Genomic DNA, 127,976 nt, shown 5'->3' on the forward strand with positions numbered 1-127,976 from the left:
CTCTGAGCCCCACCTGGCAGGCACAGGGGGCTCTGGTGACACTTGAGTAGGCGTGGCCTGGAGGCAGAGGGCTGGACTCAAAGACCTCTGGATGTGCTCCTACCCCCACTGGGGCCTGAGCAGGGCCTGGTGCTGACAGAGTCAGACAGCTGCCGATGGCCCCGTGTGTAAAAATATATCTGCACATACACAGGGTGGTGTGCATGTGCACAGAAACACACACACCAAGCCAGGGCCAGGGCTGCCTCTGGGCACAGCGTGGGCAGCACGGATGGGACCTCTGCTTCCCGCTGCTTCTGTCCTGTGAGTGACTTCCCCACAAAGGTGAATTACTGCTATTATTACTTAAGTCACAACCTTAAAAAAAATAATAATAATTTGTGCTCTGAAGGGCCCCCTCCCCCTGCGTCCAAAACACTGGTTTATGAACTGGATGCTCAGCTGGGGGGCAGGGAACCCAGCCCCACAAGTGTACCCCACCCTTCACCTGGACCAGAGCTCACAGCAGTTAGGGGTGGCCTGAGCAAGGTGGGAGGGGGCCAGGAGTGAATGTGGGGGGCCCTCTGGCCACAGAGCACAGGCCCAGGGCCCCAACTCTGTCTACCACGACAATACTCGGGAACCAATCCCACCCACCAAGCTCACCAGCTGCCCCGGGCCTCTGGGATGGGTGGCCAGCACCTCCAGAAGCCACCCAGCTCAGGAACAAGTCTCAGGGCCCAAGAGGGCTATAGTCCTTTGTGGGAGGGCCTGGGCACCCAGCCACCACGGACAACTTTTTGTCTATGGGAAAATGAGGTCCCTTCCAAGGGCCCACCCACAAACTTCAACGAGGGCCGGGGCGACCCTTTTCCTCGGCCCCCTGAGCACCTACTGTACGCCGGGGCCCCCCTGGCCGGGCGCCCGGGCAGCCCCCGGCCGCAACGGTGCCCCGGCCCCCCGCGCGCGGCCGCACCCCTCCGCTCCGGCCCGGGCCTCGCCCGGCGGAGCCGCTTCCCCAAGGTCATGCGGGAGGCCGGGGCCAGAGGCACGCACCCCCAGCGCCGGCGCGGCCCGCGCCCTCCCCGCCCAGGCCGCGCTCGGCCACTTCCTGCTCCCGCTCCTCCATTCCAGCCGCGCGCGGCCCTGGCCCCGGCCCCGGCCCCGGCGGCCGCGAACAAAGCGGCCGGGCCGCAGGGAGGAAATCCGGGCCCCGGCGGCGGGCGGCGGCGGGCGGCGGGCGGCGGGCGGGCGGGGACTCACCGGGCGCCGCGTCCGGCGCGAGCGCGGGCCTAGCCGGGCCGCGGCCTCCGGCGCCCGCCGCTCCGCATCCCCGCGGGCCGGCCGGCCGGGGCCGGGCTGGAGGCCGCGGCGGGCGCTGCTCGGGCGGGCCTCGCGCGCCGCCGGACCCGGAGCTCGTGCGCGGCCGCCGGCTGGCTCCTCCGGGCTGCGCTGGCTGCGCTGCTGCGCTGGGCCGGCCGCCCGCCCGCCGCGCTCGGTCCCGCCGGCCCGCCCTCTCTCCGCCCCGCGCCCGCCCCGCCCGGCCGCCCGCCCACATCCGCCTCCGCCGCTCGGGGCGCCCCCACCGCGGGCCGAGCGAGGGCGCGGCGCCGGGAGCGGGAGCGCGCAGCGGGCGGCCCTCGGGGCCGGGGACCGCTGCGCTCCGCCGCGGGGCCTGTCCCCAGGCCACGTCCTCTCTGGCCTCGGTTTCCCAGTTTGTCCGGTGAGCCCGCACTTCTCGGCCCAGTTCTGCCCCGACCCTGTTAAAGGGGCCGGTCTGGGACGAATCCTGGGCTTCTGCCTCCATCGGGTGGGGGTGCGGTTGGGGTGTAGGTTAGTGTGACTTTTAGAATGGGCCCCAAGTGGGTAGTTCAAGCTCGGGAGCTGGGGGCTCCAGGGGCCGGGATGGTCCTAAAGACCCAATCCAAGGACCCTGCCTAGTGCAGGTCCCCTGGGGGTCGTGCAGGAGGCTGGCTGGAAGGTGGGCGATCCGTCATCTGTCTGTGTGCTGAAGGCCTACTGTGGGTCTGGCCCTGGAGTGACCGGCAGTGCGAGCCCTGCTCCCTGGTTGGGGTCTTCCGGGCGCTCCCCTTCCCCAGAAGGATAATACTGACACCTGGCAGCTACAAAAGTGGACGGGGACTTCATGTGGTGACAGAGGGAGCAGAGGGCCACAGGGGCCAGTGGAGGGGCCTCCAACTGGCACCGCTTCGTCCAGCACACCTGGCCTGGAGTGACCGCCCCGAGTCGGGCACAGACACCCGAGGGGGTGCTGGAGGGGGCAGACTCCAGAGAAGAGCTGTCACCGCTGAGGCAGCCCAGGATCCTCCCTAATGTCTGACTGGGCCCCAGGCGATCACAGCCCACTGGGGGACAGCTAAGGGGCCAGCAGGACACTGCAGACAACTCCCCACCCTGACCCCTCCCTGGGCCCTGTTGATCGCAGGTTTCTCCAACAGCTGCCCCTCCCCCCAACCCCGAGGCCTCCAAGTTGATGGTAAGCCTTCTGTAAAAGGAAGACTTGTGGGCTACCGTTCTGGGGTTGGTATGTATTTGGGGGGAGGAGGACATTTTTGTTCCTCGTCCAGGGTCAGAGTTCAGCCTGGGGGGTATAGACACTTCATCTGGGTCAGAGGTAGAAGCAGCTGAGCACCCAGGACAGCGTCTGCAGCTGACACTGGGGCTCCGTCCCTTCCCCTGGGGCTCTGTCCCTTCCCCTGGGGCTGACCGAGAGAAGGACGCTCCTGAGGGAAGGCCTGCCTCCCCTGCTCAGGGGGACACTCCCTCCTCCGGGAGAGGACACCCAGTTCTGGGCCTCTCCCCTTGGCACCCCGCCCTCCCACCCCAGCCAGCTGTGTGGGCTCTGAATGTGCACCCCCAGGCCCCGCCTCCAGGGGCCAGGGGAGAGGCCCGACTGGCCCCCGCCGCTGGGGCACCTGGCCATCGCTCACCCCCTTCTGGGACCATCCCACCCACCCACCATTCTCCCAGGAGGGGTTTCCGCACCCACCCCCCATCCTGCGCTGGCAATGCTGAGGAGAAGGCAGAGGAGGCCCGGTGGCCTCGAGGGCCACTGGGGGCCCGGGAGGGCGCCCTCTCGTGGATAGTGTGGCGACTCCCCAGGCTGTCCTCGGGCCTGCTGGCCATTTGAAGACAGCATCTTGGCCAGAGGTGTCATCACGGTGGTCCAAAAGACGGCCAGGCTTTCCTCACCGGCCAAGCTCCAGGCTTCCTCACCGCTGGCCCATCTCCAGGAGGCCTCCCTGCCTGGTGCGCCCACCAAGGGCCCGTGACCTGCGGTGAGCCCCACACCCCATTCCGTGCAGCGCCTACGTGAGCCTGCCCTATGGCTGGGGCATCTCTTCGGGCAGGGCCAGCGCCCTCCTCTGGCCTCCGGAGGGAAAGCAGAGTCCCTCTCTAGAACACCTCCTGCCTGCCCCCCCAGACAGAATGTCAAGGAGAGGACCCAGACCCACCGGCCACCCTGGCTGAGGCTCAGGCCGCGGAGGAGTCCCTTAGACAGATGTTTGCAACAAAAACTGCTGCACCGGCCCCTGGGGAGGAAGGCCACCTGCCCCCTCCTAAAGCACAGGGTCCTCCGGCCCTGTCACCTTCCGCAGCTGCCGGCCATCGGGCAGGACTCAGGGGCCGGAGCCCCGGGCTGCCTAGTCTCGGCGGCAGCTGCAGGGCGGGGCCTCCAGGCAGCTCCCGGGCCAGATGGCCGCCTGGCTGGCTGCGTTCAGGGAAGCTCTGCCCCCACCACTGCAACAGCCTCCTGTCATCCTTGTACCTGAGACCGTACCAGGCCAAACAGGGGATCTGGGGGCCGAGGGGCTGCTAGCTGCCGAGTGCCATCTCGGGGCTGCCTGGGACGGCCCCTCCTGGGCCTTAAGGAAGACTTAACTCCAGGAAGACTTAAGACCTTCCGACCAGAAAAATGCAGGGTCGTCTCTCCCCCATCCCCTCCTCCCAGTGAGGTTTCTCCTCCTTTAGCCATCCCTACCCAGCACAACCCCAGCCTCTTGCTGGCAGCGTCCCCTGCCGCTGCTTCGATCCCTCTCCATGCCCCACAACCTCTGTCAGGGCCCCAAGGAGCCCTCTGTCCCACCAGCCAGGCAGGGCAGGCCAGGACACTCTGCCTGCCCCAGGGCCTCACTCCTAGCCTGCCTGGGGAGCTGTGCGCCAGGGCTGGGCAGGTGGGCACCACGGAGCAGTCGGGATTAGGTTGGTGGCACCCGTGGACATCCCGCACAGATGCCTCTGCCCTGCTTTCACTCAAGAGACACAACTGTACCCGCACTTTGTGCCACGCCAACTTCTTAGCAGCAAGGATACAGCGGGGAGTGGGGGGGTGGCAAGGTCACATGACATGGGGAGCACTCTGGAGAAGGCTAAGGCCACAGAGGAGATTGTGGGTTTGGGGGCACCTGAGCGGGGGTGATCAGGAAGGACCACTCCCAGGGGGTGCTGCTGGTGCAGAGACAGGACTGGGGAGGAGCCAGGAAGGGCTCTCTGGGGAGAAACGTGTGGAACCTGAGGACTGGCCATGAAAGGGCCTGGGGTCTTGCTGTGTGCCAGGCCCTGCAGTTAATCTACCCATTCTGCAGATGAGAATATTAAGGTTTGAAGAGGTTAAGGGTCATGCCCGAGGTTGGGAGGGGGCAGGGCTCTGATGCAGGCAAGACCCCAGGAGGCAGTCCCCCCCCCCCCGGGTTCACTCTGAGCTGACTTGAAACCAGCTCCCCCCGCTGGGGCGGGGGGGCGTGGGTGTGGAGCAGGAGGTTGGCCCTCCTCAGGAAGGGACCCCCAGCGCGCCTGGGCCATGGGAGCCAGGGCAGTCTCTGTGGCTCTGAGCGCAGCGTGAGTCCAGGGTTCCAAGCTGAGACTGCCGAATATAGGAAATAAAAATGCAAGCTGTCCGGCCAAATTTGAATTTCAGATAGATAAAGAATAGTATTTTAGTATAAGAATGTGGCTTTCTTTCCCTCAGACTTTAGGTCCTAACTGCGGTGGACCCTGGGGCCTCTGGCCACTCCTCAGGCCCCCAACCCACCAGGGTTTGAATAGGATCCCTGGGGGCTCCCACCCCATCTCATAGCCAGGAACCCCCTCCTCCCAGGGGTCCCAGCCTTCCAGGAGCATGGCTGGAGGGCTCCCAACACCTCTTGCTGCTTCCTCTGCCCTGGTGTACCTGGCAAGTGGGGTCCCGGCCTTTGTAATCCAGCCCCTGCCCCAACACCACCCCCACTTCTGGTCAAGGCCTCCTTTCTACTCCTCCCCGGCTGCTGGGCTATGCAGGTGAGAATTGAGGACACTGCCAGATCTGAATCCTGGTTCAACAACTTACTGCCTGCTGTGCGGCCCTGGTCACCTTAGTGAATGAACCTCCACCTAAACAGGTGTCATAATCAAAGCACCTGACTAACAGGACTGTTGTGAACGCTGAGCAATGGTCCACAGGGCCCGCATCCTGCTCTGCCCCGGGCGGCGGGGCAAGGGCTCCCACCAGCAGCACACCCCAACCCAGGGGCCCCAACATCTCCAAAGTCATTTCCGTTTTTCTCGGGCTCTTTCCTTCACGCAGCAGACCTGGGTGTCCCCTCGCACCTGAATCACCAAGCCCGGGGGACGCCAACCCAGCCCCTCCAAGGTGTCTCCTCTCCCTGACCGCTTTCCCGCTGGCTCTGGGCTCTGGGTGCACTTCCCTCTCTCTCCATCACCGCGATGGTTCCCTCACCCCCATCGCTTCTTCTGGGACGTGCCCAGTCCCCAGTGCTTTCCCAATACACCACTCGGCACCTGGCTCCCAGCAGAGGCTTTGCTGGGTGGGCTGACAAGATGAGAGTTCTCTGTTCAAGACTCCAAGGTCGAGAACCCGGCTGAGTGTTTGGAAGAGGGTCCCAGCTAAATTAACTTGAATTCAAAACGAGGCTTTCAATGAAAAGGGGGTGTCATCTTTTCCATATTTACGACCCCCCACTCCCCCTCCTCCATCCCAGGGCAGGCGCCCCGCGAGGTGGCAGGAGGCCGTGTCCCGTCTGTGCCTTCGGGTGACTTGCTCCAGCGCTGGCCGGGAGAGGAGTTGGTCCTCGGAAGGGGTCCCTTAACAGACGGGCGCAGTTGGGACCCCATGGGGGGGGGGGGTACCCGGAGGACGAGACGGCAAGTATCGCGAGAGACCCCCTCCCCCCACCCCCCGCGCCGCGCCCCGCGTCCCCTCCCACCCCAGCGCCCCAGATGGCGGCGCGCGGGGCCCGGCCGGGCGGGGCGGACAGGGAAGGGGCGGCGTGGGTGACCTCAGCGGTTCCGCCGCTCCGGGAAGTCGCCTCGGCCCGCCCCCTCCAGCCCCCGCCCCGAGTTTCGCTCTCTCCGGGGCGGGGCGAGCGGCGGGTGCTGCCCGGCCAGCCAAGTTGGAGCGCGCCCCGCCCGGCGCCCTCCCCGTCCCCGCGCCCTCCCCGCCGGGGCGCGCTGCCCGCAGCTCCGCGCGCGCCGGGGCGGCACCGGGGAGGGCGTGCGGCGCGGGCAGCGGCCGGAGAGGAGCTCGGGGCGGCGGAGGTGAGCGCGGGGGGCGGGCGCCCGGCTCTGCCCGCCCCGCCCGCCGGCCCGCTCCCCGCGGCCGCGCTGCCATAAATGGGGCCCGCGGCGGCGGCGGCTGCATCTGGCGGGCCGGGCAGCAGCCGGAGGCGGCGCGGGGGCGCGGGCCGGGGGTGGCGGCGCCGCGGCGACTCGGGCGTCGGGGGACGCGGCAGGCGGCCGCCCCGGAGTGAAGTTCAGAGGCGCCCTAGCGGGGAGGGGCACTCCAGGCGGGGACGCGCGCAGGTTCGCGCGACTCCGGCCCCCTCCGCCCGCGTCCCGGGACCCGCCCCCGCGGCGGAGCGGCTCCTGTTTACTTTCGATCGAGTTTTTCCTGCTCCGGGCAGGTGCCCAGGGCGGCTCCAGGCGGGCAGTTGCGCGCGGAGCCCCGCGCCCCTCTCCCCGTGCTGCCCGCACCCGGGAAGGGCTGAGGGCTGGTCGGGCGACTGGGGGCGAGCGGCGGCCGCGGCGTCTCCAGGCGCGCTCACGGGAGTCCCGTTTGTGCCCAGGTGATGACCGCGGCGGCATGGAGTTCCCGGAGCACGGCGGGCGGCTGCTGGGCCGCCTGAGGCAGCAGCGTGAGCTGGGCTTCCTGTGCGACTGCACCGTGCTGGTGGGCGACGCGCGCTTCCCGGCCCACCGCGCCGTGCTGGCCGCGTGCAGCGTCTACTTCCATCTCTTCTACAGGGACCGGCCCGCGGGCAGCCGCGACACGGTGCGGCTCAACGGCGACATCGTCACGGCGCCCGCCTTCGGCCGTCTGCTGGACTTCATGTACGAGGGCCGCCTGGACCTGCGCAGCCTGCCCGTCGAGGACGTCCTGGCCGCGGCCAGCTACCTGCACATGTACGACATCGTCAAGGTCTGCAAGAACAGGCTCCGGGAGAAGGAGCGCGCGCTGCCCCTGGAGACGCCTGCCCCTGGGGCAGAGCTGCCTGGCCAGCCCCCAGGCCCCTTGTCTGACTGGTCCCCTGTACTCTGTCCAGCCGCCCAGAAGACCAGGCTCCCTCCCGCTGGGGTCAAGGCCACCCGCCCTCCACCGGCACTGGGGCCTCCCCCCTGGCAGGCTCCTGGCGAGTCAGACCGGGCCCTGGACCTGTCGCTGAAGCCTGGCCCGAGGCGGGAGCCAATCCGCCCACCCTGCGTCCTCCAGACACCCCCTTGCAGCCGGATGCAGCCAGGGGCGCAGCCGATCGTGAAGGACGAGCCAGACACACTGTCCGAGCAAGAGGACAGCAGAAGCCCTCGGTGCCCCCACAGCCCCCTGCAGCCGCCCTGTGTTCCTGCAGCCCAGCGCCTGGCCGGGGGCTTGGAGCCGCTGCGGGTCAGCGAAGTGGGCAGTGGGGAACTGGAGCTGGAGGCAGAGCGGGGGGCGATCGAGGATGTGCTGCGGCCGGGCGGGCGCCTCTGCCTTTGCCCGCTGTGCGGCAAGCTGTTCCCCAGCGCCCACGTGCTGCAGCTGCACCTCAGCGCCCACTTCCGCGAGCGGGACGGCGGCCGCGCCCGGCTCTCGCCCGACGGCGCAGCGCCCACCTGCCCGCTCTGCAGGAAGACCTTCTCCTGCACTTACACGCTGAAGAGGCACGAGCGCACGCACTCGGGCGAAAAGCCCTACACGTGTGTGCAGTGCGGCAAGAGCTTCCAGTACTCGCATAACCTGAGCCGCCACGCCGTGGTGCACACGCGCGAGAAACCCCACGCCTGCCGCTGGTGCGAGCGCCGCTTCACGCAGTCGGGGGACCTCTACCGCCACGTCCGCAAGTTCCACTGTGGCCTGGTCAAGTCCCTGCTGGTGTGACCTTCGCTGCAGGGGTGAGGGTGGAAGGAGGGGCGGATGGAGTGTGAGGGGCCGGAGCTCAGCAGGTGAAGCCCCTGAGTCTGGGCCCGCCGGGGGAAAGAACCCTGCTGCCCTGGGAACGCGGCCTCAGACTTGGGCCGACTGGGAGCCCCACGGACAGCCCTTCTCCAGCCTTGTGCCTCCGCCAACTCACTCCTGCTCCTGGACGTGCCCTGACCAGACACCGCCCTCCTCTCCATCCCCTCAGCCAGTCCCAAGGAGTGTCCGCAGCTCGAGGAGGCCCGTTGACCCTCCACTCGGGGCTTTGCTGACCAGCTTACCAGCAGGCTCAGGGGTACCCTGTGAGCCTGGCACGGCGCTCGGTGACGGATGCCCGCTCACAGATGCTGCCAGTGTGAGCCTCCGCCAGGGAGCTCTGATGGGACAGGCTACTCCTGGCGGGTGGCAGTGGAAGCCCCTGCAGGGGAGGCCCCGGGCACAGTGAGAGCCAGCAGGGCACAGCTGGTGTGACGGGGGTGCAGGCCCCAGCAGGGACCCCAGGGCGGCAGGAGCAGAACCAGCCAGAAGCTGCGAGGCTCCAGAGTTACAGGCGCTGGGGTGGGAGGTAGGCCCTCCAGAGCTTTCGACCCTGACCGCAGCGTATCAGAGGGCAGAGAAAGTGGGGACTTGGAAACGATTCTCTTTAGATACAGAAGGAGCCTCCGGAGGTTGCCAGATGTCTGCCCGTGGGTGATGGGCCGTGCCGCTCCCCTGCCTGAGCACAGGATCCAGTGCGCCTCTGAGCCTCCCCAGGGTGGGACTGAGGGGGCTGGGAACGCAGCTGCCCGCCTTGAGTATCGCAGGTCAACGGTAGGCCTGACCTTGAAGGTCACTTCTCCGCCTGCTCAGGGTCTCCCTGGAGCTGCTGGTCATTTCCAGAGCACTGAGCAGGGGGGCTGAGGGCTGCTCTCTTTACCAGGAGCCGTGTTTGCAGCGTTTCCCTTCCCTACAGTGGGGCCTGGGTGAAAGCAGCCATCTCGCGAGGAGGGGCGGCGGGGGGCCTCTGGGCTGATGCCCCTGAGATGCAAAAGGCAGCCACATTCGTGCTTGGTGGGGGGCGCCCCGCCTCGCCTGCCGGCTCACCCAGCAGGGCTCGCTGCTGGAACCCAAGGGGGGGGCAGGGGTGGGGCTGCCCCAGCTTCTGGGAGTCCCGCAGGTGGCAGAGCCACCTGGGTTCCTGGTTTCCCCAGACTGCATGGGCTCTTTCTGCTGTGACTGGAAGTGGTGCTGAGGTCAGAGTTCAAGTTTAAATGATGTTCTCGGCCCCTGACAACACTTGATGTCGTATTTATTCGTTTGCCTGGTCTGGAGTGAGAAGACCATTGGCCTTTGCAGCAGGTGGACAGGCGGGGACCATCTCCCTGCAAGCCCTCGGCTCTCCCGGTGTGTGGGCAACTGGCCTGCGGACCAGAGAGAGAGCTGGGGGAAGGGGCCCTCCGCTTCTGATTGTCCTGGCGCCCCTCCACCTCTGGAAGGGCTGGTGGGACCTCACGCTTGGCATGATGTGCTTCATGATCGAATTTCCGTGTGTGTGTGTGTGTGTGTGTGTGTGTGAGTGTGTGTGAGTGTGAGTCTGCCTGTGTGGGCACCTGTGTCCAGCAAAGGCGGGGCCTGAGCCGGACCAGCAGCCGCGCGCCCACCCCAGCAGGCAGCGGGGAGATGAGCATCAGGCCTGGTTTTCCCCAAGGAGTTTCCACCGGGGAAGAAATTTATTTTCCTGGGGCAGGAAGCCTGCCCTGAGTTATCAACACTGGATTCATTGTCTTTTGCAAACAGTTACTGTGAAGTTAATGTACAGAGAGGAGGTCAGTTTTACATTTAATAGCTGACGCGGTTCAGATAAAATAGATATACATACACACACAAGTATATTTAAGACGCTAATCGTGTGCCATCGTGTAGCAGAGGTGCGTGTAAATGCATTTCGGGTGGAGCCTGCTGTGTGGGTCCTCCCGGGCGGCTCAGCCTCCTGCCCCTCGGTCACTGCTGTCCTGCCCCTGGGGGGCGGCTCTGGGTGCCCAGAGGACAGTTGTTGATGCTTAGCGTTCCGCGGGAGGTTTTGTGTGCACGTGCCCGCCTGCTGTGAAGGTCTGGAAATCAGTGCTGTCTTCCCATGTTTTCATCATCGTCTCAATGACAGTGGTAATAAAGCCCACCCCAGGTGGAGACGGCCGTGATTATTCCTGGGGACAGGAGTGCGTGTGGGAATTGGGGGCGCCGCTGGTCTTGGGGGGGACCCAGGTGGGTGGTGGGCACTCTGGGAGCCCTGTCCCAGATGCCACCTGCTGTGCCTCGTGGGTGGAGGGGACTGGGGCAGGGCCGTGGACAGGTGACAGACACTCTTTCCCCAGATTTGTACCCCCTTAACCCTGAATTGGGGGAGGGGAGTCCCAGGGAGCAGGATGCAGGTTGGGACCTGGTGAGAGACCTCGTGGCTTCTCGCTTGGGGTGCCTTCTGAGCACCCGCAGGCCCTGGGACTCAGATCTGAGGCTCCCAATCCTGTGGTTCCGGGTCTTCCTGTGCCCCTGCATCCAGGGGCAACCCCAGCTCCCCTGCCCTCTCCCACCCCGCTCCCCTCCCCAAGCCCACCCTGTGCCCTCTCCCCTCCCTCCACACCTCATTTGTACCCCTACCTCCCTCTGGGCGGGATGGGCCCTCACAGAGGTGGGCAGGACTGGGAGGGGGCTGTGCGCCTGCTGCCCGCATCCCCACCCCGTGGAGCCCAGCTTGATGTCTAGAGGGCCGGGGGGGTCAGGCTGGCTGGGCGGCTGGGTGGGCCTGGCCCCTTGGTGGTTCCAGGATCCCTGAGCCAGCCCAGCTGGTGCCCGGGCTGATGGGCGGGTGCGTATGGGTGTTCCAGGGCCCCCCCCACCCCGCTGCTTCACGGAGGGGCGTGAAGCTGGTGCTGCCCTGAGCCTCCTGGGAGCTGTGCCTTCCTCACCAGGCCCAGGACAGATGAGCAGATGGCCTTATGTGTGTCCCAAGCCTAGTCCTGGCCAAACACCCTCCAGGAAGAGCTGAGACAGACCCCATGGGCAGGGCGGGGGGACCTTGCTTGCCTAGAGGTCCCCCAAAGTTGCCCCGAGCTGAACTGGTGCCAGAAGGGCTGCTGGTTCTTGGGCCAAGCTTCGAGGCCTCCCCAGTCCTGACCCCAAGCGCAAGGCCTTGCTTCTGGGAGGCTGTGCCTGGCACCTTCCCTCCCTTGCCCAGCCTGGCTCCCACGGAGCCTTCCTCCTGGACCTAAGCCACTGTCCTGCAGGGCGGCCCTGTCATGTTCCCAGCTGGGCCCATGACTCAGCCCGGGCCTTCTCAGAGCCCCGGAGAAGGCTGTTGCCGGGCCAGCCGGGCAGGGGAAGAGGGCAGTCAAAAGGTGCCTGGGGGCAGAGCTGACTAGGGAGGGGCTTCCGGGACCCCTCCCGCCGGCGGCTCTGCCCAGCCGCGTTCGCACTCTGCGCACTGACATGCCCACCCCCGAAGCTGTCGCCCCCGCTCCTGGGGTGCGGGGAGGGCATCCAGCCTGGCCCCTGGGCAGATCGTGGAGGGGCCCGGCTGGCACGCAGTCCCAAAGCCAGGCCCTCTTTGCACAACCTTCAGGAACGCCGGCGGTGCTGGACGCAGCCCCCTGGCAGCTGGCGCTCGGGGCAGTACGGAGGAGCCCACGGAGAGTGCAGAGGGTCGGACTCCGGGGCAAGAGGGCTCCCCAGGGCCCCCTGGCAGGGTGAGCGCTCAGGACCCTCCAGGTGGACGCGGAGATGGGTGCGCCAGGCCGAGGGCCGCTGCTGCAGGGGCGTCAGAGCGAGGGGTCGTGTGCCAGCGGGCGCAGGGCTGTGACGGCCGGGGCGCTCCAGGGAAGCCACCGGCTTTGAGGCAGGGAGAGGCCAGGGCAGCTCCGGCCAGCCTCAGGCCTCCCTCCCCAGCTTCCGGGGGCTCAGCCAGCTGCCCACTCCCCCCACACCGGGTCTCGCCCCTCCCTGGGTTCATGCCCGCTGCTGAGGGAGGTTCATCCTCAGACACCCGAGGACAGGCGCGCAGGCTTCGGACACGGCTCCAGCCCTGCTTGCCAGCTTCTGCTGGTCCCCGGCACTGCTCTTCCCACCTCAGCCGCATGGTTCCTCTCTCACGGCCATTGGCATTGTCATGGTCACTATACCTCCCCTCCCCCTCCTCCCCCACGTCCACGGTCACGTCCACCACTGCCTTTGTGGCGGGTCCCTGCAGAAACTGACCCCTCATCTAGGCCAGTTTCCAAGCTGAGGGCCCGGTGCTCGGTATCTACAAGCCGAGAAGTGGCGGAGACGGTGAGGTCCTCCCAGAGGTGCTGCAGCATCTGCGCCCCGCTTCCTGTGCCCTCAAGTTCCAGGACCTTCTCAGTCCCCTCCCCCTCCCCCTCCCCTCCCCACCCCACCACCGGCTCAGAAAGGAAGATATCTGTGCCTTCCCCACCCGACGCAGGCCACCTGGCCTCCCAACACCAGCACGGAGAGAAGCCCTCCTCGGTCCCTGTCCCCGGGTCCCTTCCTCTCCCCCGCCTCCGTGTCCTCACTTGTAGAACAGGCACCGTGGCATGGCAGACAGCTGCTGAGGGGAGCCTGGAACACCGTCCAGCGGGCACACGGGCAGCGCTGCTGCTGACGATGTCCACCCAGGGCAGAGGGCGGAGGGCTTGGCCACAGTGCCCCGCGGAGCAGGCAAGCCAGTCCCCGGAGTGCCGGCCGTGCTGGGTCGGGTGTGATGGGAGGGCAGTTGGAGGAGCGACACCGTTGGGCCCCAGGCCTCCTGGGCCACCCCGCATGCTCCCCCTGCAGCTGTCCCTGCCCGGCCCCCCGAGGGCTCCGGAGGGGGGGGGGCCGTGGTCCGAGGAGTCCAGGACAGCTGGCAGGAGGGCGGGGGCCGGGCGGGGGCCGTTCAGAGAGGAAACCGGCTGGGCTGACAGTGTCCAGGCCCCCTGACCCCAGCTCCGGCCAGGCTAGCCGGTAGCCCCTCAGAGAAGTCAGTGACCTGAGGGATCCCGCGAAATCCAGGGGCAGGGCCTCGCCTCCCTGGGTTGGACCCAGATGGGTTTGTTTTCTCCAATTTGAACAGAAATCTGTGTAAAGAGAAACCTGTTCCCTTGCCTCCTTCAGCAGACAGCTGAGGCCTTGAAAGTTAGGCTCTGGACCCAATTCCATTCTGTGTGCCTACGTGTGTGTGTGTGTGTGTGTGTGTGTGTGTGTGTGTGTGTGTTGCGGGGGGCGTTCCCACCCCTCCAGCAAGCAATTCTCTAACACCAGCTGGGTGTCCTACAATTCAACTCCATTCCGACACTATCTATCCAGGTAAAGCTCGGATCCCACAGTTAAGGGTTCAGTCCTACAAGACCGCCCACCCAGTTGAGACGCCAGGTTGTCACCTGTGCTTCTAACCCTTGGGCTATAGATCAGAGGTTCCCACGACCTCTCGTTGGGGTTGATTAATTTGCTAGGGCGGCTCCAGAACTCAGGAAAACGGTTTACTTACTAGATCACCGGTTTATTATAAAAGGATATAGCTCAGGAAGAGCCAGATGGAAGAGACGCCGGGGTGAGGTGTGGGGACAGGCGTGAGCTTCCAGGCTCCCTCTGAATGAGCCCCTCTCCCCGATTCTCCACGGGCTCACCAGCCAGGAAGCCCTCCGAACCTCGTCCTTTTGGGGTATCATGGAGGCTTCATGCATGGGCATGATTGATTAAAACATTGGCCATTGATTTTTTTTTATATTTATTTATTTGGTTGCACCGGGTCTTAGTTGCGGCTCGCAGGCTCCTTAGTTGTGGCATGCATTTGTGATCTAGTTCCCTGACCGGGGATCTAATCCGAGACCCTGCATTGGGAGCGTGGAGTCTTACCCACTGCGCCACCAGGGAAGTCCCTGGCCATTGATCGTTGGTTCCACCTCCAGCCCCTCTCCCCTCCCCAGAGGTCAGGTATGGGGGGTGGGGTGGGTGGGGACTGAGAGTTCCAGCCCTGTCATCACGTGATTGGTTCTCCTGGCAACCAGTCTGCACCCTCAGGTGTTTCCAAGGTCACCTCATTCACACAACAGAAGACACCTTGACCACTCTCTTCACTTAGGAAATGCCGAGGGTTTTAGGAGCTCTGTGCCAGAAACAGGGACTAAGACCAAATATGTATTTCTTTTTTTTTTTTTTTTCTGGCTGTGCTCGCTGCGTGGCTTGGGGGATCTTAGTTCCCCAACCAGGGATTGAACCCGGGCCTTCGGCAGTGAAAGTGCAGAGTCCCAACCACTGGAGAGCCAGGGAATTCCCTGTATTTCTTATTATAAATCATAATATCACAGCTTGTCATTGGTTTCTTCACTGGTGGTACTAGTTTGCTAGGGCTGCCATCACACAGCACCACAGGCAGGGGCTTAGACAACAGACATCACTGTCTGACACCCTGGAGGCTGGAATCCCAGAGCCAGGAGGTGCAGGGCTGGCTTCTCCCGAGGCCTGTCACTGCGGCGTGTAGACGCTGTCTTCTCCCGTGTCCTCACGTCGTCCCTCCGTGCGTGTCTCTGACCTTATCTCCTCCTCTTATAAGGTCGTCAGTCAGACTGGATTGGGGCCCACCCTAGTGACCCCCGTTTAACTTGATTACCTTTGTAAAGACCCCATCTCCAAATGTAGTTACGTTCTGAGGTCCTGGGGGTCAGGGCTTCAACATGTGAATTTGAGGGACAGAGTCCAACCCGCACCTTTGGTGTTTCAGAAGGGCATGGAGGCCGGAGGACCCTGGCCCGGGAGCCGGGAGGCCCAGATCCCAGCCTGGCTCTGCCCACATCCAGAGAAGCCACTGCAGTGTTTTTGTCAGTGACGTTTGTTGATATTTCCGTTTTTGCCCTCCGACCCATGGGCTGTGTGCCGCCTGGCACTCAGAGCCGCAGCTGTGGGGACATCGCCCTCCTCAGGAGCCCACACCCCCTACAGGGGCCACTGTCACCCTCGTTCCATCGCAGGGCAGATGCCTCCTCCCCAGGGTGGCCCCGCGTCTGGTCCCACCTGACCGTCCCGCACAGACTCTGCTTTCCTTCAGGGGGCACGGACGAGCCTTTGCTCCCATCAGCCCCCACCAGCCGGGCCAGGAAGGGAAGCACATGTGTCCCCATTGCCCTTCACAAGACCCCAGCCCTCTGGAGGCTCCTGCCGTCCAGGTAAAGCCCCTCCCTTCCTCACCCCTGTGGGCTCTCCGCCTGTCTCCCCTCCGCCATCTCCCCCTCCAGTTGCCAAGGCCTCCAAGATTCAACCCTGTGCAGGAAACGCAGTGCCCGCCCTGCCCTGGGCTCCCAGGCCTGTTCCATCCCCCCTCAGTCCCGCTCCTGGCTCCGTCACCACCAGCAACGGCATCTGCTCTGGGATCTGAAGTTCAGACTCCCTCGCTCCCCGCTGACCTGATCAAGCTTCTCAGTAATAATTCTTCGGCCTCGTGGTTGTGAACCCACTGACCTTGCCATCTTCTCACCACGTCTCCTGCCCTGCCCCCCTCTTTACTCACTCCACCTGCCCAGATCTTGAGTCACTGGCCCTCTTTTTCTGTCAAACTCCTGGGCAAAACCAGAACCTGGACGGCTGTAAACATTCCCCTTGCTGTGGAGTCCACGGAAAAGGCAGGCCCGACGGATCTGCCTGACCTCCTTCATAACGGTATCATAACAGAGAGACATGCAAATGAATCTCACGGAGTCTGCGATGCCCGCGGAGCATGGCTGGACTGCCGCCCACCCCCACAGACGACAGTGAGAAATGCTGGACAAAAATATATGTTTTAAATAACACTTTGAAGGCACTGGAGAGCGAGGGAAGCAGGCAGAAGCTGGACAGGAGCCCATCCTTGAAAAACAGAAGCTGCAACCAGCCAGACGTGTGCATTTGTGGCCGCAGGGTCTAGAGACACGTCCCAAGGGAAGTTACACACATATATGGCTGAGAGGCACGTGGAGGAGTGTGAAATAAAACCACAGCAAGCCGTCACCACACGCCCATCCTGAAACTCAACGACCGACACCACCAAGCATGCGTGGGGACTTGGAGCCACCGGAACGCTCCCACACTGCGTGCAAAAGGGATCGCGTTTCCCACCAGGGTCAACATACACCTATGTCTGGACGCAGCAGCTCCGCTCCAGGGCACAGCCCAGGAGAACTGGCACCCGTGAGCACAAAGGCACCCGACTGCAATGTTCACAGCGGCTTTTCCCTATTTACCTGGCAACTAGCAACAGCCCAAACGTCCGTGAATGCGATGGCAGCACACTCACACCACGTCGTAGAACGGACCCGAAGGGGACCAGCGAGTAAGGCACAATGTGGGCGAACGTCACCGTTCAGAGGGGAGAAGGCGGCTGGCCACGCACACTGACAGCAGGAAGCTTGAGGGCAGGAACGGCTGTCCAAGGGGGTCTGGGCAGACGGGGAGGAATGACTGGGCAGGATGTAAGCGACCTTCTGGGGTGACGGACACTTCTAGAGCTTATTGGGGGTGTGCTGTGCAGGGGTAGCGTTTGTCAAGAGTTACAGTTAAGCTTTGTGCATTTCAACACACGTACTGTCAAGACTAAAATAGTTGCAGGAGGACAAGAGCAGGTGAAGGTCTAGACACAACTAGAATGGCGGAAAGAGGGTGGTCGCTGAAACTGGTGACGGGTACAGGGAGCTTATTGTACTTAAAAGACATTTGTGTATTTGAAACTTTCCGTAATACGTTTATTTTTTTTAAATTTTATTTATTTTTGGCTGCATTGGGTCTTCGTTGTTGCACGCGGGCTTTCTTTAGTTGCAGCGAGCGGGGGCTACTCTTCGTTGCAGTGCGCGGGCTTCTCATTGCGGTGGCTTCTCTTGTTGCAGAGCACGGGCCCTAAGTGTGCAGGCTTCAGTAGTTGTGGCATGTGGGCTCAGTAGTTGTGGCTCGCGGGCTCTAGAGCGCGGGCTCAGTAGTTGTGGCGCACGGGCTTAGTCGCTCCGCGGCATGTAGGATCTTCCTAGACCAGGGATCCAGCCTGTGTCCCCTGCATTGGCAGGCGGACTCTTAACCACTGCGCCACCAGGGAAGTCCCCTGTAATACATGTTCAGAGTAAAAAAAATACACAGATACATTTTGCATTGGCCTGCCGAAGATAACAGCCTGGTACCGCCCTTCCTTGGGGAGGCTGTGGGCATGACGGGCAGGGTGCAGGCTGGCACGTGTCCGATGTGGAGGGCGACTTGACAACTGCTGTCCACGTCACAATGGCAATGAATGCTTGGACCCAGAAGTTCTAGGAAGCTATCGTACAGATAAGCTCACATATGTGCCCAACGACTTATGTATAAGAGTATTTATCAGAGCGTTGTTCAATGTAGCAGAACACTGGAAAAGGCTTAAATGTCCAGGGGCAGGGGACCAGCTAAGTGACACCACAGTCCACACATTGAACGGAATACTCTACAGCCGTGGAAGTGGAGGTGCCCTGTGTGGGGCAGGGTGATCTTCACGCTGTGAAGTGAAGCTAGGAAGTGCAGGGCGTGGTGGTGTGCCAGCCTCCCCCTGTAAAAACAGGGCACATTCTATGCACATGAACGTAATTCACATAGGTATAAAATCTCTCTGGAAAAACACTAAAGAAATAGCTAAGTTGGATATTTTGGTCGCTTATGGGGAGGGAAATTGGAGGCTGGTGTGGGAAGTGGGGGACCTTTTTAAATTTTGAATCATGTTACCAATCATTAGTTCCCAGATCGAATGTTAATTAAAATGTAAACGTCTTCCTTTATCCCCCATCTCCTTCCACTTTTCTGCTGTTCCCAGCGAGATTTTTCACATGACTGGTTAGTTCTGTGTACCTTCTATTTCTGCTTTTCCCTAAGTATTATGCTTTAATCTTTATTCTTTGTCATTAAAAGACACACACTGAATGCCCCCTCTGATTTATATGTTCCCTGCCCGCTCTGTACACCCTCATCTTCGTGTTACCACCATTATTCACTTCTTGCGTATTCTCCATTGTTCCTTTTTGTAAATACAGGCAAATACTCTTTCCCTCCATTATCACCCCCCAAAAGTGGCATACTATGTATGCTGTTCTGCACGTTGCTTTTTTTTTTTTCTTTTCTCACTTAAAAAAAGACCATAGAGACCTTCCCACATCAACACATAAAAATTTCCTTGACCCTTTTATTTGTCAATGGCTGCACGGTGTTCCCTGGTGCGGTTGTACTATTGTATTATTTGGTCTCCTAGAGATGGACACCTGGGTGGTTTCCAAGCTTTTGCTGTTACAAGCAGTGCTTCGGCTAATAACCTTTATCGTGCATCCTTCCTCACAGGGGGTATTCGGTGTACATTCCCAGTGGGTAAAAGCACCTATGATCCCATCAGGGGCCAAACTGCCTCCGTGAAGGTCGCACCTACCTTCACCCCCTGCATCTGCTTCCCTACCACCGTGACAGCCCAGTGTGGTATCAAACTTTGGGATTTAAAAATATCTGACAGGTGAAAAACAGCCTCTCGGACTCATTTTATTCGCATTTCTCTTGTTACATGTGAGGTTCCCTGCTTTCCTGTGCTCACACCCTCTGCCCACTTTCCCACAGGCATTTCTACTCCGAGGCTAAGGAATTCACCCAGTTCTTTCTGGCATTTTTACGGTTTCACTTCTTTTACATTTATATCTTTGATCAATATTTTCGTTTCAACTGGTCCATGCTCAAGCGGAGGATCTAACTTTCTCAATCTTCACATGAGCGACACTTTACTACAGTGTCCACCTTCCCCTTCGCTGACTGGAGAGCGGCCCCTCCACAAATCCCCACGTGCGTCCAGGTCTGCCCCCTCCCGCTGCTCTCCCACAGTCCCCGCAGCCGAGCTCCAGGGCTGGACTGAATGGGCCTCGTCACGTGTTCTGATATCTGGCGGGGAGAGCGGCTCCAATTTCTCTTTTTTTCTGTTTTTTGGGGGGAGGGGGCTATTTTGGCCTGTTCATTTCCCACTGAACTCTCCAGTCAGCTCATCTAGTTCAAGGGGAAGAGCTGCTATTTATTCTGTAATCCTCTCCAAACAGCTTCTCTCCCAACACGCCACCGAAACTCCAGGTCACCAAGTCAGAGGCCCTGCTGTCGCTGTGCTCTGCACCAAGTTCTCAGCAGCATGTGCCTCAGCTGACCATCCCCCTCAAACCCTCCTCCCGGCACCTCCCAGTTTTCTTTCTACCTCCCTGGCTGCTCTCCACCCCGATCCCCTCTCTGCACGTGCTGGCTCTCCTCAGCAGCCCTCCCAGGCAACACCCCGGCCCCGCCACCGTTAGTGCCCCCTTCCTAGGGAATCTCATCCTTTCCCATCCTGCGGGATGCCATGTCTTGCTGGGGCCTCCTAAACTGACGCTGCCTGTCACGAGCTCCCCTGTGAGCCCAGTCACATATGCAACACCCACACAACTCCTGTGTGCCTTCCGGGAACACAAAGTGAAACCTGGACTTCCCCCCACAAACCCACTCTTCACCCGGCTGCCCCCACTCGGTAAATGAGGGCATCAGCGAGCCTGCTGTTCAAGCTGAGAGCCTGGATGTCACCCCCGGGTCCCTCCTCTGCCTCACTCCCCCCGGCCCACAGCGAGTTCTGAAGCCTGTCTGCAGAACAGAGGTCCAGTCTCTCTCCTCCACGGCCAGCACCCTTCTCCAAGCGCTAACATCCTCCACACAATCCCCCCCGTGGCTTAGAATCCCCCGCTGGTTCCTCATCGCACTGGCAAAGACATTCTATCTCCTTCCTCCCCGAGTGACCCAGCCCCTGCCCTCCCTCTGACCTCATTTCCCAGCATCGTCCGGAGCCCTTCCTCTCTGAGGCCTGGCGTCACAGCCCAGGCCCAGGTCCCAACCGTGCTGGGTGCTTTCCTGCCGGGCTGGGGTTTTCTCTGGCGGGGATGGCTGTCCTAGCAGCAGCTCACGGGGTGGCCGGGGAGGGGGCTGGGGTCCGCGGTCTGGGATCCAGGGTCCGAGGACTGGGATTCGGGACCCGGGGTCTGGGGTCCAGGGACTGGGATCCGGGGTCCGGGGGCTGGGGCCTGGGGTTCGAGGGCCCGCGGGCCCCGCTCCTTCTCGCCCCCCAGGTCCCACGTTACCCGCCGCCTCCTCACTATTACGAACGACCTGCCTGTCCTCTGATGCCACCTGCGGAGGTTCGAGAGGGGACAACTCGCCACGCCCCCCTCCCCGAGTTGACCCTGCAGCCAGACGGGTGGCGACGAAAGGCGGGCGTCTGGAGAAGCCGCCCTGACACGTCCAAATGAAAACAGCAGGGCGCAGCTGGGGCGGACGGGGCGGGCAGGGGGCCTGGCGGGCCCCGGGAGGCAGCGACCCGGCGCCCCCGCCCGCAGCCCGCCCGGAAGTGACCGGCGCAGGCCGCGCATGCTCGCTCCCTCCCACTGCGCGCTCGCGCGTCACGTGGGACGGCGCGCGGGTCGCACCGGGAAGTTCCCCCGGAAACGCGAGCCCCTGGGCGGCGGGTTCCGGCCGGCGGCGGTGGGCGGTGGGTCACGTGTTGTTCATGGCCCATCCACGGTGCAGTGTGCCGCGGTGTGTGGTCTGAGCGCCACCGTCCGCCGGGGTCCCGCCGTGCCCGACACGTCCTGCAAGCTAAGTGTGGGCGACTGCAGGAGTGAAGGCTCAGTCGTTCGCTGACTGACTGACCGGGCGGTGGCCGGCCTTGTCCGGCCTGTCCATCCGTGTACGGCACGGTCGCTTCATGTTGGAGGCGTGAATAAGGGGGCATGGTAGATGGGTCATCCCTACGCACGCTGCGGCCACCCCGTGGGACAGCAGGACAGAAAGGGACAGGCCAATGCCTGTCCTGGGTGACTGGAGGAGAGACCGAAAGCCTACCCACGGATGGGGTCTGCTGAGTCTAGGGCTTTGTTCAGGCCTCGCACCCCCTGTTGAGCCGTCCTGCTTCCCGTGTGCAGCTCCAACCCTACAGATGAGTAGCGACCCTATGGTCCTGCTGGTCCTTGCTCAACCCTGGGGCACAGGGACAGGGCAGCTCTGTCCTGACCCTCAGCAAGGCCGTCTGCATTTCTTACTTCCAAGTCCAAGTCTGTAAATGGGAACCCTTCCACGGCCTGACTGGGCCCGGCTTTGGGGAGACATCTTGGTTTTGTCCCCAGCTGGGCTCACCGAGAGCTCACCAGGGGGGATGGGTGATGGAACCAGCTTGCAGGAAGCTGCGGTGGAGCGTGGATTTCTCTCCAAGGGGCAGAAGAATGTTAGAGGCCTCAATGGGATGGAGGGGAATTCTGACCCATCTCCAAAGCCTGAGATAAGTGAGCTCTAGGAGAAAAACCTCCACTACTTTAGAGGGCTATAGTGCAAGTGGTATCCCCATTGGAAAGCTTGGTTTTGTACAAATCTAGGAATTCTTCAAAACTTTCCATCTCCCTAATCTTACTTCTAACAGTAAACAACTTGCTACAGAGGCCTTCCCTGGCATGAACTCCTACTCCATGCCCACTTCTAACTTCTGGTTGGTTTCTATGCCTCCTGTCTCCTCCAAGTCTCTCAAGTAAATTTAAGCAGATGTCCCTTATTCCTTAAAACCACTGTTAACTCTAGGTGGATGGATGGATGGTTGGCTATGTTAATCAAAACCAATAAAGTAGCCAGTTATCTTTACCAGCAAAACAAGTTTATTGTGGAGCAGTAAAGAATTGAAATTCAGGACTTGCAACTATGGCAAACCACACGAAAGTCTGGCAAGGCAAAGGAGAGGACACTCTTTTCTAGAGAAGGGGACGTTGGGAAGGGCTATTAGGAAAAAAAAGTCTGTTGGAGGAAATTGGGAGATCAGAGTATAGTGGGTTTTCATTGGCCAAATTGTGACTGTCTCTCATTGGCTGAGCTGTTGCCAGGCAAGTAGAAAATCTTCCTTCCTCTGCTGGTGGTAAAGCAGTGTCACTTCCTGCTGAGGATGAAGGTACCGCTCTTCCTGTCCCAATCTGTGTTGATGTGGTACATGTATTGAGTGGTACATGTGTGTGAGCTCCTCTTTCTGGCCTCCTGATTCCATTTGAGTGAGGCTTCCCATTATTAATTTTCACAGATACATAGATGGATTGTGGGATGAATGGATGGCTAGTATATCAGTTAGAAGCACCTTTAGCTTCAAGTAACAGAGATTATGACAAGTGCAGTGGTTTGAACCAATAGGGATTTATTTTTCTCCCATAACAAGAATCCTGGAGACAGGCAAGTCTGCGTTAGTTCAGCAGCCTGGTCATGTCAGACCAGCATCTCTGCAATCATACCAGGCTTCCCTTGTGCTCACAGAGGGTTGCCACAGCTCCAGACACCGCATCCATGTCCCAGGCTGGACAAAGAGGGGAAAGGATAGTGAAAGGGATGTCTATCTCTTTTATCATGGAAACAAAATTCCGCTTCCGGCGGTGACATCTCACTGGCCAGAACTGTGTCACATGACCAGTGCTACTGCAGCACAGCTTGGGGAGTGGGCACTAAGCTTTTCCGGGGTCTACAGTGGAAGAGAGAAGGGGAGAAGAGCGTGGAGTTATGACTGTGGCGAATGTCTGGCATTGCGACCGCCCAGCATCTTTTGAATATCCTCTCTGAAATTTGGTAGTTCCCACATCGTGAATTCTTGCTCTCCCACTTAGAATCCAGAAGGATTATGTTGGTCAGCCTCCCCTCACCACTAGGGGCAGATGTCTGACTTGACCTGGGAGAGGGCGGCTGCACCAGGACCCCAGTGGGCTGCTGGGGCGACCGTTTTGCTGGACTGGTCCCAGCAAAGGCAGCTTATTTCTGGGGCCGGGGGTGGTGTCAGCTTCTTGCTGCTGCCGACACAGCAGCTCTGGGTGTGGTGGGGGCAGCAGAGCCTGAACCCGGACCAGTCCTGGCAGGGGTTTTGGGTACTGTTCCTGGAAGCTTAGCTAGATCCTCGAGCCCTCTCACAGCCCCTTATAAATCCATATCTGCTTAAACAAGCTAGAGTGGATTCCTTTATACACAACTGTTAGGGGTTGGATTGTGTCTCCCCAAACGCTATGCTGAAGTCCTAATCCCCGGTACCTGCGAATGGGACCTTATTTGGAAATAGGGTCTTTACAGATGTAGTCAAGTTACAAAGACGTTATTAGGGTGGACCTCAATCCGATATGCTGGTGTCCTTACAAGAAGAGGGAAATTTGGACACAGACCCCCAGGGGAGAAGGCCGTGTGACGGCAGAGGCAGACATGGAGGGGCTGCGGCTTCGAGCCCTGGAAGGCCAGCCTGACAGCTGCCCCAGAAGCTGGAGGAGGCGGGGAGGACCCTCCCCTAGAGCCTTCAGAGGGAGCACGGCGCTGCCCACACCTTGATGTTGGACTTCTGGCCTCCAGAGTGTGAGAGAATAAACTTCTGTTAAGCCCCCCGATTTGTGGTGCTTTGTTACTGCAGCCCCAGGACACGCATACAGCAGGTAAGGACCCCAGCCCATCGTCCGAGCAGCAGTGACCGGGTGAGTGGAGCGGGGCCAGCGGATGGACGTGTAACCAGGTATGAGTGGTGGGCTCTGCTGTGCGTGGGGAGGCCCCCGCACCCTGAGGACAGCTGGAGCAGCTGGCCCAGACTCCCCTCCCTGCGCTTTCAAAGCAAGTTCTGTTGAGAGCTGCCAGCCAGGGCAGCCGGCCTCCTGCCACGCCCCCACCCCTGACCTGTCCTGCCCGAGCCCGGAGGGGACTTGGGGGAGCCGCGCAGCGTTCAGGCAGAGGCAGTGCCCCTGCGTCCCATCACCCCTGGAGCAAGGCGAGGGCTCCACAGTCCAAAATGCCTGCACGACAGAGACGGGCATCTCGCTCCAGCGGCAAGAGTCCACCGGCACCCACCCCGTCGGAGCAGAGCCAGCCGCAGGGGCTGGGTTTACCCTCCCTGAAGGCGGGCCGCACTCCGGGACACGGTGCCCACTCCCCGGGGTATTTATGAGAGCGAGAGGCCCCTTAGAGCAGCGGGCACCCAACGGGTGGGAGGTGGGCCTGGCCATGGGGCGCCCCGGGGGCCGCAGAAAACAGCCCACTCTGCAGGTTCAGACGCAGAGGCGGCCGTCGGGGTGCTGTTCATAGAGGTGCAGGGCAGGGTTGGGGGCGCCTCTGTGGAGGGGCCGGAGGAGCTGGGCTGCTGTGCTCTGAGGGCAGTGGGCTTCCAGCCTCAGGGGCCTCACCCCCACCAGCCCTTCCACGGCTTTGGGAGGGACCCCAGAAATGCATTCTCATAGTCACATGTATTTGAAAATTTGTAAAAGCTGTATAAAAAATGAATATAAGTATATATGAAAGATATATATGTGTGTGTATATATACATATAGATATATACATTATATATTATGTATATATATGTGCGCTTGGGCTGCTAAAACAAAGTGCCACAGACTAGGTGGTTTAAACAACGGAAATCCATTGTCTCCCTGTTCCAGAGGCTGGAAGTCTGAGCTCAAGGTGTCAGCAGGCATGGCGTCTCCTGAGGCCTCTCTCCATGGCATGTAGACGGCCGTCTCCTCCCCGTGTCCTCACGTGGTCGTCCCTCTGCGTGTGTCTGTGTCCTCATCTCCTCCTCCTATAAGGACACCAGTCTTGGCCGTCCAGTGGTTAGGACTCCGCGTTTTCACTGCTGAGGGCCCGGGTTCCATCCCTGGTTGGGAAACTAAGACCCCACAAGGCACGTGGTGTGGCCAAAAAAAAAAAATAAAGGACACCAGTCAGACTGGAGTAGGGCCCACCTTAGTGACCCCATTTTAACTTGATTACCTGTGTAAAGACCCTATTTCCAAATGCAGTCACATTCAGAGGTGCTCAGAGTTAGGGCTCCAACAATGAATTTTTAAATTTGGGGGACACACAATTCAGCCCATAGCTATAACTGTATCTTTATATATTCTTTATATATATATTAAAAAGATTTTTTTTCTTAAAGCAGAGCTCAGAAACGTGTGCCCGTCAGGCCCACTGGCCACACCCGCAGGAATCCAGCGGCCAGGGAGCCGGGCGGGCAGCAGGCAGCACGCGGCGCTCGGGGGCGGGAGGGAGGGACAGAGCCCCAGCAAGGCCCAGCCCTGTGTGGCCACTCCCGCCCCTTGCCGGGCTGAAGTCCCCCCACCGAACAGGAGGAAGCGAAGTCACCAGGCGAGGCCAGCGAGGCCACACGCGCAACTGAGTCCTCAGCTGAGTGCTGGCCTCCACTGCCTGCTCCTTGGGAAGTGGGGGGAAAGAGGGCATCAAAAGAAACAGCAGATTAACCTTAAAGCCTGCGTCCCGCCAGGCTCAGCCCTAAGGTTTGCTGAGTTCAGGACCAGGCACAGATGGGAGGTCCCACTGCGTGTACCCTCGCCTTGTCCCAACCTGCACCCTGAGGTCCCCCAAGAAGAGTGTCAGCACCCCAGCCTGTCACCGCCTGCACACACCAGAGCACCCCCCGCCCTGGGCCAGACCCCAAGAAGGGCCTGGCAACCGGGGGAGCAGCTCGGGCCGTCTGGGCCGGAGTTCTGGGGCCCAGGTACCAGCGCCTGGTCGGGCAGCAAGGGGGATGGGCTGTGAGGGACACATCCCCCGGCTGCAGGCAACTCTGGTGAGCGGCCCCGGACGGGCCGCAGCTTCTGGGCCCAAGGGCTGCACTGTCCACTGCTGTCCACACGTCAGAAGCTGGTCGTGAGGCCACGGTTGGCCACAGGCTCTGTGTTGGGTCGCTAGGCCTGTCGTAACAAAGTGCCATAAACTGGGTGGCTTACAGCTACGGTTTTTTCTCTCGTGGTCCCGGAGGCCAGAAGTTTGAGGTCAGGCTGTCGGCAGGGCTGGTTCCTTCTGAGGCTGCGTGGGAGACTCTGTCCCGTGCGTCCCTCTGACCTTCTGGTGGTTGTGGCATCTTTGGTTTTCCTTCGCTTGTAGAAGCACCACCCTGGTCTCTGCCTCAGTCTTCACGTGGCTTCTCCCTGTGCGTGTCTTTGTCTGATGTCCCCTTTTGTAAGGACACAGTCATGTGGGATGAGGGCCACCCGCTCCATTAGGACCTTGTCTTAACCGGTCTCATCTGCAGGGACCCTATTCCAAGCAAGGCAACATGCTGAGGTGCCGGGGTCAGCACTGCAGCCTATGAATTGGGGGCACAATTCACCCCATCACAGCCTCTTTCCTCTCCCCCAGGTGCCACACGCTTCTCTCTCTCTGCCAGCACTTAGCCGGCTGGGGTTTTTACCAGATGGTGGGACCCGAACCCTCATTCGTGAAGCTCCGAGTCCTCAGTGGTTCTCTCTGCGTCCCACAGTTTTCTACGGCCCTTTACCACCATCCGGGAGGCTGTCATGTGGCCCCCGAGTCCCTGGGTCCCTGACGTGGGGCTCTCTCCCACCCCACATCCCCCTAGCGATGAGGACTGACCCCCTGGCTGGCACACTAGCCCCCTTCTCCAGCCGTTGGTCCAGCAGCAGGAGGAGCCCAGCGGCCAAGGGCAGTCTCTGCTTCACGTGCAGGAACAGTCCACGTTCCCTGGACGACTGGGGACCGGGACCTCCCGTCCTGTGGATCCCGCGTGGCCAGGATGGAAGGAAGGGATCCTCTGCTAGATTATGAGACGTCACAGTAAGTGGTCGTGCTGCCTCTACCCCGTGGTTCCCAGACACGTCGTGCATTGGTCCCGGGTGTGAGACTGTACCCCGTCCTGCTGGACGCACCTCAGCGTCACTGGGCCCCCAGGAGGCCAGGCCACCGGCGTCTGGGTGAGGGGCGTGGGACGAGCCCAGAGAAGCTCGTGGACACGAGGCCACTGCCACACGTCCTTCCTCTGAAATGAATCCCTTGATTAGAGGTGCCGTTTGTAGAATGCAAGTGTCTTAGTCCATTTGGGCTGCTGTAACAAAATGCCATAGACTGCGTGGCTTACGGAGAACAGGAATTGATGTCTCGCCGTTCAAGGCTGGAAGTCCCACATCAAGGCGCTGGCAGGGGAGAACCTGCCTCCTGGTTCACGACTTCTTGTTATGTCTTCTTGCTGTGCCCTCGAGTGGTGGGGGGAGCCAGGGAGCCCTGCGGGGGCTCTTTTATGAGGGCACTAATCCCACTCCTGGGGGCTCCACCCCCCAGACCTAATCACCTCTCTAATGCATCACCTTGGGGGGTGAGGTTTCAACATCTGGGTGTGGGGGACACAGATGTTCAGTCCTCCTCACCAGGAGAGCGAATGAGGCACCCTGCACATCCGCGATGGCAGCGCTGGCGGGAGCCGTCCAGGTAGGAAACACACAATCCTGGGGCACAACCAGCCCTGACCCCTCCCCGACGGGAGGGCCCGCGGCACTCTCCCTGCTTCCAGGAAGCTAGGCGGTCCCTGGGGATGGAGCCACATCAGTGGCTGAGACCCTGTCTCTGCTGGTGAGACGGGCACCTGGCAGTGAGGGCCGCTGCAGGGGTATGGCGCGGGCCGGCCGGGTGCCTGCTGTGTGTACCGGGCTGCTGCCCTGAGCCCGCTGTGCGAGGGTGAGGAGGTGACCGACACCGCGGAAGGGGCCATTCTGTTGACCTGATCTTCGAGCGTCTCCTGGGCAGGGGATGCTTCTGGGGGCATTTCCACAGAACACAGGTGTCGCCAGGCTCTGCCCACTTCAAGTGGCTTCTTAGAACAGCCCTCGCCGACCCTCCGCGCCGCCTGCCACCCCACCTGTGAGCCACGCCTCGTGAAGCAGGGCAGTCGTGCCCCAGGCTGTCCTTGTGACCTGTCTGGTAATGGCTTCACCGCTGTCCTCCGGGGCCTCCCTGGGGGCTGTGGCGCTGTGGGGACAGCTGCCCGCTCAGACCCCACGTCAGCTCGTTCCCTTCTTCTCTCTTCTGTTAACCCATCAACTGGGCGCTGCGTGAGGCCACAGACACACTCGGAGGGAGGAGTCTGAGCAGCGGCCTCAGTGTCTCAGGAGGTGCAGCCGTCTCAGGCAAACCCTCGCCTTCTGGATCGGGCGGCCTGGGCTCACGTCCACGGTCTTCAGTTAGGGACGGGCGTGCTGCGAGGCGCGTTCAGTTTTACGTCTGTGTGGCTGGACGGTCAGCGCGGGTGCGAGGGCAGCGCGGGCAGTCACCCCAGGGCCCACCGTCGCGTCTCCCGGGCCCAGCAGCCCAGCCGGGAGCTGCCTCTCGCACGGAGAGCTGTGAGCTGAAGGGAGCAGGACCTCTCTCCAGACATCTCGGGGTCTTGCCTGTGATTCTCCTGTTAGAGCCGCCAGAGGCTCCCCACAGAACTCCACCTTCTGCGGGCCCCTCAGCAGCGCTAACCCCAAGGAGTCATAAGCCCCAGATGGCAGGACAGCCTGGACCATGCCTGGCCCCAGGCAAGAGCTCTCTCTCCCGCTCTGAGCCCCACCCAAACCTGGAAGCCCACGTGTCACTCAGTAAATACGTTGGGGAAACATATCCAAACAGGGTACATGCTGCCTCCAAAATCCAAAATGACTTGCCACGGGGCTTCCCTGGCGGTCCAGTGGTTAGGACTCCACGCTTCCACTGCAGGGGGCACGGGTTCCATCCCTGGTCGGGGAACTAAGATCCTGCAAGCCGCCAGGCGCGGCTGGCCAAGCACGGCGCCCCATTTTTCGAGGTGAGCGGCACAAATTACAGCGACTCATCTTTCACTTTGCAGGGAGGGCTGACCACCACGCTCCAGATCACCAGAGGAAATATCACAACCTGAACTTCCATGAGGCTCACCTCCCACCTTCTGACACACGTCTTACCAAGGTACCTGGTGTCCTTACCACTTCCTAATAACTGGATCCAGTTAGCATTATACAGTCAATGCAGGGGCACAGGGCAATGTATCAATTGTGGGATGTCAATGTGACCAAGTTCCCCGGGAGCCACGCTGTGACAGATGCAGGGGGGACGTTGCCATGAGGAGACCAGCAGGGCTTACTGGTACCCCTGCCAAGTGAAAGCAGACGGCTTCTGATTTTCTAGACTAGTCGGGATTGAGGGGAAAGCAAAACAAAACACCAGACAGGTCACTAGCCGCGCGCTGGGTGCAAAGGGTGCAGTGGTTTGCGCCATGAACACACAACATCTGGAAAAGCTGCAGATGTCGCCACCTGATTAAAATTATCACAATATCCCGTGGTTCTTCACACCCAACCTGCAAATGCAGAGGGGAAATAAACACACGGAATGGGATGTGTGTTAGTTTCCTGTCACTGCTGTAGCAAATCACCACAAACTCAGGGGCTTCAAATAACCCACGTTTATTCTCTCACGGTTCTGGTGGGCAGAAGTCTAACATCAAGGCGTCGGCAGGACTGTATTCCTTCCGCAGCCTCTGAGGGGAAGATCCATCCCCTTCTCTTTTCCAGCTTCTCGAGGCACCTGCATCCTCTGGCTCAAGGCCCTTTTTCCATCCTCAAGGCACCGCCTAACCTCTGGTCCCTTTCACTCTGACCCCCCCCCGCCCCACTTTTGTAAGGACCCTTGTGATTACTATGGATCACCTGGATAACCCAGAAGCATCTCCCCATTTTAAGATCCTTGCGTTAATCACCGCTGCAAAGTCCCTTTTACCATGTGAGGTCCCATATCCTCAGGTTCCAGGGTTTCAGAGATTAGGACATGGACGTCTTTGGGGGGACCATTATTCAAAGAATCACCACCCCTGTGTTTTTCAAGACTTTCATGGTGACATTAATTTCATTTCCCTCAGGGATATGCTGTGGGTTTGCATTACAGTTTTGGCGAGGCTGGAGTGCCGCCTCGGATGTTCTGCTCGGCCCTTTCTACCCGTGGTATAATAAAAAATGTATTTGGTCTTTGTCCCCGTTCCCGGCCCAGAGCTCCTAAAACCCTTGGAATTTTCTGAGTGATAAGAGTGTCTTTTATTCTTCATAAGGAGCCCTTTTTGATAACCTGGATTTATGCTAATGAGGTGGTTTGGGTTGAGGCCCCTAGATGGCTTCAGGATGGAGCCGGTCACCAGAAAGGCCCAGTGGTAGAGGGTTGGAACGCTCAGCCCCACCCACTGACCTCCTGGGAAGGGGGAGGGGTGCTTCAGATTAAGCTGTATGAAAACTCTCCAACAACAAGATGCGATGGACTTCTGGGTTGGGAACACATCCAGGTGCCAGGAGGGTGGCGCACCCCAGTTCCATGAGGATGGAAGCTCCTGTGCCCAAGACACTTCTGGACCTCACCCTATGGACCTCTTCATCTGGTTTTTCTCCTGTATCCTTTACAATAAACTGGTAAATGTAAGTAAGCGTTTCCCTGAGCTTTGTGAGCCATTCTACAAATTATTGAACCTGAGGAGGGCATCATGGGACCCCCGACTTACAGCCTTTGAGTCAGAAGCACAGGTGACAACGTGGACTTGTGACTGGTACGGTAAGGGGCAGCCTTGTGGGACTGAGTCCTTAACCTGTGGGATCTGTGCTATTTCCAGGCAGATAGTTTCAGAATTGAGTTGAACTGTAGGACACCCAGTGGGTGTCCGCTGAGAACTGGAAGGGTGCTTGGTGTGGGAAAACCCCACACCTGGGGTCCAGAGTGTTGTGAGAAGAAATGAGTTTCCCTTAAACTAGTTTCTTAGCTCTTATTCCATAGGTCAGGGAGCCAATATGGAAATCACTTCCGTGCCACGTCTGTCTAAGTTCAATACATCCAGGAGCGGGGAAATGACCGGGACCGTCCACGGCCCACTGGCCTCACTATGAGATGGACTTGGGTCAAACTTTTTCTATCACTTGACCTCCCTCAGCCTCCCCTCTGACATGGTCGCACTTGGAGGCCCAAGGGGCTAGTTCGGAGCCAGTATGTGGCCACTCCCAGAGGGTGTGGCTGTCCTCCCTCCCCAGCTCACGTGGTTGGTGGCCACGGTCCTCTGGGACAGGCCTGGAGAAGGGTTTGAGGCAGACACACGTGACCTCACAGCAGCACCCTTCCTCAGGGCGACCCGGCCTCCCTTCCATCACGGAGCTTGGGGTCTATGGCCCGACGCAGGTTGGGGAGCTGGGCGAGGGTCTTGGATCCCCAGCCTGTTCTGCTTCAACCAGCAACGAAGCGAACCCTTAGTGCTTCTCCCAGCAACTCAGCCGCAACGGCAAATCCCAGTTCTGCCTGCGTGCACCCACATGAGCACCCACGGGGCCCCACCCAGTCTCGCATGCCACCCTCCCTGGCCTCACCCCTTTGGTCTCATCCTTCCATGGACAGAATGATTCCGGAGTTCCTGCCGATGTGAGTTAGGGAGCTCTGGTAACTCACTTGGTGTCCCATTAGCTCCTCCTGGACCACATCTGCAGTGGTCCCCTGGGCCGTGCTGGGACGGCAGTGACAGTGGTGGGGCAGGGAAGTAGGTGACTGTCCACCCCAGGGACGTTACTGAAGGATGGTCAGGAGGCCAGGCCCGTTTCTCCAGAAAGGCAGCTGCATCTTACCCACCTCTGGCGATGACCTGCGTAACTGAGGTCACTGCAGGCATGCAGTCTCGGCGCCCCACGGCCCCTTCGTGGGAGCCTGGGCTTTCACCAGTCCCGAGATCCATTTGGAAGGTCTCTTTCCTGGGGACACTCCTGTAACCAGCAGCGGTTACAGGATCAGTCAGGAAGCCGTCTTCATCCCAGACAGTTTGAATGCAGAAACGTTACAAAAGGTGCTACTTATGGAGGTGTGGGCGTGCCTTGGGAAGCAAAGGCGAGGTGGAGGCACTGGAGCCTCTCAAAGTCAGGAAACCATCACCATCTTTCGAGCTGAATGGATAAGGGTAGCAGCTAATGTTTCCAGAGCCCACGAGGAGCTGGGCCCATGGAGGAGGGCTGCCCAGGGGCTGTTGTCATGGAGGGACGTGGCTGCTGCCGGAGACCTGGCACTGACGCTGGGCAGAAGCTCAGAGAGATTACCTAAACTACCAAAGAATTCCCTCCCTGGTCACTTGCTCGCGTCCCCCTCGGGCTGAACCAGCCAGAAGCCGGCTGGCGTGGGAGCCCGTATTGATGCAGTCCACAGGGGCCAGCCTCCCAGGGCACAGAGCAGGGTAGAGGCTCCAGTGAGGGGTTAAAGGGAGGCCAGGAAATGAGACACCAGGCGGTCGGCTGGCTGGGGGCTGCCACCTTGGAGAAGGGCCTGGAGCCAGGGACTGCTGCTGGGGCCCATGGGACACGCAGCTGCCCTCTGGGGGCTCAGCCACGGAGGGGCCCGGCTGAAGCTGACTACTGCCCCAGGACGACCACAAATGACCCCCACTACTGCGGAGACATCACATTGTAGGGATAATAAGACCGGGCTAGAGCAAGAGCAGGGACGTGTCCCCACTGCGATGGCCCTTGCCTCCCCACCACACCTCCTTGCCCCGAAACAAGAAGGCCCAAAACCCAGGAGAGGGAGGTAAAGGCCTGTCCCAGGGGCAGATCCATTGCACTCCTCCTCAGTCCCAAGGTTCTAGAGCAAGTGAGCTGACCCCGCCCCACCCTAATTCAGAGCCAGTGAGTCACAGGTGTGGCCAGCAGTGAGGGATTAGGGAGGGAAGCGGGGCTGAAATTGGGTATGAGATGGGTATTTTAAACTAACTGGGCTGTTTTGATGCCTGAATGTTGTGGCCCCTGCCTGAGCCTGAGATGTAATTATGGGAGGGAAAGGGGGGATTGGCAGAGACAGCTCATTACGCCCTAATGAGCTGAGATGCCTCGAAAGAACTGGTCCAGGTGGATGACTGGACGGATGGATGTTTGGGATGGACGGAGGATCAGCAGGGGTGCTGCCTGCGAGCTCCGGGAGGTTCGGAAACCTGGATCACGGCCTCCAGTGGGTTACTTTGCTACCCTGTCTGCTCCCCCCTACCCTCTGCTCATGCCTGACTCAGGGACCTGTTGATGGGCTGAGAAGGCAGGAGGGGGGCAGCTTTCTCCTGGGCCAGGTTGGGGGCAGAGGTGAGGCACAGATAAGAAAGAGGTGCAGGTATACTCTGGGGCATGGTCTGGGCTCACCTGGGGACTCCAGGTGATTCTAGAATGCCCCCAGGGCCCTTCTGTGTGGGAGTCATGAAGGCAGGTGGCAGAATCCCGTGGCCCAATAAGCAGATAGAAAAGTAAATATTTGGGATGCCAGATTGGCATATTGGTGGGAGGTGCAGGGCTGGCTGGCTGACCGCGGACGTTTGAGCAGAGGCGGGAAGATACAGGCAGAGACTGTTGGTGTGTTGTGGGCGCAGCAAGGAGGCCAGCGTGTCTGGAGCTGAGGCGGGGAGAGGAGGGGGGACCGGGAAGGGCACAGAGGCCTCGCGGCCATCGTAGGGATTTCGATTTTACTTTGAGTGGGAGCCTCTGGAGAGTTCAATCCGCTGAGTGACAAGATCGGACTTGGATTCTGACTGCATCAGCTGCTGTGTGGACAGCACACAGGGCAAAGACGGAAGGAGCAGGGGACAGCGAGGGGGCCGCTGCGATAGAGCAGGACAGCAGTACAGGGGCGACGCCGGAGGGAGGGCTGGGCGCGGGGGTCGGCGAGGCTGGAGGATCTCGGTTCTTACGCTCCGGCCAAGGCGGGCACCGCCCCGACCAAGGCGGGCACCGCCCCGAGGGCTCACTCAGCCAAGCCCTGCAGGGTAAACTGAGGGCTTTAAAGTTTCCAAATGAGGGCTCCTGAGCGAAAGATTTGGTCTATTTGGGAAGCTGTGAGGACTGAGAAAGTTGGGCGGTGCGTCCCAAGTCATCCTCGGGCCACAGAGTGGCCAGCCCTGCGCTTTTGCTCTGCGCAGAGGAGCGCCAGCCTGGAACCAGGTGTCTGCATGGAGAGGCCCCTTTCCGGCGGCGCGCAGGCGCCCTCAGCATCCCGGAGGGAGGGCTCCCAGCATCGGGGGGCGCTGTCAGCATCCCGCGGCGCTTCGCGAAGCAGCCCCGCCTGGTTCCCGCAACCAGCGCGCCACCTGGCGGCGTCGCTCCGCCATAGCGCCCCGCGCGGGCCTCCCCTCTTTCCCTGCCGCTAACGCGCTTCTCCGCGGAAACCCCTAACCCGCGGCCCCCGGAGCGCAGAACTGTGAGCAAACGCAGCTCTTTGAACACAGCTGACGCCGGTGGCATCTGGGTTCCCGCCCCCCGGGGGGGGGAGGTCCGCAGGATCCGGGGGTGGAGACCCGGAGCGCCCGGGGTCCACCCGCGCTGGGCCAGAGGGGTGGAGAGGGCAGCGAGGGTCCGCGGGGGGGGGGCGCTCACGGGGGGAGCTGGAAGGCTGCGCCCAGTTCTCCGGGAAGGGGCGGGGCGTCGCGGGGGCGGTGCCGGGGGCCGCATCTTCCGAGACACCGGCAGCCCCGACGCTCGGTCCCGCCTGACCCGGGCGCAGCAGCTGTCCTGGGGCTGCAGGTGACCAGAGAGGAGCGGGGTAAACGGGGGCTAAACTGTGGGGGGGGGGTTAGGAGAAATGGAGGAGCACGGGGGATTTAAGCAGGCGCGACCCGGTCGGGTTTGCGCGCGGGAGGGCTGCCCTGTGCACTCAGCGGAGAATGGTTGGGAGAGTTGAGGCGGGGGCTGTCCTGGACGCCCCCACGAGTGCTGAAGGCCTTGGCGGTCGGTGGACGGAGGGAGGGAAGGAGGGTGCCCGGGGCTGGGTAGCAGCTGGACGGAGAAGGATAGAGGGCACCCGGGGGCACCTCAGCTCTGGCACTTCGATGGAACCCGAGGGGCAGAGAGAGGCCTGGGTGGTGACCAGGGTTTGGGAGCGGCCAGCACGGGCCTGTTGGGGGCGGCCGCCCACCCCAGCCCGCCGGTGGGTGGAGGCAGGGCTGGAGGAGCGCCAGGGGGCACCCGGAGGGCTAGCCCCCGGCCAGGTGCGGGTGGGGATCCGGCAACGGTCTCGTGTGCCGGGGGAGGGGGCGGGGTGGTGTCCTCAAGGCAGCTCCGGTGCCCACACCCAGCCTGCCCTCTGCCCCTTCCTTCTCTTCTGCCCGCCGGGAGCCCGGGCAGCCCGGGGCTGAGGCCTGGTGGTGTGGGGACACACCAGCGCCCCGGGATCCCCCATCTGCTCGATTCTCTCCGAAGCCATCACCAAAGCCGCTCCCTCTGGGGTCTCTGGACCCGCCTGCGCCTCCGCGTGCCCCAGGCCCTGTCTCGGGTGGCCCCAGGTGCGGTGGGAATCCCTCGTGGGGGGGAAACTGCCCGCAGCTTCTCGCGGTGTCCGGTCCTCCGAGAGGGGACGGGGGGCGGGGGGTGTGGCGCGGTGGCCTGGACGTCGGGGCGGGGACCGCGCGGATCACTGCCCCCTACCTGCGCAGGAGCGAGCGGGCTGGGGACCCAGGGAGGCCGGAGGAGAGTTCAGGGACCCAGGGCCCCGGTGAGTTTGGAGAGAAAGAGGGATGGCCGGGTAGGTTAGCGGGGCCAGGTCAGGGGTGGCAGAGGCGGTGACCCGGCGTCAGTGGCCGCAGGGCTAGGGCAGCGCCCCCGGGTGCCCAACGCCGCCACCTCCTCCATTGTTTTCCTCGGCCCCTCCCGGAGTCCCTCCCGGCCTCGGCCGCTCCCAGGATAAAGTGTCCATGTTGGTTTAAAAAAGTGTTTAATTTTGTTTCCTGTGTGATTTTCAAACTTACAAGAGTAGCAACGTGCTAAAAAGCATGCTGTTTCTTTCTTCATGTAACGCATTTTTTATTGCGGTATCCTGTACACGCAGTACCCGCCCAAATCTTAAGTGGACAGTTAGATAATTTTTACTTGTGTAGACATCCGTGTAAACATCCGCGCTCTCCGTGCCCCCACTGGACACCCCTGTGTCCACTCAGCGTGGTCCCAAGGGGACCACTTCTCTGGCCTTCACACCACACCAGCTTTGCCTGTTTTTGAACTTCCTCTAAGTGGACTCAGGGTACATTCTCTTCTGCATCCTACTTTTTTTTTTTCACCAATAACATGTCCATGAGATTCATCCACGACGTACGAGGAACAGTAGTTGGTTTTTCATGGTTCAGCAGCTGATGGCCCATCTACTGACATTTGGATTTTTCCAGTTTGGGGTTCTTAGGAATAAAGCCACTCTGATGGTTCTTGTACATTCTTTTGGTGGATACAAACATGTGCTTATTGTACTTTTTTTTTTTTAACTTAACTCACTCATTTTTACTGCAAATCTCTCCATTTTTTTTCATTCATTCATGAAAATTTTATTGAGAAAGTTTACAATGCACCATGGAAAGAGGAGGGCATAGCACAAAATCCTGGGCCTCCAGAAGCTCACAGCCTAATAGGCAAAACAGACTGGAGAGAAACAAGTGTCCTGACCTCCCAGGGACTGGAAATGCAAACAGTGTTCCACTTAAAGATGCAGTCTGGTTTTCATAAGGTTTGGGAAATAGACTTTCAAACAGCAGACCCTCCAATATTCTAGGTACGCAATGCGAGGCTCATACAGCTTGAGACAGTGTATTCCGGATCATCTGAGTCATTTCGATGAGCTTCTCCTATTTGAAACCAAATTATATCTATTGACCTTAAACTCCATAATTTCCTTATCAAGCTTCCTCACATGTTTTGGAAAAAACTTGCAGGACTTTCGCTTGCTTAAAACTGATTTGTCAGTTAGATGGAGACTTTCCTGTGCTTTGATCACAGTTCAATGTAGGATTTTATGTTTGCATTGGAAGACCATTTACAGTGGATGTTTCCTTAACATTTCTTCTTAACGACAGCCATTTTGTCACTTATTCTTTCGTGATCTTGCGATTCTCACACCTGGAGTCCCTTATGCTTCTACCTTACCTGCCACGTTGGTATATTTCTCTAGCCCCCAATTTTAAGAGCTCCCCATAAATGGAGTAATCTTTCCTCAAATGTCGACTCTCACTTTTCTGCTTAGTCTTCATCTGTTTTCCCTTTGAGACTTGATCTTTATCTGGATACAGGTTCCAATAAGGTGCTAAAGTAATTTCCAAGCTTTCTGTGTTTCAAAAGGTAACTCTACCCTAACTCTTTTTCTTGCCACATCTTTATTTTGTTGTATGGGTTGGCCAAAACGTTCGTTCGGGTTTTTCCATTACATGTTATGGAAAAAACCAAATGAACGTTTTGGCCAACCCAATAGTTCTAATTTCCTGTTGATTGATCATAGGTTCGATTTTAAAATTTTCCCTTTCATAGGTTACTATTTGTTTTTAATATTTATTTATTTATTTATTTATTTATTTGGCCGCACCAGGTCTTAGTTTCGGCACGCGGGATCTTCCTTGCAGCATGTGGGATCTTTAGTTGCGGCATGTGGGATCTAGTTCCCTGACCAGGGATCGAACCCGGGTCCCCTGCATTGGGAGCGTCCTTTTGCTGTTATTATGTTTTATTCCTTTATTTTTTGTTGACATATAATTCAGTATAATTTACAATGACAGGCGCAGATCTCTGTTGAAAAATGCCTGTAGAATATTGGCTATAACACAACATCTCTGATGCCTCTTTTCAGTCTCTTTCTTTTTAAGAACTTTGAACTGAGATATAATTCACAGACCGCAAAATTCACCCATTTAAAGTGTATAATTCAGTGGTTTTCAGTATATTCAGAGTTGTGCAAGCATCACCCATCACCAAGACCTAATTCCAGAACATTTCCCCTCTGCACCTATGAAGCATTGCTCATTGGCCATTTGTGTGTCTTCACTGGAGAATGTCTATTCAAATCCTTCACTCATGTTTTAATTAGGTTTCTTGTCATTTTTTTATTGCCGAGTTGTAAGAGTTCTTTATATATTCTGGTTATTAGACTTATCAGATATAAGATTTGCAGATATTTTCTCTCATTTTTGGGGTTGTCTTTTAACTTTCTTGATAGCGTCCTTTGAAGCATAGAAGTTTTTAATTTTTTGAAAAGTTAAATTTATCTATTTTTTCTTTTGTGGCTTGTGCTTTTGGTGTCCTATTTAAGAAAACTCTGGCTAATCTAAGGTCATGGATATTTACCTCTATGTTTTCTTCTTAGAGATTTATAGCTCTAGCTCTTACATTTAGGTCTTTGATGCATTCTGAGTTAATTTTTGTATACAGTGTACGGTAAGGGTCCAACCTCATTCATTTGCATGTAGATATCCAAACTTCCCAGCACCATTTGTTGAAAAGACCGTCCTTTCCCCTAGTTAAAGGGTCTGGACACCTTTGCGAAAAATCACTTGACCATATATGTGAGGGTTTGTTTCTCGGCTCTCTGTGCTCTTCCATTGGTGTATATATCTGTCCTATGCCAGTACCATACTGTTTTAATTACTGTAACTTTGTGGTAAGTTTTGAAATCAGGAAGTGTGGGTCCTCCAACTTTATTCTTTTTCAAGACTGTTTTGGCTATTTGGGGCCCCTTGCAATTCCATATGAATTTGAGAATTGGCTTTTCTACTTCTGTGGGAAAAGGCTGTTGGACTTTTCACAGAGATTGTGCTGAATCTGTAGATCCCTTTGGTCAGTGTTGACATCTTAACAATGTTGAGTCTTCCTGTCCATGAACACGGGATGTCTTCCCATTTATTTCGTTTTTCTTTAATTTCTTTCAGCAGTGTTTTGTAGTTTTCAGCATACAAGGCTTTCACCAAGCAGGTTAGATTTATTCCTAAGTATTTAATTCTTTTAGATGCTATTTTAGATGGAATTGCTTTCTTAATTTCCTTTTATCTCCTGAATTATTTGTGGTCTTAGGTACTTTCCACTACCTAACATTTTAAGTATATATATTTGGGGCTTCCCTGGTGGCGCAGTGGTTGAGAATCTGCCTGCCAATGCAGGGGACACGGGTTTGAGTCCTGGTCTGAGAAGATCCCACATGCCGCGGAGCAACTAGGCCCGTGAGTCACAACTACTGAGCCTGCGCATCTGGAGTCTGTGCTCCACAACAAGAGAGGCCGTGATAGTGAGAGGCCCGCGCACCGCGATGAAGAGTGGCCCCCGCTTGCCACAACTAGAGAAAGCCCTAGCACAGAAACGAAGACCCAACACAGCCAAAAATAAAAAATAAATAAATAAATAAAAATAAGTATATATATTTGCTTATCTTCTGTCTCCTTTACATGAATAAACTTCCATAAGGGCTGAAGTTTGGATTTGTTTATTGCCATGGTATCTTAACAGTGTCAGGCACATAGTTCAGTACGTAACTGTTGAGAGCATTAATAATGACAGAACCATTTACCTATATCGGCATTCACTTCATTTACCGTAGCTTTTATCTTGTGCCACGACAAAGAATGCTGCACTCTATAGCTGTGAACATATATTTCCTGCAACGGAGGTTTTTTATTTTTATGGCAGAAATTCTCCATCAGGGGATTGATGTCCATCTGTTTTTTTAATCGTATCTGCAGTTTTCAGACTGCTTTCCAAGGTGTGGTAATGATTCTCATTTCTGCCATCAGCATACAAGGGTCCCTGATCCCTTATACTCCCAGGACCACTAGGCCCGTTTTCAGTGTCTGGCAGCCTGAGGGTGGAGCCCTGTATCAGTGGTGCTTTAATTGGCATTTCCCTGATGGCTCGTGACTTTGAACGTCTTCTCCTGTTTCCCAACAGATTGTCAATGAATTGCTGTTCTGTGAATTGCTTATTTATATCCTTTGTCCATCTTTCTACTGGTTCCTAAAAATCTTTTTCTTGTCAATTTCCAACAGCCTTCGGTCTATTATAGGTATTCATCATTTGTCTATCGTCTGCTTTACAAATATGTATTTTTCCAAATTTATCATTTTTATATTGTTTGTTTATGGTTTCTTTTTCCACACAAAATTTAATATTCCTACAAAGTCAAATATATCTACCTTTCTCGTATAGCTTTAGGGTACCTGGATTGAGGTAGGATGTTCTTCTTGACCCTAGATTACATGTGTGCTGATTACGTATGTGTTTTTTCCAGTTCTTTTGGTTTCTGCATTTATTACTTAATCAATCTGGCTCTAAAGTTGACACACTATGTAAATTTTTCTTACAGATGGTTATCTATTGTGCCAGCATATGGTTAGTAGATAACCCATCCTTTCCCACTGAATTTACCTTCCTCTTCTGTCATGAATGAAATTCTGCTGGAAAATGGTGACTATTTCTAGCATTTCTATTCTGGTGCATGGGTCTATTTATTTATTCCTAGATCAATACCGTATTTATCGGATTAGTAGCTTTAGAGACTGGCCTCATATTTGGGACAGCAGATCCTCCCTTGCTCTTTTTCAGTCTTTTCTTGCCTGTTATTGGGCATTTATTCTTACATATAAATTTTAAGATTATTTTAGCCATTGAAAAGACCTTCTTGGGCTCTGCATGGTACTCCTTTCTTTTGTTCAGATCTTGCTTTATATAGCTCTATAACATTTTATAGCTTTCTTCATATAGATACTGTGCCCTCCTTAGTGGACTTCTTAAGGTTGTTTGTTTGTTTGTTTTGTCACTGTAGGGAATGGAATAGATTCATTTCTAAAGGCTCATTATCGGAATAGAAAAAATGATGGATTATTCTATATTCTTCTCTTCCTGACTATTCACCAAATTATTTTATTCACGCCAGTAGTTTTTACTAGAGCCTCTTAGATTGTCCAGTGTTCAAGCATATCATCCTCAACAAGAGGTGGCTTTTCACTCTTCTTTTTCATTGCTTACGCTAATTCTCCCACCTCCATCTGTATTCATAAGTGGGATGGCTATCGTTTTGCACCATCTGTCCTCAGCTGCGGGGGAGGGGTCCCGCCTTTCCCTGTGGAATGGAATAGAGTCAGCGCTCAGACTGTCTGTTCTCTGAAGGCGACCAGAGGCCTGCAAGTCCTGCAGCTCCGCTCAGCCCCCAGCCGTCACCGCCCAACCTGGGCTCCTGCAGGGCAAACCAGCTGCCCCCACCAGCTCCCGGGTGGCCCGCCTCGCTCACCACGGAAGGCCTTGGTGACCGGTTCCTGCCCACCTGGAGCCAGGGGTCCTTTAGCTGATGGCTCCTCTCAGCCTGGGGTGTAACTGTGAGCCCCCAACCTGTAGGTCTGGGGGCTGAGGAGGAGGATCCCAGAGTCTGCCCCCCACCCCAGGGCGGGGCATGGAGGAGACAGGCCAGCCCCGCTGCTGAGCGTGTCACCCATGCTGTCACCCATCAGGGTCACAGAGACTTCCTGGCTGGCCCACCTGTAAGTGGAGGTGGTGTGTGAGGCCCTCAGGGATGAGGCCAGGCCAGGCCTCCAGGGACCCCGCATACGGCATAGGCATACGGCAGTGCTCAGTCCTGGGGGTGCCCCTCCCTCCCGCCTGGGGCCGGTGCTGACTTTCTCCACCCCAGGCCCCAGGGCCCCTCCTACCGAGTCTGGGCTCCCTCTCCCAACACCTGCACTCTCTGCACGGAAGCCCTTCACCGCCCTTCCCGTCCCCGAAAAGGAAATGGGGCTGAGCGCATCCCTGCCGGCAACCCAAGCCTCCTCATCTCAGCGGCCTCCATCCTCTCCTCCCCCGCTCCCTGTGGATCAACAGCTTCCCGCTTCCTCTGGCCCGTGCTCTTCCCCAGGTGGGGTGGGGGGCAGGTAGGGGATTGGGGGGGGTCTCACGTACTTGACACCCTGGCAGGCGGAGCTGAGCTTGGACCGGTTTCGGGGTCCTGGGCTCAGGTCCTCCAGCCCGGAGGAGTTCTGCGGGAACACAGTGGCCACCAGCTTAGCAGAGAGCTTCCCGGCCGCCTCGTGACTCCCCTGTCCTCTCCTCCCCGCAGTGACCCCAGGGCCTCTCGGGGTGGCAGGACACTAGCTGTCCATGCCCCAGCCCCCTGCCCCCTCCCCCCTCCCCGCAGGCTAGTCCAGGGCCTGCCCCTGAAAAGCAGAGCCACGTTGTGGCTCAGATTTCAGAAACCCCTTCTCCATGAGCACCTGCTGCTGAAAAGGAGAAGTGGGTTGGCTTTGAGACTAGGGTCTTGGCTGGGGATCTGGCCACTCGGAAAGAACAGAGGGACCATCTCCCCAGGTCCCTCCACTGCGTGCGGAGGTGTCTCAAAGTCCAGTTCTGCCACCTTCTCCCAGATTGGAAAAGAGCACACGTTTAAAACCTTCTCGGGCTTCCCTGGTGGCACAGTGGTTAAGAATCTGCCTGCCAATTCAGGGGACATGGGTTCAAGCCCTGGTCCGGGAAGGTCCCACATGCCGCAGAGCAACGAAGCCCGTGCACCACAACTACTGAGCCTGCGCTCTAGAGCCTGCGAGCCACAACTACTGAGCCCACATGCTGCAAATACTGAAGACCGTGTGCCTAGAGCCTGTGCTCCACAATAAGAGAAGACACGACAATGAGGAGCCCGTGCACCGCAACGAAGAGTAGCCCCCGCTCGCCACAACTAGAGAAAGCCCGCGCGCAGCAACGAAGACCCAACGCAGCGAAAAATAAATAAATAAAATAAATTTAAATAAATAAATAAGTAAAACCTTCTCATCTGTCTCCACTTCCTGGCCAGGCTTCCACACCTTGCCCCTGGAACGGGGTCTCCCAGCTCCCCTCGATGCTCAGTGGCTCCTGGCCCTGCAGCCCCGGGCCGCCCCTCCTCTGCCGGGCCAGCGCCTGGCCCAGTGGTTCCAAGCCCGTTCCCCGGGCCGTGGCTGTGCTGCCACATTCCCCTTGGCCTCCAGGCTCAGCAGCATCCACGAATCAGCAAGCTCCCCCAAGGAGGAGAGTGGCCGCGAATGACAGCTCACCTCAAGGTGATTCCCTCTGGTCAGGGTCTCAGCCCCTCAAGTCCTGGCTGCCTCGGCTGCTCGCCGATGCCTTCAAACAGCTGTTTGTTTGTTTGTTTTTTAATGTTTATTTATTTATTTATTTTGGCTGCGCCAGGTCTTAGTTGCAGCATATGGGATCTTCGTTGCGGCACACGGGATCTAGTTCCCTGACCAGGGTCGAACCCGGTCCCCCTGCATTGGGAGCACGGAGTTAACCACCAGACCACCAGACCACCAGGGAAGTCCCCAGCTGTGTATTTTTTATTTATTTATTTATTTATTTATTTATTTATTTATTTATTTATTTATTTATTTATTTATTTATTTTTGGCTGCGTTGGGTCTTCTCTGCTGCGCGCAGGCTTTCTCTAGTTGCGGCGAGCGGGGGCTGCTCTTCATTGCGATGTGCGGGCTTCTCACTGCAGTGGCTTCTCTTTGTTGTGGAGCACGGGCTCTAGGCGCATGGGCTCAGTAGTTGTGGCTCACGGGCTTAGATGCTCCGCAGCATGTGGGATCTTCCCAGACCAGGGCTCGAACCTGTGTTCCCTGAATTGGCAGGCAGATTCTTAACCACTGCATCACCAGGGAAGTACCCCCAGCTATGTATTTTTAAATATGGCTTTTAGAGTTGCCTTTGGTACAAGGTTTTGTCTGATATTTGCTATCCGTCATATCTGGAAGCACGATTAAACACTACGTGGTCTTATAAACTATAATGAGTGCCATGGACTTGCTTGGTACATGGTAAAATAATCTACTTGATTTACTTGACGTAAGAAATTATCAAAATTGTGTGTGTGTGTGTGTGTGTGTGGCCGCACCATGTGGCATGCAGGATCTTAGTTCCCCGACCAGGATCGAACCATGCTCCGCCCCCCAAATTGGGAGCACAGAGTCTTAACCACTGGACCGCCAGGGAAGTCCCTGTGTGTTTTAAATTTTATAACAGTAATAAGAGAAATCAAGTTGCATTTATTTTAGTAAGAACCATATTAAGAAAGGAAACATATCAAGATAGAGTATTTATTTTTCTTTTCTTTTCCTGCTCATGAAACTTCACCTGAGAGAGCACAAGAATCTTAAGCCTGTGTGACTCCCTGGGCCAGTGGTTTCTGTGTGGGAATCTTACACCTAACTCAGCCCTAGTCCCATTCCAGAATAGTCTGAAAGCCGTTTATGGACCACAAAGGGAAGCAGCAATGCTAGCCACATGCAATGTCTTGTTCTGATACCTGGGAGTTCGTTCATCAGGCCTTTCCTGCCTCAGGGAGGCTGCAACCACTTATCTTTACTTGGAAGAATTCTGGTTTCTGCTTATTTGATTTGGGTCCAGTTTGAGACCATAAGATCTTGCTGCGTTTTAATACTTTCCTGTTTGAGCCATGGAAGCAGGAGAAATGAGACTGCACAATGTTTTGTGTTTGGGGTGCAACAAACATTGACGGGCATCATGATATGGGCTGAAATTGTAAAGCAAGGTACCTGGCTTGCAGCAACAAGCAGACAGGGCCATGGGCGCTGCCAGGGGACAGAGCAGACGCCGGGCGCCGGCCAGTGTGCACATGGGACTCCAAGGTAGGTTGTGCGTAACAACATCTATAAATGCTGATGTAATGCCGTTAAAAAAATACGTTGATTTTTATTAAAATTTTACAACTGTACAAAGAGTACATGTGCGTGACTTAAAATACACAAAGGGAGTAAATGTCGAGTTAAAAAAATAATATAAATCCGAGACATAAAGCAAAAAATTCCATTCTGTGCATCAAAATAAAAAGGCATTTTGCTTAATAAAAAGGGGCATTTCAATATATTAAGAAGTCGTTGGTTAGGGCTATTGCAGAAGATTTTTTGTGCCACGACTCATTAAAGACCAGGTTCAGTCTCACTGACTGCAGAGGGACCGTGGCGTTACCTCGGCAGCCCCGCAGGCTGCCACACGCATGTGCACGTGGCACCACGTTGGAGGGTTGTACACTGAATCCATTCTTATTAGCTGTTCAACAAATCACCCGTGGATGTCACCATTCACCTTCCAACGGGGAGACCTTACCTCCAGCCACTGTCTTCCTCCAGTGACCCTCAGTGCCTGGAGTTCTAGGGGCAGTTTTTCACTGTCCCACCTCAGATGCAGGAGGAGAATCCAAGTGGCCACGAGGAAGGCCACCAGGCTGTCCAAGTGCCACTCTCTCAAGCGTCCTGACCTGTCGGGAGTCTGATTTCTTCTGCTGCTTCCTGAGGTAACTCTCGGAGATCCACAGGCAGGTCTCAGCCCGGGGAAGGATGGCTGATAAGATGGCAGCACCTGGCCAACCACCACCCCGCTGGGAGAAGAGCTTCGAGAGGGTCACCTCTGCTACTACAATGGCAGTGGTCACCATTGTCACCAGCGGTGGGTGGCACAGGGCATTTGCAAGAATTAGCATCTGACAGAAAACTGCCAAACGAGTCTATCGCAACAGGAAGGGAGGGGAAGGGATGCCGCCCACCTTTCCTCCGCAATGTTCACGATGCCTCCACTCACGTCTAACTCACGTCTAACTCACGTCTAACGTCCAACAGCGACGCTGCAAATTCGAGGTCAAAGGCTCTGGAGGAGCAGCACGTCTTGCAGATGTCGACGTGTTCTTCGCCTTCCGTCCTAGCATGTGCTCCTGCCCTGAGGTGTGTGGGCTGATGGAACGGACGACACCCAGATTCTCAAAAGCTCGGCCCAGCGGGGTTCTCCAGGTCTTCTGGCACATGCTTCATCCTGGAGGAGGGCTAACGGAGCCTATCTCCAATGTCACCATCCCTAGAGAGAAGGGACCTCATCAGTGGTTTCCAGGTGGTCATGCTTGAGGGCGGGGACGGGTAACACATTTTTATTTTAAAAAATAAGTATCACCAAAATGGACTTTTCTTTCATAGATATAGTGATTACTAACATTCCAAGGAACAGTTTGGAGAAAGCCAATCTGAACATATTATGCTACATAGATGGCTGGGCTGCAATTAACACAACATTCAACCCAAAGTAGCTTAAAAGACAATGAGGGCGGGCTTCCCCGGTGGCGCAGTGGTTGAGAATCCGCCTGCCGATGCAGGGGACACGGGTTCGAGCCCTGGTCCGGGAAGATCCCACATGCCGCGGAGCAACTAGGCCCGTGAGCCACAGCTACTGAGCCTGCGCGTCTGGAGCCTGTGCTCCGCAACAAGAGAGCCCGCGACAGTGAGAGGCCCGCGCACCGCGATGAAGAGTGGCCCCCACCTGCCGCAACTGGAGAAAGCCCTCGCACAGAAACGAAGACCCAACACAGACAAAAATAAATAAATAAATAAATAAAAATTAAAAAAAAAAAGACAATGAGGGCTTTTTTGTCTGTTTGACTTAATAAGAATAAGGTGTTTATTCTGGGTCCAGTTCAGCAGCAAAGGCAGGGATCTGGACTGGTTTTGCTGCTCAGCTCCTGGTCTTCTCCTCTTGGTCATATTATGGCTGCTGGAGCTCCAAGCATCACAACCTCAGCCAGCAAAGGCAGTGAGCAGACGGCAGTGTCTTACCTCACCTCATCTCTTAAATGGGAGGAACAGCATTCCCAGAAGCACCCTTCTCCACTCCCTGGCCGACAGCAGAAGTCACCTCACTTGGGCAAAAACTGGGCCTGTGCCCACACCCAGCTTTGGGTCTGGCGCATCCTCCCTGAGATCAAGAGCTCTGCACTGATGGCTGAAAGCACCTGGTTCTGTTGGAAGGAACAGGGCGGGAGGCTTTGGAGTGGGTCCCCTCAGGATTGCCGTGGTGGAAGGAGGGCTGAGGCGGTGCTACAGATGTGAGCAAAGACATTCCTAGTTCCCTGGGGGATCCCTGAGAAAGGGTCACCCCGAGTGGGGAGGAGGTGACTCCTGCTGCCCTTCCTCACCCTCCTTGTCCGTCCCGGGAGCTGCAGGGTTATGGGGGTGTGTGTGTGCGGGGGGAGTATGAGAGCCTAGACCCCGAGCAGAGATGGACTCTGCCCTCCAGCCTGAGGGCGCGCGAGCGAGAGGACACCCACAGCACAGGAGCACAATGCTCACAGCCCGTGGCCAGGATGTGAATGGGGGAGGGGGCAAGGGCGGCGTGAATGGGGGGAGGGGGGAAGAATGGGGGAGGGGGAAAGAATGGGGGCATGAAGCCGGCGGGGCGTGGTCACTGCCCTGCCCACCCTTGGGTCCCCTTTGAGGGGTGACTTCTGCGTGGGGTGCAGGCCGACACTGTGCCCTTCAGGAGGGAGGCTCAGGGGTTATGGGGACACAGCCCGGCAGCCCCTCCCACCTGCCCTCAGGTTTAGGGGTGCAGGGGCCAATGACTGTCCTGCCACAGCCCAGCACCCGCTGCTCCCATGCTAGGCCCTGGCAGGACTGGTGCCCCCCACCCCCCGGCACGGAGCCTGACCCTTCAGCTGCGGGGCTCAGCTGGGCCGAATAATGAAACATGGACATAGTGAGGCCCAGGTTTTAGGACTGGCCCTCCTGCCGTCTGTGGATAATTAGGATAATTACCTCAGCCCTGAGGCTGAGCCAGGAGGACAGGGACAGTGGCCAGGGGCCCTCCCGCCTCCACCGGGCCACCTGCCTCCCTGCCCCAGCTGCCTGGCCCAGACCAGCCCCGCAGGACTCTCCTAGGTGCGGGCCGGCGGGGCCCAAGCCTGCAGGCGATCCCTGTCGTGTCCTGGGCCGGGCAGCTCCAACAGGCCTGGGCAGCTAAGCAGCAGACACACGAGTGGGAAGCCGGCCCCTCACGAAGGCCCAGCTCCTGGCTGCAGCTGACCTTGGTGTCTGGTCAGCAAGGCCGGACAGACAATCGGGATGGAAAGAACGGGCCCTGGGCCTGACTCTGGGAAGGTGCAGGGGCTGGGCCCGTCACCTCTGTGTCAGCACTGAGGTTTCTTTCTCCCACTAGCAGCAAATGCACGTGAAACTAGGGACTAAATGCAAAAATCCAAAGGCAAAGGGACAGCCAGGGTTCCATGGTTCTCGACCACAGAGGACAGGGCCGCTAGGCTGGCAGATGCTCAGGTTATATGAGTTCAACCAGAGAACCCCGGTGAAATCCTGGAGAGCGGGGTATGGGGTTGAGGAGGAGGCCAAAGGAACGTGGGCTGGCCTGACGCCGCTGAGTCCAGTGGCTTCAAAGGGCAGCAAGGCCCTAGGGCTGGGGATCGGCTGGGAGGGGGATGGGAGGCCTGCTTTTATCTTTTCTCTGCATCCCCTGGCTCCACTCCCACCCCCAAGGGGGTCTGCAGCTCTACGTCAAGCCCCAGGCACCACCTCAGAGCCCTGCCCAGCCCTGGAGCCACGTGTCCACAGGATGTGCTGGCCGCTCCCTTGCCTCTTTCTGCACGGGGACCGTGCCCCCTCCTGACTATCCCCTAAAGAAAACAGCAGATCTCGTCATTGTTAACACAGCTTCCTGGTTTAAAAAATTCAGGCAGAGCCAAGGGCCAAGGGTGGAAACGAGGTCTCCCCATCCCCAGTTCCCGCGTGCAGGGGCCACCCCGTGACCAGACCGTGCAGAGGAGGGAGAGGGGCTGTGGGTTCTCTGAGACCACTGAGGAGATGGTTCTGTGCTCCCCAGGGAGCCACCGAGTGGTGCCCACAGCTGCACGGCATCTGGCGGCCCTCAGCGGTGCCCTTGGGTGGACCAAGGCCGAGCCGTTTCTAGCTCTGCTTTAGGGGCAAAGCAGCGATGAAAATCTCGACTAGGCCTGGTGCACACGCGCGAGTATTCCTGCAGGACAGATCCCGGGAAGCAGACAGGCGGGCTGCACAAGGGCTTTTGTAAGGTGATGGGCACTGTCACCCCACCTTCAACCTCAGACTCACACCCTAGCTGGGGGCCCGTCTCCCCACCGCTCCCGTCCCTCCCTCTTCAAAACCTCCAAAGTTTGAAGGTCACGTGCATTTGCATTTCTCTGATCATGGGTGAAGTTAAGCATCTTTCAGCTAACAGCCATGCGGGTTTCCTTCTGCATGCGTCTGGGCTGCTTGCCCAACTTCCAGTGAGACGCTCGGCCCCCATCCTTACTAATTCATAGGCCCACTCTGCTGGGGAGTTGGCCCTTCCGTTGAGATATGAGTTGGCAACAAGCTTTTCCCAGTTTGTGGCACATCCTAGGACTTAAAAGGTTAGACCTATGCAAAATGTTGCAATTTGTAATTTACTTAAATTTATCAAAAAAATTTTTTGACTTCTGCTTTTGTCACGCTGGGAAAAGCCTTCCTCATGGTGAGATCATTAAACTGTCTCCAGCCTCCTGTGTTTTCCTCAAATGCTTTTGTGGGTTTGTTGTTGGCATGTGTATTTCTGGTCCATGTGGAATTTATTTTGGAGTGAGATAGGAGTCCCATGTCATGTTTCCTTCCGATGGCTGCTCAGTTGTCCCAACACCCTTTATTAAAGAACGCCCTTTTCCTCCCAGATTTTAAATGCCAAATAATCGTATGCTAAATGATCACACGGACCTCTGATCTGTGTGTCCAGTCAACCACCTATAACAGAATGTTCTAGTCGGTTCTGTGACAGATTCTACCCTCTGGCAAGACTGGCGCCTTCTTTTTTAGAATTATACAGGCTGTTTTTGTTTTTGTTTTTTTTCTTTACTTTTTAAAATTGTGGGAACTTCCCTGGTGGCGCAGTGGTTAAGAATCCGCCTGCCAATGCAGGGAACACGGGTTCGATCCCTGGTCCGGGAAGATCCCACATGCCGCAGAGCAACTAAGCCCACGAGCCGCAACTACTGAAGCCCACACGCCTAAATCCTATGCTCCACAACAAGAGAAGCCACCCCAATGAGAAGCCCGCGTGCAGCAACGAAAGCCCAATGCAGCCAAAAATAAATAAATAAAAATAATCTATAAAATTGTGGTAAAACATAAAAAACATAAAATTTACCTTTTTTCAAGAAATGTGAGCTTTCTTTTTTTTATGTTTATTTATTTATTTTTGGCTGCGTTGGGTCTGTTGCTGCACGCAGGCTTTCTCTAGTTGCGGTGAGTGGGGGCTACTCTTTGTTGTGCTGCGCGGGCTTCTCTCATTGTGGTGGCTTCTCTTGTTGTGGAGCACGGGCTCTAGGCGCGTGGGCTTCAGTAGTTGTGGCGCACGGTCTCAGTAGTTGTGGCTCGCGGGCTTAGTTGCTCCGCACATGTGGGATCTTCCCGGACCAGGGCTTGAACCCGTGTCCCCTGAATCGGCGGGAGGATTCTCAACCACTGCGCCACCAGGGAAGCCCTAAAATTTACCATTACAACCATTTTTAAAGGTGCAGTTCAGTGGCACTAAGTACATTCATGTCATCATACAACCATCATCACCATCCACTTCCTGAACTTTTTTTTTTATAAATTTATTTATTTTTTATTGATTTATTTATTTTTTGGCTGCGTTGGGTCTTCGTCGCTGCTCGCGGGCTTTCTCTAGTTGCGGTGAGCAGGGGCTATTCTTTGTTGTCGTGCACGGGCTTCCTATTGCAGAGGCTTCTCTTGTTGCGGAGCATGGGCTCTAGGCGCACGGGCTTCAGTAGTTGTGGCACGCAGGCTCAGTGGTTGTGGCTCGCGGGCTCTAGAGCGCAGGCTCAGTAGTTGTGGCGCACAGGCTTAGTTGCTCCGTGGCATGTGGGATCTTCCCGGACCAGGGCTCGAACCCATGTCCCCTGCATTGGCAGGCGGATTCTTAACCACTGCGCCACCAGGGAAGTCCCCTGAACTTTTTTTCATCTTCCTAAATCTGAAACTATGTCTCCATTAAACACTCACTCCCCATCCCCATCCCCCAGCCCCTGGCAACCAACATCCTTTCTGTCTCTAAGAATTTCATTACTCTAGGGACCTCGTAGAAGTGGAATCATAAAGAATTTGCTTTTTTGCGACTGGCTTAATTCACTTGGCACAATGTCCTAAAGGCTCATCCATGTTCTTTCCTTTTTAAGGCTGAATAATATTCCATTGTAAGGATGGACCACATTTCTCTTATCCATTTATCCACTGAAGGACATTTGGGGTGCAGCCGCCTTTTGGCTACTGTAAAAAACGTTGCTATGAACACAGGTGTACAAATATCTATTCGAGTCCCTGCTTTCAATTCTTTTGGGCATATATTCAGAAGTGGAATAGCTGGATTGTATGGTAGTTCTATTTTTAATTTTTTGAGGAACTGCCATGTTGTTTGCCATAGAGGCTGCACCATTGTACGTTCCCACCAACAATGCATAGGGTTCAATTCTCTACAGACATTCTCACGAACACTGATTATTATTATTATTATTTTTCGATAGTAGTCATGCTAACAGGTGTGAAGTGGTATCTCACTGTGGTTTGGATTTGCATCTCTTTAATGACTAATGATGTTGAGCATCTTTCCATGTTCTTGTTGACCATCTGGTTATCTTCTTTGGAGACATGTCTGTTCAAGTACTTGCAGGCTAATTATTCTTGCACCTTTATTTTCCTCATGGATTTCAGGATAGGTTCACATAGTTATAAAAAAAAAAAAATCCTGTAGCTACTCTTACAAGTTACATTGAATGCAACTTGCATTCAATGCAACCTTGGGGAGACTGTGGCCTCACCCCTCCTTGGGTTTCCTTTCCAGTCCTCACTGTGGATTCCTGGCTAGTCTACTTTGTTCTTTCTACCCCCTCCCTCTGGCTCCAAGTATCACCCACACATGATGAGGCCTCCAGCTGCCCCTAGCTCTGTCCCGAACAGCTCACCTGAGTGTCCCCAGGTCTCTCCATCCTTCTGCATCAAACTCTCAACAGCTGACCCCTGCACACCTGCTCTCCCGGCCTGTTCACCTGTTTCCCAGTGACAGTAGGGAGGCCAGGTGACCACTGGGCTCCGTCTTTGCCTTCTCTCTTCCTCACCTTGGAGGAAGTCAGGGTCCTGGCAGGAGAAAGATGCAAAGAGAGAAAAGGACTTTTACAAAGGTTCATTTACCAAGGTGCAGGCAAGGGGTAGGCGAAACCAACAGGGTGGTGAAGACCTGGGTGGGGGCTGGTCTCAAAGCCCTAAGAGGGTAGAAAGGGCCTCAGGGCAGGGACTGGGGCCTCAGAGAGAGGACCTCAGGGAGAACAGACATCTGTGCCCAGCCGGGAGGGAGCTGGGGAAATTCCCCAACCTTTGGGCTGGCTTCCAAACTCACCCGGAAGCCAGGGGAGAGTGGGGGATGGGGCCACCGATGCGGCCCAGAGGGCAGGCCATGGGGAGGGAGGAAGGTGGGTCTGGGGGCAAACCGGGAACACCCAGGCCACTTCTCTGCCCCCACCTCTTCCATTCCAGGACTAGGATTGGACACCTGACCATTCCCCACCCCCCAGTCCTGTTCTTCTTCCTTCCATGCCCTTTGGCACCCGGAGCTCTCTGAAAGCCTCATCTGAGCAGGTCTCATCCAGCAGCAAACGCTCCTTGGGCGCCACGTTGTCCTTGGGACGAAGTCCAAGCTCCTTGATCACCTGGCTACAGGTCCCTCCCCTGGCCTGCCCCTCCCCCCACCACCCCAACCCGTAGCAGTCCGCGCTCCCAACTCAGGTTCTTCCGGTGAGTCCCGCACAGGTGGCACCGCCCACCGTCCGGCACACTCCCTGCACCCTCCTAGCTCTTCCCTCTGCAGGTGGGTTTCCACCTGCGTAGTGGGTATGGGGCTCCCCTCTGTACTCGAGGGTGTGGGACCCCCTCCGCACTCCAACCCCCAGGCCTGGCTCTGTCGGGGGCTGGTGACCATGGGGCGGTGCTCCCGGTGCAGGGCAGGGAGCCCGTGAACGCTCAGAGGCGCCAGCCGCCCAGGCCACGAAGCCCAGACTCGCCGGCACACGCCTCCTCAACCCCAGCTCCCAGGACTTCCCCTGGCTTCGCTGCGCACCTCCTCCCTCGGTCAAGGTCAGTCCCCACCAGTAAAGCAGGAATGCCTGCAGGGCAAACCCCCACCAAGGCGTCTCCCACAGCGCCCCCGTCCGCAGCGTTAATCCCTTTCCCCCTCTCGCTCTCGGGACACCGGACACCTCTATTGTAGCGCCCACCGCGGAGCGAGCGGCGCGTGAGAACTCACCCCGGGATCCACGCCCCGCCCCTGGGCGGGGCCCGGCCCGCAGTCAGCAGCGGGTAGGACTGCGTCGACGCCCGCGACCCACCTCACCCAGCCCGGCCGAAATCCCGGGTTGGGGCGCGTGGAGCACGAGAGGGCGGGGCGGGCCTCTGGGGCTCACCACACCTCCTTCGCCCTCCACCCCTCATTTGGGCGGGCGGGGCCAAAGGTTAGGGCTCAGGGGTGCGGTTCGAGTTTCGGGCTCCCGGAGCTTGGTTAAGCGTTAACCGCGGGCTCAGAGCCAAGACGCGGGGCTGCTGCGGGCACCGGGTTGCGCCCGGCACGCAGGGGCGGGTCCCCAAGCCGAGGCGGTACGCAGACCGTGAGGGGAGGGGTCTGGGGACCGACCGGTGGGGGCGAGTGGGGGAGGGGGCTGGGCCCGGGCGGCGGGGGTTGGGGGGGGGGGGTGGGCGCGGGGGCGGGGCCCGCTGAGCCGCCGGGGGCGGGAGCCACGCTCACCTGGCGCTCCGGGCCCGCCCCAACCTGGATTTCCGGGGGGCGGGGCGGGGGCGGGGCTTGGCCGGGCGGGGCGGGGCGCCCGCAGACGTCAGGGACCCGCCGCGCGAGGCCGGGCCGCCGCTCTGCCCGTGGGCTCGCCGGGCTGCCGCGAGCGTGCGGGCCGCGCCGGGCATGTCCTAGGCGGCGGCCCCGCCCAGCGCTCGGCCGGCCGGGCGGGAGGGCCGGGGCCGAGCCGGGGCCGAGTCGGGACCGAGCCGCAGGTAAGACGCGCCGCTCTGCGCCCGCGGCGGCCGGGCCTCCCTGGTCCCGCACCTGCGCGCCGACGGGGCCGCGCGGGCAGCGGGCAGGGGGCGGGGGAGCGGAGCCCGGTGGGCCGGACAAAGGCGCGAGGGTGGGGGCTGCCGGCGCACCTGGCCAGGTCGGTCCCCGCCGCCGCGGAGGCGGCCCAGGTCTGCGTCAGGCCGGGAGGGACCGCCGGGCGCGCGTCTACGCGGCCTGGAGAGGGGGGCGCTGGCCCGGGCGCCGGGGTCCCCGCCCAGGCACCGGCTGGGCCCTGGCCGCCCCCGGCGAGCGCTGATTCAGGAGAAGGCGTCGCTCCCTCCTCCTCCGGGCCCGGCGCTCCCGCCCGGCCTCCTCCGGGCCTGGTCTCCCCTCCCGCGGTCCCTCCCTCCGTCTTCCTCCACCTCCCTCTCTCCTCATTTCCCTTCGCCGCCGCCGCCTCTCCGCTGTCCCGGCCTCCGTTCAGTCTGCGCTTTCCAGCCGCCCGCCGCCGCCCCTGCCCCTGGGCGACTCCACCTCCTCCCCTCCCCTCCCGGCGGGTGGCCCTTCTGGGGGGACAAGTTTGGGGTGTTTAGTATTCTCCCTCCTAGCAACGATGGCCAGCCTAGCCCTGGACCGGCCGCAGACTGTTTGGGAGCGTCCTCGACTCCAGGCCTGGGCCTTTTCGAGATGGGCTGGCAGCGGCAGGGGCGGCCTGCCCGCCACAGCCGCATAACCCGGCTCTGGGGGGGTTGGCCTCCCTTTGCCATAAGCAGAGGCTGTGGCCTCCTCTGGGCGGGGTCCCCTTCCCAACTGCCCATCACGACCTGGTGGCAGGTGATGGCAGAATGTGGGAGCTGGGCTGGGCTGGGGGCTGGGTGGGGACTCGCCTAGAGAGAGCACTGTCATCTCCGGCTGTGCTGATGAGGCCTCCGGAGGCTGCAGGGGCTTGGAAGTCCCCGCCCCTTCGGCTTCCAGAGCTTGCCCCGCTGGCTGGACCCTGAGGAAGGGCAGGGGTCCCAGGATGAGGGGCTCTAGCCGGCTGGGGCTGTCTTTTGGGTGGATTTTTCGACATCTTCCCACCTGCTTGCCCGAGGTGACCTGAGGGTTTGCCCTGGGTTACGTGGTCACTTGGGCCTTCACCGATGGGTGGGGCCTGGTGTTGAGACCTGACTCTTAGGAGCCTCAGGCTGAGGCTCTGGGTGTGGGCTTTGCAGGGACAGGGCCTGGGGATACTCCCTACGTCCTGTGCTCCCGCCAGGTGCCAGCACCATCTTCTCTCTCCCTGGTTATTGTCTCACGTCTTAACTAGTCTCTTGCTTGACCTGCCATCTGTTCTGCACACTGTGAGTCAGATCCTGGACCCAGGACCTCCAGGGCTGGTCTCACGGGTGTGTGACACACGCTCTCGCATGGGCCCCGCACTCAGACCCTGCGCTGGGTTTAGCACTCTGCTCTCGCTGTTTTGAAATCCTTCATAATTTTGGAACAGGCCTACTGCATTTGCAGTCTGCACTTAGGGATGCAGCGTGTCCTGGGCCCTCCAGGGCCTCCCCCCTCGCTCCCGGACAAGCCACAGCACTCCTGGGAGCACGCGGCCCAGCGTCTCGGCCCTGCCTGTTCCCTCTGCCTGGAGCACGGCCCCCAGATGTTCACATGCCTGCCTCTGCCTGCTCCCAGTGAGCCTTCCCTGACCACCCTCCTTAGATGGACCCCTCGCGGCTGTGCTGCTGTCCCCACCCCGCACCTTGTCACAAGCTGTTTCCCTTCTTGCTGCCCCCCCTTCTGGCTGGAGGGGAGCCCCGTGATGCGGGGACAGTGTGTGTCTCTCAGAGCCCAGGACACCACCTGGCGCATGGCAGTGCTCAGGACACGTTTTACCCAGTGCGTCTGTGTGTGTGTGTGTGTGTGTGTGTGTGTGCGCGCGCGTGTGTGAGCTTCCACAGGAGAGCGGCCAGGGCGCTTATAGGCGGTGCTCCGGGTGTGTGTGGAAGCTGTGTGCACATGTGGGGGGTGCAGGTGTGTCTGCACATTCTGGTACCTGAGCCCCTGTGACATGGCTCTGGGCAACTGGCATCTGTGTGAGAGCACGTGCACACTGGCTGCGTGGGGCCTCAGGCTGCCCCAGGGCCTGGTCTCGGGTGACATTGGCCCTTGTCGTCACTCAGGCTGCCCCCACTGTGCCCCTCAAGGCACCATGATACTCCCTTGTCTGTCCTGACCATATCAGCCCCCAAAGCAGCACCTCCCTCCTGGGCACTGCTGCCCTGACCACCCGGTACTGTCCTGGCCTGGGGGCGTATGCAGGGCGGCCACGGGGGCCACCAAGGGACGTTCAGCCCCCTCTCAGTGGCAGGCGTATTGATGGCTCAGGGCTCTTCAGCCATCTCCTCCCAGCCCCCTGCCTGGGCCCACCCCAGAGTGTCCAGCAGGGGGAGACAGAGCCTCTGGTTCAGAGTCTGTCCTGGGTGTGGACCTAGCCTTGTGGGGACCCTGAAGGGCCACGCTGAGTCCCGCCTGGGAGCAGCTCGTGCAGGTCACAGGGACACGTGTGGGTCCACACGCAGGCAGTGTGGCTAGCGCCCCATGCACCCAGTCTCTGGCACCCAGAGAGAGAGAAGAGGCTATGTGTGGACCTAGAGTGTAAGGGAGGACCGGGCGACCTTAGCCTGGGAGGGGTCCACAGGGGACAGGCACACTCGGCGAGGGGCTGGCCCGGAGCCCAGCGTTTCTGGAAGCGGCCACTGCTGTGGTGCCGTGGAGGTGCTTGAACCTCACCGGGGCAGGATCTGTGCTGGCCTTTGGGGTGTCCGGGGGCCCGGGCCCGGGCAGGGGAGCCCTGCTCTGACGACGCCTCCCCCCCAGGGCCGGACAGGCCTCGCCAGTGCCAAGATGAGCGTCACCTCCTGGTTCCTGGTGAGCAGCAGTGGCACTCGCCACCGGCTGCCCCGAGAGCTCATCTTCGTGGGGCGCGACGAGTGTGAGCTCGTGCTGCAGGTGAGTGCGGGCACCTGGGCCAGGGCGGGGCGCTGGGCAGGAGGGCGCCACCCCGCTTGCTGCGGGACCCCTGGGGAGGAGGCCCGGGCGTTTCCACCTGGGCTCGGGGGCCTCGGGTGGCTGTGTGCACTCGTGGGTGAGGGTCCCTGCCTCTGCGTATTGGACCGTTTCTGATGGGAAGGTGCTATCGGATTCTGAAGGTGTCGGGGCCCACCTTGGGAGGGTGCCTGAAAGCAGATCTGTCCACATCCTTGTCCGGGGGCCCCCACAGGGCCGTGAATCAGGGGGCCACAGGGTCAGCTCTGACCATCAGAGCTGTCCAGTGGAAGGCTAGTGCCCTGGGGTGGAGGGTGGGGGCCTTTCTCAGGCTCGAGAGGCTGGCAGGGCACTCAGAGCCAGGACACCAGGCACTCGGCAATCGGGAATTTCTCCGTCCCTGAGTTTGAGTTGAGCCAACCTTGGCTTCCATGGGGTGCACGTGTCCGGCTCCTAGGAATGAGGAGGGGAGGGGGCGGGGGACTTGACCCTGTAGGGTCCACAGGGTTTCCCCATCCTCATGGGGTGATTGAGTCGGGTTCCTTGCAGCCCTGACCCCTCCCCAGCGTGGCACCTGGGTCCCTGTCCCCAAGCCCTCCAAGCTCCACACTCCCACTATGGGACTCTCAGGAGGTGTCCTAGGTGGGCTGCACTGCCCGGTCCAACCAAGCGGCCCACTTGGGTGCAGGGTGAGACCCCTCCCCTGTTCCATGTGCAGCCCTGGCTGCTGCTGCCCACTCACTCCCTGGGATGCACGGGGCTTGGGCTGCAGCCGGGGGTCCCAACCATGTGCATGTCCACTTGGGCAGCAAATGCAAGGCCTGTCCATGTCCAGACACCCTGACTTCTCCCCAAACGTCCTCTAATTTGCCTGACTCCAGACCCAGCAGGACCCGCCCTTGCTTGTTCGGTCTTTTCAGTATCTTTGATCTAGAGCAGTCTCTCTCTTTTTCTCTTTGCTTCTTGCCTTTGGAAGTCGGTGGGTCTGTGCAGGGCTGGGTGAATGTTTTCTGTAAAGGGCTGGGTATACATTTGAGGCCTTGCGGGCCACACGCCTCCATCACAGCCACTCAGCTTTGCTATTGTTGAGAAGACAAACGGGCTGCGCCAGTCAAACTTTGTGGATGTTGATATGTCAATTTCATATCATTTTCACCTGTCCTGAAAGAGGTTTTTTTTTTTTTTGACCACGTAAAGTGTAAAGACTGTTCTCAGGCCACGTAAAGCAAGCAGAGGCTGTAGGTCGCCCCCCGCCCCCGGCCTCCTGGGGTGGCCGATGCCGAGGTCTTGATGTGGCCGGTGGCCCCCTGATGGTGTCACGTGACATGACCTCTGTTGTCTGTCCATTGGCGAGAGATCCGCAGGGGTCACCACGTTTGGCCCTGACCCCTGGCAGGGAGTTGTGTGTTCCCTGCTGTGACTGTGTGGCTTGTCGATGGCCCTGCCCTTCCACCGGGGTGGCTGGGAGGGCCTCTCGGAGGAGGTGGCACTTGATGGGAGCCTGTGAGTGCTGGGGGCCCAGCGCGCTTGCACCTCCTGCCTCCCGCCCGCCGCTCTGTGCCCTGCACCAGGCCCTCACTCTGCCTGCTTCTCTTCCCAGGGGTTGGGGGAGAGGCTGCCGGGACAGGGGGTGGGCAGGGTGCTCAGCGTGAGTTTGGGGTCCAATTCCCAGTTTCTGGACCAATCACTGTGGAGCCCTGAGCAGGGTGGAGGGAGGGGGGATCCTCAGCCCTCCATGCTGGGCTGGCCCTGGCCTGGGTGCACCTGCATTTCTGCCCCAGGCTGTCCTGGGCAGCGTGGCCGTGTCTCCATCTCACGGGGAGACTGAGGCTCAGGGAGGTCACGTAGCTGTAGAGTAGGTGTGGGAATGCCGCCCCCTCCAGCCCACCTGCCCCTTGCTCAGGACGCCCATCCTCTTGCGGTGCTGTCCTGCCAGCCCCCTTCACCCTGTACTCTTCTGTGGAGCCCCTGCTAGGGAGTTCCTCCTGCACACCACGGCCTCAGTCCCCACGCCACCGCCCGGATGGCCACTGCACACGCCGTCCCGCCCGACAGCTTCTCCCTAGGATGGCAGCTCCAGGCTCCCGGGCCTCTTGGCTCCTGCCTGGCGGCCCCTGCGGCTTTCCCCCTTGGCCTGGGCTCTGGGTGTACGAGACCCCTCCTTGGAGGTCCTGTCCACACCCACAGCCTCGGTTTCCACCTCTGCTCACGTGATGCAAATGGTGTCTGTCACCGTGCGGTCCCCAGTCTCCTGCGTCATCAGCTCCTGGACATCTCAGAGGCAGCCCGAGCCTGGTGCTGCTGAACAAACCTCCTTCTCCTCTGACGCTGCCGGGTGTCCAGGGGCAAACCCCGACCTTCCCTCTCCCCACCTCGTGCCTCAGGCACCCCCGAGTACTGCTCCCACCCCCACCCGGGTGCAGGGACGGGTACCCCCGGCCGCTAGGCCGCCTCGGGGCCACAGCCTCTCCCCACCTGCCTGGCTTTCCGGGATCCTCCACGCCCGCCCCATCCTCACCCTCTCCCTGCCACGTGCTCCCGGAGCACCCGGGCCTGCCCTCTGTGTGTCCTCGCGTCCATTCCCACATTTGTCACTCGATGGTCACTGACCCCACGCTGGAGCCTGGGGTCTCCACTCCAGGGCTGGGCTGCCCACAAACACATAAGCAGGAGCCAGGTGACCCCCCCAGGAGACAAACCCAAAGGCGGCACCGGGTTTGGGACAGGGGGCTAGGGGGCCGACTGGACACGGCGATGTTGTACTGAGAGCTGAGGAGTGGGAGCATTGGGGGACGGTGCTGGCAGAGGGCGCTGGCGGAGGCGGGGGGGGGGGCCCTCTGTCCGGCGGGGAGGGGGAGGCAGCGTGGCGGGAGGAGACGAGGTTGGGGAACGGGCCGTCCAGGAGGCTGTACCACAACCCAGGTAGGAGTGCCCACGTGTGGACCTCAGAGGGGCGGGGGCAGGGGCGCTGTGTCCCAGCGGCAGAGTCGCCAGCCTGGCCTCGTGCCGCCACGCTCTCCAGCCAGGCCACCCACTCGCCACGGGTCCTGACCCCCAGGGCGAGCCTGGCACAAGCTGGGCCAGTGAGGACGTGAGCGGAGACACAGGCCCAGGTCTGCCTGGTGCCCGAGCCCAGGCTGCCTGCTGTGGTTCCTGCCCCTGTGTCCCTGGGCTCTGGTGTAGGGCGTGTGTGTATGTACGTGTGTGGATGTGCACGGGCGAGTACCTGTGCGTCGGCACACGTCTGCGCACACACGTGCGCACACAAACACGTATGCGCGCATGTGTGCACACGTGTGTGGATGTTGTACATGTCTGTGTGTGTGTGTGAGAGAGAGAGCCTGTGCGTGTTTGTGGCAAGGTGTCTTCTCTGCCTTCGCCTGGTTTGCCACGTGGGAGGGGTGACAGCTGGGATTCATCTGCACGCATCCTTACCCCGGAAACCACGGCCTGAGAGACCCAGCTCGGGATCCCCCTGCACACACACAGGCCATGGGCGCTGTGGCCCCGCTGGGGTGGCGCTGGGCGTGAGCTGGCAGGAGGGTGTGCCCAGAGCCTGGGGTTTGGGCCGCTGCCAGAGCCTGGGCGGGGCTTTCACCCGTGGAGGGCGTCAGACCCAAATTTTGGAAGCACATCTTTATTCCATTTTAAAGTGACTACAAACAATTAGGTCCTTTTCCAAAACTCAGTGTATTTGGAGCCTCTTAAGGCTATTTTACGCGTCTGTGCCCCATTCACTCCATTTGCCACGTGGCCTGCTTTGTGTCCTTTTAAGTCTTGAGTCCTGCCTGGGCCAAGGGACCACCTCCCCCTCTGGCATGGGCTTCCAGCCTCTGGGCACCTGGACTTGGGGCGGGGGTGGGGTCTGCCTCGGGCCGGGAGGGAGGGAGGTCTCTGGATGCGGGACCCTCCCTGCCTGTGCTCAGGGGTCCTGGCGCTCCCCGCCGTCTGGGGAGGGGGTGGGGCAGCCCAGGCTCTGGGTACAAGCATTGGGGAGCCCAGGGCTGAGCGGGGGTGGGGCGGGGTGGGGCGTCTTGCTGGGAAAGGGAAGGTGGGCACCGGGAGAGCGTGGCCCAGGAGAGGGCGTGGCACCTGCAGAGGCAAAGTGTCTGGCCAGCAGGCAGGCGGGGGCAGAGCGGCGAGAGGGAGGTCTGGGGAGGGCTTCGGGGATGCAGGCGGGGGGCAGATTGAGGGGTGCTGACCAGGAAGGCCAGCGGGGGTTGCTGCCTGGGGCTGAGGGGGTGTGGCCGGAGCAGCCGGGTGGGCGCTTGGTTGGTGGCCTTCCTCGGGGAGGCTGAAGGGCCAGGCGGGCAGGGAGGAGGAATTGGGTTTGGCCAGGCTGGGCTTGAGTTGGGGGTCTGAAGCTTGGAGGGGGGGGAGGTGTTCAGGCCAGAAAGGTCGGCCCAGAAGCCCCTCTAGGGGGCTACACCTCGGCAAAGGTAGCGGCCAAGCCTGAGGCACAGAGTGCCCTCCCGCTGTCGTCCTCCACGTCTGCCTCAGGCCGAGCAGAGCCCCCGTCCCGCCACGTCCCGGTGTGCAGGCACCAGCAGCCCCTCTCAGGCCCGCGGTCCCCGGGAGCCCGATACCCGGCCACGTGGAGGGCAGAGTCCGGCCCCAGTGGCATCCAGGTGTTGGGCAGGGCTGAGGTGGGCAGGTGGCTGGGCACAGAGGGGGCGCAGGAGGAGGGGAGCCCCCAGCCCCTCAGTGAGCCCCAGGCCTCCCAGCTGCTAGGCTGGACTCTAAGGAATGCCTGACCCACGGGGCCACCCAGCGGGGCAGCTCCCTGGCCTGAGGTGGGGCGAGCCCAAGCACGCAGGCCCCTGGGACAGCTGCTGGTCCTTGTCTAGGCCGCCCGGGGACTGGGTCCTGGGGAAGCTCTGCCAGCACCTGCAGCCGGGAGACCGAGGCCCAGAGGAGGGCGTGTGGGGCCCCCCAGTGTGCCCTGCCCCCACCCCTGCCTGGGCCAGGCCAGTGGGAGGGGCTGCCTCCGGGGACCAGCGGGGGAGTCCAGTGGAGGAGGTGGTGCCCACGTCCGGGGCACAGGCTGCGGCCAGGGTGGCCCAGAGCTGTATAGCTGTGGGTGCCGACTTTGAGGAATTCGGGGCGGGGGAAGAGATGAGGCCGGGGGCGCGGGGCAGGGGGTCTCAAGGTCATACTCTCCTCGCCAGAGACCCGTTGCTTTGGGAGGCAGGTGAGTTGGCACTGGAGCCCCGCCAGGATCAGCCCTGGGGGCTTCCCGGGGAGGGAGGCCCGTGCTTCCCCTGGCTCACGGGGATGGTGCTGGTGCAGGCGGCTCCGGGCTGGCCTCTGTGTCCAGGAGGCCCCGGCTGGCCCCGCAGACTCTGCGCCCCCCGAAACCTCCCCTGCACCCCTGCTCCCTTCTGGAGGACCCAGGGTCCGTGGCAGCGTGAGGTGTGGGCCTGCAAGCCCTGGTGGGCCCCCGCTGCAGCAGCAGCATTGTGCACTGAGCCAGCCACCGCAGGCCTCTGAGCCCAGGAGAGGCTGGAGCCTCACAGCCCTGCCTGCTGCAGTCTCCTTGCCAGGCCCTGCCCTGGCACCTCGGCCAAGCGGCGTGACCTTGGGTGGGGGCGGGGCTGGGCCAGAGCCCACGTCCACCCCACCCCACCCTGCTGTGCGCTCCTGTGTCTGGGTGAGGGAGGCCCAGCCCTGGGAGCTCCAGTCCTCGGGGGAGGGTGTTGGGCCCCCCCCCGAAACTGGCCATTTCTGGATGGTGCCGGAGGGGCTGGGTAGGTGGAGAGAATCAGAGAGAAAGTGGCCCCGTGGAGGTGGCCGCTGGCTGGGGGAAGGGGTCTGGGCATTCACCTGGGAGAGCTGAGAAGCCTGGAGGGTGGTGATGCAGGGACTCAGGTGCTGGGGTACCCTCCCAAGGGCCGGCCGGCCTGTCCCAGGCGGTGGGGAGTGAGTGTGTGGGTCTCGTCGTTCCCGTGACATACTCTGGAAGTGGGGGCCCTGGGTGTCTCGTGGGAGCCCTGCTGGGCAGGTACTGTCATCTGCCCAGGGCTGGGCCCCAGCACCCCACGGTTGGCCGGTCCCGCCGGTGTTTCCTGGGGCTGCCCCAGGCCTGGGCTCCTCAGGTGGTGGGGGAGGGATGCAGCTGCCACCCAGACACACGGGACCTCCAGCAGTGAGGTGTGGGCAGCGGGCTGGGCGGTGGTGATGCGCTCTGTGTCAAGACCGCCGGCCCCCTGGCTGGGCAAGGCAGCTCGTGCTGGCGGTGCCTGATCCAGCAGAATGTGTCCTGTCCCTGCCTCTGTGTCCCTGGAGTGGAGGGGCTGTGGCCCTCCAGCTTGACTGTGTGAGGGAGCTGGGTGACGGTCCTTGGGGAGGGGTTCTGGGTCGGCTTGTGGCCAGGGCAGAGCTGGCAGTGCTCGGGGCGGAGCTACCTGCATGTGTTCATGCGCTTGTGGCGTCTGGGTGGAGGGCGTGCTCAGGACGTGTGAGCCTGTGCACGCGAGCAGAGGCAGTGGGGCCTGAGGCACGTCACGCGTGTGTGCACGTGTCCGTCACTCCGAGAGGTGTGCGCTGTGGGCCAGGCTGGGCGGGGGCGGGCTCCCCCTGAGCGTCCATAGCCCTTTGATCCTGCCGCGCCCGGCCAGCCTGCCCTGCCCTTGGGAGTGAACAGCGTGTCCCAGATCTTCCGAGCGTTCCCAGCCCCTCCCACGCTGACCCGGGAGCAGTGGCTGGGATGGCAGGGGGCACTGGCCTCCCGGTGCCTTGGAGGGCTGATCACAACGGGAGGGGCCCGGGTGGCAGGCTGGGGCAGGAGGAACCCCGCGGCCTGCTCCGTGGCCAGGACGGCTGGCCGGGTCAGGCCTGGGTGGGCTTTCTGGGGCACACACGCTTGAGGTGTGGAGGTGTGGGTGGGACCTCGTGGGCTGCGTGGCCAGGGGCCTGGTGGTGGTATTGTGGTCGGGTGGGGGAGGGTTGGAGAGTGGGGAGTGGGGCCTTCTGCGGGGTGCCTCCGCCTCCTGGGCCGCCTGGCCCGGACGGCCGCCCGAGGGTTTCTGTGTCTCCCCAGTCCCGCAGTGTGGACAAGCAACATGCTGTCATCAACTACGACCACGACAGGGACGAGCACTGGGTCAAGGACCTGGGCAGCCTCAATGGGGTGAGTGCAGGGCCTTTGTGCTGGCCCCGCCCCCTGCCCCTCTCCAGGACCCGCCCCCTGTGCTGGCCCCGCCCCTCTTCCCAGCTCAGTTCTGCCCACACCCTGGCTCCACCCCTCATCGTGGCCCCACACCCTGCCCCTCTCCAGGACCCGCCCCCTGTGCTGGCCCCACCCCCTCCATGACCCCTCCCACAGTGCTGGCACCACCCCCTCATGGCCACACCCCTCTGCATTGGTTCCCCACTCCAGCTGGGCCCCCCCATGGCCACACCCCCTCCATGACCCTCCCCCTGTGACGACCCCACCCCCATTCATGACCCCTCCCTCAGTGCTGGCACCACCCCAGCTCCATCCTCACCCTGGCTCTGCCCCCTCATCATGGCCCCACCCCTCTGCTTTGTCCCCACCTGGCTCCCACCAGGACCTCCTGCCCTGGTGGCCTCCTTGGGAGGGCTCCCACTGGGTAGGGCCTCTGGGAGGTGGGGCTGCCTGCTGGGTGAGGAGGAAAGTGGGCCCGCAGGTGGGCAGGGGAGGCATTGGGACCTCCTGCAGGCTGGGAAATGGGGCTCCTGTGATGGATAGGGCTGTGCTGGGGTATCCTGTCCTAAGGGGTATATGTGAGCTCTTTTGTGAGTTGGGGGCAACAGGGACAAGGAGGTGACCAAGAAGATGTCCCTGGCTGCAGGAGCAGAGAGGGGTTCAGGTGGAGACAGGGCGAGAGGGACAGGGAGGGGCTCTCTCCAAGGTCCAACATCTGTCTGGGTGCTTTGTTCTTTCTGTGTTTGGTCTCCTGCCCTGCGAGGCTGTTTCAGTAAGAAAACAAACCACCAGCCTCCACCCCTGTATACCAGCTGAGGAGGGCCCTTCCTCCCTCCCTCCCAGCCTGTGAAGTCTGGTCCCCTGCATCCTGAGCTGGGGGTCCCGCAGCAGCCTCAGGCTGGCCCTGCCTCTGCCATGTGAGCACTCCAGCAAGTGCTGCGTGCCACCCCCTGGTCTCCCTCAGAGTGCCCCCCGCCGAGGGTCTCAGGCTCTGCTGGGATCTGCCCCCTGAGCCCCTCCTCCCTCAGCACCCCATCGGATGAAGCATCCCTGCCTGAATGGGCCGCACAGTCTGACCGGCCTTGCCCCGGGGCCACCCTGTGGGTGTGCCTCGGCGCTCCCGAGGGCTTTGGGGGCTGGGGCCGGCACGAGGCTCTGTGTGGATGAGAGACGGGGCCGTCTCACAGGGGTGTCCACGGGTTCTGTGCTTCAGGGGCTGTGTCAGGGTCCCTGGGTGCTGGGTGGGGTCTGGCGCCTCGGCCCCCTCGGCCGGTCCTCCTGCGGCCATCTGTCCTGTGGTCCCGTTGGGCTGTGAGGCTGGTGCGCCCCTGCGGGGAGGGCGGCGGCACAGGAGGGCCTGGTGATCCGCTTCTGGGGGCTCCAGAGTCGTCGGCCCGCCGGGCCCGGCTCATCTCCGCCACCTGCCTACTCCGCAGACATTCGTGAACGACGTGCGCATCCCGGACCAGAAATACGTCACGCTGAAGCTCAGCGATGTCATCCGATTCGGCTACGATATCCTTCCGGGGCGCTCACCCCTCCTGGCCTCTCCCTCTGTCCCCAGGGCCTCAGTCGCCCTGTTATGCCGGAAATGGGTGGGGGCCTCAGGGGGTTAGAGGCAGGAGGGTGAAGCCCGGGCCAGGCTCCGGCCTAAACTCCAGCCCCTGCCACCTGCCCCCCAGCCAAGGCCCCAGCCACGGACACCTTCTGCCCGCCCTCTGGGCTGAGCTCACACAGGACCCGGGGAACGGGAGAACTTTCCCGGGACCCGGAGTCCTGGTGTTTCTGGGGGCCGCCCAGGCATGGCTTTCTGTGCTCAGGACGTGGGTGAGTGGGGGCCATGCCTCCGCCCTGGGCAGCTGGGGACCCGTACATGTGGCAGGAATGCATCCTCTCCTCCATCCGCATTCACCTGGGCACACCCGCTGGCGGGTGTGGACCCAGCGGCTGGCTGAGGCCCTCCCCACCCCTGAAGCCTCAGGAGGCCCAGGGCTGAGGGGTGGTCTGGGATGGGAGCTGGAGCTGGATGCATGTGGCATGGCCTCTGGGGCCCCGCTGGGTTCCTGGGCTGAAAGTGGGGTGGAGAGCATCCCCGCGGACCTAGGGCACATGTGTGCGGTGACCTGGAGCAGCCTCTGTCCTGTCCCCTGACCGGGGACAGCACGGCCTGCAGGCTGTCCCTGCGGTGTGGACGCGTGGCCAGTGCACACGCGTCGGGGGGCAAGCTTGCAGGCATCTGCACCAGCCCTGCCCCCACCCCGCGTTCCCTCTTCATCCACCGCGCCTGGGAGCAGAGGACGCCGTCCGAGGGCCCCGGCGGCCTCTTCCTGCTTCCTGTTCTCCTTAACGCGCTGTCACATTCCAACATGTACGTGCTGGAGCGGGTGCAGCACCGCGTCCCTGAGGAGGCGCTCAGGGTCAGTGCTGGTGCTGGGCCTGGGGCCCCTGCATCCCTGTGTCCCCACAGCCCTCCACTTCCCACTGCCCATCTCCCCCAGGCCTCTGGGCCGCCCTGGCCCGATATGGTGCCGTGAGTCAGCCTGGTTTGGCCTGCCCTGCCGGATGGCCCAGTCTGGCAGGTGGGGAAGATAGTCATGCCCCGCCCCCCCGCCCCGCCCCACCCCCGGCTGATGCAGCCACAGACTGCGGGGCGTGGCTGGAGCCCCAGAGGAGGCTGCTTTGCCCAGCGGGAGGGGGGGAGGGGGGGAGGGAGGGCCCACCCGGCATCTTGGGTACCATGGGTGGAGGGAGGGCCCACCCGGGCCCACCCGGCATCTTGGGTACCATGGGTGGGGGTGGCCAGGAGCAGGCCGGAGGCAAGCAGGGGGGCAGCTTAGGGGATGGCCTCGTGGGAGGTCCTGGGCGAGGGGCACCCTCAAGCACACTTCCTTCAGCTGGGGCTCGAAGGTCCCAGTGTCGGCTCACGGCAGGTGGAGCCTCTCCCTCACCCTTGCTCGGTTGTGCAGGAGTCATGGAGGAGACTCGGGGGACCCTGCCCAGAGCCTCACCCAGGAGCCCCATGGCGGCGGGTTGCGGGGAGGCTTAGTCCCATCTTCCAAAGTAACCGTGGGCAGCACAGGGAGCGTGGGTGGCCTGCCTGGAGTCACACGGCCAGTGAGGGGCAGGGCCGGTGTGAGCCCGGCGCCGATGACCACCGAGCTCAGCCAGCTGGGGCCCGGCGTGCACACACGCACACGTGCACGCACACACACACACACGCGCACCCATGCACGCACACTCGCAAGCGCGGACAGGCTGCTGCTCCCCGCCGCCCACTGCTCCTGAGGGCTGTCCCACCCCTCCCTCTGGAGGGGCCTGTGCGTGGCAGCCTCCCCTCCGACGGCTGCTGTCCACTCCCTCCTGGAAGCTTGTGGACCTGAGGACGCCCCCAGCCTTGGGTGCGGACCCCCAGCTTCGAGCCTCGTGACGCGGGCAGGTCTTGGGCTGTCTGCTCCGCGGGGGTCGTGAGGGAGACCTCATGCCGCTGTGGGGCCGAGGAGCGGCCAGGCAGGTGCCCTGGGCGGGGGCGTCCTCCCGAGGCAGCCCCCGCCCCTCACCCCAGCCGCTGCCCACAGCACGAGAAGTACACCAGCCAGCTGCAGGTGAGCGCCACGAGCCCGGCGCCCAAGAGGGGCGAGGCCGTGCCGGAGCAGGCGCCTTACTGCGAGGCCGCGAGCCCCAGACTGGAGAGGGGGGACCGGAGGCCGGGGCCAGGTAGGATGGTGTGCAGGGGGGTGCGGGAGGGGCCTTGATCCACCTCATCCAGAAGCTGACCTTTCACCCCCGCACCCCGACATACACACGTTCCCCTCCCCGCACGGCCCCCCAGCACGTGTGCCTGCATTCCTGCACCCCTGTAGCCACACTCACTGTGCACTCCCGCACCCCTGCCCCATGTGGTTCAGTCAGACTGCAGTGGCTCTCAGCCCCCAGGTCACCTATTAGTGGCCCGAACCACTTAACGGGCCCTGGGGCAGAGACCAGCCCTGGGTGGGGCTCGCTGCTGTGGGGCAGGCCCTGGGGGCGGAGGGCCCAGGCTGGGCTCAAGGGATTGCCTGCCCCAGGACCGGAATGCTGAGGACAGTGCCACCCCAGGGACGAGCCTCCCCTGGAACAGCTGCCCCCTGGGGAGGTTGTCGCTGCCGTTGTCACCCGCCAGGGTTGCAGAAATGGGGCTCAGGGTGGCTGGCCAAGGTTCTGGGCAGCTGCAGATCCGAGCTGGGAGGTGGTGCCGGGGCCCCCTGCAGACCTCAGCATCTTCCCCGGCTCCGGGTCTCCGCCTCTGTCTGTGTTGGGGCCACAGGGACCCAGGGTCAAACTCTCCCACTGCAGAGGCGGCGGCCTACCGCACACCCCTGTACGGGCAGCCCTCCTGGTGGGGTGAGGACGATGGTAGCAGCCCGCCCGAGGAACGGCGCCAGGACGAGCCCGACACGGGTAAGTCCTGGAGGGCAGCCTGCTCTGGAGGTGCCCTCTCGGCGGGGCCGTGGGCGGGAGAGACGGAGCTGATGGTCCTCGCGGAGGGGGGTGGGATGAGGGCGCCACCCGTGAGCACGTGCCTGGCCTGAGCACGTGTTCCCCCACAGAGCGGCCCAAGGAGCTGGCTCAGCGGGACAGTGACCTCGTGGGGACGGCGGCCGCCTTCCGGGCCCCCGCGGAGCCGCAGGGCTACCCGTTCCGCCGGGAGCCCAGCTACTTCGAGATCCCCACCAAGGAGGCCCCCCCGCCGCGGGCCCCAGAGGTGCCGGCACACGAGGCGCCCACCAGGGATGCAGAGGCGGGCGGGGGCGGGGTGGCCCCCGTGGTGCAGAGCCACGCCTGCTTCACCATCGAGTTTGACGACTGCAGCCCCGGCAAGGTGAAGATCAAGGACCACGTCACCAAGTTCTCTCTGCGCCAGCGCCGGCCCCCTGGCAAGGAGCCCACACCCATCGAGGTGGTCTCTGCGGAGACCAAGGTGGCCGACTGGCTGGTGCAGAACGACCCCAGCCTGCTGCACCGGGCCGGCCCCGCCGACGACCGGCACAGCACCAAGAGCGACCTGCCGGTGCACACGCGCACCCTGAAGGGTGAGTGCGCGGCTGCCTGCCCTCGCCTCAGCGGCCTCGTCCCCCTGGTCCGTTTACATTGCCCGAGAGCCGCCTGCCCCATCGGGGGCCGTCCAGTGTGGTCCTGTTGCTCCTCTGGGCCACGTGTGCTGGGTTCACGGCGGGGCAGTGTGTCCCCGACCACGCGACAGCGGTGGTTGTGTGTCGACCCCCGGGCGTTTCCTTTCCCTCGGCCTGATGAGTTGGGCCCCCGCCCCCTCCAGGCCACAAGCACGAGGACGGCACGCAGAGCGACTCGGAGGACCCCATGGCCAAGGCGGCCGGGGCAGCTGGGGTCCCCTCGGAGGCCGGCGGGGAGCAGGTGCGGCTACAGAGGCAGCTCAAGCGGGACCCCCAGGAGCTGCTGCACAGCCAGCAGGCCTTCGTCATCGAGTTCTTCGATGAGGACACGCCGCGCAAGAAGCGCTCTCAGTCCTTCACGCACACGCCACCCGGGGACCCCAGGCCCGACAGGCGCCGCGGCCCTGGGCCAGCCGACAGGGACCGCCCGGCCGCCCCCGCCCCGTCCTCGGCCCGGGGGGCGGGCAGCAGCTCGGGGCCGCAGCGGGCCGGCTCGCTCAAGCGGGAGAAGACGGAGGAGCGGCTGGGCAGCCCCTCGCCCGCCGCCCGGGCCCCTGCTCGCCCTTTCGGCAGCGTGGGGCGCCGCTCCCGCCTGGCCCAGGACTTCATGGCCCACTGCCTGCGGGATGGCTCCCCGGCTGCCCGGTCAGGCCCCGAGAAGACCCCCCCGCCGCTGCCCACCCCGCCGCTACCCCGCGGGGCCAGCCCCGTGGCCCCCTCGCCCCCACCGCCACCCCCTGCTGACCCCCAAGTGACGAAGGCACGCAAACAGGAGGAGGACGACAGCCTCAGTGACGCAGGGACCTACACCATCGAGACGGAGGCGCAGGACCAGGAGGTGGAGGAGGCCCGCAAGATGATTGACCAGGTACCCGTGTTGGCGCAGGAGGCCTGGGAGTCCGGCCTCGGGCATGGGCTCTGACCTGCTGCCCGGCTGTCCCTCCTGGCAGGTCTTTGGGGTACGGGAGTCCCCTGAACTCTCCAGAGCGTCCTCGGCCACCTTCCGTCCAGTTATCAGAGGGCACAGAGACGAGCCTGGTGACGGAGTGGCCCAGCGGATGGCCTTGCTGCAGGAGTTTGCCTCCCGGCCAGTGGGCGGGACCCCCCAGGTGGAGCTCCAGGTGTGTGGGACTGAGTCCAGACACCTCCCTGGGGAGGGACTGGGCAGGGAGAGGACAGCGTCAGGGCCGGGGCCCCAGTCACTGCCTCTTGCATGCACTCGGAGGCTCTGGTCATGCCCGAGCTGTGGGCTCCGGGCCCTGGTGCCCACCTGTGCAGAGGGATCAAGGGTGCCCGGGTATATGTGCCCATGGGCGGGGCTTGGCTGAGTCTGGGGTGTGGGGACCACTGATCTCCAAGCCACTCAGCCGGGCTGAGACGTGGCTAGTTATGTCAGGGTCCTGCAAGCCAGGTGAGGCCACGGGGGCTCTCTGGCTGCTTCTCTTGGGGGCAGGTGGCAGGCATGGGGATGGTGTGGGGGCCAGGTGTTGGGGTGGGTTGCCTCGCCCCCTCCTGTCCCCAGCACCTCCCCGTGGGGCTCCTGTCTCTCCCTGCTGTGGACACGCTCCTGCCCTCCTCTCCGTAGGGCCTCCCAGTACCGGGCTCCCCCGGGGGTCAGAAGTGGGTGTCCCGCTGGGCCAGTCTGGCCGACAGCTACTCGGACCCAGGCCTGTCAGGTAAGTGGCTCCAGTGCCGCAGCAGGGAGGGGGTAGCCTGAGGCCACCAACTAGGCAGAGGGGCGCGCACGTCACTGTGCCCGGGGGAGGGCCAGCTTCTCGTGTGGGCCCGCGGGCAGCGCTCCCTCTAACCAGCCCCCGTGTCTTCCAGACGACAGCCCCGGGCGCAGAGCCAGAGAGCTGGAGGGGGCCCTGCCTGTGCGCCAGCGACGACTGCTCCCACAGCTGCCCAGCGACAGGGCGGACAGCCCCGCCGGCCCCGAGGCCACCAGGAGGAGCGGGCCGGGGCCGCCGGAGCTGGGCAGCGAGCAGGCCGGCCTCCTCTTGGGACAGGAAGACCTGGAGCCCGACAGCCTCAGTGACGCCAGTGGGTCGGACGGAGGGCGGGGCCCTGAGCCAGGCGGGGGCCTGCAGGAAGAAAGACGCGGGAGCCCCCAGGAGGGACTGGCGTGGACGAGGGGCCGGCGCTCACCGAGGGCCCCTGGGGAGCCGGCCCCCACCTCTTTTTTCGTTGGGGACCAGAACGGGGAGGCGGCCTTCCCCAGGAAAGCGACTGTGGCTCCAGGGCAGGCGGAGGGCCCAGGGCGGGCAGCCCAGCCCAGCCCCCTGACGCGGGACAGCGTGTACGTCAGCACCAGCGGGAGGATGGTCATCCAGCTGCGGACAGGGCGGTCCCCGGAGCCTGAGGGCCCCGCCCCGGCCCCCCCCAAGGAGGCCCCGGCTTTCGTCCGGCAGGAGAGCTTCACCAAGGAGCCGGCCAGCGGCCCCGCAGCTCCTGGCCAGCTGCCGTCCATCAGCAGCCATCCCCTCCTGCAGGACCTGGCCGCGGCCCGGGCCTCACGCATGGACCTGCGCACTCAGGACACCCACCTGATCCTCAAGGAGACGGAGACGGCGCTGGCCGCCCTGGAGGCCAGACTGCTCTCCAAGTCCGTGGAGGAGCCGGAGGGTGAGCTGGGTGGCGCCCCTGGGCCGCCAGAGGACTCCCTGTCCGGGGACTCCGACGTGGACACGGCCAGCACCGTCAGTCTGCTCAGCGGTAAGAACGGGCCCAGCCCGCAGCCCACGGGGCTGCAGAAGGAGAAGCTGCCGTCCCCGCCGGCAGCGCAGGACCTGGGGGGTGTCGGCCTGAGCAGCGCCCGCGAGCGCCTCTCAGAGAAGCAGCGTCGCCCGCTGGGCCCAGCGGACGGGGGCCGCGGAGAGCCGGCAAGGCGCCTGGCCACACGGCGTGGCCACGGGCCCCAAGGGTCCCTGGACTGGCCCGATGAGGAACGAGGCTCCAGCCTTGCCCACCTGCCCGGTGTGGACACAGTCACTTCTGACCACGAGACCTCCGGGGCCATGGGGGCAGGGCAGCGGGGGCCTCGCCGGAAACCCACGGCCCCACCGCCGTCCCCTGTTGCCCGGGAAGAACAGGGCCGCGGCTCAGCCGGCGTCCAGAAGGTGCAGCAGGCGCTGACCCGCTCCAACAGCTTGTCCACCCCACGGCCCACGCGGGCCTCCCGGCTGAGGCGGGCCCGGCTGGGGGATGCCTCAGACACAGAGGCCGCAGATGGCGAACGGGGGCCCGCGGCCAACCCGGAGCTGGCGGGGCAGCCGGCTGCCGAGCAGGCCAAGAAGCTGTCACGCCTGGACATCCTGGCGATGCCCCGGAAGCGGGCCGGCTCCTTCACAGGGCCCAGCGACTCGGAGGTGGCCCCCACCCGCGCCGGCTTCTCCGGCCGCAGCGTCGAGTTGTACTGCGCCGGTCGCAAGCCCGCCATGGCCGAGGCTCGGGCCACCGCCAGGAAGGCCACCAACACCACCACGGTCCCCCGCCAGCCCTTCAGCAGGGCCCGCCCGGGCAGCGCCCGATACTCCTCACCCAGTGAGTGCTGGGAGCGGGAGGGTGGCCCCGGGTCCGGTCGGCACGGGCAGTGTGTCTGCAGATTCCTGTGCGTCGGCCTTGCACCAGCTACGGGGCCCCCAGTCCTGGCCCTGGAGGAGCCCCTTTTCCCATCGGCGGGTGTCCCTCTCCCCACCACACACACACACACACACACACACACACACACACACACACGTGCACCCGGGTGTGCACGGGTGGCGGGCCTCCTGCAGCCCCCAGGCGGTCCTGGTGCGAGCGCAGAAAACCCCGACCATCTCCAGCCTGGAGGGACTGCCTCTGACTCGCAAGCGGGCCTGGGTGGCTGCGGGCGGAGGGCCGGGCCCGGCCCTTCCTGGCGCTGCGGACCCCACGTGGGCAGCAGGGAGGGGCTCCTGCCGGGGGGACGTGGGCCTCCCCGCCGCCAGGCTCGCCCTGCGGGCGCACTGACCCGTGCTCTGAATGAACTGGTCTCGGGTGTCAGCTCTGCTGGCCCAGCCCCGTGCCGCTGCTTCCACACCTGCCCCGACCCCCGGCCCCTCCCGCACCCACGGCCTTGGAGGTTGGGCCCCTCCCTGCCCGCCGGGGCCGCAGGGGGCCAAGGTGGCATCTGCCCCATGGCCGAGGGGTGAGGGCCACACCTGCTTGGTGGGAACCCCCTGCCCCCCCCTTCCTTGTACTGTGCACGTTTGCGGCCGCCACAGGGGCTCAGCGCAGGGGTGGGCGAGGAGTCGGGACTGAGGCCGGGCGGGTACAGGGAGGGGCTGCGGTGGCTGAGCTGGGTCCTGACCACGGGCTGTGTGCGGCCACGTGTGCGGCCCAGCCCAGGGCCATGGCTGATCCGCGTGGAGGGGTTTACCCCCACCCGGGTGTCTGCAGGCACCAATTCCCAGTTCCCTAGCCCTAACCGAGGGTGCTGGTTCCCGCCTGATGGGCACAGACCCCTCCCCCGGAACGTGGCCCCTGCCACTGCCAACCAGCCACGACCCTGGGCTGCTCCACAAGGGCCCATGGACACGCCAGGCTGCCCGTCTGTGCACGTGCTTCTGGGCTCGCGGTGGCCTTGCAGTCCCCGGAGCCCAGCAGCTGCTGGCGCTTCAGCCAAAGGGCGTCTGGGTGCGGGGGTGCCAGCCGCAACACAGCTCGCCCTGCAGCACCGGACCCTTGCCTGGAGGGGCCCAGGGCTGCCGCAGGTGCTGAGGGCTGCTTTGTTCTGTTCTTGCTTTTGGAACCAATTCACTCACCCGAGACGTGCGTCGCCGGCAGCAGGGCTCGGATTGCACGTCCACATCCGAGGAGGAGTATGGCTCCCACCACGGCTCTCCCAAACACGCACGCCCCCATGCCTCAACAGCCACGCAGACCCCACGGGCTGGCAGCTCTGGCCGGGCCCGACCCCGGGCCCCTGGCCTCCGGGACACAGATGACGAGGAAGAAGAGCCCGACCCTTATGGTTTCATCGTGCAGACAGCCGAGATTGCTGAGATTGCCAGGTGAGTGGTGCCAGTTGACAACACAAGCTGTTGATCCACAGGGCGCCTCTCCTTGGGACTGGGCTAGGGGTTTAGTTCCTAAAAGGGCTCGGGAAATGCTTGTCAGGGGGATGGATAGATGGGTGGATGGGTGGATGATGGTTGGGTGGATAGATAGATGCTGGACGGTTGGGTGGATGGGAAGTTGGATGGGCAGTGGGTGGTTGGGTGGATGGATGGATGGACGATGGGTGGTTGGGTGGATGGATGATGGACAGTTGGGTGGATGGATGTTGGATGGTTGAGTGCGTGATGAATGCACGGATGGGCAGTGGGTGGTTGGATGGATGGATGCAGATCTGCCCAGAAGGGTGGGGGAACCTCTGGTACAGGAAGGTCTTCTCCAAGAATTTAATATTAAAGATGAGGTCCTTCATGCAGCCATTCAGTGGAAGCATCGCCTCCAGGTGAGGCGCTGGAAAGGATGGTGCAGAGGTGGCAGGGAAAGGGAGCGGTCTGCCGCTGAGCAGCGGTCGGTGCTGTGATGGCCCTGCAGGGCTTGTGGAGCGGGCCGGAGGCGAGCGGCTGGGGCTGCTGAGTGGTCAGTTTTGGTGCCAAGGATGCTGAGCTTGAGCCGGTGAGGCACCTGGGGGGAGGTGAGCGGGGGCAGGTGGCTCCTAGGGCAGTGGCCCACGTCGGGGATGGAGGTGTGGGCGTCATCAGCACGAAGACGGTGACCGAGGCTGTGGGCCGTGGGAGGACGTGCAGAGCATGAAGAGAAGAGGGCTGGGGACAGAGCTCTCGGGACCCCTGGGGGGTGGTTGGAGGGAAGTTGCCTGTGCAGAGTGATGCTTGCGGGGGGGCCGAGGGGTCGGCCAAGGAGACAGGGTGTGGGGTTCTGGAGGGGGGCGCCGCACCTGGGTGAGGGGAAGGGGGTGGAGGTGGAGGGAGAGAGGAAGGGGAAGTGGGGGCCCCCGGGGGCTTCCCGAGTGGGCGAGCTTGAACACACCAGCAAGCAGGGTGCGGAGGACAGAGGGAGCGGAGGGCGGGGCTGGCTGGGGGCAGGCACGGGGGGCAGGGGCACGGGTCACCAGCAGTTCGAAGGGGGTCCTTCTGTGTTTTTTGATGTCGGAAGGGTGGGAGCAAGTCGGGGACCCCTATCTTGAGGGGGCCTGGGGCAGCCCTTGGTAGGAGGCAGAGGCCAGCCAGGGGAATTTCTCCAGCTGTGCCCAGCACCTGTCGGGAGGGGCTGTAGTTGCCGCCGAGAGCGGACGGGCACGAGGGCCGGCTGGGGGGCGCCCTGAGCAGAGCTGGGACAGCTGCGTGCGGAGACCTGGGCCTTGGTCCTTGGTGGGTCCTGGGGTCCCGCCCCTGGAGTGACTGCAGGCGCTGGAGGGCTGAGGGAGCCAGAGGCCGGAGCCCGCCCCCCCCGCCCCGAGCCTGGCCAAGGGCTGGAGTAGCGCAGAGCGCACCGGCCGTGGGGCTGAGGTGCTCCGAGGGCGGGCGACGGAGGCTTTTGGCTCCAGCCCTGGGGCTTCACGGGCAGTCGGGGGCAGGGAGCTGGTCCCCAGCTGGCCTGTGTCCTTTCCTGGGTGGCCCGGGAGCCTCTCAGGGAAGCGTGTGTTACCGTCGTCAGGGCGGAGGGGGCGGAGGTCTAGGCTGTCTCTGGGGCTGCAGGCCTGGCCTCCCTGCCCTGTGGAGAGTCCCTGGCCTCCGGGCCTGCCTGGCTCTGACCCTTGGCAGTGACTCGGCCTCCGTCTCCCTGCCCGTGGAGCGGGGCTCGTGTGGCCCTGGTGGCCAGAGGAGCAGTGGGTGTGGCCAGGAGCCTGTGGGTGTCTCTGCCCACCCTTCCTCCCAGGGCCCCGCCCCAGCCCCCCCCGCCACCTTCAGGGGGTCGGGCGCTGAGGCGCCCATTGGGAGTTCCTCTGGCACTGCTGGTGGCTGTTTGGGTGTAGTTTGGGTCGGGCTGGAGGCTGTGTACCCCTGGCCCTGCCCCTGACCCAGTGGCTGCCTCCTGGGAGGGAGTCCCTCCCCACCTGGGCGGGGCGGGGGGGTTTCTGCCTGTGGGGGGATGACATCATGTCCCGTCTGGCTCCTGTCCCCACACTTCCCTGCACTGAAGCCAGGCCCAGGAGGACCCCGCAGGACCTGCCTTCTCTCCTGCCGCTGCAGGCTGAGCCAGACGCTGGTGAAGGACGTGGCCACCCTGGCCCGCGAGATCCACGATGTGGCCGGCGACGGCGACTCGCCGGGCTGCCCGGGGCCTGCCCACAGCCCCTCTCGCGCCAGTGCACCCGGCACCCCCGCCTCCACCATCTCCGCCCGCGAGGAGGTGAGCCTGCCCTCGGCAGCCCCCTGCGCGCTCAGTTGTGAGCCCTCCCCGGGGCCGTGAGCCCTCCCCGGGGCTGCACCCCGTGCCCAGCACCGTCCCCCACCGGTCACCCTGAGAGCGCGGGCCCGGCACCTGCTCCACGAGGGCGGGGCGCCCAGGGACCCCGAGCGGCCGGGTGGCGTCTGCTCTGTCCACCGCCTGGCGGCCGCCCCATCCCACAAGCCACGCCCCTGCTCCCCCACCTCTGCAGCTGGTGCAGCGCATCCCCGAGGCCAGCCTCAACTTTCAGAAGGTGCCGCCCGGCTCCCTGCGCTCTCAGGACCTGGACCAGAACGTGAACGACCGCTGTGAGGACCCCCTGGCCGGCAAGACGCGGCCTCGGAACCGTGAGGAGGCAGGCGCCCCTCCCCGCAGAGAGCTCGCTCTGGGCTCTGGGCCGCACCAGGGCGTGGAGGGCACAGGGCTTCCTGGGGCGTCCAGGCGCCGGGCTGATGCCAGGTCCTCGCAGGTGATCTTCGATAACCTGATGCTGAACCCCGTGTCCCAGCTGTCCCAGGCCATCCGCGAGAACACGGAGCACCTCGCTGAGAAGATGAAGTGAGTCGGCCCGCGTGCCCGCTGGCCAGTGAGAGCCCCTGGGGGACGGGCCGGGGAGCCACCGCTGCTTAGCGGACACCCAGCCCGAGGCCCCGACACGGGTACAGACAAGTGCCTGTGCGCCAGGACTGTGCCACGTGTGCACGCGCGCACACACACACACGCGCGCGCGGTTTGGCAACCAGACCCTGGGGCTGGGAGGGCCAGAGCCCCCAGGATGACCCGCCCCTCCCTCTCTGCCCCCTCCTTCCTCCCAGCCCTCCCCACATTAGGCCCAGAGACAGGACACTGGTACCGGCCTGCCCAGGTCCTGCTCCAGGCCTCAGTTTGCCCTTGTGCCCAGGAGGGGGTGGCGTGGACCTCCCCGTGACTGGCGGGGTGGCTTGGGAGGGCGCCATGCCTGGGTCTCTTGGTGACTGTCCTCTGCCTGTTCCCACCCCCGCCCCTCGGGGCACAGGATCCTCTTTCAGAACACAGGGCGAGCCTGGGAGGACCTGGAGGCCAGGATCAACGCGGAGAACGAGGTGCCCATCCTGAAGACGTCCAACAAGGTGAGGGGCCCCTCTGCCCCGGCTGCAGGGAGACTCGGGGGAGCTGCCTGAGCCTGGGACCCCGACTCCTGCCCCCGGAACCCCAGGGAGAGGCGAGCGCTGGGTGGTCCTGCTCCATCGGCCTCTTCCCCGTCCGCCTCCAGGAAATCAGCTCCATCCTGAAGGAACTGAGGCGAGTGCAGAAGCAGCTGGAAGGTGGGTGTGGCCAAGACCCGGGGCGGGGTGGGGCTGCACTGGTGCCTCTGGCCGTGCGGGGGGTGGGGCGCAGGTGGTGGGGGGCTGGCGGGGGCCTTGGTGGAGCCTGGCTCACACCCACAGCTAACCGGCCGGGAGGCCTCCGGGTGGGCACGGGAGGCAGGGCAGGACCCTCCGGCCGGCTGACCCCCCCCCCGCCCCCCCCAGTCATCAACGCCATCGTGGACCCCAGCGGGAACCTCGACCTGCTGACCGGAAACCGGGGTTCTGTGGGCTCGGCCCAGCTCGGGAGAGGCCGGCCGGCCTCCCAGAGTCCGTCCTCCCCCACCTCGGCCCTGCCAGCGAGGAGCTTCCCGCAGCGGGCAAACTGCGGGACCCCCGGCCTCCCGGACCCCTCCTTCCTTCCCTCCTTCCTCCCCGACACAGAGCGGTTCCTGATCTAGGTGGTGGGGCCGGGCGGCCTCCCCGCACCCTGGGCCTGGACGGTTCACCACAAAGACTCCCACACGTGCCATAACCCCGTGGGTGCCCAGGCCCCCTCCTCAGCTCCCAGCGCCCCCCCCCCCGCCCCCGCCCCACTGGCCTCCTGGCCTAGCTCCCGCTGTGGCCGATGCCACGGGCCAGTGTCCGGGCGTGTGCCCAGCCTCCTCTCCATCGCTGTTACTTTGTCGTTAGCTTTCAAGGAAGGAGTAGTTTGTGCCATTGCAGCAGGCTCCCCGGCCTGGAGGGTCCCGCTCTGCCTCGTGGTCTGGGGGATGCGTGCGTACCCGCCCTGCCCCTCTGTGCTGGCCGGGACCAGGTGGGGGGAGCAGACTGGGCGATGCGGTCTTTCAGTGCCAAACACAGAGCAGGGTGGTGGGGGGACGCCTCGTGACGCTCCGGGACTTGAAGCGGCAGAGTGCGGGCTGGGCAGGGCGATGGCAGCTCCCAGCCGCCCCAGAGTCCGGTGGCCCGGGGCGGGGACGCAGCCCGTGGAAACATTTGTGGCAGGAACCCCACCGCTTTGAGCCTTTGGTGCCAACACAACTGCCAGACTCACTGAGCACGTGGGCCGGGCGCTGTGCACACAGGCACATGCACAAACCAGGCACGCCTGCGCTCACACGAGCCCAGGCTCAGCCCCCGACACGAGCCCGGCACCTGGCTTCCGATGGTTCTGGGCCAGATGGAGGGGAGCGATTAACCAAAGCGGCCAAAAACCGGGCTTCAGAAGCTCCCTGGACAACGTGCCCTCCCCCGGCTCCCCTCCCCGCTGTCCTGCGGACTCTGTGGGCATTAATTGGGTGCCTCACAGGCCTCTGTGCTCCAGGTCCTGTTGGGGGGGGGCGGTAGGGACAGCCCCCCAGGAACAGTTTTATTTCTCAGGATTCTTTCAGCTGGGAACGTGCCAGGCGAGCAGAGCCCAGCCCCCTCCTGGGGGCTGATGTTTCCGCAGCCTCGAAGCCAAAGAGCCCACACTGGCTGCGGCAGGTGGGGCTGGGGTGCCCCACACCCTGCCTGGCACCTGCGCTGATGTTGATTGCGGGACAGGGCCGACTGCGGGGGGCGGGGTCACCGAGGCTGGACCAGAGGCCAGCGGGCGCGGGTCTGGGGCCGCGGTGGGTGACGCGTGTGTCCGTGTTTACATTTAGCTGACGTGGGGCCCCATGCCCGGGCCCTGCGCCCCCTCGCCGATGTGTACGTGTGTGAGTGGCAGTGGGGTCCGCGGCCGGCCCCGTCCGCGAGCCTGCTGTGTGCACACGGAGGAGGTGCGAGACCTGGTGCCCCGCCCCGCATGCTCCGCACAGCTGCCCACGGCCTGTCCCCCGGGCACGAGCAGTGGCCGTCCGTCCACCACACTTCCATCCGCACCCCCCACGGTGATCGCCGTACAGTTTTTTTATTCACAAATTCATGCTCCTCCCCTCTCCAGCCTTCGCCTTGGGATTGGTAACTTATTTGTCTGGCTTCTTGGAGGCACCTCTGTGCATTTTGTCCTCAGGTGGTCTTATGGATGTCTTTCAGAAAATGGTTATTTTATATGATTTGTCATGGAATTTGTTCTAATAAATCATTCTTCTATCATGTGGCAACATGCCGGCGTTTGTCGCCTTGGCCTCATTTCTCCAGTGGTGGTGTTTGGGGTGGGGAGGGGGCTCCCTGCCACCCCTTGGGGCTCAGCCCAGGGGTCTCCCTTCCTGGGCTGGAAAATCCCATTTGACCCCCAAGACCAGGGACGGTGCGATGCAGACGTGCTGCCACCAGGGGGAGACCTAGGCAAGAAAGCAAAGCAGGGAACTTTCCGGAGGTTTGCTCCTCAAAGAGAGAAAAGTTATTTTATTCAAGCCGTTCAGTGACGCAGCGTCCAAGAGCACCCTGTAAGGTAGGCCATCCCGTGTAGACGTAGCACAGGAGGGGCACAGGCCCTGTGTGCCGGGGCCCAGCTGCTCCCGATTCCTTCTCCCTTTTTATGGCTTCAGAGGGGTCTGAGGCCTCCCCCGCTCTGGGGTGACGTCACACCACTCAGTCCCTCCAGCGCAGGGGCGATATTGTCCCCCACCTCCTTGCTACAGGGCGGACCCAGAAGCAAGAGGGACAAGGCAGCAGGAGCAAGCGTCCTCGAGGCAAAGCCACCCCGGAGCCTGCTCGCAGGTCACTTGGCCAGCTGCGCGGGAGTCACTTGTACCCAAGCAGGTCCCCACGGCAGCTCTGCCCCCTTGCCTGCCCTGTCCCAACGACTGTGCTGTCCCCTCGCCTGCTCTGTCCACGCGACTGCTCTGTCCCCTCGCCTGCTCTGTCCACGCGACTGCTCTGTCCGCAGGCCTGCTCTGTTCCCTTTTCTGCTCTGCCCCTCTCCTGCTCTGTCCCCAGACCTCTGTCCCCTCCCCTTCTCTGTCCCCACGCCTGCTCTGTCCCCTCCCCTGCTCTGTCCCCACAGAGCTCTGTCCTCGCACACATTGTAAACCCCAGAGTCAGCTGTTGGTTTTAAAGTCCATTTGCCCTTTCCCTGCATGGACCTTTGGTGTTCTACTTTGCCTCCTGGATTTCCATGTTTCCCTCCTTGATCATTTTCCAAAAGACCTCCACTGAGTTTGTTTTCAGGGAGGTTTGCTGTGATGAGATGAACGCCAAGGATCGTACTCCGCTGGGTTTGGCCCAAGGCTGTAGTTTGATGACCTCCGGCCCAGGCCACAGGTCCACCCAAGCTGGGGGTGCTACACGAATCTGGGACATCTGTAAGGCCTACACTCTCTGTGTCAGGATAGAAAGGCAAAAATCCACCTGCCTTCAAACTTGAAGAAACCTGTCTGTCTCTGCCCCAGCTTTGGATGAAAAAAAAAAAAAAAAAAACCCAACAAAAAACCCCCCAAAACTCTCTTGTGTAGAGGAAGCCGAACAGAAAGCCTTAGGCCCTGCCCGGTATATGTGGAACATAGTGGAAAATGGGTTAAACACACAAGTGAAGGAGGAACACAGCACCCTGTCCTGTAGGTCCCCACAGACTTGCAGACAGGCAAGCTCAGGCGGGTACTGCCGGGCCGGATGCGCTAGAAACAGGCGTCAGGGAGGGTAGTAGCCACACTTCACTATCTGTCAGTTGATGCTTTATCATCCACCTGAGGACCTATTAGCCATCGCTAAGCAAATGAAGACTCGCCTGGGGTACCTGGAGTCCTCACACAGCTTCAAACTATACGCTCGGCACACTCACCATGAACACCAGCTTCTGGGGTGGGGTGCCCTTCAAGCATAACTGGCCCATCCTAAGCCTGCCTGCCCTGCCTCACCCCCGCTTCCTGCAGAAACCGCGACAAAGGCACTTCTGCACAGTTCGCCCCCTGCCTTGTGACTGGCCCAGCACCGCCCTGGGTGCCCCGCGGGGCAAGCTGTCCTCTCCCCGTGGAGCTGGGCACATAGGTGCAAACTACCAGGTATAAAATGAAACAGTTACAAAAATGTGATGTACAGCACAGGGAATTATAATAACTTTATATGGAGTGTAATCTATACAGATATTGAATCACTATGTCGTACGCCTAAAATTAATATAACATTGTAAGTCAACTACACCGCAGCGGGAAAAAAACAGGGAGACAGACCACATCCCTGAAGATCTCTATGCCCTCAGTGGGAGAGGGGGCAGACGCCGTCTGGGAGCTCCCACCGCAGGGCCTCCTGGCTGGGTAACAGACTCGTATTAAGAGTTTCTGGGTCCAGGACTCGATGTCAGCTTGTTCTTTCTTTAATCTAACTTGGAACTGTTGCGCCAGCATCTTCCAAACCTACAGAAAGAAAGAAGAGCCTTGAGGGCCACCCACGCGTGTCTCTTCTCAGTTTCCTTTGTGTCATGTGGGCCTGGGGCTCAAATTTATATATACAACCCCAGATGGGTGAAGAGCCTCCAGGACAAGTGATGTATTCAAAGTGGTTCTAGGTTGATCGCGATCCTAGGTTCCCACAGAAGCAAATGCAAATCATGTCTGGAGAAAGGCCTCTTCAGCCCAGGGCCCTCCACTGCCCCACAGTACGTCTAGCCCAGGATGAATTCCTGGTCAAATGTCATAAAACACACCATGAGCGACACCAGCATGAAATAACAAATAAAATTGTATTGGAATTTCCCTGGCGGTCCAGTGGTTAAGACTCCGTGCTTCCAATGCAGGGGGCATGGGTCTGATCCCTGGTAGGGGAACTAAGATCCCACATGCCGTGCAGAGTGGTCAAAAAAAACCAAAAAAAGATTAGAAAAGAGCAAAAGAATATAAACTATAGCCAGAGTTGGAAAAGCATCACACTGAGAATGATAATGACTCAAAAGAAAGCTTTGTAAAAACCTCAATAAGAGAATTAGGGGCTTCCCTGGTGGCGCAGTGGTTGAGAATCTGCCTGCCAATGCAGGGGACATGGGTTCGAGCCCTAGTCTGGGAAGATCCCACATGCTGCGGAGCAACTGGGCCCGTGAGCCACAACTACTGAGCCTGTGTGTCTGGAGCCTGTGCTCCGCAACAAGAGAGGCCACGACAGTGAGAGGCCCGCGCACCGGGATGAAGAGCGGCCCCCGCCCGCAGCAACTAGAGAAGCCTGCATGCAGCAAAGAAGACCCAACGCAGCCAAAAATAAATAAATAAACTTATAAGAAAAGAAAAGAATAAGTCAATGATGAGAAGGACGAGAGGAAGTTATCCAAATGCAATGCACAGGAACGTGGAAGTAGAAGCTATGAGATGGGTTGATGGCAGAGAGGATGGAGCGACAAACTGGAACATATCTACTTGGTGTTCCTGACAAGGGAAAGGGAAGAACAGGGGAGAGGACGTATTCACAGAGAGAACAGAGAGGAATTTTCCAGAACTGGGAAAGACATGTGCTGTGGGTTGAATTGTGTCCACCAAAACGATGTTAAAGTCCTAACACCCAGGACCTGCGAATGTGACCTTATTTGGAAATGGGGTCTTTGCAGGTGATCAAATTAAGATGAGGTCATTGTGATGGACCTTAATCCAATATGACTGGTGTCCTTAGAAAAAGGGAAATGTGGACACAGAGACAGATGTGTGCAGAGGGAAGATGATGTGAAGACACAGGGAGAACGCCATAGACAGGCCAGGGAACCCCAGGGGCCACCAGAAATTAGGGGAGAGCCTGGACCAGACTCTCCCTCCTGGCCTCAGAAGGAACCAACCCTGCCGACACGCTGATTTGGGTCTCCTAGACTTCAGAACTGGGAGACGGTCAATTTCTGTTGTTTAAGCTGCCCAGTCTGTGATACTTTGCTACCACAGCCCTAGCAAACTAATACAACATGTATCCACGGCTACAGGAAGCATAATGTATGCCAGGATAAAAGGAAGAAAAGAAAACTACACCTGGTTACATCATGGTAACACTAAAGGATAGACACAGACATCGACAGTGAGAATCTGTTAAAAACAAGCAGAGCAAAGGAGTCCTTACAAAGGTGTGACAGCAGGTCTCCCAACAATGATGGAACCCTAAAGATTTTGGGGTTCCAGAGAAAATGACTGTCAATTAAGAATTCTGTGCCTAGAAAAGTTCTTTCAGTAATGAAGGAGAATTAGAGACATTTTCATGTTACTAAAAACTGAGCATCTGTCAACACGCTCCCAGTTCGTGGAAAATAATTGGCAACTGAGAATTTTATCCCCAGCTGAACGATTAGTGAAGTCTGCTGACGAAAATTCAATAAACTATCAAGTTAAGAAGAAAAAAAAGGGAACTTTATTCAAGCCAGCTGAGGATTCTAACTGGGGAAGCAGATTCTCAGAAGCTCTGAGGACGGTTCTGCCTGCTCGGAGTGGAAGACACAGCCACGCACATTTTCGAGACAAAGGATCGTACATCACAATGACATGCGGTATTTTACCTTAAGGTCACCAAGGAGGCACAGCCCAGGGAAGCACGTACAAAGTGGGCAGCGGGTCACCGTGACCCCTACGGAGCTGGGAAGGAACGTTATTCTCGCGTCAGGAGAAAGGAAAAACCCGTCTTCCCGGGGTGGGGGGGCAGGCGCGCCCACCTGTGAGGAGCTCTGGCTAAGGTGTGACGCAGATGCACCTGGCACACAGGGAGGGAGGAGGCCCAAACAAACAGAGAGAGAGAACTTTACGTTTAATTTTTTTCTTGTCCTGCCTTAAAATATCAATTTTATATCAAGTCCATTCTAAAAGATTATTTCAGGAGGAAGGACGGTGACCACAGAGGGAAGCTCTGAAATAAAAGAAGGAAAGATGAGTAGATAAATCCATAAAAGTGAGTAATTCTTAAGCACACCCTGAGTGCATAAAATAATTATAAGATGCATAATTTGGGGGGGGGTTCTTTTTGTTGTTGTTGTTGGCCGTGCCGCACGGCTTGTGGGATCTCAGTTCCCTGACCATGGATTGAACCCGGGCCATGGCAGTGAAAGTCCGGAATCCTAGCCAGTAGGCCACCTGGGAGCTCCCTTTGGGGTTTTAAAATAATAATAATAATAGTATTACAAGCTGGAATTTTTTTTTTAAATGACAACAGCAGAATATAAGGGGGAGATCACTGGAGTTGAAGTATTCAAACGCCCTCACATTATTCAGGAAGAGGGAAAGATGTTTATTATGTATATACCTTCTTATGTCTGTGGGGCAAAGTTTTAAAGATAAGCTGAGTAGTGTGGAAGCACACCACCTCCTAACATCAGTGGATCAACACAACCGAAGAATAGTTACTGCTGATGGAAAGTCTGCTGCGGATCAAGCCCGAGGAGCTCTCCCATCGGGGCTGCATTGTCAGAGCCCAGAACAGACAGGAGGGAAGAGTGGTACTTCCTACACCCAAGATTAAAGGCTTCAGAAGAGAACTGACATAACGCCCCTTCACTCACAATGCATCGGTCAGGACCTGTTTGGTGACCGGCCGGACCGCAGGGTGGCCGGTGACCTGCCGGACTGCAGGGTGGCCAGGGCAGAGAATCCTCCCCTGCGTCCGAGTGGTCTGTGTGAGTGTCCATCACAAAGCATCATCCCCCAAAGCCTAGAATTCAGGGAATAGGAGAAAATGGAACAAGAAAAAAAATCCAGGGGGCTTCCCCGGTGGTTCAGTGGTGAAGAATCCGCCTACCAATGCAGGGGACACGGGTTCAAGCCCTGGTCTGGGAAAATCTCACATGACGTGGAGCAACTAAGCCTGTGCGCCACAACTACTGAGCCTGCGCTCTACAGCCCGCGAGCCACAGCTGCTGAGCCCACATGCCACCACTACTGAAGCCCGTGGGCCTAGAGCCTGTGCTCCGCAATGAAGAGTAGGCCCCTGCTTGCCACAACTAGGGAAAGTCCGTGTGTAGCAATGAAGACACAACACAGCCAAAAGTTTAAAAAATAAATAAATTTATTTAAAAAAAAAAAAAAAAAAAAGGAAGGAATGAAGAGAGCAGCCGAAGGGAGGAAAAGAAAGCCAAATCCAAAACAAAAAACAAAGAGAAGGGCTATTCTAAAGGCCACTGTCTGCGGGGGGGCAGGGGGCAGGGGGCATGGGTTAGGGCTGGGGGTGACAGGGTCCTGTATTCAGAGAGTCCTGGTTGCGGGGGTGGTGGTGGGATGGGGCAGGCGGAGGCAGAAGTCCTTGCTGGGGACCCAGGCTGAGCACCAGCAAACTATAGCCAGGCCTGCCTTTTCAGGCAGCCCAGTAAGCCGCCCACCTGCATTCTCCAGGATGGGGGTCCTAGCTGCCTCCATTTCCCAGCCTCCCTTGCAGCTAGATGCAGCCATGTGACTAAGTTCTGAATCATGAGACATAAATGGAAGTGCCCTGTGGGACTTCCAGGATGTCTCCTCTGGGATGTCCCTTATGCTCTGCTAGGAACATGAGGTGATGGCTGAGCTCCAGCAGCAATTATGGGGCCATGAGGCTGCCAGTCAACCCTAGGGATTGGGAGCTGAGAGCTGGAGGGACCTGGCTCCTGATGGCTGTGGAACCAATACCATCCCTAGGCTGCCAGCCCCAGAATCTGGTCAGTGTGATGGAGAAAAACAATGTTCAAGCCCTGGTTCCTCAAGTCAAGAGTCTCGGTGGTTTGCACCAAAACTAACTCAGATGCGTAAGCCTGTGACTTGGGGTTGGGGGGTGGAGAGGGATTTTCTCTGGATGTGAAAGTTTTCAGCCCCACCCCCTGGCTGGCCCACCCAGCTCCAGATGTCTGTCAAGGGCGCGGAGGGAGGTACTCAGGAAGAAAAGGAAGTGGCCAGAAGGGGAAGCGGCAGGCTGCAGAGAGGAGGCAGGTGGGACGTGATCGGGCGCTCGCTGGCGAGCTGAGGGCCTGCGTCTGTGGCAAAGCCAAGATGAACGCCAAGGCAGGACCCCCAGAGGTAAGTGCCAGTGAGGCCGGATGGGAGAGTCAGGCCAAAGGCCCTGAGACGGGGACTTCGGTCCACTGCCCCCTGGCCCCGTGCTGCCAGCAGCCCTGGGCCCAAAGGGTCATAAAGTCTCCAGCTGGGCCTGCAGAGCACCCATTCCTCCTCCGGTTTGTGCAGCCAGGACCACCAGGGCCTCGGGGTCTCCTAGAGAGTTCAGAGCAGGCCCTCCCTCCGCCCCAGCCTGGGCCGGGCAGCTGCGCCACATGCCCTGCACGGCAGGAAGTCTCACCCCTTCACCCATGACCTCCGATGCCTGCAGGGTCCCACGGCTGCCCAACACAGGGCTGGGGGGGAGCTCAGAGCTGTCCCATGGGAGTCTCCCAGCCCGTCACGGCCCTGAGATGCCAGCGCTAGTGGGTCATCCTCGCCCAACAGCCAGCCCCACCCCTGGACATACAGGGTCCCCAGGGCTGCAGCTGCCCAGAGCCCCCCTGGACGGCTGGCCTCCCCAGGCCCCTGTAGTTCCCAAGGGGATGGGTGGCCCGGCAGGTGCCTCGGCCGTGCTCCGAGTCCCAGATGGGGGCCGTGGGGGCAGGGCTGCCGCGCTCCAACCTTCCTGTCTGCCTGGGGCCCCGGGTGGTACAGCAGGGGCAGCGTCTGTCCAAGGATGGCCCTGGGGCCCCGCCCAGGACTGCACCCCGATTGCCTCTCCTGTGGGTCGGTGAAGGGGCCTGGGACCTGTTCATCGTGAAGGCCTGATGCGGCCCCGAGCCCTCCCCGGACGGGGAGGGGAGTGGCAGGCCCCCGAGCGCTCCTCTGCGGCGTGCGGGTGGGGAAGCACCCTGACTCCCCTCTATGGGGGCTCCTGGCAGGGAGGGGTGCCGGGCCTCGGGCACTCTGCCTGAGTCCCCCCTCTCACTCTGCTTTCTGGGGCCCCCGCCACCCGGTAATGGTTCTGGCTCAGGGCAGACGCAGCCCCCGGGCCCAGCTCCTATGGCCGCCCCTTCCCCACACTGAGGCGGGCCAGCGGGTCCTGTGGAAGGACACCTGCTCCCAGGGCCCCAGTGCCTGGCCAAGCTGCACTCGCAGGCAGGCAGCGCAGCCCAGGCCCCAGGCCCCAGGCTGCAGGGGCCACTTCCCCACCAAGGCCAGGAGGGAGGGCTGCACCCACCCCTCACGGTTGGCTGGCCGGGCGGGGCGGGGGCGGGTCCCTGTCGCTGCGCGTGGGCCCCTCCCTGCACTCCGGGGCGGGCGTGCTGAGATCGGGGGCATCCCCCTCACGGCGGCATTGGAGGCTGCTTTGGGGAGGGGCCCAACTCCAGCCGGGGCCCGGCCGGCCTGGCTTCCAGCTCCTCGTGGGAGTGACCACTCAGACGGGACGAGACGCATCCTCTGTCCCCACCTGGCTGCAGAGTCCTGCTGCACAGGGAGAGCCCCGCTGCCAGCATCAAGGGGTCCCGACTCAGCCCCAGCCCCTGAACAGCAACACTCTGTCAGTGCCGGGTCTCCCCAGCCAGGACAAGGGCTGCTGCCCGGCGCCCAGGAGGGGCTGCAAGGGGCCAGGACGGGGGCGCCCAGCCCGGGAAGGGAAGCAGCTATTTATAGGCCAGCCTTGAGAGGGCCAAGCTGGAGAGCAGAAATGGCATCAGACTCGTTGAGGTTGTGACTGAAACAAGGAACTGAGATTCAGACACCCACATGCCCGCCGAGAGGGGGTCCAAGAGGGAGAACAGCGGGTCACGTGTGTCCCGGGAACAGACCGGGGCGCACACACACACACATGCACGCACACATGCACACGCACCAGTGATGGGCAAGGGACTCGCCAGCTTCAGGCCGGGCTGTGGTGAGGGTGCGACCGTGGGCAGGAGTGGTGGCTGTAGGGGTCCCCACGAGGTGGCGGCCCCGGTGCCCAGCTGCCCAGGCACCGTGGAGCCACTGCAGCTGGGCCTGGAGCTGTGGGTGATGCCAGGTCACCCCAAGCAGGTGCGGAGGCCTCTGCAGAGCGCATCGGTGGCCCCTGCGTGGCCCCGATCCACGCCACCCCACAGACCACGGGACAGGGAGGCCCGCACAGCAGGACTTGGGGGCCTGAGGGAGGGGGCTCAGCAGCCTCACAGGACCCCTGGGCCAGAGTGGCAAGGACAGAACTAGCCACGCGGGAACCGGGGCACCCTGACGGGTGGGCTGCTCGGCACCGGCCACATGCCCTGTCTCGGGGGACCTGGGAAGATGGCCAGTGACCGTGCGGGCCCGGGCTGGGCCCCGGCGGTGGGCTCGGGCCTGCGTGGCCCCATCCGCGCCAGCCCCGCCCGGCTGCAGGCCTGGCCTCCCTGCCAGCAGGGACGGCCTGTCTCAGCGCTGGAGAGGCCGTCAGGCCCGCCCGGAAGAGCGCGGCCACGCCCCGGGGACCCCGTGGTGACGCCCTCCTCCGGTTGCAGGTGCGGGGGACTCTGGCCCTGCTGTGCCTGAGCGCTGTGACCCTCACCTACGCGCTGTGGCAAGTGCTCTCTTCCTCCACCTGGCGCCACGTGCGCCCCGAGGAAGGGCCCACCGCGTCTTGGGGCCTTGGCTCCAGCCTGGCTTGGGCGCCCCTGGGAGGGGAGGCCTGGCGGCGTCAGCAGAACGACTCCTGCCGGTGAGTGAGCCGCGAGGTCTCCAGGGTGGCCGGCGCGTCGCTGCTCCAGGCCGCCGCCTGCCTTCCCCCTGGGGCGCCCCACAGGGACCAGCATCGCCCTCTGCCACCTCCTGTTGGAAGAGGCAGGTTCCGGGGAGGGCGGGCTGTGAGGCAGGGGGCGTGGTCGGGGGAGGGGGAGAAGCCCCGAACTGTATGGGCCGGAGTCGGGGCTGGGGACGGGGACGACTTGGGGCGCTCTTTGCAGCAAACGCAGGCGGCCAGCCAGGGACTCCGACAAGGCCGCGAGCCCCGGTCCTACCTGGGCCGAGGTGGCACCATCGCAGCCCTTCCACCTGGGGTGGAGTCGCAGCGCCCGCCCCTCCCGCCCCGCTGTGGGGTCCTGGGATCCCAGCACACCTCCAGCCTACCCCCAACCCCCACTGGCCCAGCCCTCCCCTCTGGGCCAGCCCGGGCGTCTCCAAGGGCCTCCACAGCTGCAGGAGCCCAAACCCAACACCTCTGCCGGGCTCCGCAAGCGACAGCCCCGAGCAGACAGCGCCTGGGCTTGGGGGGGGCCTGGGCCCCATCTGCCCTGCTCTCAGGCCCCCCACTCAGGCCCCTCCCCGGGGCGCTCCTGGGTGTCCGGCCTGCCCTGCCCAGTCTGGCCTGCGGCCCCCTCCCTGCACCCTCCCGCTTGGCTGGACGGGGCGGAGCAGGTGATGCGAGGCTGGCTGGTGGCTCCCACGCTCACACCTGGCACCTCCCTCCTCAGGCTCGTCCTCGTGGAAAGCATCCCCCAGGACCTGCCGCCTGCAGCAGGCAGCCCGTCTGCCCAGCCCCTGGCCCAGGCCTGGCTGCAGCTGCTGGACGCCGCCCGGGAGAGTGTCCACGTGGCCTCCTTCTACTGGTCCCTCACGGGGTCCGACACTGGGGTCAATGACTCGTCTTCCCAGCTGGTGCGCCACCCGTCCCCCGAGTCGGAGGCTGCGGGCCGTCCAGGGGCCAGGCACACGTCCAGGGGCCAGCAAGCCCGGCGGGCAGCGCATCTGTCTGACCGAGCTGTGGGCAGTCAGAGGCGGCCTCCTGGGGAAGTCTGGGCCCTTCCTGGTGGGATGGGGCTGGCCTCTCACCGCTGGCCTGCTCTCGCAGGGAGAGGCCCTTCTGCAGAAGCTGCAGCAGCTGCTGGACAGAAACGTTTCCCTGGCTGTGGCCACCAGCATCCCGACACTGGTCCGGAACTCCACCGACCTGCAGGTCCTGGTGGCCCGAGGTAGGTTCCTGCCGTCCTGGGCCTGGGGACGGGAGAGAGCAGTGGGGCTGCCCGGGAGGGGGAGGCCGGGAGCCCAGGGCTGCAAGCGCCTTCAAGTGGGCTTCCCCGGGGGCCAGTTCCAGGGAGCCGGACGTGTCATTTCCCAGGGGGCAGAGCACAGGGTGGTCTCCGGGCCTTGCTGAGCCCAGACGCTTCAGCCTGTGGGTGGCGGCTTGGCCTGGAGCCAGAGGCAGCACGGACAATCCTCACAGAGCCGGGCTGCCTGGAGGGACCCCCAGCTGGTCAATGCCTCAGTTTTCCCACCTGTAAAATGGGAATAACAACATCAACTGAGTAGGACTGCTGTGAGGAGAAAGGAATCCACCCACCTGCAAAGAAAGAGCTGAGAATCTGGCTCAGCACGAAGCGAGTTCACCACACTGTCCTGCACCCTCGTCAGGCGCCCAGGTGCGACATGTGCCCATGGGAAGGCTCACCGGCGGCGTTTTGCACTCCAAGTTCTGGGTCGTGGATGGGCGGCACGTCTATGTGGGCAGTGCCAACATGGACTGGCGGTCACTGACACAGGTGAGTCCCTGAGCCCCGAGTGGGGAGGCCCCATGTCCCCATGCGGGCAGTCACCCTGGGGGAAGTGGCCATGTCTGTAACATCGCTGTGGTAGAAACACCCGGAGACTGGTTACCGGATTCAAACGGCACTGAACTCCTGCTGCGGAAGGCCATTTAACCGCCCGGAAAGATGCTCAGGTCACCTTATCCGGGAAATCATGCAGACAAAGCACGATCCCTTCTAGGGAAAGCAGTGCTTTAACCATGAGTCAAAACGGTGACAGCAGCTGTCATCTAGCAGTGGAGAATGATTTTTTTTTTCGTTCTTCTCTGGGCATTTATGCGTTTTCTATTGTCTTTTGGTAATAAACACGTATTGCCCTTGGAATACAATGTTCAGGGAAAACAGGGACCCGCAGGGCACCGCACCCCATGGCTTCCCCGAGCGCACCATCTGCCACGGATTCTCGCGGGGGGTGGATGCTGCTGTGGGCCGGCTGCCGAGCCGGGGGCCGCACCTGCCCGGCCCGGGGGGCCCACACGGCCCCAGAGGGGCCCCTCCCGCAGCGCTGCCCCGGTCCCTGCAGGTGAAGGAGCTCGGCGCCATCATCTACAACTGCAGCCGCCTGGCCCAGGACCTGGAGAAGACCTTCCAGACCTACTGGGTGTTGGGGGTGCCGAAGGCTGTCCTCCCCAAACCCTGGCCTCGGAACTTCTCCTCCCACATCAACTGCTTCCAGCCCCTCCGGGACTACTTTGACGGGGTGCCCACCACTGCCTACTTCTCGGTAAGGGTGGTCAGGGGGGCCGACTGGAGCCCCTGCTCTCCTGGCTGGCCAGAGGCACAGGGAGCCCCGCCCACCCTGGGCCTGGCCTGCAGACACCTCGGAGTCTGCTAGGTCCTCGGGGCCACGGCTCCGGGAGCCAGCGCCGTGGACGGCACTGCGGCCCCAGGGTGAGGGGCAGGCCCGGCCCCAGGAGAGGACGCGGTCATCGTCATCCACGGGAGACAGGCAACCTGAGTGCTTGTGGGGGTCGTCCTGTGGCCCTGGGGGCCTCCAAGCACACTGTTGGATGGGGTCTGACTCAGGCCCAGGGAGGGTGGGGGGAGGACCCGTGCATCAGGCAATTCTGTCACTCTGCGGGGAGGAGAGGGGGACTGAGGGGCGGGCGGTCACGCCCACCAGCCACGACCCTCCCTCAGGGTACACGGCAGCTGCCCCAGTGCTGGGCTACAGTGGAGACCCTGCCTCGGAGGCAGGGACGCTTCCCCAGACGTGGGGGCCCAGGCTGAGCCGCGCGGGCAGCTTCCTCCGGAGTCAGGCCAGCCCGGGGCCCCTGTTCAGACCCGACGTCTTGTCTTCCTCCTGGTTCCCAGTGCTGGAGGGTGGGTGCACCGTGGCGTCACGGGTCCAAGAACCCAGTGGCTCAGAACCGGGTGGCCAGTGCCCTCAGGGACCTCTCCGCCCGCACAGGCATCGCCGCCCGCACTCTGCCCCCACGGCCGCACCCGGGACCTGGACGCGCTGCTGGCGGTGATGGGGGGCGCCCGGGAGTTCATCTATGCCTCGGTGATGGAGTATTTCCCCACCACACGCTTCACCCACCCCGCCAGGTAGGCCGGGCGGGAGCCGGGCAGCCCCGGACGGGGGAGGCCCCTCTGCCCGTGGGCAGCTCCTGGCCTGTCTCCTCGCCCGCCAGGACCCCTGCCCACTCGGGGCGTGTGGGCAGGGCCCGGTTGACCTGAGGACCCTGACCCTCCCCCGCACCCCTCCCCAGGTACTGGCCGGTGCTGGACACGGCGCTGCGGGCGGCGGCCGTCGGCAGGGGCGTGCGCGTGCACCTGCTGGTCAGCTGCTGGCTTAACACGGACCCCAGCATGTTCCCTTACCTGCGGTCCCTGCAAGCCCTCAGCAACCCCGCGGCCAACGTGTCTGTGGACGTGGTGAGGACCCACCCCCTGGCCGGGCCGGGAAGCAGCCTCCCTGTTGGCTGACACGCCCTCTCTGTTCCCCCAAGAAAGTCTTCATTGTGCCCGTGAGGAACCACTCCAACATCCCCTTCAGCAGGGTGAACCACAGCAAGTTCATGGTCACGGAGAAGGCGGCCTACATAGGTGAGCAGGGGTGAGGGCTGCGGGCAGGGGCTCGGGACCTGAGTCCTTGTGGGCTGCGGAGCGAGCGGACACCAGCAGAGGGCACACAGGCCCGCAGAAGGGATCGTGTCGCCCGGGCGGTGGCCAGGCCAGGGTGCTGAAGGGGGCGCTGTTCTCCGTCCAGCGCGGACCCCGGGCGGGGACCTGCTGAAGAGCTCAGGCCCTCCCCCATGGAGGCAGGTGGGGACCCCTGGCACCGAGCCCCCCGAGCACTGAGTCCGTGGGCTGCTGGGGTGCAGTCCCTCACGTGAAGAGCGGGCTGCACTCGGCGCCAGAGAGGCTGCAGGGCTGGAGTCGGACCACGGCAGAGTGGCCGCTGGGGCCATCGGGCTGGGCCAGGCAGCAGAGGACCCCCCCCGTGTGGCCCAGTAACCCAGTGTCTCCGCCCACAGGCACTTCCAACTGGTCCGAAGATTACTTCAGCAGCACCTCGGGTGTGGGCCTGGTGGTCAGCCAGAGGGCCCCCAGCACCCAGCCAGGGGTGACAACCGTGCAGGAGCAGCTGCGGCAACTCTTTGAGCGAGACTGGAGTTCCCGCTACGCTGTAGGCCTGGACGGACAGGCCCAGGGCCAGGACTGTGTTTGGCAGGGCTGACGTCCAGCCCTTCCTGGCTGCGGAGCCCCACTGCTCCCGACCAGGCTTCCCTGCCTGGCCCCCAGTCTGGACCCCGAGCAGCTCGATCCACACAAGCCCTGGTCAGGGACAGGACTGCCCAATGCAGGGCAGGCGCAAACTGTTTGCTCTCCAAATCTAGACCCTCTTAAAGCCCCACCTCCTCCAGGGAGCCCTCCAGGATGCCCTCCCTGGCTCCCACAGAGCCGCAATTCCTGCCCACACACGGAGCCTTTACAATACTGTGTGCCTCCCTGTTTCTCCTGTGAGTCCTGGGTCAGGTTGCGTCCCACCTTCTCAGCCCCAGGCTGGAGTTCAGCCTCTACCCACCTGCGAGGCGCCTGTGTCCATGAGGCCACATTGAGGCGGGGCTGGGCTTCCGCCATGCGAGCCCCTGACTCTTGCCAGCATCCAGCCTCCTGCCCACAGGAACCCAGAGACAGAGCAGGGGGCGGGGCTGGCGCCTGGGGTGGGCCCAGGTCTGATGGGGGCAGGGCTAGTGCCTGGGGTGGGCCCAGGTCTGATGGGGGCGGGGCTGGTGCCTGGGCAGGGCATGGGGCCGTGGGGTCGGGGGGAGGCCTGATGGGGGCAGGGCTGGCGCCTGGGGTGGTGGGCCCAGACCTGTAGAGGCCAACCTGCTCGTGGCACCCAGTCCTGGTGTATAAGGGGCCAGGAACCGGGCGGTAGAGTTGTAGAGTGGAGAGGACCTGGGTTTGAGCTGGCAGGAGGGTGACACCAGCCAGGATGGGGTTTGGATGCAGCCCCATTGGAGCTCACCCTCTCTTGGGACTCGCCCAGCACCTGCCCTGCAGAGGCAGGAGCTGAATCCTGGTCTGACAACTCGGTTCCGCTAGGAATGCTGGGTCAGAAGCCTGTCTCGGCCCTGGCCTCGCCACTTCCTGGTTTCTGACCTCGGCTTCAGAGCCCACCTGCCCTCGCAGAGGCCCCCAGGGCACCCGAGGCTAGAGCTGGGGGCTGGCTCAATGTCCAAGAGACCCTAGCCGCTGAGGGAGCTGAGCGAGTGGACCCCAGGCCGCTGCTCCCCTGTCCCCACGTCATCTTGGCCCCAGAGAGACCTGGCTGGGTTACTGTTGGACGCCTTTGACGTGAGTGTCCTCGTCTGCGAGGAAGATCCCCAAACCCAGCCTGTCTCCCTGCCCAGACCCGCGGGGATCTGGAGAGAGTGCCACGGCTCCAAGCGGCCTGAGAGGCGCCCAGGGCCTCTGGGAGCTGGTCTGTGCGTGAGCTGCCCCTGGCGGCACCCCGCTCCCACCGCAACTGTGCTGCAGGGCGGCGCCCCAGGAGCAGCAGACCCCAGGCCCTCTGCTGCCTCGGCTGATCAGCCGTGGTCCAGGAGGGCTCTGTGCGCCAGGCTATGGCGGGGCAACAGGGCGAAAGGCCGCAGCCAGTGCAAGGCCCACTTCACACACTGTGGGTCTGGGGACCACACCTCAGTGGCAGCCTCAAAGGCCTCCAAAGCAGACCCCCATCACAGGAGGCCCAGCTTGATGAGGCGTGAGAGGCCCCAGGGACCCCTTCTGGGGTGTGGGGGACAGACCCTGCCTCCTGGGACCCTGGAACCCAGGCCCTTGTGTGACCCCTCCGTCGAGGGAGGGCACCAGCTACCTCGCCTGCGACAGGTAGAATGCAGAGGTGGTTATGTGACATGAGGTGGTAACAGCATCTTGCGGGGGGCCGACCCTTGCTGGTTTGATGAAGGAAACTCCCGTGAGCTGTCCTATGGAGAGGCCCGCAGGGCAGGGCCCCAGGAGTAGCCTCCAGCCTCCAGCCAGCAAGAAACAGGGCCCCAGGACGCACCCAGCCTGCACCCAGCAGCCTTGTGAGTTTGGGAAGTGGTTCCTTCCCCCGTTGAGTCTGGAGATGAGACGGCAGCCCGGCCAGTGCCTTGATGGCGGCCTCATAGGACCCGGCTAAGCTGTGCTTGGAGTCCTGACCCACAGAGACTGGGGGATCATAAATGTGTGTTGTTTCAAGCCACTCATTTGCGGTGATGTTGGCACAGTGCAGGTGGCTCACGCACGTTGTCACACGGAGCAGAGGCCACATGGAAGGTGGAAGGGCCTGTGCTGTCAGCGGCTCCCCACGGGCTGACAGCTGCCTGCTCGGCCTCCAGCACCGAGGCTACGGTATCTCATGCCTTGACTCTGGGTTCGGAGAGGAATGACACCCACGGAGCCAGGCGGACCCCCACCGCAGTGTTCCCGGGGGGCTGTGCTCCCCACGTCGGTCTGATGGGCAGAGCGAGGCTGGGGCTGCGAGAGGCTGCTGCAGCCTCCTTGACTGCGGGACCCAGTCCCCACTGAGCTTTCCCTCCCCCCGCCCCGCCTTCCAGAGGGTTCCACATCCCCTACCTTGGGGGACCCCCAGCCGGCCACGGGAGATGGGACTTCCCACGGTGGCCAGGGGGAAGGACCCAGCCTCCCAGGCTCTCTCAGGGCAGCACGGGGAGGGGGGTTGGGGGGGGCAGCCCTGGCAGCAGCAAGATGCCCTCTGGGCCCAGCGTCCCCCCCCCGCCGCCCCCGCCCTGCTCTTCTTCCTGTAGCCTCAGCCATGAGGGCAGCCCCTCCTCTCCGAGCAGAAGGGGGGTGGGCCAGGTTCCAGCTCCCCCTCCGAGCGCCTCATGCCCACGGGCCCCTGAGGGGCGCCTGAAGGCAGCCGGGAGGAGATCTGACCCCTGGAAGTTTGTAGGAAACCCCTTCAACCTTGTTCTGAATCTGCTTCCCGTGGGCTGCTTGGGGAGGAGGGCCACCACGGCAAAGGAAGCCTCTGAGAGGGGCCCCCATCGTGGCCCAGGACCCAGCTACCCATCCCCCGCCCCCGAGGCCAAGGGCCCCTCTGTGTGCTGTCCCTGCTCTGCCCACCACCCACGCCTTGCGCTGCCTCCCAGCTGGGGGTGGGGGGTGTGTCTGTGTCCCCGGCCACACTGTGGACTCCTGGGCCCTCGCCTTCTTCCTCTTGGTCTCTCGCAGCCGCTGGCTCAGAGGAGGGTCTGGACAGACAAACGGATGAGTGAGCCACCCTTGACTCTGCTTTCCAGAGCAACCTAGGAGCGTTTAGGACAGAGCGCGTGGGGGGAGAGCGGGGCTGAATTCCAACGCAGAACAGAACACCTCGCAGTCATCACTGGGGAAGCAGCACTTCCTTTATTGCCCGTCCAGGGTCCGGGCAGCAGCCAAATAGGTCCCGTCTGCAGCCTGGCGGCGGCGGGTACACTGAGGGGCCGGGCACGCGGGGGGGTGCCGGCGGGCAAGCGGACGCCCACAGACGTCTCGTGGGAACTCACGGCCGTCTGAACGGCCTCTGCTGGCTCGCCCGCCCCCAGCCCAGGGCGCGTGCATCGTCACACAACGCATTCCAAAGCTTGCGCGGCGAGACATCCAACAGCGGAGTGAGCTGGTTCTAAGCGAGCAGGGAAGGGGGTTTCCTGGAATATGCCGGACTCCGCCGGAAACAGGGAAACTACCTTCCCCAGGAAGCAGCAGCAGGATAGGAGCTGAACCCCAAACGACTTCTGCACCCACAGCCGTCACAGCCCCTTCTGCAAGCAGCAGCTGTGTTCGCAAGGGCCTCGCGGGCCGGGATCTCGAGGAACGCGTGTCTAACGAGGACCCTCAGGAGCGCAGGGCCTCGTGGGGAGTCCGGACGCCGCCTCTGCCGCCGAGGTTCTGGGGCGCCGGCACGTTTGGGGCCCCGCTCTGGGAGGGCTGTGTGAGGGTGGGGCCCCGCCGCGCTCAGGCACCTCTGCTCTGCTCTCGGTGCTGTGAATCAAGGTGGACACACGTGCCCTCACGGTGGCGGCTTCGCAGGGCCTCCTTTCGTCTGTCCGTCTGTCCTCGCTTGGTGGTGGGCCCGGGTGCAGGTTCATCCCGCCCTCTGGGTCCTGCTCCAGCAGGCCCAGCTCCGTCCTTGCTGTGGACGTGGTCACCGCTCTGGCGCCCGGCCTGGCGCCCGCAGTCTCCGCCGGCTCCCCGGCCCCCTTGTCCTCTGGGGAGAAGCTTTCTGGGGCATCGAAGAACGTGACCGCTTGTTCTTGGAGTTTTTGCTCTGCCAGAGCTGCCTCGTCTTCAGAGCTTTTGCTTTTCTCGGTGTGAGAGGAGGAGAACCCTAATTTGGGAAATCGAAACCAGCCCGCCTTCTCGGGCTTCTTAGGTGGCTCTGCCTCGGGCCGTGCCCCAGGCTGTGTCTGGACGGGAGCCAACGAGCGGGCTTCATCTTTGGAATGAGCACGTGTCTCTTCGGCAGAGGAAGAAAACCCAGTGCTCGGAAGCCAGAACCTGAACAGCCCGGAAGATCTTTTACCCTCTGGTTTCTCTTCTGGAGCCCTGCCTTCCTCTGCCAGGCAGGCAGCTGCCTCCTGGCTCTCGTCTTCAGGGGGAAATTCGAGAATTTCTGCAGCCTCCTCGTCGTCCGAGCAGCTGTCGGCACCCTGGTGGCCAGAGTGCACTTTGGGCGTGAATGTTGGCCGTCCAGGCACGTTGACACTGGACGAGATCACTTCAAACGGTTCTCCGGTGTCCGGCTGCAGATCTCCAGAAGCGGGGTCTGCTCCCGGGGTAGCTTGTTTGGAAGCCTCCTGCAGGCCCTCCCTCAGCCGGGAGTCTCGGACACGCACCTGCGTGCGGGGCTCCGGCATCGTCACCTTTAGCAACGAGAACCCATAAGAAGCCGTTTGGGTCTCGGAGGCGGGGATCTCCAATTGCCGCACGACCCGGGTGGAAATAGCCTCGGGTCCTGAGAGGTCAGCCAACTCTGCCGTCACCCTGCTGTGGACGGCGACCTCGGGGCTCTCTCCCTGCGCGTGCTGAGTGCGCATTCTGACCTTGGAAATGGGGGAAGCTTCCGGGGAGAAGTCAAGGGTCATGGGCTGCTCCCCGGGGGTCCCAGCACCTGCCTTCAGGATGCTGGCAGCCCAGACTCCCGGGCTTTCCTCGTGCAGGGCGTGGGCAAGGCTGCTCGCTGGGCACCGCACTTCCGTCACGGCGGGGATAAAGATGTCAGCCTCGCAGCTGGGGTCGGGAAAGGCGGACCTTGGCACGCTTATCCTGGGCAGTTTGACAGTTACCACGGAGCCTTCCCAGGGCTGACCCATGTTAACGACAGAAACCTGGGACGGCCCGTCGGTCCTGGACGCCTTCAGTTTAATGGGGCCTTCAGGCTGGGAGGACCGTTCCTCTGCCCTCCCCTCCCCCGCAGCAAGGTCCAGTCCTGCAGGACCAGCAGGAGGAGCCGTGCCCATTTCTCCCAGTGGAGCCTGGGTTCCTGAAAGTCTGCCGCTGGGCATCTGAAGAGGCAGGGAGCCTTCGCCTGGACGGACCCTGACCTCGGAAGGGGAAAGGTCCGCAGCGGGCACCCCTGCAGCAGAGAGGTGCGGCTCTGAGCCTTTTTCCTCAAGGTTTCTCTTTAGAATGTCTGCGTCTGCGTAGGACGCGAGCTCCGCAGCTGCCTCGTCTGCCCCTGCCTCTGGGGGCTGCAGGGACATAGCTTCTTCCACCTCTGACCCAGGAACCCCCTGACCCTTGACTGGAGCTGGCCTTTCTCCTTCCCTCAGTGCGCTGGCGGCAGGCGCGGGCACTGGCGCCCCCCGAGCCCCAGCCGCCCCCCTCTCCTTGGCGGGGCGCCGGATGCTGGGCCGGTGGAGCGTGGGCACCCTGAACCAGCCCCCAGGCGAGGCCGCGGTCTCCACCGCAGGGACGTCCACATTTGCTGGGCTGCAGGACGGCTGCTGGGGGTCTCCTACTGAGGGGGCCGTCGCCTCGCCGAGAGGCTGGCTTGCCGAGCCGTCCCGAAGCCCGTGCCCTTGGCTGCTGTGTCCCAGAGACGGAGGGCCACCAGCAGACGAGCTCACCCCCACCTTGGCCTTGCTGGGTCTGAGGTCGGGTCTGGCAAAGTCCAAAAGGGGAGCGGGGGCCTGTGGCAGACGGAGGTCCGCGCCCGCTCCTTCTGGGGGGCCGACCACCGTGCCGGTGCCCCCAGCACCAGCTGCACCACCAGCCCTCTCTGTGGCACAGGCGCCACCGCCCGCCGGGGGCCTAGAGCGTGGAGCAGCGGGGTCTCCCCGTGGCAGGCCGGGCCCTCCCTCTGGAGCGGGCGCTGTGGGAGGCGCGTGTTCCAGCACGGCGCAGCCAGGCGACTTCATGCCTCTCCCCTCTCCGTCCTTGTCCGGAAGCGCGTCCACTGCCACCTCCGCTGCAGACACAGGACACCCAGGGGGCATGCCCTTGGGACCCGTGTCCACAGCCACGCCGAGCTCTGCGGTGTCCAGGCTGCGTTCAGGGTCCCCTGGGGGCACCGTCCCCTTCTTTGGGGACCACATGAATGACGGAAGCTTGATCCACGGCATTTTTAAGGGACTGTCTTTCCCTCCACGTTCAGTATCTTTAGCTGGGGTCTCACCTGCAGCCACTGCCGACGGCCCCGCGCTGCACGGCACGGCTGTGGAGTCCAGGCCCCGGGCAGGGCCAGTAGTGGATAGAGAGGGGGCACAATCCCCGGCACCGGCCTCCACCTCTGCATCGGCTGCTTCTGGGACAGAAAACCCGAACTTTGGTGGATGAAACTTAGGAAAACTCACCCGACCGTACGATGCAAGAAACATGGGGTCCACAGGGCCTGCGGGACAGTCAGTCTGGGACACTGAAACTCTCTCCTGGGCTGGGAGACGGGCAGAACTTTCTGTGCTGGGAAGATGGGCATCGTTCTGGGAACAAGGGGCTGCTTCCAGAGGGAGCTCCGGGGGGACGGCGGCTCCGGGGAGAGTCACCTGGTATTTTGTGAGTATGATGCCCTCGGCAGGAGACAGAGAGGCAGGCTCGGCATGGGTACCACTGAGATCAAGGCTGCCAGAAAAACCAGGCCAACCCAACCAGGGAAGAGGCACGGACGGCTCCCTGGTGGCCGAATCCTGCGTCAAAGATCCACCACCACTAAATTCTGAGAACGTGACAGAGGTACTTGGGGGCAGAGAAACCCCAAAATTAACATCTACTGGTGCAGAACTTTTGAAGGATTTGCCAGATGAAGAGAAGAATTTGGGAATTTTAAAATGTGATTTTTTGATTTGGATATTACCTCCGCCTTCCATCTTAATGTTTCTAACTCTGGCGGCCACCTCTTTGTCTCCAAGGGACACGTCGCCCTCCAGCTTGCTGCCCGCGGCCTGGGTGTCCACCTCCACGCTGGGCAGTGACACCTCCACGCCGGGGGCCGTCACCTCGCCCTTGTCGTCCTTCAAGTCCACTTTGGGCCCCTTGATGTCCACCTGGGGGGCCTTGATGTCCATCTTGGGCACCTTGATGCTGGGCATCTGCACCCTGGGCAGGTAGCCCTTGAGCCCGATTCCCGTTGCTGCTTCCTTGGGCTCCGCTTCGGGAAGATGGCCCTCCGGGAGCTTCACGCCCACCTCGGCAGCCTTGACGTCCAGCTCGGCGGAGGGCTGCACGATGCTGAGGTCACTGGTCTTCACGTCGGCCTGCAGAGAGGGCCGGGTCACTTCGGCCTGGGCCTTGGGCACGGACACCTCCACGGCGGCCTCGACGGACTTGCTGGGCGCCGACACCCCGAAGGACGGCATCTTGAACTTGGGCATTTTGAACTGGCTGTCTCTGGCGGCCACCTCCTTGTCCCCCATGGACACGTCGCCCTCCAGCTTGCTGCCCACGGCCTGGGTGTCCACCTCCACGCTGGGCAGCGACATCTCCATGTCAGGGGCCGTCACCTCACCCTTGGCGTCCTTCAGGTCCAGTTTGGGCCCCTTGATGTCCACCTTGGGCACCTTCATGCTGGGCATTTTCACCTTGGGCGGGTGGCCTTTGGGTCCAATTCCTGCTGCCGCTTCCTTGGGCTCCGCTTCGGGATGGTGGCCCTCGGGGAGTTTCACGCCCACCTCGGCGACCTTGACCTCCAGCTCAGCGGAGGGCTGCACGATGCTGAAGTCACTGGTCTTGACGTCGGCCTGCACCGAGGGCAGAGTCACCTCGGCCTGGGCTTTGGGCACAGACACCTCCACAGCGGCCTCGACGGACTTCCTGGGCGCCGACACCCCAAAGGACGGCACCTTGAACTTGGGCATTTTGAATTTGCTGTCTCTGGCGGCCACCTCCTTGTCCCCCAGGAACATGTCGCCCTCCAGCTTGGTGCCCGCGGCCTGGGTGTCCACCTCCACGCTGGGCAGTGACACCTCCATGTTGGGGGCTGTCACCTCACCTTTGGCCTCCTTCAGGTCTAGTTTGGGCCCCTTTATGTCCACCTTGGGCACCTTGATGCCGGGCTTCTGCACCTTGGGCATGTGGCCCTTCAGTCCAATTCCTGCTGCCGCTTCCTTGGGCTCTGCCTCGGCAATGTGGCCATCTGGGAGCTTCATGCCCTCCTCGGCGGCCTTGACCTCCAGCTCGGCGGAGGGCAGCTCGATGTTGAGGTCACTGGTCTTGCCGTCGGCCTGCACCGAGGGCAGGGTCACTTCGGCCTGGGCCTTGGGCACGGACACCTCCACGGTGGCCTTGACTGACTTGCTGGGCGCTGACACCCCAAAGGACGGCATCTTGAACTTGGGCCTTTTGAACTTGCTGTCTCTGGCAGCCACCTCCTTGTCCCCAAGGGACACGTCGCCCGCCAGCTTGGTGCCCGTGGCCTGGGTGTCCACCTCCACGCTGGGCAGTGACACCACCACATCGGGGGCCGTCACCTCGCCCTTGGTGTCCTTCAAGTCCAGTTTGGGCCCCTTGATGTCCACCTGGGGGGCCTTGATGTCCACCTTGGGCACCTTGATGCTGGGCATCTGTACCCTGGGCAGGTGGCCCTTGAGCCCGATTCCCGTTGCTGCTTCCTTGGGCTCCGCTTCGGGAAGATGGCCCTCTGGGAGCTTCACGCCCCCCTCGGCAGCCTTGACCTCCAGCTCGGCGGAGGGCTGCTCGATGTTGAGGTCACTGGTCTTGCCGTCGGCCTGCACCGAGGGTAAGGTCACCTCGGACTGGGCCTTGGGCATGGACACCTCCACGGTGGCCTTGACTGACTTGCTGGGCGCCGACAACCCGAAGGACGGCATCTTGAACTTGGGCATTTTGAACTGGTTGTCTCTGGCGGCCACCTCCTTGTCCCCAAGGGACACGTCGCCCTCCAGCTTGGTGCCCGCGGCCTGGGTGTCCACCTCCACGCTGGGCAGTGACACCTCCACGTCAGGGGCCGTCACCTCGCCCTTGGTGTCCTTCAGGTCCACTTTGGGCCCCTTGATGTCCACCTGGGGGGCCTTGATGTCCACCTTGGGCACCTTGATGCTGGGCATCTGCACCCTGGGCAGGTGGCCCTTGAGCCCGATTCCCGTTGCTGCTTCCTTGGGCTCCGCTTTGGGAAGATGGCCCTCTGGGAGCTTCAGGCCCACCTCGGCAGCCTTGACGTCCAGCTCTGTGGAGGGCTGCTCGATGCTGAGGTCACTGGTCTTCACGTCGGCCTGCAGAGAGGGCCGGGTCACTTCGGCCTGGGCCTTGGGCACGGACACCTCCACGGCGGCCTCGACGGACTTGCTGGGCGCTGACACCCCGAAAGACGGCATCTTGAACTTGGGCATTTTGAACTTGCTGTCTCTGGCGGCCACCTCCTTGTCCCCCATGGACACGTCGCCCTCCAGCTTGCTGCCCGCGGCCTGGGTGTCCACCTCCACGCTGGGCAGTGACACCTCCATGTCAGGGGCCGTCACCTCACCCTTGGCCTCCTTCAGGTCCAGTTTGGGCCCTTTGATGTCCACCTTGGGCACCTTGATGCTGGGCATCTGCACCTTGGGCAGGTGGCCCTTCAGTCCAATTCCCGCTGCCGCTTCCTTGGGTTCTGCTTCTGCAATATGGCCCTCTGGGAGCTTCACGCCCACCTCGGCGGCCTTGACCTCCAGCTCGGCGGAGGGCAGCTCGATGCTGAGGTCACTGGTCTTCACGTCGGCCTGCACCGAGGGCAGGGTCACCTCGGCCTGGGCCTTGGCCACGGACACCTCCACGGGGGCCTTGACGGACTTGCTGGGCGCCGACACCCCGAAGGACGGCATCTTGAACTTGGGCATTTTGAACTTGCTGTCTCTGGCGGCCACCTCCTTGACCCTAAGGGACACGTCGTCCTCCAGCTTGCTGCCCGCGGCCTGGGTGTCCACCTCCACGCTGGGCAGTGACACCTCCACGTCAGGGGCCGTCACCTCACCCTTGGCGTCCTTCAGGTCCAGTTTGGGCCCCTTGATGTCCACCTTGGGCACCTTCATGCTGGGCATCTGCACCTTGGGCAGGTGGCCTTTGAGTCCGATTCCCGCTGCCGCTTCCTTGGGCTCCGCTTCAGGAAGGTGGCCCTCCGGGAGCTTCACGCCCACCTCAGCGACCTTGACCTCCAGCTCAGCGGAGGGCAGCTCGATGCTGAGGTCACTGGTCTTGCCGTCGGCCTGCACCGAGGGCAGAGTCACCTCGGCCTGTGCCTTGGGCACGGACACCTCCACGGTGGCCTTGACGGACTTGCTGGGCGCCGACACCCCGAAGGATGGCATCTTGAACTTGGGCATTTTGAACTTGCTGTCTCTGATGGCCACCTCCTTGTCCCCCAGGAACACGTCGCCCTCCAGCTTGCTGCCCGCGGCCTGGGTGTCCACCTCCACGCTGGGCAGTGACACCTCCACATCAGGGGCCATCACCTCGCCTTTGGCGTCCTTCAGGTCCAGTTTGGGCCCCTTGATGTCCACCTTGGGCACCTTGATGCTGGGCATCTGCCCCTTGGGCAGGTGGCTCTTGAGTCCAATTCCCGCTGCTGCTTCCTTGGGCTCCGCTTCGGGAAGGTGGCCCTCTGGGAGCTTCACGCCCACCTCGGCGGCCTTGACCTCCAGCTCGGCGGAGGGCAGCTCGATGCTGGGGTCACTGGTCTTCACGTCGGCCTGCACCGAGGGCAGGGTCACTTCGGCCTGGGCCTTGGGCACGGACACCTCCACGGCGGCCTCGACGGACTTGCTGGGCGCCGACACCCCGAAGGACGGCATCTTGAACTTGGGCATTTTGAACTTGCTGTCTCTGGCGGCCACGTCCTTGTCCCCAAGGGACACGTCGCCCTCCAGCTTGGTGCCCATGGCCTGGGTGTCCACCTCCACGCTGGGCAGTGACACCTCCACGCCGGGGGCCGTCACCTCGCCTTTGGCGTCCTTCAGGTCCAGTTTGGGACCCTTGATGTCCACCTTGGGCACCTTCATGCTGGGCATCTGCACCTTGGGCAGGTGGCCTTTGAGTCCAATTCCCGCTGCCGCTTCCTTGGGCTCTGCTTCTGCAATGTGACCCTCTGGGAGCTTCACGCCCACCTCGGCAGCCTTGACCTCCAGCTCGGCGGAGGGCAGCTCGATGCTGAGGTCACTGGTCTTCACGTCGGCCTGCACCGAGGGCAGGGTCACTTCGACCTGGGCCTTGGGCACGGGCACGGACACGTCCACGGCGGCCTCGACGGACTTGCTGGGTGCCAACACCCCGAAGGACGGCATCTTGAACTTGGGCATTTTGAACTTGCTGTCTCTGACTGCCACCTCCTTGTCCCCAAGGGACACGTCGCCCTCCAGCTTGGTGCCCATGGCCTGGGTGTCCACCTCCACGCTGGGCAGTGACACCTCCACTTCGGGGGCCGTCACCTCGCCCTTGGTGTCCTTCAAATCCAGTTTGGGCCCCTTGATGTCCACCTTGGGCACCTTCATGCTGGGCATCTGCACCTTGGGCAGGTGGCCTTTGAGTCCAATTCCCGCTGCCGCTTCCTTGGATTCTGCTTCCGCAATGTGGCCCTCTGGGAGCTTCACGCCCTCCTCGGCGGCCTTGACCTCCAGCTCGGCGGAGGGCAGCTCAATGCTGAGGTCACTGGTCTTGACGTTGGCCTGCACCGAGGGCAGGGTCACTTCGGCCTGGGCCTTGGGCACGGACACCTCCATGGCGGCCTCGTCGGACTTGCTGGGCGCTGACACCCCAAAGGATGGCATCTTGAACTTGGGCATTTTGAACTTGCTGTCTCTGGCGGCCACCTCCTTTTCCCCAAGTGACATGTCACTCTCCAGCTTGGTGCTCGCAGCCTGGGTGTCCACCTTCACGTTGGGCAGTGATACCTTCACTTCGGGGGCCATCACCTCGCCCTTGGCATCCTTCAGGTCCACTTTGGGCCCCTTGATGTCTACCTGGGGTGCCTTGATGTCCCCCTTGGGCACCTTGATGCTGGGCGCCTGCACCTTCGGCAGGTGGCCCTTGAGTCCGATTCCCGCGGCCGCTTCCTTGGGCTCCGCTTTGGGAATGTGGCCCTCTGGGAGCTTCACGCCCACCTCGGCGGCCTTGACCTCCAGCTCGGCAGAAGGCAGCTTGATACTGAGGTCACTGGTCTTGACATTGGCCTGCACCGAGGGTAGGGTCAACTCGGCCTGGGCCTTGGGCACGGACACCTCCACGGCGGCCTCGACAGACTTTCTGGGTGCTGACACCCCAAAGGACGGCATCCTGAACTTGGGCATTTTGAACTTGCTGTCTGTCTCTAGTCCATATTTGCCTTTTATGTCTGTCTCTGATGTTACTACTGTGGTGCTGCTTTCCTTTTCCTTCTCCATTTCCTGGAGTTGTGTCACTTTGTCTCCTTTTGCCTCCTTTGCTGGTGACCACCCAAAGGAGGGCAGCTTGAGCTTTAGCATTTTCGTCTTTCCCTCCTTCTCCTCCGTGTGCGGGTCCCCCGCCTCGCTGTCCTCTTCTCCCTTCCGGGCTGCATCTTCCTCCGTGTCTCCTCCCGCTTGTGCTGGCAGAGCATCCTGATGGACTGGGGGTTGTCTGGTCCTGTGCGCTTCTGCTTCACCTGCGTCCTCCCCCTTGGCCTCCGCGTCCTCACCAGAGACCCTTCTCTGCCATGGTCCCCCCTGGAGAGCTGTCGTGTCCCCTTCTTTCTCGAGCACTTCTTCTTTGTAAAGTCCAAACTTGGGTGGCTTTAAAATGGGTATGCGGACGTGGAATTCTGGCTGGTGGTTTTGGTGGCTGCCTCGGCCTGCTGAGTCTTGCAGAGACAGTCTGGCAATGCCGATCTCCAGCGCCTGCGTGCCTTCCCTGGCCCCCTCCCCGCTCTGTCTTGGGGCTGGGCCGGCCCCTTCCCCCGGGGCTCCCTCACTGGGGAGGCCGGGCTCCATGGTGGGGTCGGCCTCCTCTGGCACCCCTGCCGTCCTGTCCTCTCTCCCGCCATGTGCGGCAGCCCTGGCGGCCTTGCGCCCGGCATCCCAGGGCCCCGTCTCCACCAGGACCCCAGCCTGGACTGTCCCACCGTGGGCTCCCCTGCCCGACAGCCCCTTCCCTGAGCCCACCCGGAATCTCAGGTTTGGGAAACTTCTCTTCCGCTGGCTGCCCGGCCCTGCTCCTGGCACCTGCTCCTCTTCCGTGAGCTGGGCCTCCGTGTCTGTGCTCGTGGGGGGCAGGTCAGGCACGTCCCCTCGCTCGTAGGCCTCCGAAGAGCTGTGTGACCTCCGGGGCCCGGGCCCACGCTTGCTCTTCAGAGCTTGGAACTTGGGCCAGGAGAGCCGCTCCCTCTGGGGCTGCCTGCCTCTGCCCTCCCTGGGCTTGGAGACGAGCCTCTCCTGGTCTCCGTCCTCCTGCAACGTCTTCGTGGGGGTCTCCGTGCACCCGTCGGCGATATCCTGGTCCTGAAACAGGGAGAGAGAACCTTTTGGCCCCCCGTACAGGGAGTCGGAGGCAGGGGCTCGGGGGATGGGAGCGGGCAGTGGGGGTCCCATCCCAGCCTCAGCCTGGGCACCAGGAGCCCGGCCAGGGCCCAGCTTTGCAGGGCCACGCAAACTCACCTGCTCCTTGCTGTCCCTTGAGCCACGCTGAGCGCCGCCGGAAGCTCCCTCCTCGTCCTCCCTGGCAGGAAGTTTCCGTTTGATTGTGAACTGAACCTTGTAAGGCTCTGAGTACTGAAGGATTTTCAGAGCATCTTCATATTTAATGTCGTCAAAGAAGATGGTTGTGCTGAGCAACTGATCCCCTAGACAAAGACAGAGCGGCCCCCGCCCTTTAGTGTCCCGGACCTCGTCGGGCCTCACGGGAGGGGTCCACAGGGGTGCGTGACCGAGAAGGCGACCCCGCTCGGGCTGCCCGGCCCCTTCCTCCTCTTGAGCCCCGGGTGGGAAGGAGCCCCCATTTCCAAGCAGAAAACCTGTTAGAGCGAGTGGCCCCAGCCTGGACACAGCTAAGCAGTCTCTAGGGGCTCATCTGAGTCCACTGTGGCCTGTCCCCCTCCAGGCCCCCCTAACCTGATGGGACCACGGGGACATGGGGATGGGGCCATGCTGAGTCCACTGTGGCTCGTCCCCCTCAGGCCCCCCCCCATCCTGATGGGACCACGGGGACATGGGGATGGGGCCATGGCACCTTCTCTCAGGCTGAAGAGCTTGGCAGCTGAGGACTCCTTCAGCACTTGCTTGACAAAGATCCCCTGGTCCCCGCCGCCCGTGACAATGTAGCCACTGGCTCCGGCCTCCACCTTGGTCTTCAGTGTCCCACCCGTCGCCTCCTGCGTGGACTAGGGCGGAAGCACATCAGGCCTTAGTGAGCATACGCCTATCCCCCAGTGGGCGTGGGTGCTGGGAGGTTGCCGCCTCTGAGGCCAGGGACCCCAGAGTCCTCCCATCGTTGGGCAGCTGAGCCCGGGCGCAGGGTCCAGGCTCCGCGGGAAGCCAGCTGCAGCCGCCTCAGTTGGGAGCAGCCTCCCTTGTCCCCGTCCCCACCTGCCAGGACTCAGGAGCAGCCCGGCCCCGGCCATCCGGGCCCAGCGGGGCTTGGCAAGCAGAGGGGAGAGTCTTCTGCTTGCACGTGGCCAAAGCGTTCCTTTATCAGCTCCTGGTTCACCAGCACACTCACTCCAAGCACCCGTCACATACAAGGCAGCCGGCGCTCAGACCAAGGCGGCTCATAAATGCCGAGGAAAATACCGGAAACGGCAGGGCCAGCCTGACCTCGGACACGACAGCTCCTCTGGGTCTGGGAGAGCATTAGAATTGCTGGGGCCGCCAATGACAGCAGGCAGCGCACCCTCCTGGCTGGGAGCCTACAGAACCCAGCCCCTTCCGTGGCCTTGGATGCAGCAGGCAGCAGCCGTACCCACTGTACAGCTGAGAACACTGAGGTCCGTGCACCCGGGTCCATCTGGTCAGCAGTCTGGGCCCTTCACCATGAGAGTAGAGGGGTCTGGGGGAGGCCTGGACCAGTGTTCTGGAGGCCCTACCCACCCCCAGGCCTGATGAGGGAGGTGGCACGCCCTTCCCCAGGGCACAGGGGCACGCTGACAGCTTTCCGGCTCCTCGCCTTCTCGCTCTGGCCCTGGCTTCCCCCGCTGGAGCCCGTGTGGACGGGCCGCCCCCCCACATCAGCTCCCGGCACACCCACCTCCAGGCGGCTCATCCTGGAATGCGTCTGCGAATCCCCCGAATCCCGCTTCCACCAGGACCTCCGCCTCCTTGGCGTGTCTTCCTGCAGCAGCGACAGACAGCGGGTCACCCACCTGCCCCAGCCCAGGGGACGGGAGGGACTCGGGGAGGCCCCAGCTCAGGGGCTAGATCCCCCAGAGTGCACTGTGTGCAGGGGGAGCTGAGTTCCTCCAGGGGGAAGGTGACTCTGGGCCTTGGTGAGTCCCACAGGGCCCAGTCCTCGTGTCCGCAAGTAGAGGGGGCAAAAAAGAAACAGTACAAGAATGAGGCCTTTGGGACTTCCCTGGCCGTCCAGTGGTTAGGACTCTGTGCTTCCACTGCAGGGGCCGCGGGTTCGATCCCTGGTCAGGGAACTAAGATCCCACATGCCGCACAGCATGGCCAAAAGAAGTAAGTACGTAAACAATTCTGAAAAAAGAATGAGGCCTTTAGTAAACACACCTGGTCCATGCTTTCCCCCAGGTGTCTCCAGAGGCGGCCGCAGGACCCTGTCTGTGTCTCCTCGTCAGAGAGGGCACGTGTGTGCACGTATCCTGTGCCCCGTCGCACACAGGAGCACAAGGTCTGTTCCCCCCCCACACACACGTGTGCCATCTCAAGTGTGTCCTGGCCAGCTGATGGGAGGGCTCCAGTGAAGGACCGAGGAGTCAGAGAAGACAGCCGAGTGGACACCGCCGTGGCAGGGCAGTGTGGCTGCACAGGTGCGTGCGTGAGTTGCCCACACAGGGGGATGCAGGAGGCGTGGTCACCTGTGGCCGCACACCTGAGCCTTCCCTAAGCCTGTGGGTGTCTGTAGAGCAGGCTTACCGGGAGGCCGAAGCTGGCACCCTCAGTCACGTACTCGTAGACAGGCGAGGACCCCTGTGGCCGGGGCCGAATGATCTCATCCACAGACCCTTCAGTCACCTGGCAGGAGGAGAGAATCAGGTCACCCTCAGCCACTCGGGCTCTGCTCAAGTCCAGGAAAGGAGGGGGGTGGGGGCTACGAGTGGGGCACACATGCTCCCTGGACCTCACTTACACAGTGGTCCTCCTCGGTTTCTGCATCTGGCTCCTCAGGCTGCAACTGCCGGCCAGACACTGCAAAGGGAGAGGATGAGTCAGTGGGGCCTTGCAGGTGGGCAGAGCAGAGGGTGGAGCTGGGGGTAGGGGCCCAGGAGAGGCTGGATACCGCAGCGGTGGTGTAACCCTGGACACTGGGTCTGGGAGCACATGCAGGGGTCGGGGGAGGACCCACAGCCACTGAGCCGGGGGGGCTGCGAGATCAGGTGTGATGGCAGTGAGCCAGGATGGGGGGGGGCGGGCTCAGACAAGGTAGATGACTTCACAGATTTAGTCAAAGAAAGTTACTAAACAAACACACAAATAAAACAATAACTACAACCCTGATGGGGAGTCAGAATCCAGAGTTACTATAATATATAAACTATAATGTCCAGCATTCAACAGAAAACTACATGACATGCAAAGAAACAAGAAAGTATGATCCACACTGAGGAACAGAGCAGTTAATGGAAACAATCTTTGAATGTCCACAGCTGTTGGATTTGGCACAGACTCCAAAGCAACATTCATAAATTTATTCAAAAAAGTGAAGGAGGGGCTTCCCTGGTGGCGCAGTGGTTGAGAATCCACCTGCCGATGGAGGGGACACGGGTTCAAGCCCTGGTCTGGGAAGATCCCACATGCCACGGAGCAACTGGGCCCGTGAGCCACAACTACTGAGCCTGCGTGTCTGGAGCCTGTGCTCCGCAACAAGAGAGGCCGCGATAGTGAGAGGCCTGTGCACCACGATGAAGAGTGGCCCCCACTTGCCACAACAAGAGAAAGCCCTCGCACAGAAACGAAGGCCCAACACAGCCAAAAATAAATAAATAAATAAAACTGTAATTAAAAAAAAAAAAAAAGTGAAGGAGACCATGTTTAAAGAATTAATGAAAAATATGATGACAAGGGCCCAATGAAGAAAGAATGTCATAAAGAAACAGAAATTATATTAAGAAAAAGAAAAAAAAAAGCCAAATGGAAACTCTGAAGTTGAAAGTTTACTAGAGGGACTCAATAGCAGAGCTGAGATGCCAGTGGAAGGAAGCAAAAAACTTGTAGATTAGGGGAATTCCCTGGTGGTCCAGTGGTTAGGACTCGGCACTTTCACTGCCAGGGCGCAGGTTCAATCCCTGGTTGGGGAACTAAGATCCCTCAAGACACACAGTGCGCCAGAAAAAAAAAAAAAAAAGACCAAACAAAACAAAAAACCTGTAGATTGATAGAAATTGACCAATTTGAAGAACAAGGATTGAAGGAAAATGAATAAAGCCTCAGAGATCTGTGAGATGACATTAAGAACACCAATATATGTGTAGTTGAAGTCTCAGAAGGAAACGAGAGAGACAGAGAGAGAGGGAGGCAGAAAAAATGTTTGAAAGAATAATGGCTAAAAACAATCTACGGATCTCAGAAGCTCAACAAACCCCAGTAGGATAAACACAAAGGGATCCAGACCTAGACAATCACATCAAAATGTTCAAGGGAAAGAGAAAATTTTGAAAGCAACAAGAGAGAAATGGCCCATCACATTTAATAGTACAGCAATACAATTACTAGTCGACACCACGGAAACTAGAAAAAAGTGGAACAATATATTCAAATTGCTGAAAGAAAAACTTTGTTAACCATGAATTCTATATCTAGCGAACTGTCCTTCAAAAATAAAGGCAAGATAGGGACTTCCCTGGTGGCACAGTGGTTAAGAATCTGCCTGCCAATGCAGGGGACACAGGTTCAAGCCCTGGCCCAGGAAGATCCCACATGCCACAGAGCAACTAAGCCCATGTGCCACAACTACTGAGCCTGCGCTCTAGAGCCCACGTGCCACAACTACTGAAGCCCACGCGCCTAGACCCCATGCTCCACGACAAGAGAAGACACTGCAATGAGAAGCCCACGCACCACAATGAAGAGAGTAGCCCCCGCTCGCCGCAACTAGAGAAAGCCCCTGAGCAGCAATGAAGACCCTACGTGGCCAAAAATAAATAAATAAAATAAATAAATTTATTTAAAAAAAAAAGATGAAAAAGATGTGTAGCTAATAAGCCAATAGTGGAAATAAAATGCAATACTAAAAATACACATTGTTTTTATACATATATATAATGTATATAAATAATTTACATTAATATATAAATTTAATATATAATTAATTATAACGTATACATCTATATTAGTTTATAAATACAAAATTTATATTTATATATGTAATGTATGTTATTAAGTAATTATATACCTGTGTATATACTTAATTAATTCTAAAACAAGATAAGGAACCAGGGAAAGAGGAGCAAAGGATGGATGGAATAAAATAGAAAGCAATTAGCAAGATGGTAGGATTTAAACCAGCCATTTTGACAATACATTAAATATAAAAGGACTTAAAATTCCAATCAAAAAGGTAGAGATTATCAGATTAAATTTAAAAAGCAAACCCTGACTACATGCTATCTAGGAGAAATGGACTATAAATATAAAGAAGTTAAAAAAAAGGAAAGAAAAAATACATACAGTGCAAAAACTAATCATTTCATAATAATAAAGGGCACAATTCATTAAAAAAAATAACAAACCTAAGTCTGTATATACCTAATAACAGAGGCTAAAAGCACTGAAGTGAAAGCTGGCAAAAATGAAAGGACAAATAAGGCAAATCCATAATTACAATAGAGATTGTAACATTCCTCTCAGTAATCGATAACCTTACAAAACAGAATAGGTAAGAACAGTGATCCACCCATCAACCAATGAGACCACAGTGCAGATCACTCCTCCTGACAAGAGCAGAGTACACATTCATCTTAAGTGCACATGGGACATTCACCAAGATAGATCATATGCTGGCTCATTTAAATGTCTCAGTAAATTTAAAATAATTAAGACCATTTCAAATCAACTATGTATTTTCTCTGACTCTCAACGGAATCAAGACAGCATGGTATAACCACAAATATCAGTGAAAACGAATAGAAAGTCCAGAATAGTCCCACACTTTGTAAGATCAATTAATTTTTGACAAAGCAGCCAAATTATTTCAATAGAAAAATAATAGTCTTTTCAACAATGGTGCTGGGACAAGTGGATATTTATTTGGGGAAAAAAACCCTAGACCCTTACAACATAGCACATGTAAAAATTAACTCAAAATGAATCATAGAGCTAAATGTAAAACTTAAAACTATAAAACTTCTAGAAGAAAACAGAGGAGAAATTCTTCACCACCTTGGGGGAGGCAGTGTTTTCTTAGGCAGGATACAAAAGGTGTGAATCATAAAAGAAAATCTGATCAATCATATTTCATCATAATTAAATACTTCTCTTGAAAGACATTCTTTAGAAAATGAAAAGGCAATTCAGTATATCTGACAAAGAACTTGCATCCAGAAGAATTTCTGCAAATCAATAGAAAAAGACAAAAAATAAAAAACCTCAATTAAAAGTGGGCAAAAGATTTAAACAGACACTTCACAAAAGAAGGTGTACCAGTAAGCACGGAAAAGATGGTCAACTTCTTTAGTCGTCAGGGAAATGCAAATTATTAATAAAACCAATGGCACAAAACAAAGGTCCCAGAACCAGACTCATACAGATATAGCGCTGTGGGAAAGTAATTATATTTTCAGTCAGCAGTGTGAGGTCCACTGGAAATTCACAAGGAATAATATTGATCTCGACCCCTAGGTCAGACCCAGGAAGTATTAATTTCATGTGGATTGCAGATCCAAAGTTTAATGATACAGTTTCCAGAAGATAAACAGAAATGACACTGGGGATAGGGGAACAATTCTTAACCAGGACACAGACAACACTAGCCCTAAAGGAAACAACTGATTAATTGTTAAAATTATTAAATTAGGGGCTTCCCTGGTGGCGCAGTGGTTAAGAGTCCGCCTGCCAATGCAGGGGACACGGGTTCGAGCCCTGGTCCGGGAAGTAAGAGCCCACATGATGTGCAGCATCGCCAAAAAAAACAGTAGAATGAAAAAACCTTGGGAGTCTCTGTCCGATGAACTGCGTCCACAGACAGTGTGGGTGAATTTCACAAACTTAGTGCGGCAATAAAGCTAGACTCAAACAGAACCCGCTGCACGAAGTTCACAGGTGCACTGGTGTTGGAAGTCCTCTGGGAGGGGGCAGACCAGAGGGGGAGAGGCCTCTGGTGGGGGTAAGGGGTACTGGTTCCACCAGTGTGTCCACTTTGGGAAAATGCATCCAGCTACACACACATGATTTGTACCTTTCTCCCAAAATGTTTAAATTCTACATAAAATGGAAATGAGGAAATTATAAACTTTATGCCAAAAAATCTGAAAATGTAGAGGAATTGGACATATTCCTAGAGAAACAACGCTGCGAGCACCGCACAAAGAGAAACAGGCTACGTAAATAGTCCTGTGATGGTTCAACAACCAAAGCCCTTCCTTAAAACCGGTCCACAAGCAACTCCAGGCCCAGCGCCCCCGGAACTGTACTCAGTACTCCAGGAGAAGCAGCCCAGGATCTCACACTAGGTCTGGCCCTGGGCTCAGCCTCAGCCTCTGTGGCTGTGACTGCATTGCTGGTGAGGAGGGGACACGGGTGCCCACTCCCAACCCACCGCAGCCAGCAGGGCTCAGAGCCGGGAGGGAATCCCTGTCCCACAGGCCGGGGAGCCGGCATGGGCACCAGGCACGTCCCTGTCCCCGTGCAGCACACGGGGGAAGCCCAGTCCTGGCGGGAGTGCAGGTTTGGCTGCTACTCTCTGGCCAATTTGCTGTGTGACCCTGAGCAAGCCTGTCCCTTCTCTGAGCCTTGATTTCCCCATGGATGTCAGAGGGCTACTCTGCCCACCCGGAAGCCCAGAGGGACCGCGGGGAGTGGGGGGGCGGCGCGGAGAGGGGGTTGTGGAGGAGGCGGGGTTGGGGGGGAGCGCGGCGGGGGGGGGGGGGAGCGAGTCCCAGGCTGATTCAGGCCCCGCCCGCGGGAGCGGTGGAGATCAGAGCCTGTTCCCCACCGAGCCCGCTGCCCTGCGCGGGAGCCAAGGGCAAGGGCAGCTGACCCCACTCTCTCCGGCCGCAGTTTCCCTTCCAGTTGTGCCGAGACCCTCACCCCCATCCCCAAAGTGGGCGCGCTGTGGGTGAGCGACGAGGAACCTGAGGCTGGGGGAGGGGAAGCCACTGGCCCGAGGTGGCTCAGCCCGCGGGGCGGCGCGGGGACTAGACGCGGCGGGCGGAGTCCAGGGTGGCCGCGCTCCCACCCCGGCCAGCCCGGGACCGGTCATTGCGGGGCTGCCTCTCCCACCCTGTGCCCGGCTGGGGGCGTCGGAGGGTCCCCACCAGCCTGGGCTCGGGGCTGCGGCAGCCGGCAGAGGGGCGGGGAGGTCTGCGGAGCTGCGGGGACGCGCCCAGAAAGGCAGCCCGGCCTCCCCTGAGCCCCGCAGCCTTCTCTGAGTCACAGCAAAACAAGGCCCGGACCGCCCTCCGCGCGGGGCAGGCAGGCGTGTCCCTGGGGGCGAGCGCGGCGGTCCGGGTCCGCCCAGACCTGGGGAGGCTCTGGACCGCGGCTGCTGGAGGAGGGGACCCCGAGCGGGTGTGCGGTCGGGCCAGCCAGCGGGGCCTTGGGCCGGGCGCTGTGTGCCAGGGGGGATGCGGTGGAAGGCCCCGAATTCGGGCGGGGACCCCCGGGCCCTGAGAAGCCGTACCCCCAGATCCGCTCCAGGGCAGGGGTGAGGAAAGGTGTTAACAGCCGGGAACCTGGGGGCGGGGGAGGCTCAGCCAGCCCTGCTCCAGCTGGACCACCGCTCCTGCCTCTGGGCCCCCACCCGGCCCAGTCCTGCCCTCCCAGCCACCCCCTTGGGTGCAAGAGCCCTACACCCAAGGTAGGAACAAAAAGCGGGGCTCAGGGAGGCGGGGACAGGCCTCGCCCAAGTTCAGACCGCTGGGAAGATGCCCGGCTGTGGTTTTAAGCTCAGGGTCCCTCTGCACCCTTAGGGCAGAACCCCAGGCTGGCTGGAGCCTGGCCCAGAGATGCACAAACAGGAAGGAGGAAATCCTGCCTGCCACGGGGCAAGGCTGCCAGCAGCCCTGCCAGCCTCAGACATGCCCCTGGGGAGGGAAAAGGAGGCACTCAAGTACCCCCCAGAGCACTGGCCTGCGAGCCCCCATGTCCTGGGGCCCCACCCCGAGAGCATGGGAGGTGTCCCAACAGCCTGCCTGGCCTGGCCGTGGCCCCGCAGTCGCCTCGGATAATGACTAATAAAATAAGGTCACCAAAGCCCCACTTTACAGAGAAGGATGTGGAGGTGACATGCTGAGCCAGGCCCAGCAGATCCCGCTGCTGGCACCTGGTACTTCGCCAAATGCCCTTCCCCCTCCTCCTCGAGGCTCAAGGCCCTGCTGTGGCCCCAGCCCCTCACCCTAACTCTTCCATGGCCTCAAACACTACCTAGCGGGGCACTTGGGGGAGGGGGGTTGGCACCACGTCAGCTGAAAAGCTTCACTCCCGGGAACTGTAATATTCCGGGGTGGGACCTCCAGGAAGTGAGTCTACGGAGGGGGCAGAGCCGAGGAGATGTGCGATGCTGGCTGAGGGGCACCAGGTGGAGGGGGACGCAGGAAGGGGGCATTTGCCTGGATGACTTCCCCATACTTACCTTGCCCTTTGGGCCCCGGACTGAGTTGGGGCCTCTCCCGCCAGCCCACAGCCAAGTGCGGCTTCTTAGGGGGCCCAGAGCAGGGCCACTCGTGGGTGTGGCAGTTTTGCTTAAACAGAACCCAAGTTTGCATCCAAACTGGCCGCTGCCAGGGCCCAGCTCCAGCCTCCAAGTGGGGCCGGGTGTGGGCGCAAGTTGGGGTGTCACGAGGGCCGCGGTGGGACTGGGGGGCTGTGAGAGCGGTGGGGAGGAGAGCTGCGAACAAAGGAGGGCCCTAGGTAGCGGCCTGAGTGTCCAGCCTTGCGTGCGCGCGCGCGTGCGTGTGTGTGTTTACGAGCACGAGGGCCTCTGCTCACGGGGTGTTCGTGCTTGTGCTGGGTGTGTGTGTGAATGTGCACAGCCGCAGCTGAGGCCCCCGGCCGGCCCAGGGAGCCGAGGGGGTGGGAGTCCCGGATGTAGGCTCCCTCCTCGGGGGACGCTGCCCTCGGGCTTGGAGCCCGGTGCCCACAGCACACGGGACGCTTGGCCTCACCCCATCCTGGAACCCCACGAGGAAAGTGCCGAGCTCTGCTGACTCGTCACGAGACTGTCAGACTTTCTGAAGCAACACCCACAGGCTCCTGTTCTGCCTCCAAGGCTTCGGGAAGCAGCCTCAGCCCGCCTGGGCCTGGGGGCCAGGACTCCTCACCCACCCCGCAGCCGCTGCCACTGCAGCCACCGCTGCGGCCAGGAGGTTTTCCCATCGCCCTCTCCGGCCTGTCGGTCTGCCTGGCCCGCCATCATCGGCAGCCTCCCCGGTCTGTGCCGCTGCTGCCTGGGCCCCAGACCTTCGGAGCTGACCTCCAGCGCAGGCTCTCGCCCGACCTCTGTCCCTTCCACACGCAGTTTCCTCCGCCATCTCACGGTCCAGCTTGGCCACCCTGTCATCACCTCTGGCCACTGCCTGGTCCCTGGTCCCTAGAACATTCTCACAAACGTTCAGAGCCCGGCACCCAGTAGGTGCATGCTAGTGCTGGGCATAGGTGGGCAGAGGAAGGGAAGGTGAGTCCCGCCCAGCCTGAGGGTGCAGCGGGGTCTCGAGGGCTGGGAGGGCCAGCAGGTGGGCCCGGCGCTTCTCCTCCTGCACCTGGAGACACCGAGACCTGAAGCAGGCACTCCAGTCCCCCACCTCCATGGGCCCGGCAGCCGAAAGGGGCGTCCCCACCTCCTGCCCACTCCAACAGGACCAGCGGGCCCGAGTCTCTTTCTGTCTGGGCTGAAAGGCCAGCACCTAGATGCCCAGCACAGTGTGACCCTGTGACAGGGCGGCCCACCACCACGGGCCCCCACCACCCACCTGGCACCTGCCCGTAAGCGTGTCTCAAGCGCCCTCCCGCCAACCCCCAGGGTTCCCAGTGCACCAAACGGCCATCTTCTGAGGACCCCCTGCAGGCCACACGGTCCAGCCTTGGGGATCTGCCTGTCCTGGGACTGAAATGGCCATGCTGGTGCCCTTGGGCAACCTCCAACATTGGCTGGAGCTGAAGCAGGGCAGAGTCAGGGAGATGCCCGGCCCAGCTCTGCCACCCCCCAACCCTGTGCCCCCACCCTCCACCTGCTGAGGTGGTCAGGTGCCCCAGGGCTAAACCCAGGAAGAAGGCAGGGGACAGGGGGCAGAGGGTGGGTACAGAAGACAGCGCAGCCGCTTACCGAACCCGACGTCCTCCCAACTTGCCCCGAAGTGAAGATCCCAGGTTTGCAGCTCCCTCTGGCCGTCCTCCCCACTCCTCCCCTCCACGGCCCCTCCCTCCACTGCCCCGCCCACAGGCCCCCTTCTCCGCGGGGCCCAGAGCCCGCCAAGCCCCCTTCGCCCTACCAGAGGGACTGGGCGGGTCCCCTTACAGGCCCCCGCAGCGGGGCCAGGCCCCCACCCCTCCCCCAGAGCGCCCCCCCAGGCCGAGCAGCTGACTCGGGGAGGAAACACCGCCCAGCTCGGGGATGTGTGAGTCACTGCCACCGCCCCGCCCGGCCCGGTCCAGTCCAGTCCTGCTGTGTGGACAGGCTCAGATGTCACACAGGACCGTCCTGGCAAGCTGTGCACGAGCCTGGGACAGAGGCTGAGGGCTGTCGGGCTGGGGGTGCAGGGGAGGGATGTGGAGGCATAGCCCAAGGCAGGGACGGAGGCCCTTCCAGGAGGGACCCAGGATGGGCACAGGCCACTGCTCCCTCTGGAACCTCAGTGCTGCACGGCCCCTCAGGCTCTGCTGAGACCACCGCCCAGGGCACAGCCAGCCCCTTCCACAGCCAAGGCCACAAAGGCCAGAGCAGGGCCAGACCGAGCCCACCCATGGCCTGGGCCAGTGACCTTGGGGAAGGTGGCCTTGGCCACTGCCCCCCTGCCCATGCCCCTCGAGGGCAGCCTGACCCCGGCCACCTTCTAGCCCTCTCAGCCAAAACGCATCCCTCAAAGTTCCAGGGCATCTGATGAGCTGAGTGCGGTGGGTCCCCGGAACCAGCAGCTTTAACCAACCCCTCCCCAGTCGTTGGATATAAGTGGCAACTGAGGAACACGCGCTGCAGACCCCCCAACTCCCCCGCTCCCCAGACGCCACCTGCCTGGCCCGCCCCCTCCTGTCACCTCACCCTTCTGCCCCCCAGGACTCCCAGCCCCTGCCCTGGGGGACCCCTGAGCGGGGCGGGAGAACGCGGACTCTGGCTCCAAGGCCCCTCCCAGCTTCAGGAGCCCGGGCAGGCCCGGCAGGCCCAGGCAGGCCCACGGGCTGGCCTATCTGCAGATCTGCTGCTGGTCCTGGGGCTGCCCCGCCCTGCACCGCACAGCCCCGTGGGGTGGGGCCCAGCTGGCTGCGGGCACCTGCATCCCACGAGCAGGTCGGAGCAGGCCGGCACAGCTGAGGGGCCCAGGCTGGGGTTCAAGGGCGGCGATGGGTCAGCCCGAACCTACACCTACACCCCCACCAGACACACCAGGCCTGCGATGGTGGCCGCAGAGCTGAGGGCTCCTTGCGTAACTGAGGGCAACAGGCACCGAAAGCAGCTGCCGGGAGGCCGGGCCCCCACCGGGCAGCGGAAGCCCAGAGCGGCCTGAGGTGGGGTGACAGCAGGGGGAGGCCCCTGGCCGCTCAGAGGGCCCCCGGGTAGGCAGAGGGCTCCACCAGCTCGAGGCAGCCGGCACTGCTGGGAAAACTGGGGGAGAGGCCTGAAGGAGGAGAAGCACCAGGGCCCTCCCGGCCTGTCCCCCCTGAAAACCTAACGGTCATAAAAGACTCTAGTCACACTGAGACAGGAAAACCGGCCAGGCCTGCTGGCCAGCGGCCTCACCTACTCCACCGGCCCACACAGTTCTCACCTGGGAATTCTTTGTTTACTGCCCGACACCCCACTAGACTGTTACCGACACCCCCAAATCCCCCGCCCCCTACCCCCCCACAGGGCCGGGCAGCTGACTCAGCTGGGAGGCGGGGGTAGATGCTGGCACGCAGCAGGGTCACCCTGCCTCGTCCCCTCCTGAGCCTGGACGCTCCATCCCAATCAAGCCGTCCCCCATCCTCCTGAACCCTACGACCTCCCCCGCGGCCACCCACCGGGCCCTGGACCATTGTGACAGCCTGGCCGGGCTCCCACCTCCTGCGGCCAGACACCCCCCGCCCACTGGCTGGAGGGGGCCTCAACCACACTCTCCCCGACACCCTGTGCTCTGACCCCGCCCCCCACAAGCCCTCTCCAGACTCCCCCCCCCCCGCCCCGGCTCAGACCCTGGACTCGCTCCCTCAGGAGCCCAGCGCCAGCAGCCCTTGCAGTGCTGTGCGGGGGCAGCCCCAGGGCGATGGGAAGTGGCTGGGAAGGGAAGGAGTCAGCTGCTGGCACGGGGCTCCGGGTCGGGACCACTGTGATCTGGTAGCGGCGAGAGTCAGGGGGCCACTCCCCACCCCGCCCCTGGGCTGGCGTCAGTCCCGCAGGCGGGTAGCCGGCTCCGCAGCGGATAAGGGCTCTGGCTGAGGGGGCCCTGTCTGCCCACCTCGGCTCCCGGGGACCCCACCCGCCGGTCCCCCGGCTCCAGGCAGGTGCCGGGCCAGCTGAAGGGACGGTGGGCAGGGCAGCTGCTGAGCTGCCACACCTCCAGGCCTGGATGCCAGCTGCCCAGCACGTGTCCGCCGACCCCCGCTGCACAGGCAGCCGTAGCTCAGAGCCGCCTGGACTCCGGGCCCTTCCCTGGAGTCACCGTGGGAAAGGGCATGGCAGGGCCAGGGGCAGCTGATAGTGAATCAGCTGGCGAGGAGGTGGGGCAAGCAGGGCATTCTCAGGGGCTGTGTCACGGAGGAGCCCGCAGGTGCTTCTGCCACCCAGGAGCAAGGCCTGCCGGGGCGGGGGTGCGGGGGGAGCCGCCTGGAGGGGTCCCGCAGTCAGGTGCCTGGTGGGGGGCCATCCTCTTCCCGCCTGGAAAGGTCTGGCAGCGCTGGCAGCTCTTGGGAAACAAGGGCATCAGCCAGGGTCGGGGGAGGTGTAGGAGGAGCAGGGCACCCAGAGCCCAATGTGGGCCGCTCACGGTCTGACCCCTACCCTGGGGTGGGCAGCCAGCTGGAGGCTTGAGCCCCAAACAAAGTAGCCTTGACCTGGCCCAGCGGGGCCTCACCTCCGGGGCCTCCAGCCCACGCAGACACCGGCACCTGGGTGGACCCTCCAGTGGACAACGGGGCTGAGCGAGCCTGTCACCCCACTGTTGTGACAGGGAGGCCCAAATAAGAACCCCGCCCAGGTATCCTGGGCCGCTCCTTTCTGAGCCTCGGCCATCCTCTCGGCAATGGACACCCACATCCGGTGCTGTGTCCAGGCAGGAGCCCTTCTGGGACCTTCCCGGGACTCCTGGCGTTCAACCAGCTAAGAAGGTGGAAAGCCTGCCTCTGCTGGCGGCTGGGAGCCACAGCTCCGCCTACCGCTCCACCAGCAGCCCTGGGCGTGACGCGCGGGCGAGTCTCTGCCACCAAGCTCTCTGGGGAGGGGCCCAACGTCACCGCCCCTCACCCTCAGGTATACACACTGGGTCCTCCGGCTCCCCACAGGGCAGGAACCAGGCAAGCAGTGGGCACAGTGGGACGCCGTCTCCCACCCCGCCCCAGCCCCTCAGGCCTCCCGGGGCCAGCTCCATCTTTCCATTTTAGAAAGTGCTTCTGACTATTAAATATTTATCCCAGTGAGGTGGACCTTTAGCTCCCGGCCACCTGTGCCTCCAAAAAAAGAAAAACAAAGGGACACCTGGAGGAAGAGGCAGGGCGGGCAGGCAGGGCCTAGAGATGCCCCTGAAGGCACCCAGTGTGACCAGACCCCGGCCAAAAGGGGCAGCTGCCCTTAGAATGGGGAGGGGGCTCAGGGGTGCGTGGCCAGCTCTCGTGAGGCTCCCCGTCCACCCTCCCTGCTCTCAGCCTCAGCTCCTCTGGTGCCCCCTCCTCCGCCCGACTGGGCCTCATCCCTTCCCATGGGACCCGCCCTGAAGCCCTCTGAGGCTCCCCGGTGCCCTTGGAACACAGCCCTCCCTCCTAACAGCACGGTCCCCACCCCTCTCCACCCTTAACCCCCACCCCCAGCCCCAGACCCTCCCTGTTAAGCTACTTGCTGCTCCCCAGTCAACATTCTCTCCAGGCCTCTTGCACACGATGCCGCATCAGGCAGCCCTTCCTCCTGGAAGCCCTCCCTGACTTCCCTGTGCACCAAGGTGGCACTGATGGCAGAAGCCCTACCTGTCTCACCTTTGATGAATGAACACTGGTGAATCCCTGCTCCCCAATTTGTGAACATCTAAGGCCCGGGGCCCCTGGGATGCACAGATGGATGGGTGGGTGGACAGGCAACCCCGCTTCGCATTAGCCCTAAGCGTAGGGTCTGCCTCCTACTGCCCCTGTCCAGGCAGAGGGCCAAGCTGGGGAAATCTGGGCTTTTCACCCATGAAATGGGTGGCGGGGGCCCCCAGATGGCCCATGCCCCACCCAACCTCCCTGGGGTTCTCCTCGCTGGCACCTCCACTTCCCCACCCCCAGGCAAAGCAGCCCCAGGCTGAACCCGAAACACAGCCTTTCAGCAAAGGCAGTCACAAGAGAAGATACAGAGAGGGTTGGAGTCTGAAGGAGAACAATCCAGGGGGCTTCCAGGAAGAGGCAGCTCCTGGCTGGGCCCAGGATGGAAGAGATTGGCCAGAGGGAGAGAAGGCCGTGGCCTTCACAAGGGCAAGGCCTTGATGAGCCCCAGGTGGAGTGGGCACACAGGCGGAGGCAGGTGGTTTGGGGCACTGGGCCCTCCTATCCACTCCTGGGCCCCACCCCGCTTCCTGAGGCTGGAGCTAGGCTACCCAGTGTTTCTCCACAAAGAGAAGGAGTGGGGGTGTTGTCAGCAACACATATGCTGTCACCAGCGGTGGCTTTCAGAATCGTCCTCATTAGTGTCAGGAAGGTCGGTACTCCTGCCCAGGATGGCCTCTGAGGCCTCCTTCTCCGTGCCCGCCCCTGTGGGCCCCCTGCCTGGGGGGGCAGGGCAGCATCAGAGCGTGTGGCATGGCTGCTCTGGCCCCTGTGGAGGCCAGAGAGGCTCCACTTTGGTTCGGGGCTCTGCCTCACTGCTCTGAAACTCAGTGTCCCTGTCTGCAAAATGGGGACACAGTCCTCCACCAGTGTGGACAACCCAGGCAAAGCCACCAGTTTGGACAGCTCACTGGAGCCACCCCTTGGCCTCCCTGGCTACACAGCTCTACCTCTCTGCCCTGCCTGGGCCGTGAGCAGCCATGGTCACTCCTGTTCATAGATTCGAGATCGAGCCCATAGCCCAGAGTCCAGGCCTGTGCAGAGGCCACTGGCCCTGTTCAGAAGGGTGAGGCCACCACACGGGATGCCCGACATTGCATTGCTTTCGGGAGAGGCCCTAGTGTTGCCGCGGCCCCCTGCCAGGGAGAGACCACCCAGATACCCCTCATGGTGTCATCTGCACCTGGGGCTCTCTGACCCTTGTGGGGGCTTCTCAGGGTGGGTGTGGGAGGGGCCTCAGGCCAAGCCAGGGGCTTGAAGCTGCAGCGCAGAGCCCCAGCCGGGGAGCTGGGGGCTCCCTATCAGTAGTCTAGCTGCCTAGGACCCAGCTCTGCCTCGGGAAGGAACCAGCTGCCCCTGGGATAGGAAGGGGGGGGCCCATTCCAGGTGGAGTGGTTGGTGCCTGCATGAGGGCGGTGCGCCCAGACGGAGATCCCTTCCCCCGCGGGAACGGGGAGGTCGCCTGGGAAGGCAGTAGTGGGGTGGGGGTGAGCGGGTGCTACTCAGACTGGCCAGGCACAGGGAGGCTAGGCGGGTCCTGTGCTGGTGTGTTCCCAGCACAGCCACCAGGGGGCAGCCTCCGAGTGCAGGCTGGACCAGACCTGGCTCCCTCCCCCGGGCCCCTGTCTGGGGCACCGACAGGATGTGGGAGGGGTCTTCAGAGGACCTGGAGGGGCTGGTCCAGGAGGGCAGGCGTGGGCTGGGCAGAAACACGAGGGACGGGGAGGGCCTGCCCACCTCTGGCCTGCTAGGAGGGAACTGCAGCTGGAAAATGCCTGGACTGAATCCCCATGGTTCTTTATTAGGAATGCATGTTCCCTGGCCTCCTCAGAAGGATGGGGAGGGCCTGGGAATCTGCATGTTGGACACAACCCCCAGGGCCGGGTCTCCTGCCAACGCCCCGTGAAAGCCACTGATCTTGTTCCCTAAGAGGGGATGGTTTTGCAGGCTGGACACAAGGAGGAACTGCCCCAGAGGTCAGAGAACCACACGTCAGAGTAAGAATGAGGGCCTCGGCTGGGGAGGTGCTCCCAGCACAGGCTTCTGCAAGGCAGGAGGGTGGAGAAGGTGGCCCGAGACCCTGCAGCTTGGGAGTCTCCAGGCGGCGGCTGAGAGAGGAGAAGGCCATTGTGGGATGCGAGGCAGAGCAACAGCCCCAAGTCCTTTGGGCCCTGCTCTTCTCCCTGTGACGCGGCAGATTCCCAGGGATGTGGGCCAGGCCCGCCACAGTCAGGAGGAGGGGGTTGGGGACCCATCATTCTCCCGTTGGCTGTCCAGGGAGAATCGGGGTGCCTTGGGTTCCCACCTGGGCAAGGGAGCCCGAAACAGGAGGTCAGCTGGGCTTCAGTGCTAACCAGATGAATGGGCAACAGGAGGGACCATGGGGGCTCCTGCTGCAGCTGAAGGGGAGCCCCACCCCCTCTGCATCAGCAGTGCCATCATCATCGATCTCTGCTTTCCCCAGGGAGTGGGGTTCCGCCTGTGCTAATGCAGTGTGGCCCCAGCCCCCCTTGCCGGCAGCTGGCCAGGTGTCCTGGGTGTGGCCAGGCTGCGGCATTACTGACCCTGGGCTGGAAAGACTGTCCCTGCCCTCCACGATGCTGAGACACCCAGGCCCTGGAGCCAGGCCCAGTGCAGGGACAGACAGATGACAGACAGACAGAGCACCTGGTTCTCATTCTGCGGCCAGAGGTGCAGAGGGAGGGGGTCCTGCCCCATGGGGAAGCCCCACCTACCCTTGCTCAGAACTGGGGGACCCTGTGGCCTGAGCTCTGACCCCACTCAGGCCCCTCACCAAGCCCCAGACCTCAGCCACCACCTAGCCAGGGAGCCAGCACACAGCCGCGCACGCTGGACCCAGCCCAGCCCAGCCCAGCAGTCCTGGACCAAAGCCAACAACCCTAACTCCTGGTCCAGCCAGGCTGCTCTCCCCAAAAGCAGATCAGAGGGCAGTCCTGGCGGCAGGTTCCCACCGCCTGGTGACCCACGGCAGTCATGCCCCACTTACACGTGCGGCCCTCCCAAGGCGGCTGCCTCTAGGGACAGCACACGTCCCCGAGGGCTACAGCAGGGGTACAGTTGACAGAGAGGGAGAGACAGACAGGACAGTGAGTGACAGAGAGAGAGGCGAGGAGTGACAGAGCGGTAGAGACGAGTCAGCGACCCAGAGAAACAAAGTGAGCGGCAGGGATGGAGAGGGGTGGGAGGCCGAGCGACAGGGACAGGTAAGAGGCGAGACGCAGGAGGAGGGACGCACAGACCCGAGCAGCCCCCGAGGCGCAGAAAGGCGCTCGAGACCGCGGGCCGGTCCCGGAGGCACCCCCACCCCGGCCGGCGCCGCAGCCCCCCCGCACTGCGCGCCCCAGGGCCCGCCCGGCGCGCGCCCCGCGCGGAGCCCACCCGCCCCGAGGGGAGCGGGCTGCAGGCGGGGAGGAGGCGCACCGCTGCCGGCGGCTCCGGGCCAGGTGGGCAGCACCATGTGGAAGCAGTCGCACATCTTGGCGGCCGGGCGGTGCTGGCCGGCGGCGGCCCGTCGCGTCCAGTCGCAGATCCCGGCTCCGCCGCGCGGGCGGCCAGCGGGTCGGGCGAGCGCAACGCTCTGCCTCCGCAGCCCCGCGATGCCGCTGGCTGCAGACCTCGGACTGCGGGCGGAGCCCGCGCCCCCAACCCCGCCACCGCCAGGACCCCGCCCCGGCCAGCCCAGCCCGAGCCCAGCCACTGCGGAGCGAGCGCGGGCGGCGCCGCCGGCCTCATTCAGCCCATTGGCTGCTGCCCGCCAGGCCCCGCCCTTAGTGGCCACGCCACGCCCCTGTCCAGCCGGGAACCGGCGTGACCCAGGCCCTGCCCCCTAAGGCCCCGCCTCTCAGTCCCGACCCAGCCAACGTCCCACCTCCAGTCTGATCACCGGCACAGGCTCCGCGGCAGGCCCGCCCCGCCGCTAGATGGGCCCCGCCCCGCGCCCCAACGGAGTCCTGAGGATTGACTTTGGACGCCTGCCAGGGAGGGGTCCCCGGACGCCGCGCCAAGACTCCCGGACTTGACCTGCGCGCCGCAGTCTTGCCTCCCAGTCCGGACACAAGACATTTCAGTCACAAGCTGGGGAGCGGGGCACCCTGGGCGAGGGCGTGGGGGCAGCGGGAGCCCAGGGGGGCCACGGCATGTGATCTGACCCCCACTAGCCCGGCCCTGGGGGCTCCCGGTCTGGAGGTGTGCGCAGCGGGGTAGCATGGTGCCACGGTGGGGGTGGGTGGGGAGGGGTCCTGGAAGGCTCCGGGCGGACAGTCTAAGCTCCGACTTCAGGAGTAGGGAACAGCGTTCTGGACCGAAGCAACGCAGTAGTGTGTGTGCAGAGGACGGACGGAGTAAGAGAGCCGAAGCTGGTTCACGCCGCTGAAAGTTAGGCTCAGTGGGGTTGGGGGCAGGGGGCAGCAGGACTGACTACCAGGTGGCTGGGGGATGTCCCTAGGGGCGCAGTGCTGGAGGTCAGGAGCCCCGCAAGAGGGTGGGGGCTGGACTAGGGCGGGATTGTGATGAGGGAGGAGGGTCCTGGATGTTCTGGAAGCTGGCAGAGAGAACTTGGAAGACCACTGGGGAGGTTTAGGGGCCACCCTGGGCTCCAGCTTGGGTGTCGTTCAGCGGGTGGCACGTCTGGGGGGTGTGGGCAGGGAGTGGGGATGCCTGGTAGAGTTCTGTTTCTGAGAAAGTAGGGGGTTACCTGAGGCCCAGCCTGGTGTAGACCTGAGGAAGGGCCCCTTGGGGAGTGCGGGTCCTGCAGGGGTTGGGGGTGAGGAGCCGGGGCCACAACATTCCTGGGGGCTGCCCTGGAATGGTGCCGGTGGTGCTGGGACAGATGAAACACACACAAACAACTTTTCCTGGGGCAGAAAGGGGCCAGGCTGAAACAGGAGGACCACACAGACACACAGACTTGACACAGACACAGAAACACACATAGACACACACATGACACAGACACACAAACGCTTGTAGATGAGATGTCACACACTGACACCAATACACAGACACAGGTCTACTTGGATATGTCCGCATGCACTCAGAGACAGGCACACACACGCGCGCACACACACACACAAATGCTTGGGAACACGCTCATACACATGCACC

General features: G+C 61.5%; 5 protein-coding genes and 1 long non-coding RNA gene across 11 annotated transcripts in view; 3 read left to right on the plus strand and 3 right to left on the minus strand.

Annotated features, from left to right (window-relative positions):
* The window catches only part of AKT1 (AKT serine/threonine kinase 1), a 22,674-nt gene extending 21,335 nt beyond the window's left edge, over positions 1–1,339 (minus strand). For both annotated transcript variants that reach the window (XM_059915143.1, XM_059915142.1), the window contains exon 1: positions 1,243–1,339. The gene's annotated coding sequence lies outside the window, so the exon portion shown is untranslated. The remainder of the gene's footprint in view (positions 1–1,242) is intronic.
* A 5,124-nt stretch (positions 1,340–6,463) lies between these two features.
* ZBTB42 (zinc finger and BTB domain containing 42) lies at positions 6,464–10,555 on the plus strand. Its single transcript, XM_059915135.1, has 2 exons — positions 6,464–6,534; positions 7,062–10,555. The coding sequence occupies exon 2, from the start codon at positions 7,079–7,081 to the stop codon at positions 8,348–8,350; it is 1,272 nt and encodes a 423-aa protein (XP_059771118.1). The 5' UTR covers positions 6,464–6,534; positions 7,062–7,078; the 3' UTR covers positions 8,351–10,555.
* Positions 10,556–50,359: 39,804 nt separating this feature from the next.
* On the minus strand, positions 50,360–52,516 carry LOC132360036 (uncharacterized). Its single transcript, XR_009501042.1, has 3 exons — positions 52,321–52,516; positions 51,767–51,938; positions 50,360–50,707 (listed from the first exon to the last, which is right to left on the minus strand). It is a non-coding gene; the product is annotated as an uncharacterized LOC132360036 (long non-coding RNA).
* An 89-nt stretch (positions 52,517–52,605) lies between these two features.
* CEP170B (centrosomal protein 170B) lies at positions 52,606–79,981 on the plus strand. 5 transcript variants are annotated; one of them, XM_059915136.1, is made up of 19 exons: positions 52,606–52,931; positions 56,719–56,850; positions 63,926–64,015; positions 65,491–65,569; positions 66,413–66,471; positions 67,630–67,768; positions 68,387–68,491; positions 68,641–69,123; positions 69,366–70,090; positions 70,173–70,343; positions 70,808–70,898; positions 71,050–72,765; positions 74,012–74,255; positions 76,407–76,566; positions 76,817–76,960; positions 77,075–77,163; positions 77,621–77,714; positions 77,858–77,909; positions 78,117–79,981. In XM_059915136.1, exons 2-19 carry the CDS (start codon positions 56,746–56,748, stop codon positions 78,350–78,352), a joined length of 4,782 nt encoding a protein of 1,593 aa, XP_059771119.1. In that variant the 5' UTR covers positions 52,606–52,931; positions 56,719–56,745; the 3' UTR covers positions 78,353–79,981. The 5 variants fall into 5 exon arrangements, with proteins under 5 accessions (XP_059771119.1, XP_059771122.1, XP_059771123.1 ...); XM_059915139.1 differs by having other exon boundaries at positions 74,117–74,255; XM_059915138.1 differs by lacking the exon at positions 52,606–52,931 and adding an exon at positions 53,356–53,447.
* Positions 79,982–88,543: 8,562 nt separating this feature from the next.
* On the plus strand, positions 88,544–94,179 carry PLD4 (phospholipase D family member 4). The gene is made up of 10 exons (XM_059915249.1): positions 88,544–88,720; positions 89,176–89,372; positions 90,124–90,307; positions 90,501–90,621; positions 91,061–91,188; positions 91,757–91,957; positions 92,645–92,784; positions 92,949–93,114; positions 93,189–93,285; positions 93,717–94,179. Exons 1-10 carry the CDS (start codon positions 88,544–88,546, stop codon positions 93,917–93,919), a joined length of 1,614 nt encoding a protein of 537 aa, XP_059771232.1. The 3' UTR covers positions 93,920–94,179.
* A 2,945-nt stretch (positions 94,180–97,124) lies between these two features.
* Positions 97,125–118,820, minus strand: AHNAK2 (AHNAK nucleoprotein 2). The gene is made up of 7 exons (XM_059915144.1): positions 118,756–118,820; positions 110,410–110,468; positions 110,196–110,294; positions 109,348–109,431; positions 108,334–108,484; positions 107,763–107,947; positions 97,125–107,606 (listed from the first exon to the last, which is right to left on the minus strand). The coding sequence occupies exons 4-7, from the start codon at positions 109,360–109,362 to the stop codon at positions 97,557–97,559; spliced, it is 10,401 nt and encodes a 3,466-aa protein (XP_059771127.1). The 5' UTR covers positions 109,363–109,431; positions 110,196–110,294; positions 110,410–110,468; positions 118,756–118,820; the 3' UTR covers positions 97,125–97,556.
* Positions 118,821–127,976: the final 9,156 nt, after the last annotated feature.

This window comes from Balaenoptera ricei, chromosome 2 (genome assembly GCF_028023285.1).
Source record: "Balaenoptera ricei isolate mBalRic1 chromosome 2, mBalRic1.hap2, whole genome shotgun sequence".
NCBI classification, from domain to species: Eukaryota; Metazoa; Chordata; class Mammalia; order Artiodactyla; family Balaenopteridae; genus Balaenoptera; species Balaenoptera ricei.

Coding starts and splice junctions, on each gene's coding strand:
- ZBTB42 (XM_059915135.1), top strand. CDS start 7,079: ATGGAGTTCCCGGAGCACGGCGGGCGGCTGCTGGGCCGCCTGAGGCAG.
- CEP170B (XM_059915136.1), top strand. CDS start 56,746: ATGAGCGTCACCTCCTGGTTCCTGGTGAGCAGCAGTGGCACTCGCCAC. Junction 66,472..67,629: donor TCCCTGAGGAGGCGCTCAGG/GTCAGTGCTGGT, acceptor CGCTGCCCACAG/CACGAGAAGTACACCAGCCA. Junction 69,124..69,365: donor GCACACGCGCACCCTGAAGG/GTGAGTGCGCGG, acceptor CGCCCCCTCCAG/GCCACAAGCACGAGGACGGC.
- PLD4 (XM_059915249.1), top strand. CDS start 88,544: ATGGGCAAGGGACTCGCCAGCTTCAGGCCGGGCTGTGGTGAGGGTGCG. Junction 90,308..90,500: donor ATGACTCGTCTTCCCAGCTG/GTGCGCCACCCG, acceptor CTGCTCTCGCAG/GGAGAGGCCCTTCTGCAGAA. Junction 92,785..92,948: donor CGCTTCACCCACCCCGCCAG/GTAGGCCGGGCG, acceptor ACCCCTCCCCAG/GTACTGGCCGGTGCTGGACA.
- AHNAK2 (XM_059915144.1), bottom strand. Junction 107,948..108,333: donor GCTCTTCAGCCTGAGAGAAG/GTGCCATGGCCC, acceptor GTCTTTGTCTAG/GGGATCAGTTGCTCAGCACA. Junction 107,607..107,762: donor CAAGGGACAGCAAGGAGCAG/GTGAGTTTGCGT, acceptor TCCCTGTTTCAG/GACCAGGATATCGCCGACGG.